The sequence below is a fragment of the Oreochromis niloticus genome, linkage group LG3 (genome assembly GCF_001858045.2).
Source record: "Oreochromis niloticus isolate F11D_XX linkage group LG3, O_niloticus_UMD_NMBU, whole genome shotgun sequence".
Lineage (NCBI taxonomy): Eukaryota > Metazoa > Chordata > Actinopteri > Cichliformes > Cichlidae > Oreochromis > Oreochromis niloticus.
The window spans coordinates 36,906,468-37,050,646 of NC_031967.2; the positions used below are offsets into that span (position 1 = coordinate 36,906,468).

A 144,179-nucleotide genomic window follows, 5' to 3' on the forward strand; every position below is an offset into this window, starting at 1 on the left:
GATGGTACCTTCCCAAAGGAAAAAGTAGTATAGCTTACTAGGGTATATTACGGTGCGTTCACACCGAACGCGATAGAGGCGGCCAGAGCGTCAGGTTTACATGTAAAGTCAATGGAAAGAGGCTGATGACACGCGATTGCGCGTCCGGCGAAAATTCTGAAGCAGATTTGCGTCGCGAAAACGCCTGAAACGCGCGTCAGTGTAGCGCGTCTGGCGCGTTTGACTCGCGGAAAAAACCACGCGCGTGAGTTTTTGTGTTGCATTTTGTGCATACGCGTCTTTCGCCTCTACCGCTCGAGTTGGAAAAATTTGAACTCCAGCGTCAAGTCGCGCCGCGTCAACCAATCAGGAGCCTGGTGACGTGGCTGTAACCAGGTCAAAGGGGCAGATCAAACCAAAGCCCTTCATTCTTCATTCAGTATGGAGGAAAAACTCATCAACGCAGTGGCTAATCGTCCAGAACTATACGATGCTAGCTGCTACTTCTACCGGGACAGGAATAAAAAGGACCGAGCTTGGAGGCACAGAAGTGAGGAGATCGGGCAACCTGGTAAGTTCATTTGTTCTTCTTTTTAATTTTCAGACTGACCCGATGAAGCCGCGCTAAAGCTAGCAAGCCCGCCTACTGTCCCGCTATTTTCCCACTGATGTACAAATACCGTTCTGGTTTTATGCATGTTGTCATATAGGAATATATTGTTTATTAATAAACAGCACACAGTGGTCCCGCTCATCCGTCACTGCCTCGCTTTTTCGCTGATTTTTCATTGCACCGTACAGCATTGCATTCTGCAGCCTGATTGACAAATCTCCTCCGTGTCGTGTCTCCTGCGCTTGCCAAATTGATCATGTTTGGTTTTGATAACCATCACGTCCAATAGAAAAAACAGCACAAAAACACTCATAACTATGACCCTCATTCGGAAATAGACACCTGCACCGGGAGGAAAAGGAAAAGGCGCACGAAAGTGGCAGGCAGATGAAGACAAAACGCGGCATAAAAATACTTTTACGTTTTGCAATCTACAAAGGTTTGCACTTTGAGAATCAACTTGTGAGAACTGTGACTAATGTTCATGTGTGTGGGGGAAAAAAGTGTATAAAGTGCGTGGCGAGGGGCTAGTTATTCTGAGAACCCCTGCTGCAATAAAACAGGGACCACTGTATATACTTTCTCTATGATTATTGTATTCAACCTGTTAACAGTTAATATTGTCTTGATAGAACCAACTGATTCTGCTGCAGAGCATCCCCTGTTGCTTCTCCTGGCTCCCCAGTCCCTGAGCTCCTGCTGCTGCACCCACAGGTATGTACAGCAAGCACTGATAGCTTTTTACTCGGTGTGGGATTGCCTTGTGATCACCTTTACTAAATATCTACAACTAATCTGATTATATCCTGTTTTGTTTTTTCAATGTTGAAATTAAAATCTAGTAGCAGCCTTCTCATTTCTTTGTGTTTTGTGCTGTGTTTTACACGCCCAGAGAGGAGGACAGCTCCGAGGCAGATGAGGGACGGGTCCAGGACGGTCCATCGGCAGTGGAGCTGGCCATCCTGGTGTCCCTGAAGAGGCCACGCCAGTCTGCAATGGAGCATTTCCTCCTCAGCCTTGTTCCTGCTCTGGAGAGCAGCTGGGTCCTTTTTATTCCTGTCTCTCTGTAAATACTTATATTTTATATATTTATGTTTAATGTTTTTCTGTTTGAGAATTTTAATATTATTTCAAATAAATTTTTATAATGACTAATGTCTCAGTTCTACTACACAGCAAATGTTGGCACACGACTTGACACATGTAGAATTTATTTCATATTACACTAATGACAGAATATACTAATACAGTGGGATGCAAAGGTTTGGGCAACCTTGTTAATAGCCATTATTTTCCTGTATAAATCGTTAGTTGTTACAATAAAAAATGTCAGTTAAATATATCATACAGGAGACACACACAGTGATATTTGAGAAGTGAAAAGAAGTTTACTGGATTTACAAAAAGTGTGCAATAATTGTTTAAACAAAATCAAGCAGGTGCATAAATTTGGGCACCACAAAAAAAGAAATGAAATAAATATTTAGTGTATATCAATGTGTGTGTCTCCTATGTGATATATGGGGGGCCTTTGTCTGGACGTGCTTCCCATCCAGAGCTCCACAGCAGAGAGGGAAGTTCCAGCGCTCCTGGAATCCCTCTGTGATGGACCGCCAGTCTCCAGGTGAAGGCACAGCCATGAAGTCGCCCACTAGACAGTCCCAGATGGCCGTCGCTACCTGGGGGTGATCTGGCACACCGTGGACACACCGACTCTGAAACTGAACGCGATGGTCCTGAAGGAGTCCCCGGTGGCAAGGAACCTGGACAAAAGTGTTCAAAATTAGTATTATGTGTACTGCAGTTACAAAATACATTATTCAAATTCCAAAATACTTTTGTGATGTCAGATTTCAATTACAAAACATAAATCTTACATAAAACATTTTCTAATTATAAGGATAATTACATAATATATATTAGATATAATATAAAACAGTCAGTTGTGTTTTGTTTTAACTTTACCATATCATAATTTGATTGGTAGCAACTTTTACCACTACAGTGAGCCAATCACTCATAATTCCTAAACATGTAAATCAGGCAGGAATGAAGTAAGACATTAATAGAAATAAAGAGTTGTATGTTGACATGTAGCCCTTTCCTTGCTTAAATCATTAATATTTTTGAAAAATTAATCTGTGATAAGACATAGCTTATCAAGATAGAACCATATAACTAAAGATGAACCAAACTGTTCACAATTTTATCTACCTCTCAGTTTAAAGAAAGGCTGGTGACCCCTGTTATAGAGTCTGACAGCTGCGAGGATTACATACAAATATTCATCTATACCAGAATTAAACCAGGTGTAAATAAGGAGTGAGTATCACTACAAAGATTAACCCACAGTGGCCCTTGTACCAGTTTGATATCAGCAAACAGAGAGCATACACTGATAGACACCACAGCCATGCTATCAATGCAAACACTGATAACAGCATAAATTAAATTGAATTAAATCGGGACTTGATGAGACCTTTCAAGCATCACTAGAAATATTATAAACAGTCGTCTCCATACCACAGTTTGCTATCAGTAAACACCGACGGCATTCATTGATAGCATAGCACATCCATGTTAGCAGTGTATAAACGATAGTTTAGCATATTAGCACAGGTATCAATAAAGGACTACCGTATTAAACACTTTTACTAACCGCAGGCAGATGGACAGGCGCTCTGCAGGTGGGATTGAGCGCCTGTAGTTGGTGTCTAGGCGGGCGATGCTTGGACCAACGCGGGACAGCAGGTCCTCAAACTGGGCGAGGGAAAGACGGCGATATCGCTGAAATCGGCTGTCATCCAGGCGCAGCTCCTGGAGCAAGTGGTGAAACTCACCAAACTGCTCACCCGTCTGGAGGACTTGATGGACCCAGGTACGGCGAGGACGTCCTTAACGCTGCTGCTCTGCTCTCCACAGTAAATAGAAACGCTAGCTCGACAGCTGCCGTCTAGCAAAGATACTGTCTGGCACAACTTCCTCCCACATCCCTCCCACATTTCCGGTTCACGCGCGTCAAAATATGCAATTTTGACGCGCGATGGATTTTTCTTGGACACGCGTTCGAGGTGCGAATGTGCACGCGTCAAATTAGGGGCGTTTGGGGCGTTTTCGCTCGCGCCTATCGCGTTCGGTGTGAACACACCGTTAGACTTAACAGTTACTATATACAGTAATGGACTTCTATATATTTTAAATAAGATTAATTTGGGTGTAAGGTTCAGAAAATTATTTACTAAAAGCTAGATATTTTAAATGAGAATAAGAAAGAAAAGTATGTCTTTGTGTCCCCTTTTCCCTGGTAATGCCCTATCGGCCCCCCTGGCTAAACTTTGCTAGATCCGCCCCTGCACAGTTACCAGCCGTCAGCTACGTAGAAAAAGATCCTGGTCTAGAAAGTAATATTAAATAAATTCTAACAACAGCGTGTCAAGCTTAAACGTGCTGCTGTTGTTCAGCCGCTGGTTTCCTATTTCTGGTGCAAAGTGGGCCAAACACAAAGAAGAGAGACGACTCAAGACAGAAAAGTCGATCAGCTGATCGTTAAGCAGTTTCATGATTGAAGTAGCAGCAGGAGAGGGAGAGAGAGAGAAGAGGCAGTCGCTCCATATATTGGTTGTTAAGCTTAACATGGGAATGCTTTACAAACATTCAGAGATGAACTTACACACTTGCTTTACTTCTCTCTGGGATAACTTCCTCGGAGATGAAATGCCGGTTTGGTAGCGAGGCTACAAATACACACAGCCGTTCTATCACGTGATGCATACTGCTACGACGTACTACGGTTATGAGCAGAGTTACGCCATGTCGCAAGTTTTGTGAGGTGCTTTTTTGATATTTAATGGATCGGATTACATTTTTTATTTCTCTCCGATATCCGATCCAGTAATTTACGTCAGTATCGGACCGACACCGATACGTAATATCGGATCGGTCCATCTCTAATTGGAACACAACCCAACTCCCTCTGTGTCCTTCAGACAGGCAGACAAACATATTATACTTCTCTGAGCTTCAAATTTCAAGAATTACAAGCAAGCTACATTTTATATTATAGTGAATATTTACAGAAACAACAAATAAAAACTAGAAAGCGAAAATTTCATAAAAAATTTTAAGTGTGCCTATGCCGCTGCTAATCAGTGTAGTTTGCCATTCATATGGCTACAGAGAGCAAAACTCAGCAGAGCAGCCATTCTCCACCATGAACTATGGTAAAAACAAACACCGCTCACGCTTCACAGATGACAGCTTACAGTTTTGTGTAAAGATGAGGTGACTTCGTACAGCCGCGATTTGCAGACGCTGTGCACACAGGTTCATGAGCAGACGTCCCATTGTACCACGGCAGACCCGACAATGTTTGCATGAACACGCTTTGAAGCATTACGTTATGGACCACTTTTCACACATGGTTGGTGTACCCACACAGCCAGCTGTAGCTTTTCAACTCACAGCCCGACACACACCCAAAAAACAGCCGAGAGAGCACAGACTTTACGCCTGTGGGTCCACCTCCCCTGCAGCGGCACTGCAGACCAGGCCCCGCTACACACATCAAACACGTAAAACAAATATTTATGCACTTTTGCATTCACTTTTTGTTTTTTGTTATTTTTACACAGTGTTCTGAATGATTAACAATGGTCTACAGCCAATCTTGTGTATTGTTATACAAACTTTGGTTGTAAGATTCAGAAAACTATTTAATAAAAGCTAAATATTTTATATGAGAGTAAGAAAGAAAAGTATATCTTTGTGTCCCCCTTTCCCTGTTAATGCCCTACCTGGCCCCCTGGCAAAAGCTTTGCTAGATCCGCCTCTGCACAGTTACCAACTGTCAGCTACACAAAAAGGAGCTTGTGCCTCATGGCATAGGCACACTTAATAAAAAGAAGAAGAAATCCGAGGAATAGTAATAAGTGTGCCTCTTGGCATAGGCACACTTAATAATACATATACTTAAATTGTACTTATTTTAAATATTTGTGATTTAAATAACTGTAAAACATGTAGACCCATCAACAGAGGCTGTATCCCAATTCAGGGTCTGCAGCCTTAAAGTACGCAGCCTCAACGGTGCTCAAGGGCCGCGTAGTCAAAGACCGCTAAGGCCGGAAGTGCGAGGCTTGTGATATGGGACGGTTTAGCCTCCGTCGCGTTGCCGAGGTTGCCTAGCAACCATGATAGCTGGAAACGTGTGGTTGACAGAAATGAAGGAGAACATATTTTGTTCATTTGTTTGTTTCTACATGAGCTCTGTGTGACTTAATAAGTATCTGAGGCTGAGACCACAGGACTGTAAAACATGATTGTTGGCCTTCATATCTGTATTGAACAGTCATTTTAAGATTAGCTAGTAAATAACAATTAGCTAATGTTGTTCATGAGACTAAAGTCAGTGTAAATATGATATGGCCAATGTTATAGTTATTATATTAATCATTATTAGTTATTACAGTAGTGAGTTTGAAATCACTTTTATTGTCACATCACATATGCAGGTACACTGGTACAGCACATGTGAGTGAAATTCATGTGAGTGAACTCTGTGTCAAATACTGAGCTTCAGTAAATATTCAAGTTGCAGTTGTTTATATTTCCTATCACCTTAAATCTTCACTCAAAGACAAGTGTCTTTGACAGTGTATATATAGGTGTATTATATATAAGAGACAAATGTTGTTCCTTCAGTATGTTGGCATTACTAAATTTGGCTCAGTGCTTACATATATGTGTAAAAAGAAAATGTACGAGCTGTGATAACTGTTGCTCATAGAATGAAGAGTAGACTGATATATTAAATATTCCTTTATTGGGTGAGAAAATCAGACCATGTCATAACTGCTTTAAGTCATACAGAATAGATATCAGAGCCTTAAACAGGCTGACTTCTGCTAAATGGGTCAAACTGGGCAGAAAGTCTACAAACACATAACATCCTTATAGAATATGATGTAACACTATAGATCAACTTACCTCAGAATATATAAAGCATATAAACAATTACAGCAATATGATGCAACAAACACAGCAGTACTACTAATCCAAAATACTCAAAGCTTCATAGAACTGAAACAAACATTTATTTTTAGCTCCATTCTGCTGCTGATACATACTTTAGGTTTCTGAATATTAAACTTGTTGCTGCCTTTCATAGTGTGTAACTTGAAGGCCCTGAGTACTTTCTCCCACACTGAAAACACTGGAATGATACAATTATTTGAACATTACCTAATAAGACTGATTCAGGACAGACAATTAGTTATTTTAAACTTTTCTAGCAGTCCTTCACAAACAGGGAACAGTCTGTCTATTCTCTCCATCTGTCAGCTGCTGCTGGCTCTTCCTCCTCCTCTTCCTCACACACTGCTGAGTTTGTCCTGGTGGATCATCAGGGGTGCAAAGCCTCACAGATGATGTGCAGCAGTGGGTCCCTCAGTCTGTCCTCCTCACTCTGGACACTTGCAGTTGTCACACATGGAAATCAAATGTGTGATAAGCTGCAGGATTCAAACACAAGTGTAACTTATAAACACATGTTCATACTTTTATTCCACAATCAGAGAGAAAGAAACAGAGAGAGAGTGCAGGACAGACAGACAGGTGACAGTCTCAGGTGTACACACTGCTACAAAACAGCACAAGAGAAGGAGGATTTAGTGTTTGTGTTGTGTTATTCAGCTTAACGAGTGAACCGTCAGCTCGTTCACATACACGTTAAAGTCCGTTTGGCTACACAACACCGAACAGAGGCAGCAATATAACATAGCTAACATTAACAGTGCAGTGAATCCTGCTTGTGCCGTCATATTCAGGACTGCAAACCGAGCAGCATCACTGACTTTCAGCTTGTTGTGTTTGTGGATATATGACTGACTTTAATAAAATCATCACATTCTCTGTAAGATTAAGGTCAACTACTGAACGGCATATATTTGAAAGGCTTTAAAACCAAGTAAACGCTGAAAGTACAAACATCGCTAATGTCTAGTGATGGGTCCTGCAACACTGACGCATGTATCAAGCTCACCTAGCGAAGCCTGTATCGGTGCGTGCGTCGCTTTAAGAAAAAGTCACGTGATCGATACAGCTACTGTATTGCTCATTGCCAACGCGCCAAACTGTGTTTAAAAAGTACCGCATCCGCATCTGCCAATGGAATGAGTTGCCACAAAAAAACCCACGAAATTACTCTCGCAAAGATTAAAAAATAAAACAAAACACACATCTCTCCATAACAAAATGGAGCCCGAAAGAAAAAGAAATGTTTCTGCTGTGTGGCATCATTTTGATCTTTTAACTGCAAATAAGGTAATAGTTTATCTGTCTTTGTTTCAGTGTAATCTATCAGAATAGGAAAAACAGCAATGTGAGTTGAAGTGTAAATTATTTATTTCATTTTATGCAGGTTAAATGTCGCATCTGTTCTGCGGTGCTTTCTTACACAAACAAAAGCACCTCCTCAATGTTTAGGCATTACAGAGAACCCAAACATGAAAATGAGACAAACACACCGAGAATGAACACAGGTCGGGCTATATTGACACTGAACAGCTTTATCATCATTTTTTTTTTTTTATTAATAATGTGTTTTATTATTTTGAAATCAAGCATCTAGGAAGACTGTTCTGGACCAGGCAGTCCTGAATTTTATTATAAGGGACTGCCAACCCCTTAGTATTGTGGAGAGTGTTGGAGAGAAACATTCCAAGATCAGAGGATCCTTTAACGTACTGGGGGAATAGGAAGACATCTTATCAGAACTTTTTCCACCTGGGTTTACAGTTTTTGTGTACCCCAGCTTCAGCTGTGCCTGTGAGTTTTCCAAAGCTGGGGAAATGGTGTCAAAAAACGCAATAGACTGAATGCAAAAACATTGGATAAACTTATTTTTCTGAATAGAATTTTATAATAAACTCTGAGTCAAATGGGTAATATTACATTCACAATACTTTCATTTTAATTTTCACTTAGTGTCATTCACAATATATTTTATAGATGTCTACAATATTTGAAATGTAAAAGATATAAAATGATTCCATGGAAAGTACCTTACAGTGTACAAGTATGACTAGGTCATTGAATCAGTGTCTGTTGTGAGTCTCAAGTAAGTTGCCTGCAATGATATTTAAGGTCCAGCAGGTGTCAGTATGGAGCAAAACAGCAACACTGTGTCGACACAGTATCGATACAGTTTGGGGAATGTGCTGAAACGCTTCACGAGGCCTCATCTACCCATCACTACTAATGTCACATAACTTTGCCGACATGTGGCCAACAGTAATGTTTTAATGTTCTCCATTATTCAACATTTGCACATAAATAAGTGACATGTTGTTCAGTACTTACTTTTAACACTTTACTCTAGTGATGGGACGTTCTGTATCGAGGCTTCGAAGCGTGTGTCGAGTAATGGAGGGGGCGTTTCCGCGAAGCGCGTATCGAGGCTTGCTTCATTTATGGGAGGAGCTGAAAATGATGACGTCCGAAGCCTCGCTGCCCGGCTGTACCACGTGACTGGTTCATGAAGCGGTTCGAACTTTTCCGCGAGCTATGACAGCGATATAAACCCCTCAGACTTCATTCAAAATTTGGGTGTTTGATGGAGAGTTGCGATTAGTGAGAGTTTGGAGACAGTTTGGAGAAAGTTTGGAGGTTTATGAGAGTGAGGAGAGAAAGTCAGGAGAGGATGGAGCCAGCTAAGAAGAGGAGGATGTCCTCCCCTGTGTGGGAACATTTTGATTTTATTCCTCCCAACAAGGTATGTACATTTCTACAGAAGATGTATTTTCATAATACTGATGGTGCAATACAATTTATGTTAAGCTGTCTTTACTTTTGTACAAGGTGAAGTGTTTGCTATGTGCCAGGGAGCTGGGATATAACAACAACACCTCATCCATGCTTAGGCACTACAGAGCTTTGCATGAGAATAAGGGGAACACTGATTGTGGAGCAAGACCAGGTGAGCCATCAAATGCCATGATAATATAGCATGCAGTAATGTTACTAAATGATATAACAATATTATACAACTGTAATCAATTACGTGTGTGATATTTATATTTGTGCTTTGTTTTTATTGTCTTTCCGCAGGAGAACAATCTCAAATAGATGAAGACCTGGTTAGCATGGTGATTGAAGACCCCCAGCCATTTAGCATTGTGGAGGACAAAGGATTTAAAAGATCTGTTAAATCATTAAATCCTAGCTATGTTCTCCCCACGAAAAAGGTCATAAAAGCAGTGAAAATCTAGTTTTTACAGAATAAAATGTGAACAGGCAGGACTGAGGCACAAAGCCTTAGTGTGTAGCTGTCCATACCTCAACGTTACGAAAGCACAACCACTGTCCACACCCCAACCACACCTCACCTCACAGTAAATGATCATTTCCATTTCAAGCATTTCCAAATAATCATTTTCCATACTGCCAGTATAAATATACACAGTATACTGCCATCACAACAATATACATGTTTTACACACTCCTTTTATTGCTGACATTTACAGGCTGTGTGCAAAATGCCAACTAATATTTTTACGTCCACTAGATGTCCTACTAGAGCAAATGAAGCTTCATGAAGCTTTGCGCTGGAGTGAACCAATTGGATGAAAAGCTTCAGTGCTTCATGAAGCTTCATCTGCCCATCACTACTTTACTCTTCGGCCGCTCCGCTTCTGCCGTCTGCGGCAAAATTATCCACGCCGACTGCCGCGCTATGAATTGTGGGATATGTTGGGCCACGAAATCTTCTTTCTTACATTTGTATTGGCGGTTGGCAAACAACTGAAAGGTGCATTACCGCCACCAACTGGTATGGAGTATGGTCTGGAACGACGCTCAAAAAACAAAACAAAAAAAACCCCCTCAAATCCTGCCAAACAGGTTCCCCTCTTTTAAAAACTGAAATAAGGCCTGATAACTTTTACTTCCCGATTCCTTTCACACCAAATCAACAAGATCCAGTTTGATTTTTAGGTTACTGAGATTTTGAATCAATTGTCTCCTCTCAACCTGATACCTCTGACACTGCAACATGACATGTTCTACAGTTTCCTCTACCCCACAGTAATCACATTTTCCGGTACTATGTTTCCCTATCATGAATAATGTATTATTCAAGCCAGTATGTCCAAATCTCAGTCTGGATATGATCACCTCCTCCCTCCTAGTCCGTCCTGCGTTTCTCATTCCTCCCACCCTCCTTTGAATTTTATACAACCATCGTCCCTTCCTTTCCTCCTCCCACTGCTTTTGCCATCTTGCTCTCATATCTTGCCTTACCATACTCCTTATCTCTGCTTGGCCAAAACTAACCGCCATGTCAACCACCCCATGTCTTACGGCCTCCTTTGCAACTGTGACTAATGTTCAACTGATCCAGATTAAATTCTGTTGCTTGTCTCCCCACAATCCATCCAAAGCTCTTCGTTTCCCTCCTTTCTTTCTCCCAGCAAGGTTTAAGTACTTCATGCGTTGGGTGATCCTGCCTGTGGCCCTGTAAATTAGCCCAATAATTAAGTATGAGCTGCTCCCTTCTCAGTCCTAATGGCATCTCTCCCATCTCCACCTCTAAAGCTGCTGTTGGAGTTGTTTTAAATGCACCTGTGCAAATTCGTAGTGCCTGATACTGAATATGGTCTAACTTTACCAGAGTTGTCTCTGCTGCTGAGTTATATGCTACACACCCATAATCCAACAGTGATCTGACCAACCCAGTGTATATGGCCCTCAAAGACTTCCTATCCACTCCCCAGTTCCTCCCAACTAAACACCTCATTATATTCAACACTTTTTTACATTTGTCCACCACCTTCTGAATATGTGCAGCCCATGTTAACCTTTCATCAAACCACAATCCAAGAAACTTAAATTTACTCACCCTTTCTAATTCTTGATCATACAACTTAAGCTTGACGTCCTTAACAACTCTCTTCCTTGTAAAAAACATCACCTTGGTTTTATCAACTGAAAATTTAAAACCCCACTTATAAGACCACTCTTCGACTCTTCTAATTGTTCCCTGCAGTTTCTTCACAATATACTCTATATTTTTCCCTCTCTTCCATATTGCTCCATCATCAGCAAAAAGTGAACATCCCACCCCTGCCTCTATATCATTAAACACATCATCTATCATCAAAGAAAATAACAAAGGGCTCACTATGCTCCCTTGAGGTGTACCATTTTCTACCAAAAACCTTTCAGAAAAAACCTTCCCAATCCTCACTTGAATATGTCGCCCCTTTAAAAAATCCATTATCCACCCGTACATCCTCCCCCTAATACCCAATTTACAGAGTTTAATCAGTAGGCCATCTCTCCACAGCATATCATAGGACTTTTCTATATCAAAAAACACCGCAACTACACTCTCACTGTTTGTTTGTGCTTTTCTAACTTCATGTTCCAAACATAAAACTGGATCCATAGTATTCCTCCCTCTTCTAAACCCACTTTGATATTTAGAGATAAATCCTCTAGTTTCCAAATAGTACGTCAATCTTTCAGTTATCATACGGTCCATCACTTTACAAACATGCGATGTTAATGCTATAGGTCTAAAATTTCCTGGATTTGTGACATCCTTTCCAGGTTTCCGTATGGGTACCACCACAGCTTCCTTCCAGCTTTGCGGCAGTTTCCCATCCTCCCAAACTCTATTATATAACTCTAACAAAAGATCTTTAGCTGACTCACTGAGTTGGTTTAACATGGTATAGCATACCTGATCTTTTCCCGGTGCTGATAATTTAGATTTCTGTAGTACTCGATGTAGTTCTGTCTTTGTAAAAAGGATATTTAATGAATCATCTGTATCCCCTACCAGGTCCATTAAGTCTCTATTCTCTGCAATTGTCATGTCTCTTCCTCGTCGCCCTTCCTCACCAACATTGCCTGAACTGTGGACTTTAACAAAAGTTTTTGCCAACACATTTGCTTTTTCCTCATCTGTTACTGCTATGATGTCTCCATCCCTCAGGATTGGATAATCACACTCCCTTTTCACACCATTCATCCTTCTAATCATTGACCAAATGTTCTGTATTCTTGTCTCCCTCCCCACTGAATTACAAAACCCCCTCCAGAAGTCCCTCTTTGCACTTTTAATGGTTCTTTTTACCTTAGCTTGCAATCTTTTATATTCAATGAAATTCTGAAAAACTGTGATTGTTCTTTAAAGTCTTAAATGCCCTATTTTGATATTTAATCACTTTATCACACTCCTGTGTCCACCATGGTACAATCTTCTTCTCCCCTCTACCGTCTTTCCTCTTCATCACCCTGCTGGCCGCCTCTAAAACTGCCTTACAAATAAAATAATTTAACTCATCCAACCCCACATTCATATCAATCTTTTGCATTTCTTGATCACTAACTAATCTAAATGTATCCCAATCAGCATCCCTAAAACACCACTGCTTCACCCCCCTTACGTCTCGTTTTGCTATACTGAACTCAATCATCGTCATTATAGGATAATGGTCACTGCCTACAGTTTCTCTTTCAGTACCTGCCATGAACAAATACCTGCCAGCGAGTCTGACACCAATGTAAGGTCAATTGCTGATTCTGCACCTGTTCTAACATCCACTCTCGTGCCACTTCCATCATTCAAACACACAAAAGTCTTCATCTCCATCAATTCCTCAATCACTGCACCATTCCGATCATTACCATTACCCCACAATGTGCTGTGTGCATTAAAATCGCCACACCAAATTACTTTTCCCTTTAAATATGTGTCAAGTTCATCCACCGATATATATCAGTTTATTAGCTGGATTGTAGTAATTAATCACTCTGAAACTTCCAGTCCCTCCCCAGACTTCAAGTATAATATATTCTAACTGTGTTCCCAAAGCTACAACTCTATATTGAATCCCTTGTGCCACAAATATTGCACACCCTCCTCCATTACCCTCCTTTCTATCTCTGCGAACACTACTATAACCTTTAATAACAAAATCTAAAGTAGGTTTGAGCCATGTCTCCTGAATACAGATTATGTCTGGTTTCTTTTTGCATTGTTTGACGAATCCGTTAAATTCTTGTCCATTTGCCATCAGACTTCTGGCGTTCCACTGTAAAATTATCATATTACACTCTCCTCTGGTCCTCCTGCCTTCCCCTCCCCTCCAAGTCTTTTATTGACAGTTTCCCAAGATATATCTTTAATGCCAAAAAACCTCTCTGCTCCTTTCACAACTATTTTAATTTTCTCTGTTTTGTGTTTCATCTGATCTGTACAATTTATGACATAGGCAATAAACAAAATCATCTTCTCCACTGTCAGTCCTGTACGAACTCCCTGTAGATGTATTACTTCTGACGTTGATGGTCGAAACTTTTCTGTCCCGTCCTTTGCCTTTTGTACCCTTTTGACAGCCTCAGCGTAACTTAAGTTGTGAGCTACTTTGACTTGCTCAACCTCCACAGCCTTCTTCCTTACTTCACACCCCCCATAACTCACCCTGTGCTGCCCCCCATAGTTACTGTACACTATCCCCACATTCGTCATATCGGTGTTCCCCTCCACACTTGGGGCACCTCTGTTTCCCTTTGCAAACTGCAGCGATGTGTCCGTATCTCTGGCATTTATAGCACCTGAGGGGTGGTGGCACATATGGCCTAACAGGAAAGCTCATGCAACCTATTTTAACTCTGTCCGGCAGGACTGCCTCCTGGAATTCCAATCGAACCGACAGGCTACTCACCCTCTCCCCATTAATCGTTTTTAGCAGTCTTTGTACTTTGCTGACCTCACCACCATTAATACATCGCTTGAGTTTCTCCAGGTCCTCTTCTACAGGGATACCCGTAATCACCCCCCCCCGTGTCACTTTGTTGTCTCTTAAGATCCTTTTGTCTCCTACAGTCTTCCTACAAATACTTTCAGCATTCAACACTTTATTTTTTTGTTCTTCTGTCTTAACCACTATCAGCAAGTTCCCATCTCTGAGAATTTTAGCCAGCTGAACATCTCCAAACTTCTTTTGCAATTCTCTAGACAACGCTATTGGGTTTAGTTGCACATCCTCATCTTCCTTCCTGAACTTTAGAATTATTTTGAATTCCTCCCTCATCGTTTTCCTCCGGACAACTCTGGAACCCTCCTCCGAACTGTTCTCCTCCAAGCTCCGTTTACTAGGGCGTACTTGCGTACTTGTGCGTACTTGCGTTCTCGTGTACTCGTGATACGTCATCAGTCGGAGACCAAGTACTGTTCCAATTCGAAGTACGCATCAAGCCGAGAACGCGAAAAAGTCCCGGATGTGTTCTCGCTCCGCCCGTTTTATCGAGCATGCATCGGTGTGGACTTGTGTGGACTTGGTACAGCTAAATATCCCAGAATGCATTTCGTCCAAAACTCAAACGCGGCAATGGCGGACGAGCGGGGCTAAAAACTTTTAAATATTACTCTTTCTGGGTCACAAAATAAACTTTTAAGTTATTTTCAAGCGAGAATGTAGCTGTGTAAACTTCAAATATCTGCTCGATTTATCAAGATATCATATATTTCCAAACGCGCTCCGACGTTTTCAGAGACGTCTGTGACCCGCCAGCTGCATAGCAGACAGCGAGGTCGAGGATTATTAGAGCCGGCGAGAACAGCGGACTCCCGGCACATCGTTTTCAACCCCCCCCCCCCGCGGTCTTTTCTCTACTCAGGTTAAAGAAACCCCAGCAGCTGTCTATCGTATTGAGTGTCCACTAAAATAAAAATAAAAGCGTTCTAACATCTCACCTGCTTGTTTTTATTAAGGTATGTACATGTACACTATTTTTATTAATAGAGATTTCACTACTGAGGTTAAAAATGATATATAAGTCACGTAGATCACTTCTAAATGTTAATGTTTGGTTTATTTCAGTGTTTTATTTGTTCCTGAGTAAACCGGTTTGGCTGTGATTAAAGTTAAGCTTCATAACATGTTACTCACAGTTAAATTAGGAGGGGACGGCAGTAAAAACTCCGGACCTGTGACATCATCAAGTACGCAGGTGTTCCAATTGTACAAATCGCGAGTCCGTGCTCGCGTTCTCGGCGAGTCCGTACTCCCGTGCGTTCTTGGCCAGTACATACTCGCCGAGAACGCGAGTACGTACTCACGTACTTGAGAATTGAGAAACGGCCCTAGTCTGTGTCCCAAATAAACTCGCCTCCTCTGTCCTGCTTCTCCCTCTTCCTGATCTTCTCCCGCCAGCAAACGGGGTCCAGTCACCAAAATCCATATCATCATCCTCACCCACCTGAGACGCCATTCCAGCCAGTCACATACCAGTTTATGCCCAACTGCCAAAGTCCGTGATCCAAATCCGTAGTCCAAAGTCCAAAAACTAAACGATTCACTTAAACCGTATGGAATGTACGCTTCTAGCTTGTCGACCGACCGCCATCCGCCTTGTGCATTCACACTCATCGGAACCTCGCCTCCACCCTCCAGTTACCCCCGAGCTGTTGAGCTACCTGGGCCACGAAGTCTACACCGCCAAGTCCTTAAAATTCAGGGAAATGAAGGACGCATTTGAGGGCCACATTTCGAGCAGCCTTTGAATCGGGACAGCCTTCGGCACGTCGCTGTGACGTAATCGGCCTTAAAATGCGGCCTTTAAGGCTGCAGACCCTGAATAGGGCTTTGGAGCGTGATGTCACTGGAGGTGGGCCACGCCCCCTTCCGCCATGACAGTAGGCTAGACACAGGATACAGCTTCAGCTATGGTTCGTACGTGTTGTGTTATCAGTTGCAGCGTTTGATCACACGATCGTGAAGGCAAGAAGCTGGATAATGGGCTCTCTTTTCATCGTTTTTCAACCTGGAGGCAACGTGAGGGATCCCATGTACCAATATTACTAAACAAAGACGTCAGGCTTGCATTGCAGCAGTGAGAGGAGCGGATCGAGTTCTGTGCAATCCTCAGCTTTTTGTTGGTTGGGTCTCTGCATCTTCTTTCCGGTGAGTTCTAAATTAATTCATATCACTATTAAAATGCTTTTAGTGTTATTTTCAATGTGCTGAGGTCATAGATAATGAGATAAAACATCCTAATGTGTGATGCTGCAGAACCACGTCATGTCATCATGTCGATTGAGTAGCTTATGATTTAGCATTATTGCAGGCAAACCAGCATATGAAATGGATGTAACAAATCCCGACTGGGCACCAACACTGCTCATGGGCCTCTAAAAACATACTAAATTGCTCTCATTGTACACTAATCCGCACATAACTTCCAGATGAATCACACACCTGTCATGTGCACTAATTTTATCTTACAGGCTTTTATGCAGCTGCAGAGTCTGAAGGTGTGCCCCGTGCAGAAGTAATCGATGAAGATCTGACAGAAGAACAACAACAAAATTACAATGTCATAGCTGTGGACAGCAGTTGTGTTGGACAAGTGGAGGTTGAGGTACCACCTGTAAATGTGGACAGTGGTGATCGGACAGACAGCATCACAGAAGCTAAAGGGCAGACGAAGCATTGTGTGTGCAATGAACAGGGCAGAGCAGAAATAAACACAACACTGCTTGATAAGATTGTTAAGGTTTGCTGTGTTTTGGTGAATATGTGCCCCAGTGTGGTTGTCAAACCAGCGCCAAATGAAACTTGCTCTTGTTGAGTATTCATAAAGCTGTTGTGTTGCATGTGTAGTTCATTGTAAATAATTGTACTTTGTGTGAAGTAGTTTCAATAAAACAGAAAAGAATAGTATACATGGTTTTTTTTTTTATTCTTGATCTTATCACATGTACTTAGCAAGTACATAAAAATGAAATGCAAACTATTTACATGGCAACACACAGCTGGCATCAATCTTGAACCACAAAATGAAACATTACAGGCTATTTAGAGCAGCACATTGTTTGGAGAAGTATTTCCCAACAAGTTCAGGAAGACACACTTTAAGAAAGAAGTCTTGTGCTTGCTTTAAACGTGATTCCCAGAAATCCACATCAGGGAAGATGCGTATGACAGAAGGTCTCTCTGTGTCCACACAACGAGGTCACAGTGCAGTTTCATTCAGTCGTTGTGAGTGCAGTACCTGAAACACACAAAAACCACTTTTAATAAAAGGTCTGTAATGAACCAAGGCTAATATAGATGGGTTGGCTGTACGTGCAAATCAAAAACTGTAACAAGGAAGTTGTTTAGAAAGTTATCATGTTCAAACCGACTTACCTTTGTCTTAACGACAACGTACAGTTGTCGCAGCGTGGAGGCATAAAGATGGACAAATCTTGCACCCAGCCGTTCGTGAATTGGATGTGGGCCTCCAGGGTAGGTCGTCTGGGTTTCCACTCCGCTTCCTTATTTCATACGGGTCCACATTACCGATGCACGCAATTTTTTGAAAGTACCGTCTCTTGGCGTCTGGGCGCAATCGGTCGCGATACAGCCCTTTGTCTGTGGAGTCAGCGCATACACAGCAAACCAGTTTAAGAATTATGCTTATTATTATTAATAAGAACCTTCAGACTCTGCAGCTGCATAATAAAAGCCTGTAAGATAAAATTAGTGCACATGACAGGTGTGTGATTCATCTGGAAGTTATGTGCGGATTAGTGTACAATGAGAGCAATTTAGTATGTTTTTAGAGGCCCATGAGCAGTGTTGGTGCCCAGTCGGGATTTGTTACATCCATTTCATATGCTGGTTTGCCTGCAATAATGCTAAATCATAAGCTACTCAGTCGACATGATGACATGACGTGGTTCTGCAGCATCACACATTAGCATGTTTTATCTCATTATCTATGACCTCAGCACATTGAAAATAACACTAAAAGCATTTTAATAGTGATATGAATTAATTTAGAACTCACCGGAAAGAAGATGCGGAGAACAAACCAACAAAAAGCTGGGGATTGCACAGAACTCGATCCGCTCGTCTCACCGCTGCAATGCAAGCCTGACGTCTTTGTTTAGTAATATCGGTACATGGGATCCCTCACGTTGCCTCCAGGATGGAAAACGATGAAAAGAGAGCCCATTATCCAGCTTCTTGCCTTCACGATCGTGTGATCAAACGTTGCAACTGATAACACAACACGTACGAACCATAGCTGAAGCTGAATCCTGTGTCTAGCCTACTGTCATGGCGGAAAGGGGGCGTGGCCCACCTCCAGTGACGTCAACTCCAAAGCCCTATTGGGATACAGCCAGAGTGTGAATACACAAGCACTTGTGAGCTAGGATTGGGGGCGGGGCTGAAAAAAAAGACTTGCTAAAAAAAAAACAGCTGCAAAAGTCTCAACACTGGTACAAGGCTGCCCCCTGGTGTAACGGCTTTCATTAGATAATCAAGATGACTAAGTATTTGTTGCTTTGGCTACTTCTAATTTAGTATATTTACCATACAATTTATTTTAATTTTTTTGTAATTTATTACAGTTTTTGTAATATTAATCCATCACTTTAGATATTATTATTATTAAAAATGGGTACTTTTGCTTTGTGTGTGAATTTAAATACCTTAGGTCAAGCATCCAAAGCTTTGGACATGTGTGGAGGAGGAATAGTGGATATGATGAAAAGAAAATGTTGAGAATGGCGCTGCCAGGCAGGAGGAAAAGAAAACGATCAGAGAAAAGGTTCATGGACGTAGTGTCCACGCTCATGACCCTGGTTTGGATAAGTGAAAAATACTAGGTGCAGGAGGTGGCTTTATCGCAGTTCATCGTTGACATGATCAGTAGGCACAGGGCTTCACCAAAAACTATACAATTTCTAACAAAATATTTGGATTTCCCTTTGCACAGCCACCTTGGTCCTGTCTTTTTATTTAATTTCTTTCTTTAGCTCATATTGTGCTAATATTATTGTTTTGGTTAGTTCTCTCTTTTCAACATTATTTTTTATTCGGCTTTTCTTCGATGTCTATTTTTAGTGTGTGTGTGTGTGTGTGTTGTTGGGATTTAGAGATTCTTTTATTGCTACCATATAATCTGTCTTATGATAAATGCATTAATAACATGTTCTACAGTATTATTTTATCAGTAATATTTCTTACAGGGTTCATATTGCATTGAATATATTTGTCATCACATTGACCTTTCTATTTACAGGTGTAGTTATGATCATTTTATACACATTGCATATCTGTGCTTGTTTAGAGTTGATGTTCTATCCAAGAGGGTTTTAAGCTTCACTGGTGAGAGTGTCCAGGTGATACATGTTGAGGGAAGATGAGAACATAGCAGATTAATTGCATGCATGCTTACAATACACATATTAATCTAGTAGCAGGCCTGAGCGAAGGCCCAAGTGTCTTCTGCTTCTTATTTGAGACCTGCGCCAATTCAGTCTACTTAGTGATTGAGGACGAGGGTCAATTATTAGCCCTTAGAGGCCCTGAAGCTTGAAGTTATTACCTTAAAAGGAAGGTGTTATCAAAAAGAGAAGTTATATGTCTGTTTATAGTTATTAGAGATGTACAAGATGTACCCTTGTCTGTTAACAATGACTGTACACAATGTATTTTTGACCTGTATTGACGTGTATGTGGGGGTGTGATCCTCTATGCTATAAAACCAGAACCCAGTGTATTTTTGTCAGAGCAAATAAGCCATATGCTGATGATTGTTCTCCGTTGTCAATAAACTCATCGTTTGATTGCACTTTTCTGGAGCCTCCGTCGTTTGTTGTCTGGTCTGCAGTTGATTGATCTCGCTTCAGTGTGTGTGTGTGTGTGTGTGTGTGTGTGTGTGGAGGGGGGTCATAGAAACGTTGTCTTTCAGAGCTCGTGCTTTTATTTTGAAGGCTCGTCTTTCAAACCGGAACAGACAGCAGAGGAAGTTTCCGCACATCAAAGCAACAGGAAAGCAAAGCCATAACGAAAGGTAGGAAACAAAAGGCATAAACAAACTGAGCTTCATTCTTTTACTCATAGTCGGTGTTTGTCGGTCTGTTACAGCCTTTAGACTCACTATGAAAAATGTGTTCCGCGTCTGTTTTGTTGTTAAACGTAAGGCTAACTTTATCAGTGCCACTGATAACTTGGCTCAGGAGTTTGGCGTTTGAGGTCCTTTGTAAACATGATAAAGATCAGTAAAGTCAAATGAAACCTGACTAATAAACTATGATTGGGTTAAAAATAAGGTATCACCCCTGTTGGAGTTTTTAAAAAGTTTTTAGGTCTTCTCCGGAGGGCCACGTTCAAATTGATTTTCTAAGTAAAGGGTCAAGCACCCTAGTGGTGAACTGAAACATGTTGCTAAATAATACAAAACTTTACGTGTCAGATCAATCTACAGTCAAAAGTTTGCCAGACAGTAAGAAACTGAAAATGTTTTCAGACGTACCAGTTTCTTATTGCATAGACCAGTGATGAAACACAAATCATTGTGCTGCAAATACAGGGTGTACTTCTGACCCAGCTGGAATATGCTCCAGCACCACCACGACCCTAAAATGGATAAGGACTTGCATCAGTATATGAAGAAAATCTTAGCCCACTATTTACTATTTATGAACGTTTGCATTGTCTTATGAGTGGAGTCTCCAATACTGGAAGTGCGTTAGATATGAGGTTGTTTTGGAGATTGTGTCATTCATTTTAAAACAGCATGGGGTTGACTGAATGGTTCGTTTTCTGCCTTTAGGCCGTATTCTGCCCTGTGTGTGATGTCTATGTAAGATTTGTCTTGCTGCAAAAGTATTCTACTGGAATAAACATTTTAAGCATCTGATTTGTATTTTCAAGCTAACATTTTACGCGCTGTCCCTCATGTACATTTTATATCATTCTTTATTTATACTTTATACTTAGTGTTCCTTGTTTTAAGTCCTCATAATTTGTAATAATGGTTGAGTTTGGTGTTTTAGGTCTTATTTGGACAGTTTTTTGCCAGTTGTAGTGGTGGTTGACTGACAGTTTTAACCTCTCAACTTATAACGTTAATGGTTTATTTTAGCTGTTTAACATATACTGCCCTGGGGCAGGATTATATCATTCTACAGCATAGTATACATTTTCATTTCCATGTAGATGATCCCAAGCTTTAGCCATCCATAAAGTTAGATGACACACAGTAATTAGCTAAACTGCAGGAAAGTCTTAAAGACTTGGATAACCTCCAATGTTCTGCTTCTAAATTCAAATAAAAACATTTCATCAATATTAATTATTTCTAACTATAAAACATTGATAACCATTACCTCCTACCTTGGATGTTTACGTTGAACACTAACAAAATTAGTTACTTTGTAGTTTGTAGCTGATGATTGATGATGGGCTATGTAAAGACTGCTAGAATATGTTGTAATTCAAAATCTTGCATATTAACATATTAAGCACACTAAACATCTATGAGCAAATCTAAGCATGTAACTGATTTTAAAAAAGATGGCACCCTGCCTTTGAAATGTCATAGACCCCACCTTTAGTACGAGGCAGCCTAAGTGCTGTCTTTAAGTAAGCAGGAAGCTGGATTTACACTATGATCATCTGACAACAGATGGAGGCTGTATTGACTTTAATCTATAATCCAGAAATAACCTAATATTTTACATTTACTGCTCAATAGTATTATCCAGATGTGCAATGGAAAAGAGTCGAGCATTGCACTTTTCACTCTGACTTTTACCCACTTTGTATTTATGTCTTGCAACTTTTTAAAGGATTTGTCTTTCTGTAATTTGGCCTGGGAGGGGGACACATGAGTTAGGGACTTCTTTTGCAGTCGTCATTTTCTGCTTGGGTGTTTTTGCTTGGTTTGTCTACTATTGAGTTTCCTGGCAGTTCAAACTTTTGGGCAAATTTGGCCTTGAGTAAGTGCATCACTGATAATCTGTAAGCATTTCTGTCACATATTAGGTACATGGACATTTTCCCAGAATGCCTGATAAGGTTTCTGCTGTTTCACAGTTTATCACTGTCTTTCACAACCTTGATTTCTGCAAAAATTTAAACAACAAAATGTTTAAAAACAACACATACAATGGTTTTCAAATCTCATTAACACATATGTGCTTCACAGGATACAGTCCTCAAATGCAGGTTAAAGCATGCTCATGAAAAGAAGGAGCCACTTGTAATGGGCTGAGGCAAAGTGGAAAAACTGTTCTGCGGTCAGATGAGTCAAATCTGAAATAGACAATTTGTCCTTCTGAATAAAGAAGACAAGGACAATCTGCCTTGTTATCAGAACTCAGTTCAAAAGCCTGACAGTATGGAAGTGCATTAGTGCCCATGGAATTGGCAGCTTGCACATCTGGAAAGGCACCATTGTCATCAAAGGCAGGTTTTGGAGAAACATGTTAAAAAAGAGGGGACGCTCACAGTGGTAAACTTCAAAATCAGTATCAGTATCACAGCTACCATAGGGCGTGTGGTAGCGTTCACCCTCGACAATTTGCCACAGGGCCAGAATAAAACCACTCAACCAAAAAACAATAAATAGAATAAATACACTCAGGCTCTGTTTGATTAAGCTCAACATACTGTCTCAGAAGAATCAGTGGGATCTGAAACTCAGTTTATTTGAACTGCATCAGTTTAATCCCATTGACCAGAAATGACAGCAAAACACGTTGTTTTTCAAAATAAAATAAAAAAATTAAAGAAAGCTGTATTTCTGGTATGTCACTAGTCTCTCTTCCTCATCTTCCCTCCTGTTTTTCTCTGTGAGTGTGATGGAGCAACACTGTGTTGGTATGTCATCTGACTGTAAATGTACAAATATTAATGGTATTAATGGTTTGCCCCACATATCCTCCTGAGAACCAGCCTATTAATTTATGAGTTGTTTTGTTTGCTTTGGTTGCATGTTTTCATGTGTGATAGCAGCAGGTAGCAGGAGAGTGTGGTTGCAATCTGACTTAAGGGGTCAGATCAGACAAAGAAAACCTCTTTTAAAGGGATGCACAGGATGTAGCAGACTGTTAACTTCTCACTGTGCTGTCTTCGCCCAGCTGTTTTAGACCTAGGTGCAGCTGCACGGTGTACTGACCGTGAAACAAAACTGAAAGAGGAATCTGGTGCAGTCCCTGCTTTCAGCATACCGTGCAGGATATCAAAAACTCAGGGCACGTCAAAACAACAAATTTCTATTACATGGGGGAAGCCAACGGCAAAGCAGCAGCAGTTTGAAGGTGTTTCACACCTGACAGACTAACACTTCTGTCTTTGTATGTTTGTGAGTTATAACTTTTTCTTAAATCTGGTGGAGTGACTGAAAAGCTCAGGTAACAATGCTTTGGTTTCTTTCTTGCTCACTCATTATGTTTTGTCTGAGAGCCATTATGTAAGATAGAACCAAAGCAACATCCTTCTAGCCTCTATTTGCAGAAACAAACAGAAACATAAGGTTTTGCTAATATCATTTCAATTCACCAGTCAAAGCTTAATGCACTCTGAGCTCAAATGAGAAGAGTGAAAATAAATTAGGAATAACACCAATACTTTGTTTGTAAGTAATGGTGTTTTTAAGATAATCTTGGGGCTTCTGTCATTTATTTTTCTGCTAATTTATTTGCCACATCATATTTTATAAACGCTCAGTTGATCAGCAAAGTTTAAATCAAGTCTGATATTGAGAGAGAAATAGGATAAATTTAATTTAACATTGGTATCGGGTAAGTGTTCGATATTGGCAGTAACTAACAGCCAAGGTATATATCATATTGGACAGGGAAAGGTTGCACTGGTGCATTTCCAGTGTTATATATTCAAGATTAAATCATACTGTTAAGTGTAAGAAGATAACACACACCAATAGAGTGTGAAAGAGACAATGCCGGTCTCTCTCTCCAATTTTTTTGTCTTGGTAGAGATCAATTCAATTTCAATTCAATTTTATTTATATAGCGCCAAATGACAACAACAGTCGCCTCAAGGCGTTTTATATTGTACAGTATATCCTATAGTAATAGATACAGAGAAAAACCCAACAGTCATATGACCCCCTATGAGCAAGCACTTTGGTGACAGTGGGAAGGAAAAACTCCCTTTTAACAGGAAGAAACCTCCGGCAGAACCAGGCTCAGGGAGGGGCGGTGCCATCTGCTGCGACCGGTTGGGGTGAGAGAAGGAAAACAGGATGAAAGACATGCTGTGGAAGAGAGACAGAGATTAATAAGAGGTACGATTCAATGCAGAGAGGTCTATTAACACATAGTGAGTGAGAAAGGTGACTGGAAAGGAAAAACTCAATGCATCATGGGAATCCCCCAGCAGGCTATGACTTTTGCAGCATAACTAAGGGAGGATTCAGGGTCACCTGGTCCAGCCCTAACTATATACTTTAGGAAAAAGGAAAGTTTTAAGCTTAATCTTGAAAGTAGAGATAGTGTCTGTCTCCCAAATCCAAACTGGAAGCTGGTTCCACAGAAGAGGGGCCTGAAAACTGAAGGCTCTCCCTCCCATTCTACTTTTAAATACTCTAGGAACAACAACTAAGCCTGCAGTACCAGAGCAAAGTGCTCTAATAGGGTGATATGGTACTACAAGGTCATTAAGATAAGATGGGACCTAATTATTTAAGACTTTGTATGTGAGGAGCAGGATTTTGAATTCAATTCTGGATTTAACAGGAAGCCAATGAAGGGAAGCCAAAACAGGAGAAATATGCTCTCTCTTTCTAGTCCCTGTCAGGACTCTTGCTGCAGCATTTTGGATTAGCTGAAGACTTTTCAGCAAGTTTTTAGGACACCCTGATAATAGTGAATTACAGTAGTCCAGCCTGGAAGTAATAAATGCATGAACTAGTTTTTCAGCGTCACTCTGAGACAGGATATTTCTAATTTTAGAGATGTTGCACAAATGGAAGAAAGCAGTCTTACATATTTGTTTAATATGTGCGTTGAAGGACATGTCCTGGTCAAAGATGACTCCAAGGTTCCTCACAGCATTACTGGAGGCCAAGGTAATGCCATCCAGAGTAAGAATCTGCTTAGATACCATATTTCTAAGATTTTCAGGGCCGAGTACAATAACCTCAGTTTTATCTGAATTAAGAAGCAGAAAGTTAGCGGCCATCCAGGTCTTTATGTCTTTAAGACATTCCTGCAGTTTAACTAATTGGTGTGTGTTATCTGGCTTCATGGATAGCTAGAGCTGGGTGTCATCTGCATAGCAGTGAAAATGTATGCTATGTCTTCTAATGATACTGCCTAAGGGAAGCATGTATAATGTAAACAGAATTGGTCCTAGCACTGAACCCTGTGGAACACCATAGTTGACCTTAGTGTGTGAAGAGGACTCTCCATTTACATGTACAAATTGGAGTCTATTAGATAGATATGATACAAACCACTGCAGCACAGTACCTGTAATACCTGCAGCACGTTCTAATCGCTCTAATAGAATATTATGATAGACCGTATTGAACGCTGCACTGAGGTCTAGCAGGACAAGCACAAATCACGCAGATGTTTCCAAGTTTCACACGATCCTTTTATTTCCCATTACTCTTATAGATGCATCTGGAGATCAGCACACTGCAGTCCTATTCTAAAGGCTGATCTAAAGAATTCCATGCAACAGTCATAACCTCTGATCTCCTCCCCCTACAGTAAAACACTCCCACATAGGAAAAACACTGGTACAGTGGCCAGGGGTGCTGACACCCTGACCCCCATCTCCTTTTAAGATAGTGTGCGTTTGCCCTTTGTCTGCCCCTCACCCTAAGTAACTCTTGCTTCCCGCCCTGCCCTGGGGGTGGGGGTTGATTGCCCTCCTGCCTTGCACCCCAATTCTTTGTTCCCATTCCAGGCCTGTATTCTTACCCCCATTAACCACCATAATATACCCCCCCCCCCCCCTTTATGTTTCACTAAAGGCCTTTTCCACAGCGGGCGATTTGGCTTGTCACTGTGGAAAATGCACAGGTGTTAGTGTTGTAGAAGAATTTCTTTTATGTATGTATTATTCACATTCTCCAAAGGTCTCAACGTCTAACACATTCATGCCATTGAACAGCCGGGTGATTGTATCTCAGGAAGTTGGAGGAAAAGCAGACAATTCTAAAGGTAGTGGAGCCTTTTGTCTCTTCAACCACTGTAAGAGATAGTGATAGAGATAGTGTGGAGACCAAAGGTGTGAAAACAGCTGTGTACTGCCTTTTGTTTCTGTAGGAAGTATTTAAACTCAGGGCCATTCTGGGCTCAAGCAGAGACTCTGCCAATCGACTGCCCAGCAATGTTGGCTTCTCTGACCAAGCTTGGGTTTTTGTTCTTTTTTGATTAAAGAATATTAGCTACTGCTCCCCATTTGTCTGCAGGCTTTATTAAATGGAAACTTCCACAACAGTGTAAGCGCCTCTGGTCTGTTCAGGTGGTGTGTTCAGAAAACTTTTTTCTTGGCAGCCATTTTTATTTCCCATGAAATGAAACTACTAAAGGAATTAAGAGTGTCTCATTGTGGGAGATGATCCTGTTATATCTCAGAAGTCAGGTGGTGTTGATGTGTGCACTTGGTGTAGGAAATGAATTAATATTCAGGGTTGCATAATCCAGATTAGGCAACATAGAAAAAAATGTCACGGTTGTTCAGGTTATCTTATCCTCAGACAATGTAGCTGTAAGTGGAAAACTTATTTATTTTTTAAATAACTTCCTTTCTTGGCATCTGAAATGGGATGTCTTTTATTCATCTTGCCACATTACATTATGTTTTGTTTCCAAGGAGCCAGACTGTATTAACACTTTTAAGTGCTTTTAAGCAATAGTTTTCCACACTTTCTGAAGGTCTTTCAAAGTTTTGCTTTGGACATTGGCTTCTTTCACACTCATTTTCAGTCCAGTCTTTGTACCTGACCATTTTCAGAGGTGTTTTAAACATTTGCTAAGTCACTTAAGACTGATCTATGAATTATTCACGCATGAAAAAAATTCACACATAACAGACAGGTTAAAAGACCCATTTTAAAATAGGAACTTTTTCACAAAAATATATTTATAATTTCTTTACAATCTGGAAAAAACAAACAAAGCTAAAGATAAAACTGTTTCCAGATATAAAATTGTGTTTTTGCACCAATAAGGTAATTCCCAAAGAGCTTTTAGCTGAACACTTGCCATACTCTGACAATGTATACAGTAGAGCAGGGCGATATGGCCAAAAATATTTATCACGATATATATTTGAAAATTTGCGATAATGATATAACTGACGATATAATTGATGCGAAACAAAATACAACTCCACAACTTTACTAGTGCAAAAAAACACCATCCATTTATTTTCACTTAAACAAGCAGCTGTTTTTTTTTATGTGCATTAAAGCTATATAAAAACTTAACAGTGCAAATGCAAATTCCTTGCTAAAGGTTTAACTAAAAGGCATTTCCAGTAGAAATGGGCTGACATATCCTGAGCATAACCATGTATAATATCCACTGAAGTTAAAAAGAGGTGCTTTGCAACATTATACTGCAGTGCGCCAAATAAAAAAGTCAAATACATATTTTTCGGACCATAAGGGGCACGGGATTATAAGACACATTAAGCGAAACAAAGCAGTCAGATAAATCAAACTTTATTCAACTCATTCTTCTTGCTTCCTCCACTTCTGTACAATTGATTCATTAATGCTGTATTCTATCACAGCTGCTCTATTCCCATATTGTTGCAGTATATTAATGACTAACCTCGTATTGTGGATGGATTATCTCAGTTGTTCTCCTGACTGAAGTTTGGTCCGTTTACAGCATCCTGCTATGCGATTGCACTTGTCTCTAACCATCAGGAAACTTCTCGTTAACTTTTATTGAGTGGAAAAGTGTTAGCGTTCATCCTCCAGCTTCACTGTTTATGTTATGCTAACATAGCTGTGTCGCTAGCGATCACGTAGCACATCATTATAAACCAGCTAGCCCAACTTCAGTAACCTTACAAACGTCACTGCTGTGTAGCTTTCTGTCCTCGTTTGTGTTGGAAGTGATAGCAGAGCTGTACGTTTGAATTTTTTCAGAAATCTCTCAGTCAGAATATGCTATATCATGCTTAGGTAACTAGCGAAACTAGCGAGCTAACTTCCGCTAGCTTCCTGCTAACTTCTAACTCCGTTAAATGTAATAAATTCTGTTTTCATGGGTGCCTGGATCTTAAACTTCATAGTTACACCTGGTAAAGCAGCAATGCTGATCATTTTATTAAAGATGAAAGAATTTAGACCGTTTTTAACTCTTAGTGATGCTGCAGTGTTTGTTTGACTTTGGGACCTGAAAAGGAGGGAGTTTAGGACCCAGATTACTCCCAGGTTTACGAGCACCTTAGTCCGACAAATACGGCAATAACGACGGCCACTTGCATGTTCTACAAAAAACTGTGCTTTGTTGTGTATCTGACGGACAAACACCAAACCAGTTCCACATCACTGAAGTGGCACCATTTTTACAAACTAATTCTGGTTCATCCTTTCACTCAACAATCGGCCATGTGCGTATGAAAACAAAGGCACTGCGCATGCGCATTTGAGCCATATTCTATCGCGATATTTCATTTTCCTATCGTTGCCAAACATTATACCGGTATTACCGTGAACGGTATAATATGGCCCAGCCCTAGTATACAGTGTGTCCTTAAAAATTTTAGGAAAGTGGGAAACTTACAAACTAAAAACTAGGAAAACACATCTGACACAGGACCTAAGAGATACATCTGGAACTTCAGCTGATCTATCTACTGCTTACTAAAGCCTCATCAGAAATGGTCTCAGGGGAAGGGTGACTGTCAGGATGCCAAATGCGGAAATGGGGAGGAAAGGCTGAGGTATGCCAGATTACACAAGAACTGGACTGGAAGTCAGTTGCAGTGAGTCTTATGGAGTGGTGAATCCAAACTTGAAATTTTTTTGTTCAGCCCGTCATCAATGTATACACAGGAGATCACGAGAGAGGTATAACAGTCGTCTACAGTCGTTTACAGCTATCTGTAAAACACGGTGGAGGTTTTCACGTGGTTTGCGACTGCATTTCAGCCAGTGGTCATACTCAATATTGACAATTAAATAAACCCTGTGTTTGCCTTATTCTGTATTTTCATGTATGTTTATATTTTATTCAATAAATATCTGTATGCAATTTCCAATTTTTCTTGTGACAAATTGAGAATAGAACAGTAAAATTAGCTGCTTGGTTTTGGATCACAGCTGATCCTTGTTCTGCTTCAGAAAAGTAAACCGGTCTTGCATCTGCTGATTTGAGTGCAGTTAGAACTTAAAGATCTCCCCAGAAAGGAAATGCCTCTCTAGCTGCAGTCCAAAAGGTCAAGTTGGAGTCTGTCTAGTCGTAAGATGAGATCTTCCCTGTGAACGCAACTGCACAATATTGAGGATTTCCACAACCAGTTGCCAGAGATGGTAGAGGCCAAGGCTAGCTGGTTAAAGCTTTTAGAATAAGAGAGGGGTTTGTCCACTAGTAAAGTGATCATAATTAGCATTGTCCTTTCTTACAGATAGAAATTCAAATACTTTGTCAGACATACTTAGGTGGGTCTCATTGAAAGAAAGACTAAATAAATGTATTCTCTATGCCATATGATCTTCTTTCTTCTCTTCACCTATCATTTTATGCTTTTGCCTGCTTTGCTTTCTTTCTGTATTTTTTTTTTTTACTAGAAAAGACCCTGACATGATATTGATGACATAATTTCTATCTGACAGGGCTGAGCAAATCAGGACAAGACCATGCAGATGATGAATTCCATCGATCCAAGAAACTGACGCCCACACCAGTTCAATAACACCATTTTCCACTTTTAATTTTTCAACTTTTTGTTATTTTTGAGGGATAGTATCTCTTCTTCTGCTCCAGGGCCTCAACCAAGGCCAGAACACTGAGAGCTTCCAGGGATCTCACTAGTGATTGAGGAGAAGTTACCTTGGAGTTGACTCTTTTGAACGTCCACCTTGCACTGATATAGATAAATAGCACTCTTGTAGTTGCCTGCTGACCTACCACCTTACCAACAATATTCAGCACGTCATCTCCATGTTTAACTGCAGCATCCTCCTTCCTGACTACCTCAGCCATACATAACCTTCTGGAGGGTGATAAGATCATGTCCCATCCCCTGGATAACACCCATGCCTCTGGGAACCGAAGTTCCAACCATGGGCAGTATGGACTACCGGATGTACATGCAAGTGGGGACCCTAACAGGTCTATGACTCTGGCTGACTCTCAGGACAGTCATTTTACTAGCACGCCTAGAGATGAGTTTCATTCTTCAATCACTGAAACAAACAATCCAGTGTCTTCACTCTCTCAGAGACTCTCTGATGTTGATAGTGGCATGGACCGGTTGCCAAACTACAAAAGTGAAATTGAGGATTCTTCTTCTAAATTCCATGCATCACCAGCTTCTTATAGAAATAAAAGCAGTCATGACAGTAGATTTGCTGCTCTGAGTGAAGGAGAATGTCATATCCAATCCATTCCAGGTTTAGGTGATTATGACTCTCAACTGCCTGACAGACCTGTGGCTGTGTCAGAGTCCAGGTACCCTCAGTACACATCAGAAGAAGCTGCTAACATCCTTTTGCATTTTGGACTTGAAAAAGAAGACTTGGAATATCTGATTTCTTACCCCGAAGACCAGATCACCCCTAGCAACCTGCCTTTTATCTTACAACAAATACGCAATCAAAGGGGTACAAATGCAGTTCAATCAGAACCAAATCCAGATCTTCAGCCAACCACCAGTATGAGTAGAAGGGACAGGTTAAATACAAAAACAGGAGAAGAGATGTGGCAGGATGAAATGTCACCTACTGTTCAACCAAGTAAAGTGATTGACTATGGACACACTGCCAAATATACTGTAGATGAGATTGGGAAGAGCACTGACAAGAGAGCTAGCAATGGTGGGAGTAGAAGTGTGTTGATGATGGACTGTTATGAGAGTAGCAGCCACAATAGAGAACCACTCCAAAGAAGTATGATAGAAGGGAAAACCAGTGCGATGGTTTCACCATGTGACCTGCAGGATACTGTTTCCAGTCTGAGCTCAGTCCAAATCTGTGTGACTTCTCAAGGCAGTAATGCAGCTCAACAGATCCAACCAAGCCGGTCTTCTCAAGAAATCATCAGCTCTTTTTCTCCATCGAAGAAGGACACAGACTCAAGATTTCCTAAGATGTCTGAGGTCTCCAGGCTAGTTCTCTTTAAAGAACCAGAGACATATCAGCAGTCAGCCTTAAAAACTCAGCCACCTCTAAGTGTGGTCTGTGTTGTGCATCCCAATAATGATTACATTCACACCAAGGAAGAGAGTACAACTCAAGAACAAGACTCTAAGGTTGCTGAACCGATGAACAAGAAGCAGCATAAGTGGACACAACAACAGCTAAGAAGGCAGAGTAAACAGATCATGAATGCTGCTGCAAAACCAGTTTCTCAACTTTCTTCCCCCCGAAGCACCATAACTATTCCATCTTCCAATAAGCAGTGCTTGGCAAACAGGGAGCTTTCAAAGGCTCTCCCAACAAGGGCCATGAAGCAAGACTATGCTGCAGCCACACCAAAAATCTTTCCACATACCTGTTCTCTGTGTTTACAACAATGTGCTCATATGAAGGTGGGTGGAAGAGTATACTCTGTTTGCCCTTGTTTAGGAGGACAAGTTTTTTTAAGATTAGGTTATTTTGATTGAGTTTTAATTTCATCTTCTTTTCATTTGGAAGAACTGATGGCTATTTGTTGAAAAAAATCTATAAATGGTACTTTCAGTTGATTTTAAACATTGCTTCACTGAATCAGTAATATTGACAAAAGTATTCCAGTAAGGTGTGCACCACAAGCTGTAAGCTGTGTACCCGTTAACAAAAACAATATGAAATTTTGTACCAATATAAGGATAGGAACAGCTCATGATCCAAAGAATGTCACATTTGACAAACATTGTAGAGGAATTGTGTGGCTACCGGTAGAACGAGGAGAATAGTCTCAGTGACTGCTGATTGAGGTAGCAGATGAATTAATTGTACAGTGCTGTACTCCCCGCTCAATTTTTAGCCAAATCAATACTATAACAAAGTGGCAATAAGACAGAACTTTTCTGCTACCAGTTTGTGTGTGAATGGGGTCGAATTAGCAATTATATGCCATCTCATTGTAGTAATATGCCAATCAACTGAGATAAATGATAGAAAAACGCAAATCTGTTGCTGTCTATATAAACTGAAATGTACATAAACCTGAATTTACATTAAGAGTTCAGCCAGAACCTCATAATTCTGAAACAGATGTTTCCTCCACAAACAGATGTAGTTGCTGCAGGGTGGCAATGTAACTCCAAGTCATATAGGGAACAGCTTTTATGTAGGACTATAACTAGAACCGTTTCCCAACCTTACTGCAAAGAAATGAGTCACAGGCAATTTGTGATCATGGGTCAGTCAGGATATTGCACACTCAACCTCTGGGAAACCAACTACTTGGACCAAAAAAATAAATAAATTAAAATCAGTGCAATCACTGGATGGCCAGCAGTGTTTTTTTTTCTCCCCTGCTATTTTTACTACTGCATTTTAGTATTCATTTTAGTATGACTGAGCTATAAAGGACTTGAGGCCACAGTTGTGTTTATTTGTGTTTTCAGATGGTAACTGAACTTAAGGCTGGGGGCATTAAAACTGATAACACTACATTTTTTCCTGTTTTCTGTGTCTTAGAATTGGATCTTACACCAGAATACCAGCATTCATACTGAAAACCGCAAACTCCTCCGGATACAGTCAGTCTTTCTTCCTTTTAACTACAAATTTTAAAGATCTTTGTCCTTTTTTTGATTGATTAGTGAAAATCACAGTTTTGTCCAGACCTTGTGGGGTAGACTCGACAGAAACCTCCTGATGTAATTTTATTTTACTATTTCTAGGGTGTGCTATATGTTCCATACCTTAGGTCCTCTAAAGCAGTTTATTTGACAGAATATGAGCCACCCAAAAACATTGTTGATAATCTTTAAGGGTTAATTAGTTCTTTCAGAAGCCATTCTTTAGGATTCTGTAGTTGCTTTTGGTTTTTAATAGTTGCTGTTTTAAATAGCTTTTCTAAATTTCATTTTCATCCCACAGGTACCCAGAGTGGGATGGTAGTGTAGTACCATTGTCAAGGTAACAATATTTGTCATCAGGCAAAAACCAATCACAGAAGCTTTGCAGCATTTCCTTTTTATTTGTTTACCCGTTCATTTCTTTATTAATATCCTTTAGTGATGTAGGCACAGAAAACAATCCCACGCCTTCCACATCTGCTGAAACTTCTCAGCATCGTCATCAGAAAACCAGACATGAGAGTTCTCGCTCTCGCTCACACAGCCCACGCCAAAGGCATGGCTCAAATGGAAGAAGGGCTAGCCCTAGTAGCTATTCTTCTTCTCATTCACACAGCCCTCACAAACACCACCACAGCTCTGAGGGTAGAAGAGAGAAAATCAAGAGTGGATCACGATCCCCACACAGCTCCAGACATACTCACAGGTACTCACTAGTTGTAGACAAACATTAATAACAGCATTTTTATATGTCAGAAATATTGCTAATATCGCTTTCAGCCGTTTTGTCATTTTTAGAAATTTTGAATTTGATTTGTCCTTCCAGCTCACCACGTTATAAAAACCCCAACTCCTACCGTAATCAGTCAGACCTGAGGAGCCATGAGCAACGGTCTGACCCGAGGAGAAGAGATGAAAAACTTAGCAGAGGCCTTAAAAGACGGCCATCAATGGAGAGGTCATCCCCTCAACTAAAGAAACTGAAAAGTACAATGAAGCTGCAGGACACTCCAGGTCTGATAAATTACAAACATTTTGTATCTTATAAGTTAACCAAGTGCACAGGTTGGTTATTCTGTGGTTAATTTTCACTCGCCAAACACAAATATATTACTAGTTTGTACTGTAAAAGATAGAGGAAGCCAGCCTCAGCCAGAGATCTTTTGTGTTTTCTTTAAAATTGACTTAACACAAGTGATTTATTGTTATTGTTTTCAATCAAGTGTTCTCTGTAGCTCTGTATTTAATCATATTGGACACCTCCCTTGTAGTGTGCAGTGAAAGGCTGTTTTTTCTGCCATCGTTGTCCCTGCAGATGTTCAGTGTTTGCCCGAACAGCCTGACTCAGAGATGGTGGTGAAAAATTTGGCTCCTGTCCTACTGGCTGAGCCATTATCAACTGCTGCCCCTTCATTGTCATCCTCCCGTCCAGCAAGGCGGGAATTGACTTCCAAGTCCTCTGAAGCTAAACCTATCTTCCAGAAGAGATTGGCAATTTTCTCTGCAAAGCCTAAGGTTGGTGTGTTTGTTTGGTTATAGACAATTAATGTATGGTAAATTTGTTTATGTGAGTCACTGCTCGATGCCTTGATCAGTGACAAAAATGTGTCAGGAATTGCTGCTGATTTTGTAAAGGCTGGACACCGATGTGTTCATCTACAACAAATAATATATTTAAAAAACAGCTGGATTCATCCTGTCATGATCACATCTATATTTGGCGTAACTTTGTCTTTCTTCTGTTTTGTTTTGTTTTGTTTTGTTTTGTTTTGTTTTCATAGTGTGATAAACCTTTACCTCCAACCATGGTGAGGCTGGAAGGGATTTATGATTCAATTTCATACAATGATGTGGTTGCTGCTGTGGGGTTTTTTGGAAAAACCAAGTCAGTTCTATTGTTGAGGACCAAACTGCAGGTATGTACAGTTAGAGTAAAAAGAGTGTGTATGTCTTTTTGCTGTAATAGTGTACCATTTCATCTTTCCGCATCAGCAATAATAAAGTGTGTGATAGGTATCAAAGTTTAATTACGTGGGAAGTGGTGGAGCATGGAAAGAGGAAGAAACGAACTAAATGATAAATTTGCAATTGCTTTTATACTGATATTGGAGATGATGGAGTGCCCTTCTACTTTGCTTTTGTTTTGCTACTTGGCATAAAATTTTTATCCTAAACATCTTTGCACTGACATCATTAACAAGGAACTGCTGTTTGGTCTAGAGTGTGCTGAGCAGTCAGTATTCTTAATGAAGCTGGTTAATGACTTGCATGTATAAATCCCAATCAGAATTTAAGGGCCATCTTGAAGTTGTCGAATCTGTTTCAGAATGTGTCAAACAAAACGTTATAGATATTAAAGGTAAAGTTACTTCTACAGGTAATTACTAAAGGGTTAAATTTTCTGTGTTGGAGTATCGTTTCCTGCTCTGGATCAACATGTGCAAGTTACTGTTGCAGGGCTAAAACAGCACTTCAGTAACTCACTGGACGTGGCTTTGAAAGGCTTGAGACTTTAGAAAGAAAGTGAATAAATGTAACAATGCCTAATTCTAACTAAAGAAAGCAGGCTTCCAAAGACCTTTTAAATTTAGGAATTTGTTAGTGAATACGTTGTGAGCTGATGTTTTAATAATTGTAGTGAGCAATCATCTTGGATGTTTATATATAGGCGGTCGTGTGCTTTGAGAAGGAGGAAGATGCTGAAAAATTGAGAAAAATAAAGAACCTCAGTGTGAAAGGAGTGCAAGTCGCTGTTGTGAAAGGAAAGGTATTTAACCTCTTCTATCTTTATTTGTCTTTAATTTGAGAGTATGCACAATCAGTAATCAGAGTAATCCAAAATAATTTTTTTTTTTTTTTTTTTTAAGGATGCTGTTTCTAAGAGACCTCTTCTAACTTGTACAACAGAACAAAAGAAGCGCCCTCAGCAGTAAGACATGCTTCACATGTACTCTTTCATGTACTTTTCCCCCATAATTATAAATATTCATTTATACCAGCAGCATTGTGTCCTCTGTGAGAGGGAAAAAAATTAATTTGTTTGATTCAATATAATTAGAATTTGCTGTAGTTGCCGTACCTCCTTTATAAGTTGTACCTTATTGCAATCAATATTTAGTCCAAAAGTGCTTAAAGTTTCTTTTAATCACAGGAAGGAATCAGTATTATTAACTTAGATCACAGTTTGTTTAGCATAAACTCTGCAGGCATAAGAAGTCTTTAAAAATTACAAATCAGACCTCAGCCCTAACAGCACCAGATGGCTGCTCTTCACTGAGCCTGGTTCTGTTGAAGGTTTCTTCTTGTTAAAAGGAAGTTCTTCCTTCCCACTGTTGTCAAAGTGTTTTTTTCATTGGCGGGCCATCCAATAGTTGGGGATTTCTTTATTGTTAACTCTGCCTTTTAGATGTGGCTCCTTTCCACTTCATACACTTCCCCAAAGTTAAATTTAGGTTTTAATTGTTACTTTTTAAAACACCGGAGTAGTGAAGCAGCATGCATCGCAGAGGCACAAAAGCAAGTGGACTGAATGGGACTTCCACTTAGTAATCTGAAATCAGCAGTCCATACACACCTAACAAACAAATTTAAATCAGGTATACTTTATTTTATGTGCTGATTCCCAGAAATGTTTGATCGCAAATCATATGTTTGGATATAAAGCCTTACAAAGGAAGGACTGTCTGACAGAGTTGACCATATCATTCAAAACGTTTCCTTGTATTTCTCTATTTTTGTCTCATTTCATTCCATTTACATTTTTCCTTCACAGGCAATCTTCCAAGTTTGGTATAATTGCACCTCAAACCACTGAATCCACTTCCACAGGAAGGATTACCTCTCTGTTGGTCTCATTTTCTTTAGAAAATACGTCATCAAGGCAGATACTGAAAACAGCAGAAAACAGTAATGTGCCTGCAATAAGACGAGTGGAGTTGGTTGAGGCAAAAGAAGCAGCTTCAAAACTTCCATTCAGATGTTCAGAGAATTCAGAAATTCTGCCTCACAATGGTGGCTCTGAAAAAACAGCTGAGTCCAGTGAATGTGAATGTGAAACCAGTGCTATTGAATCTGTGGTTGCACCTATTGAGTCAGGCCAGGTGGAAACATTTACAAACACGAACGTTACTGAACCAAATAAAGTCACAGAAACCATCTCTCAGCTAAGCTGGTGCTCATTGGTGGCTTCTGAAGCAGAAACAGGCTCGATTACGGCAGCCCAAGAATCTGCAGTGGTATCTGACGACAAACACAAGGTTGGTGCAACAACAAGTTTAACATCTAATGAGATGATGCAGCAGGAGGATTTCACCAAAGCCAATGTTGAGGCAAAAGACACAGAACCACTGAAGTCTGGAAGTACAGGAGACTCCACTGTTACCTCCCTGACTGTTGGAGAGAAGCTGGACGAAATGTACACAAAGTTCACTTCAGGTTGTTCAGGTTTTAGGAAAGCACTAAGACCAAATGTAAGTTTTCTCTCAAACACTTACTTTCATCACTAAGTTTCAAACATGTGCTCCCATTTTACAAATATGTTAGGAGTTGCATCTCGTTCTTTAATACATTGGTTCAATCACATTCACTCTCATCATTCTTAGATGACACTCAAAGAAAATACCCCAAATAGTGTGAAGTGTAGTAATATACAGGTTATCAACAGGTTTTTAAAGACCTTACAACTTATTATGGGTTATTATTATGGTTATTATTATGGGACTTATCATGGCATTATGGGCTTTTGAAAGAAGTTAAGAGTTATCAGGTTTCTCAAATGAGATCATTTGGACAGCCTAAGAGTTGTCCGCCATATTGGATATGATATAACCACTGAGCACAGACAGTATAAAACATGCTCACAAGGGAAATTTGTTCCACTACTACTTTGTGAGTGGTCCCTGGTGAAATCAGCTGCAATCGGTCTGCTGACTCAAAACCTCTTTACAGTTTCACTATTGGTAGCAGATTGGTGCAGTTTGGATGACAGATAGCAGCTTGTTTGCAAGCACTTGCTAACTACTAACAGAGTAGTAATAAAACCTAAGAAATTGGAAAGCAAACAATCACCCAATTCTGCGTTTTCTATCCAAAATCTGGGAAACTGACAACCTGCTAATATCAAAAGCTGAAGTCTAGAGTCTAATGCATTACCCCTACATTGTCATACATCAATAAGGCTGACGCCACTGGATGTTTCAGCACCATCAAACCTTAAGCACTGTAATTACTGCCAGTTGCACTGTAGATAACGTTAATACTGAGCTTTTTTTTTTTTGTCAATTCATCCACCTGTGTTCCAGTTAAATGAAAACAGGTGTCATTTAATTAGTATTATGCTTAAATATTTTATAGTCCTCTTAACAATTGCGTTATGAAAGGTTCATTGTCTTCTAGAGAGATAGATTTAGATTCACAGACTGACATAGACAGTCTTGTCCAGTACAATCTACCTTATGTAGCTTACATTACGCAGGTAAATTCCAAGTTGGTCCCAGGGAGTAACACTCCTTTGACCTTTGAGACACTATTATATCTTTGCAGATGGTTTTTGTAGCACTGGTCACCTCTGTTGTGAAACCTAAAAGCGTTTCCATCCTCTACTCATTACTGCAAACACATTACTCTCATTACACCTACCCCAACTTTATGGTCTACATAATTACGTCACAATATCCCTTCATTACTTACGCAATACGGAGATGGAAAACAACATAAGAACATAACACAGTAAACAATGAAGAGTGTACAAGTAATGTAAAGCTTTTACAAATGGGAGTGATGATTTTTTTTAAACAGACCTGGATTTATATGTATTTTTGTACTAATGTAAAAAATTTTAATATGTCAACTTTTTTAATCTAAAAATCTAAAATCACCCAAACCATCATTTTTTTCCAGTTTACAAATAAAGTGTTGTTAATCACCTACCTGCCAAAATATGATGAATATGCTGACTGCTACACAGAAGAGGAAGTTGCCAATCTACTCATCCCATTCGGATTTCAATATTTGGACGAAAACATCTACATTAGTCCTAAGATGCGCATGGTAGGCACCAGGTTTATTAATGCTCTGCATATACAGACATTCGACAAGTTCTCACAGGACTCTATGGAATCCTTTCATATATGAAGTAAACCCTATGATTTAGCAGAAATAACCTAAAGTAGTTACTTTCTCTATGACTATCAGTCTCTCACATTGTTTTGGAAGAATTTTGGCCCACTCTTATTTACAACCTTAATACAGTTCATAGAAATTTCATTTATGCACAGCTCTCTTAGAGTCCCTCCACAGCATTTCGATCCGATTAAGGTCTGGGCATTGGCACTGTCATTGCAATACCTTAAGTCTTTTCTTTTCTTTACTTCTACCTGTAAAATCTTTATAAACTTTTACTTTATAGAAATGCTCACACTTAGTGATATGATTTAATCGAACACTTTTGTTTAGCAGCACCTGAGTGCTACTTGTACTCTTAATTCCTATAAAAGCACCAAGGGTTTACTTAGTTTTTCATAGGACTTGGTAAACTTTCTTTTTTACTTTCACTTCTTTTGGCTGTATCTCTCCTTGTTCCTTTATCAGAGTTTGTAGCTGATTAGAATACTAATTAATGTGTTTTCTAAATTTTCCTTTCAGGCCTTTGTGCTCATGCCTACTGTGCAAGACATGCAAAACATCATCAGAGCCACAAAGAAGATCAGCTTTGTTCTCAATAAGTCTGCACTTCATTTGAAGCCCTTGAACTACGCCCTTCCAATGAATCCAGTAAGCAGAAGTGTAAAATACTGCTGATTATTATTACGACATTTAAAAATGTAATTTTAAAACAAAGCATTTATATAAATTATCCGTGACCTTCATCCCATGGTTCGGTTCTATGGTTCTTATTTAAAGGAAGTAAGACTGAAAATAATTTTATATCTGTTTTTCAAAGCATTGAGCAGAATCAAATTTCATTAACAAATGTATGGTGTTTATCAGTAGAACTAGGCCAATGGTGTGACCTTTTCAGTCTGGGTTCATGTAGTGCCTGAGCAAAGTTGAGAGTCCGGAAATCTGGTTTAAAAAAGATATAAATGCAAAAACAGGAGAAGACACCTAATCAACCTAAGAATAAGATTTTTGTCAGCCATCTCTTGGATAAAAAAAAAAAACATTGTTTAACCTGTAGGCCATATAGATTTCGATTAATATATTACAATCAGAAAGTAGTATAGAAAGTAATGTCAGTAATATGTTTTATTTCACAATTTAAAATTGTATTTTCAATGCACTGAATCTGAAGTTTGTTAGTTTTTTACATTAGCTGGATATTTACCATTGCCACCTTCTACCTTTGTTTCTTTCAGATTGGATTTTATAAGTCTATCATGAAAAAATTGCCTTATGTAAGTAATATAGTATTATTATTTTTTTTAAATCTGAATTAAAATTACTGCTGGTGGTTTACAATTTATCACATTAAATCTATAAAACCATGGATAAAAGTTTTAGAAGTGGCAGAAATTTTGTTTTTCATACAATTTGTTTAATTTTCGAATAAATAAATACAGACTGTTTGCATGCATTTGATTTATTTGTCATTAAAAGTTTTTGAAATGTATGAAATACTTTTGATCTTTCTATCACTATATCATGGGAACGTAAAAATAATTTTATTTGTGCTAAAACCTTTGGAAACCATCAGCAGTCATGTTAAGTTGGAGAGAAGTAGTACTGATGTATGTGTGTCTCTGGTTAGTTTGAAAATGTACCTTTTCTCGAAGCAGGAGATGACTGATGACGGATCAGCAATAATCTACATCAAGAACATCTCACAAAAGGAAGCCAAGGATCTCAGAAAAGCTTTGAAAAAGATTGATTCTGTGAAAAACTATCTGCCTTTGCTCAACAAGGTATATACACACACACACACACACTTACCTAGATATTCATGTTTAGGCGAATTAAAGGAAAACTTTTCTGTGCATCTTATCGCCAATATTTTTATGTGTTATCCAGGTGTTTGTCGAATTTAATTCAATTTATGATGCTGATCGACTCGGAGTTTGGTACAGCCTCCTCAGACGGGGCTTTTGCCACACGGTGTACAGGTTGAAAATACCACGAATTGAAAGCACATCACAACGTAAGTCTGTTTTTAATGACAATAAGAAAAATACACATAAGTTGCACTTTGCAAAAGTTGTAACAAATTTAGGTAGCACAGTACAATAAACATAGGTAACATGTGGTTAAGTAAAGTTTAGTAAAAAAGTTAGTTTACTGTTAAAAATAATGTTTTACACATTTTTATCAGTTATTTTGTGTTTGTGATTAATTTGGGCACTAAAAGTATTTTCATTCGTAATGCTTATAATTATTAATTTGTTATATTTTAACCCAAGCCTAATTGAAAGTAAAAAGCAATGATAAATATGCGCACCCTGATAAGTTCAAAAGAGAATTAGGGCTGCTGAAAAAAACAACAATTTGGTTAATCAAGACTTCTTTTCAAATTCTGATTTTTTCTGTCAGAAATATAACATTAACTTCAGAACTCTGAGATAAAATATTTAAAGGCATTTTATCTTTTTTTTTCTTTTTCTTTTTGTGCGGTGGCCTAAATTGACTCTGGTAAACATGCACCCCTAGATGCAACAGAGGGAGTTTGGTCTTTGGTATCTTGCCAGTTGTAGTTGAAGTTACACATAATGAGCATTATGGGAAAAGAAACCATTTGATTAGCAGCAGCAACAACAAACTAAAGCCATAAAGTGATGGTAATAATCGCAGCATAATTGTCACAAAGGAAACTAAAACACAGCTATTGTGCACCAATGTTTTTGCAATTCTTCAGATAATTTTAAAGCAAACAGTCACTTTATTTTTGCTTGTGCAGCACCCAGACTGGCATCCAAAGCATTGCCAGACACCAAGGATGTTACTGAAGGGGCAGTTGTCCCAACAACAAATTTTGGTGTTCCACAGGGCAGCACTTCACCATTTTGGGTCACGATGACCACTTATCCCTTTGTGTTCCCTACTGTCTCCCCTTGGTTCATCATCCCAGGTGAGAGAAACGGTTGAAAAACAGAATTTAACCCCTAAATATCCAGCGTGTGAGTGACTGTGACTATATTCATTTTTCATTAATAGATTTTTTGACTGTCAATGGACTAAATGACATTGAGGTAAGCTTGTCTTTTCATATCATCAATTTTGATTTATTTTTATATTAAATGTGCACATTTTAACAAGTCTCAAACTCTTTTGTTTTTGATTTTTTTTTTTTTTTGAATAGATTAACACAACATAAAAATTTTTATCTTTCCTGACTTCCTGATGTTAATGAAGCTTGTCCTGTCTAAGGCCTCAGTCACACAGGCTTTAAGACTGATAGGGAACCCTTGGTATCCATTGGTCCCTAGGAAAAATGTGTATTGCCTCACTGGTTGGTCAATGTTGCTGGAGGTTGCAGACAGTTGCTAGGTAGAGTCAGTTACAGGAAAGTATACAGTGCTACATAAAAAAAAAAAAAAAAAACTTCCTTGTGATTTCTTTTGTTGGTAATGAATTGCCACAGTTGCCTGTAGTATATGTGGAGTATATACAAACACTTGACCCTTACTAGTAGTCATAATGAAACTATGAAACATGTTGGTTGCAGTTGCAAGGCAGGACTTTTACTTTGAAAGAAATGGTCTCTGTTTAACATTTACATGATACTTTTTAAAGCGTCAGGCGAGTGTTTGCATAAAAGTTGCCATCATTCGTATAAACTACAAGCAACCTCAAAAAATCTTTTTACGTTTAAAGCAATAACAGACTTTTTAGACACAGTACCATTTTTGTGACAAGGTGGCAACAGCCAACACCTTTCAACGCTCATATGGATAATACACTTTTTTCCCCCTGGAGACCAGGGCTTATATTAGCTAATGCTGGCATGCCTGATATTATAGAACCTGCAAGCTATCTGACATGGCAAATTACTGTCTTGAATTGTTAAAGTTGACCCAAACTTGGAGCGAGTAACTTTTAATATTCCAAACTAACCATTGGCAACCACTGTGCATAGGAAGTTGGCAAAATTATATCTGCTATGCAAACACACACTAGGTGGAAATGTAACCAGTTCATCAAAGGAAGTATATTGTACAGGTGTTACAGTTCTTCTTTTCCTTTAACCCTCAAGATTCTTTTGATTTTGAATCTTGTGTCATGTAGAAAGCTCGGCCTCAAGGGTCTAGGTTCTCCACAGTCATGTTGACTGGTTTGCCAGAAGAAAACTACAAGTACGAGGACGTCACCAGGCTGGTGCAGCATTATTTCCTGGATACTGTACTGTTCTACAACTTGATAGTAATACCTCTGCAGAGGAGGGTAAGGAGTAGCTGCTGCAGACTGATACAAACAGATATTTTATATTTATAGAACTTTGTCATGATCTTTAATCTTTCCTTCTTGAATTGCCTCCAGGCCTTTGTGTTTTTCAGTGACTGGAATGCGTGCTGTGATTTTGTCCAAGATCACATTAAAAATCCAATTTCTGTTGGAGGCCGGGTGCTCGACATCCATTTTGTGTTACAGGACATGCATCCTGGGACCAGTCAGGTATGGAAACTGGGTAAAGCCTAACTGATCAACACGATACCATCTTGCTTTTCCCAAGCAAACCCACATTTTGGAATTTTGGATACTATAATTGATCGTACTGAAATGATACTTTCTCACATTTTAATACCAAGATATTTTTTTTGTTTTATTTTTTTATTTAATTTTTTTTGTTTGTTTGTTTTTTTTGTCAGAGACTGAACTTTAATAATCCATTGATAAGTGTCAGTAATTGTCAATAAATGCATAATGCACAAATCAGCATTAAATAAGGTTTAATTATGAAACAACATCTTATATTTATTCTTCACCCTTTAGAAAATACTCTGATCACAAGTTTGGTTGTATATTTATGAATTTAAAAACAATACGCGATAACATTTTCTTTAAAATTTTAACATTTGTCTTTTAATCTTTTCACAGGAGACAATGTACAGAACAATGATGAAATGGAGCAATGCTGTAAGTCTCTCGTCACTTGAATAAATCTGTTTTGATGCAAAGGTGCAGTTTTTTGTTTTTCCCACATCCTTCACAACAACTCTTGGTTGTTTTTCAGCTCGTTCCAGATTCAGACTCTCTGGAGGAGCGACTGCTGTGTGTGGAGACCACTGAAATGCTGATGCCCCTTGTCACAATGGTCATGGATGTGGTGGCATCCTTTGCTGCTTTTGTCAGATTCCTGCCGCTTGCCAACAGGGTACGATAGTGCAAACAGTAGCATTTATTTTACATTTTAGTGTAGAGCACAGCGACTGTCAGTATCTGCAGATCTTTTTCTGCTGTGTTTTGTTCAAACCAGCTGTAAAATATTCAGAAAGTCCTGCATAAGAGACCAGCAGTTCTTCCTTCTCAACGTAATAATGCCGTGACAGCATGCACAAAATGAAAGATTGTTGAAAGTTCTGATTTTTAATGCTGCAAGAGGAAGAACAATGTGTCAACAAAAAACATGAGCAAAATAATTTTGCTGCTCTTAAATTTTATCCATCCATTTTAATTCTTAAAGAATTAAAAAATACGGGACTGTCTGCCAAATGTTATGTTCCTACCTACTTTAGCAAAGGCCTGTGTTTGTAATACCTTCCTTGCATATCTATATTATTGCTAATATATATTGTAATATATCTATATCACTAAAGCACTTCTGGATGGATGCAAACTGCATTTCGTTGCCCTGTACCTGTGCATGTGCAATGACAATAAAGTTGAATTCTATTCTATTCTATTCTATTCATATTTGGCTATATACATATATTTTATTCTTGTTTTAATTTTTCCTCCTTTGGTTCTTTCTCTTCTTTTTGTTTATTATTATTTTTGTTTCTACCTCAGATATACATTGAAATGGCTGAATCCAGTGGTGTAACAGAAGTGTTGGAGAGTATCTTCTCAAGAGATTACATAGCTATGAACGAGATTTGGTATGTTTGTTATGGCAAGATAAATATAAATACGATATTTAAAAGAGTCTATAAGATTGGGCTTGTCTTTACTTATTCTTGAGTTGACCCATTCCTTTTTTTCTCCTATACAGGAGCAAAGTTGGACGCATTGAATCGTGAGTATTGTTTCCTCTAATTATTCTTTATGTTTTTTGTTTAGGGAGCCGAAACATCTCAGCAGTAGTAATAAATTGTACTCTGTATGATTACTGCTTCATCTCAAAAAAACAAGTCAAATTTAGTTAGAGGCACGTGAGGATGAATCATCAAGTATTCAGTGAACATTTGAGCCACTGTGGGTGGAGAACTAAATACCATTAATTTTTTGTTGGTTTGACAAACGTTTTTAAAAAACTACACTGCATTACAATACAACATTACACCAGAAAAGTGTAGTAAAATTTGTTTTTCATATAATTTGGCACAGTTGGAAATAGGTTAAATGATTTCTTGATGCATGCTCAATCATCCAGGTATGTCAATCTCCAAAAGTTGATTCTGTTCATCTGAGTGGTATAAAAGTGTTATAAGATTGGGTAACGAAACGTTTTCTCCCACTGAAAACGCTACATCCAGATGAACAGAATCAACTTTTGGAGAGGTTAACTGATTCATTTAATCAGTATTGAAAAGAAAAAAGTCGCACCTCTTATTAGTTCAGGAATACTAGCTGAGAACTTGGATGTTGCATTTCTTGCTTCACTAATTCATCTTATAGTCAGTCATTCTTTGAGAAATAAACAGCTTTTACTATAATTTTCTTTTCTTTTTTTTAAATTTCATTTTAATTTCAGTTTGAAGAGCCTCAAAGAGTGTCTACAAGACTTCAGTGAGAACACACCCAACCCTGACCTGGACACTCACTTTGTTGAATTTCACAATTTCACAAGAACTATTCAAGGAAGCAGTACACAGAGCGAGGATAAAGTTAGTGCAAACATTTGCAAAGTTTCTTATTTTTAAAACTGTATTTCAATATAAGATGTAGGATGTTGAAGTTACACAAAGTATTTCACCAGTAATTATTAAGCCAACCATTTTAGTGCTTCAGAGTTTGTTCTTTGCTCTCTTTTCATGGACAGGATGATTTTGTAGATGAAATTGTGTCTTCAGAGCAACATGATGAAAAGTTCAACATGGAGGACTTTGTTGTTATTGATGAAATTGGTGAAGACATAGCAGAAGAAGATGTCGACGTCAAACGTTCTTCCTTAGCTAAAAAGATCTCCAGAGAGAAAAGAGAAAGGCGAAGCTCAGATGCGACATCTACCTTAAAACAGACCTTAACAAGGTCCTCAAAAGACTCTAAGAGCTCTGCCTCTTCATTTTCCTCTTTATCTGAGCCGACTGAAACCACTGAGAAAAGCACCTTTTCCTCTAGGGTCAGAAAGACCCATTCTTCACTGTCGATTCCACTTCCTGCCTCCCCTGATCGGAAAACGTATCCTAAGTTCAAATCTCCAGAAAAAACGCTAAATTCCTCATCCTTAAATTATAAAACCTGTACATCAAAGATGGGATCAACAGTAGCTGTTGAAGCAACAGTAGAGACTGATCTAACTGATTTTAAGGATGACACAAAAGAGTTGAAGAAAAACAAAAGAGAAAACAGGGAAAAGGATCATGTCAAACATCAAGAGGCGGATGAGGGGGATGATGAAAATTACCAAATCCTTGATTCACTCAATGAGAAAAGTGATAAGCAGATAATTGAAGACAGGAACAAAGATAACGACACGGAAACTGACTCAGCTGGACTTGTGCAAGTACATGGACTGCTTGAGAGAAACTATGAGGTCTGCACAGAGGGCTCCAGTAAAATGGAAACAGATACTTCTCTCCATATGTTAGAAATTGTTACAGAAGACCAAAAAACTGCAGTTGAAGGGGACAGTCATCTGGTCAAAGATGAAGGTTCCACGGTAAATAAGCTGTCTGAGGAAATGACAGGAGATGCCAATTCTGATAAAGATGCAGCTGATAAAAATGAAGTGTTGGATTCAAGTAGGAACCAAACTCCAAGGACCAGTGGAGATGGAAGCGGGGAAAAAAAGGAATTGATTGTAAAAGAATCTTTTAAAGTTTCCAAAGATCCTGACCAAATAACTTTAGAAAAGCAGGACAACAGAGGCTCCTCAGTGGGTGGCACTGACCAAGAAGGCTTTGAGCTTTTGGATTCAATTGAGGCTCAGATTGAAATACAAGAAGATAACCAGAAACTGGAAACTCTCAGAGACCAAGTATCTAAATCAGAAACAGAAGCCATAGAAGAACAGGATGATTCATTCCAGGTAATTGAATCTGTGGAAGATGAGCCAGTGACCACAGACACAGAGTTAGAAGCTGACAAGAATGTAAAACGAACAAAGAAAAATGATGAAGCTAAAAGAGCTTATAGATCCCCAAGGAGGAGTGGACCGGAAAACAGAATATCTAAGGGTGAAGAGAAGGGCAAATCATCAAAGAAACAGACCCAGACTGAGAGAAATGACAGCACCATCAAGAAGGTCAATAAAGCAGCTGAGGAGATGGTCTATGAGATAGTAGATTCTGTTGAAGATAAATCGATTCAGGATGACTCTTCTATAGAAAGTTCTGGTAGAAGAAGGTCTGTCAGAAGAAACAATGATAAAAAGACATTAACAGAGCCTTTTAACAAACGTGATGGAAAAGAGGATGCTAAGTATGAGATTTTATACTCCACTGAGAACAAGGCTTCTAGGGGCCCACTAACCATCATGACAAGAGCAACCAAAGAAGTCTTGAAAAAAGACAAGATACAAACAAGAAGCAGACGTACACCTGCCAGAGATTCACTGGAGCCAAACAGGGAGGAAACTCCAAAGACAAAAGAGAAAGGACCTGTAAAAGAGAGCACGCCAACCAGGAGAAGTCACTTCATAAGAGACCTACATGAGAAGGATGATATTTATAAAATATTGGACTCGGATGATTCTGTTATGCTCACAGAAAAAGCAAAAAGGGGAAGACTAAAGAAAGTAACTATAAAAAGAAATCCACTGAAAGATGATCCGTCTGATAAAGTAGCTGATGAAGAGGACACATATCAAATTCTTGACTCTGTTGAGGATGAGCTAGCCGATGATCAGCTTACCAGAGACCAGAGTAAAGAAGAGTCAACTATAGATGATGAAAAAGGCACTCTGCCGTCTGTGTCAGTCTGCCAAGATAATCAATCACTGGAGTCCTCAAACTCAGAGGTAAAGTTGCTCTTTAAATATGTGATCTTTTTTATTTGTAGTGATAATTTAAACTTTAATGCAAAATATTTTGCATGTCTTGTTGTAGGCTTTTGTGACAATAGATGAAGCAGGTGATGACGGGGAGGAGAAAGCAACTGAATATGAAGGTAAGAAAAGTTCAAGATCTGTTTACTGCAAACATGATGATGGCACAGGTCTGCTATATTCTGTATTTAAATCCAGACTGCTTTTGCAGGGACATTTCAAAAACTTCCGGATAAATACTTTGAATAACTGTTAATTATCTAAACACTGGGTTATTGTTGACATATTTACTAATGGAAAGTCATAGGCAATTAGCCCAAAAGGAAGACTAGATCTTCTTGAAGATCTTACTTTACTTTTGCATTTTAAGTCAGTTTAAAGAATTTCCCAGATATGGAATAAATAAAGTATTGCTTATTCTTATTCTTTTTCTTATTGCCATCTGCAATGTGAAACTAATGGAAGTAAATGAAGAAAAATGAGATTATAATAAAAGTAACTTGCAATTGAAATTCAGAGAACGTTTTGGGAGCTACGAAACATTTCTGGTTTTAGAGTTAATGTAAGTCAGAAACTTTCTTTCACTATACATAACAGTTTCAGCATAAAGTTAAACATTATGTTCACTGAAAATTAATAATAATTTGTTTACAGAAATAAAATAGTGGTCCCAGAGTAGTACTCTGTGGCACACCTATAGGACAGTGTTTTCTGTTATGAAAATAAAAGGTTTCAGTTTTAATTTGAGTCTTTATTTGATTTCATGCATTAGAGGAGAATGGGAGCTTTGTAACGGTTGATAAACTGTGGGAGATTGCTGAAAAAGAAAAAGTGGTAACAATCAGGACAAGCAGTCAAGCCAAGAAGAGAACAAGACAGACACATGGTAACACACAAACAACTACATCTGTTACATAGTCATGTCAGACCAACATGAAACTAAGTGAATTTATTGTTTTCTCCTGTAGTGAGAAAGTCTACTAGATTGAAGCAAGAAAGCACAAAAGATGAGAGAACAGAATCACTGCCTCCCTCTTCACTTGATTCCTTATCACTCTTATCATCCCCGGACCAAGTGGTGTCTGGATTGTCAAGTGAAGGCCAAACAGAGATTTGGAAATTGGAGAAAGCAGATAGACAATCCAGTATAGAAACCACATCTGCTGGGGAGCAGTCCAGCTCTGACTATGCTGATAACCAGAGACTAGGAGAGGAGAAGCAAGGACAGAGCAGGACCGACCGTAAAGGTTCAAGGAGCTGTTTTTGCTCACAATTCACACCAAGCTGATTTTAAATGCATCGTTCTAAAAATCAATTTTGAAGTGGATAAAATTATAAAGTTGCAGCTTTCCTGGTTGCCAATATTTTTTTCTGTCATAATCAGAAGATTTGGAACAACTGAAATTTGTCATTTTTGTTTGAAAAAAAAATTAATACTTCAGTGTTACAGTACAAAGAAATTTTTTTAATTAAGACCTTTGAATTAGTTTTTGAAATAGCTGCAAAATTATTTCTTGACAGGTTTAAAGGACTTGTTGACATTTTTTTTTTTTTTTCTTCTTCTTCAGCTTTTGGGAAACAAAGAAGCAATCTTGTCGAACCTGAAGCAAAGCGATCTCGCTCTCAGTCTCCTTGTGTCACTGATAACTTGGTCCTGCCGCCTTTTAACCCCAGCATCCCGCTTGGTGAGAAACAAACACAAATAATAAATAAAATCTGTTTAGTTCCAGAGATTTACTCAGTTATTTTTTTTTTACGTTCTGTTCCTTTTTCTGTTCCTTATCAGGTCAAGAGCATGTTGTCCCTAAAACGGGGTATTTATGTAGCCTGTGCTCAGTTTTCTACGTAGCTGAGAGCACCGCCAAAGACCTACACTGTAGAAGCCATAGACACTACAAGAACCTACAGGTATGCAAAAACACTGAATGGATAAAAAGATGTTTTGCTTCCCTTCTATAACCTATTTTTTTTTCTTCAGAAACATCACCAGACACTTAGACAAACAGCTTCAAGAACATCAACAAGAAAGTCTCAAGACTCCTCTTCAGTCTAATTGTTAATGAGTGGTTATTTAGCCCATGCTTAAATATGGCCGCTATCTCCTTTGACAGCTAGATTTTTGTTTATTTTGAGAAAGAAAGGGCAAAATGATAAGAAGCCAAAGCTGTCAAGTAAGTAAATTGCAGAGTGACATCTTTGATTTGTTGGCACGACGCTGCAGTTCTGTTTATTTCAGATGTTCTTCTTTAGGCGCCTCAGTGTATAACAGTGTCGACAGTTTGACCATGAAGGATTTAGAGTTTACAGCCAGTGAATGGCCTTAAACTTCTTCAGGCCATTTTGAATTTAACAGTAGATAATTGTGTCTATGATAAATAACCTTGCCTATGTTTAAAACCATATTGTCATAAAAATATGGTTGCGTGTGTGTGTGTGTGTGTGTGTCTATGGCCAGGAACCATGTATTCTAAATGAAAGTAGGCCTACTTAAGGAAATAATAAGAGAAATATTTTTTTTACACTCTGGCTCAGCAAAATCTGATTATTATGCTGCACATGCTGATGAGAGACCAATGGACGAAAGAGTGTTCAAAAGTTATTTTGGATTTATTTACAATGCTATATGTACAGTGTAAATAAGAGTGCATTTAATAAAGATGTTTTCAGATGCGAGGAGGCCTCAGGGTTGACCCAAGACACGATAGAGAGATTATATGCCTAAGGTGGCTGGTTCTGTTTCTATGCCAGTTATTTATATTTGGTCAAAAATAATTCTGATTGCAGTAATAATACTTAGTAATAATTACAGACACTGTTATCTTTTAAATAATCATTTGGATTACAGTTTCAGCAAACGCCATAAGCTGCATTAAAGAAAGTTTAGTTTTTTATTTCGCAAAATATGAAAATTATTTATGTTTGTAACAATAGTAGCAATAGTAATCTGCCGTAAAAGGTTGATGGGCTATGCCGACTTGGACACACAAGTTTGTGAATGTGATAACTTCAGAACGTGGTGACGTGGGATTTTGAAATTGACCCCGGAGGTCAGTATCTTTTTTCCTTCAGATGACATTAATGATATGTCATAATGTGATTTAAGAAAAAATACATTTTGCCAGTATTGTAATTTTTGCTGTTAAGATTGCTTCTTACAGTAAATTAATCTTGGGGTCCATGTTTGTTAACTTTGTAATGTCTCTTAACTTGTTCAAAAGTGTTTACGAAAAAGAAAAATTATTTGGGTTACACAATAATTAACATATACCAATAAGAAACAATAATTAACATGTCACTCATGCCAGTGCAGTGTTCTCCGCTTATGTTAGGCATGCAAGATTTATGAAGGAGACTTGGAGAGATGTTTCCAGAGAGAGGGTCAGCAGTTCAAGGTCAACACCCCACACGTGTGAGTGTGAGTGAGTGAGCATGTGGGAAGAGTGTGTGTGTGTGGGGGGGAGGATGTTCTGTCAGAGTTCACTGTTAGATGATTTCTGAGCAGACTGGCTAGGTAATCTCAAGTTTTCCACTTTCCAAGTATAATTTTGTCATATTTGTGCTGGAAGAGGGAGCCATGTTGGAGATACTTTACAGCTTTGAATATCGTTAAGCCACCAGGCTGCGGTCTCCCACTGAGGAAGTGGTGAGTAAACAAATGCATTTCAATTCCACGTGAGGATTCACATTTTGTGTTATGATACGGGTTGCGATGTGAGCCACGGCCTTCATCCATCTGCCTTGTAGACTGCAACTTTTTAGACTGTGATTATAGTGTAGTGTGTAGAAAATAAGTATAGCATTTATTTGCATAAATGAGCTAAATACCTAATGCAAAACTTACAGAAATTATTATTTCTATTGGAGTAACAGAAATAATAAATTAATATTTATGTTAAGTGTGTCTTTAGAAAAAGTTGGAATGTAATTTTTTTTTTTTGTTCTGACATTTACTCAGGTGTTTCAAATGTAAAAGAATGAAAATACACTTGCACACTGAACAATAAAATGTTATTATTTTTTTTTACATGTATTCATCTGGTTATTGCAGCAGCGAGTAAGCTCTTCAGAATGATCTCAATAGACAAAAGTAACTTCACCTTATTTGCTCATGCTTGACTCAATAAGTGACAGATTTGTGACTATCAAGATGATAAAAAAGGTAGCATGATTATGGGCAGTGGAATATGTGCAGGTGTAGTTACTTATTTATTGGGGTATTTATTTTATTTAATTATTTACTTAAGGATTTTTGAGACTAAAAGAAAAATATTTTAAATGCCAGGAAAGAAAACAGCTTCTTAATCTGACTTTCTTTGACTGTCTTAAACATCAAATTTAGCATAGAATAGCCCTGATTCATCAGCACTGAGACTCTAATTGTTTAGGGCCTAATTCTCTAACGTGTGTGTAAAATGTTCAGTACACAAAAACAGCACTCATGGACAGTAACTGCTGGATTCATGTGTGTATGTTAGTGAATCACTAAATGGAAATGCTCATGCTCCTAATTTGCAATCTGCAAGCAAAGAACTACGTTTACTTCAAGATGTTTCATAGAGAAAGAAATTAAATTGGATAGATCAGATAAAACTTTATTAATCCCTCGGGTGGGTTCCTCTAGGAAATTCTGTTTCCAGTAGCACAGCTCCAACAGAAGCTGCAAAAGGATGTAAGAATAGAAATATACCATATATACACATATACATACATATACACATATACACACATACAAAGACATATATAAATACAGAGTATATAATAGCGATAAATAGGAATAGGAATACCAGGGAAATGCACATTTCAACTATTTTGAGTCTATTACACCGTTGAATATAGAAAAATATTGCACAGTGAAAAGGGCAGTACAGATTAGTTGTTCCCACCCTCCTTTGTCCTACTGTCTCCCCTCCCTCTCCCCTCCAGCAAGAAGTTAAACAGTTTGATGGTGTGTGGGACAAAGGAGTTTTTAAATCTGTTTGTCCTTGACTTTAGAAGCAACCTGTCACTGAACAGACTCCTCTGGTTGTTTATGATCATGTGCAGAGGATGCCCAGCATTGTCCATAATTTCCAATTTTTCTCTGCCACTATCACCAGAGTGTCCAGCTTCATGCCAACTACAGAGCCAGCCTTCCTGATTAGTTTTTGCAGCCTGGATGAGTCCTCCTTTGCTGTGCTGCTCCCCCAGAACACCACCACATATAACAGTACTCCAGCAACCATCGACTGGTAAAAAATCCTCAGGAGCTTCCTGCAAATGTTAAAAGACCTCAGCCCCCTGAGGAAAGGATTGTATTACAAGGCACTGGAAAAGTCAAAAAACGGGACCCTGACCGTGCCGTTTCCTTTTCCTTTTCCAGCACACCCCTTTAGCATCCTAGGACACACCTTGTCTGGGCCTGCTGCCTTCCTGGGGCAAAGCTTCCTCAGTTGTCTCCTGACCTGATCAACTGTAACACTGGGAGTGGATTGGAAGGAGGGGAGGGGGGGTGTCATGATGTTGAGAGAGAGGTTGGAGGAGGGGGGGGAATCGAGGGGGATAGGAGAGTGGGGAGAGGGCTGTGTAAAGGCGAGGGTGGGGGGGTTGTGGGCTGGTCAAACCTGTTGAAGAAATTGTTGAGTTCCTTAGCCTTCTCCACAGCCCCCTCCCCCTTTTCGCTTCCCTCAGGCAGTGTTTCAACTCCTGCTGTGCTGCTTTCATCTCCTCCTTATACTGTATTTATTATTGTATTTATTTATTTATGTGTACTGTATTTATTCTTATTTTATTTTATTCTAATTTTTGCTTCATAACTTTTGCACTCTCCACTTCCTGCTGTGACAAAACAAATTTCCCACGTGTGGGACTAATAAAGGTTATCTTATCTTATCTTCACTTTGCTTCTGAAGGCCGCCTTCTTCATGTTGAGGACAAATTTGACTTCCTGTGTTACCCACGGTTTGTTATTAGGATAACACTGTACCATCTTAGCAGGGGCGACCACGTCCACACAAAAGGTGAGATAGTCCGTCAGACAGTGTGTCGCCCCCTCTATGTCCTCACCATGTGAGCTCAGAAGCACATTCCAGTCTATGGTGTCATAACAGTCTCTCAGAGCATCCTCCTTTTCTGGGGTTCATCTCCTAAAGGAGCGTGTTGTGACAGGCTGCCTTTGGATGAGGGGTGTGTACTGTGACTGTAAGTAGACCAGGTTGTGGTCTGACTTCCCTAGTGGGGGAAGGGGCGTGGCTTTGTATGCATCTCTCACATTAGCATACAGTAGGTCAATTGTCCTGTTGCTCCATGTGGGACAATTCACAAACTGGTGAAAAGCATTCAGAGTAGAATCCAGTGTGGTATTAAGATGTTCTACGAGAGAAGACTGCTGCTAAAAGAAAAAAGCAGGATGTTTTATTTCCTCAGAGGGAGCAATGACTTTTTTTTAAAAGATGCCAGTGAGTGTTACCATGCAACTCAGGACAAAATAAGTGGTTGTGTCAGAAACTGGACCAGAAGACCAAATTGCAAATAGCCAGAGTCGACTCAGTATTTTCATGATATTACAGCTGATAAAGGCATCACTGATGACCAAATTAATTAAGTAGCGGATAAACAATTAGAGAAAATTTAATAAAAAATAGTGAAAAAACAGGAATTTTTCTCTCTACCAGAAGTTTCTATTTAGTTTGTCCCCTTTTAAAAAAGTATTTTTTGTGAATTAAAAAAGTTGCCTCTTATAATTACATAACAGTCTGGTCAATGATTACCAGAACAGTTTCTGTAAATTTATGTTTATTTCTCACAGTTTAAGTCAAAAGAGTCATGCTGACAGATTTCTTTCATTTACTGCAGCAGCACTTGGTCATGTAAGAAAACTGAGACATACTGTTAAAACTGCACTGCTGCTGTAAGAAATGGACTCAAACACAACTGAAAACGGACCAGTAGCAGCTTCAGAATTCTCGGGGCTTCTTATTTATTGAGAAGAGTCTAACAGGCTTTCCCTGGACTACTCTGGCACATTTTCTGAAAATCCAGTACTCCCTATTTCCATATAGGTCTATCTCTGATGAGTCCTTGACAAGGCCCCACTGATTTATGTATCCTGGGCCAATTAGCCCATCCTTCTGCCACGAGAAGGCCTTGAGTGGTGCAGGTGCTCTTTATCTTCCACTGTGGTTAGAGACAAAAAAGCTGTATGTGGAGAGCTTTTAGTACAATCTCAGCACACATGACCAGCTTTCATCTTTAAACTTTAATATGATTGTGCTCAAAACACCCTGTGTGTTGTGAGATAAATACAATATTTCTAAAATATGTGACTTAAAATAGTTTCTATTAGATCTATATTCATGTGTTTTACTTTTTACTTTGACAAATAAAATAACCTTTCTTTAATATAACTGCGGTGCCTAACTGCACCCCTCCCCTCTAGCAGCCTGGTGCTCAGGTCAACTTCTTGCTGGCTACACGTTTCTCTTGGCTGTAGCTACTTCATACTGCTTCTCTGGATCGTCTCAACAGCACACAGGGGTTAAAATTCCGCTTTAACTTGTTAAGGGTCCGAAATTGAGGACGAGAGTAAAACAACGATGGTCCAGAAGAGCTTGATCAAAACAACTGATTTTAATGAATACACGCAGCGTGGGGAGGTGTAAACTGCAAAACATCAGTTGTAAATCTCCGCCCAAAAATACACTTCAGATTGCTTTTATAACATCAGGGTATTATAACGCCCCCTCTTGCGTTTACAAGCACATAATTAGCACCTTAACCCTTGGATGCACAACCTACCAATACCTACACTCTTCCACGAGTGGGGTCAAAAATGACCCCAAATAGAAACAATGCATTTTGCTATAAACTCGGTTGTTATTCTTCAAAATCTTTAAAACGAAGAGTTGTAACATTCTCATATTTGAGGTATTCCTCATAAAACATGTTTGTGACATGAGGCCCTTTGCATTTTTATTTATTTTTTCATTAATTTTAAGAAATTGCAGTTTTTGTATCACTTGTATCACTTTTGTATGCTTGCTCTGCATATACTACAGAAGCTGGGTCTTCCCTCTGAAAGGCACAAGTTGTTCATCCACTGTAACACAATCACTAAGGATGAATTTCTGCCTGCAGTTGACCAGGAACAGGCCCCATGTGGTTTGTTTTCAGTCGGTAGGCTCTGGTCCTCTTGTCATCAAAGTGCAAGAAACGGCGAATATCTTTAAATCTTTGAATTGACATAGTGGCCTAGTACAATGGGTTATGCAGAGGACTCCCAAAAAGCACACCGACTTGTACATCCCAGTTCTTCTCACTTCCTGCAAAAATGGTCAATCAAATGACAGCCATGAGCTTATGTTTGATTACATTTTTCCACTCTTTTCCCCTGTCTGTGGCTACTCTTCGTGCCTCCATGTTTGTGCATGTCAGCACCTCTTCTATTATATTATCAGACATGAACATCTTCCATGCATCTATTGGGGAGACAGTACTAAACCCAGGTGCAAGCCCTGGCCGACTAATTCAGAATACTGTAGCTAGAGCAGTAAGAGGGGCTCATTCTGTTAGACTCAATATCCATTTCCTCTTCAGAGGACTAATCAGAGGACTCCTCTGTATCTGACTGGCCTTGTTCAGTGGGGGGGACAATAGTCTGGGTCCTCTATATCTGAGATGTCAGATTCTGAGTCAATGCCTCCGATGGGCTCTTCATCCCATCCGTCCTGGATCATTTGTAGGGCAAGGTCCACAGGGATCCTTGCTGGCCTCATAGCAGCCATGTTACTTTAAATATAAAAAAAAACATCAGAAAGGACAATGTTTGAAATGCACAGGAAACTATAAACAGGGCTGCACATAAATGGTCCGCAGGTGCGCATTTGCTGTCAAAATAAAAGACGCATACCAGATAAGAAGTTGGAACGCTCGTTTGCGTACATTCGATGTTCTGGAGGAGGACAGACATTTGTTCAGAACTCTTAAAGATGTCGAATAAGCAAGCTCCGTAAGCAATTACTTTGGTGTTCCTCCACCTCAAAAGAAGCGCGTATTCTCTGAATTTCCGGGAATACTTTTATTTTGACAGCGCATGCACACCTGCGGACCACTTATGTGCAGCCCTGACTATAAATCATGTACGTTACTGTGTAAAAATTAATTCTTGATCCATCAGAAGTGTAAGTGGGTCAGTCAGAGTTGCTAAGAATGAAAGTTTCATAGAAGATTCCATAGGAACTGCTTGGGGTCATTTTTGACCCCACTTGTGGAAGAGTGGGGTAGTGATACTAAAACTGCATTTTTTTTAAATTAATGAAAAAATATATAAAAATGCAAATGGCCTCATGTTACAAACATATTTTATGAGGAATACCTGGAATATGAATATATTACAACTTTGCATTTTAAAGATTTTGAAGAAAAACAACCCGTGGGGTCATTTTTGACCCCACGTGTGCATCTAAGGGAACAGTATTTGCCTCTTTTACAGACAATGATCAATCTTAAGAGATAAATGCAGAAGCAGAAGTTCCCCTTTCTGGCATCCTCTTCCAAATATGGTGATGATCTAAGGCCGTTGAGGTCCCCATGGACTTGTCCTCCTTCTGTCACCTGTTGTCAAGTAAACTCTAGTGCAACATGTTGCTAAATACACTCAGGCCCTTGCTCAGCTACTATTTTACTGTAACAATATACTCAGCATATAAACTTTTAAGATTATAGATTTAACTCAACGATTTAAAGTGGTTATAACTGCACCTGTAATAAACATGTTAATATGTGATTATGATAATCCCTGTAATACAAATTATAACATAATGCCAACAGCTTCAATAAATGCTTTGATGAATGATAATTAATGCAACGATAAAGATGATGGTTATGAACAGTAGCAGTAAAATAATTTCTTTAATCCTACAAACTGTTCTTGAGTCTGATTCTTCTTCTTGACACACACCTCTCGGAGATACTCATGAAATACTCAGAAAAGGAAAGGTTTCACATAAAAGTGGATGAAAAATGATTAACAGAAGTAAAATATTTGAACAGACCAAACTAAATAAATAAAATGGAAGGAAACACGTAAAGGACAAGAAATGGATTTTTCTGACATCCAGCAACCATTGAATTACTAGTTATTAACTCATTTATACAGCACCTTTCTAGTCCCTGTCAGTACTCTTGCTGCAGCATTTTGGATTAACTGAAGGCTTTTCAGAGAGTTATTAGGGCATTCTGGTAATAATGAATTACTGTAGTCCAGCCTAGAAGTAATAAATGCATGAACTAGTTTTTTGGCATGACTCTGAGACAGAATGGAAGAAAGCAGTACTACATATTTGTTACATGTTATATGCTGTAATTATATAAGCAACAAGTAGTGATCAATGAAAATGCAATCTGCAGTTACAACAACAAAATCTAATCAACCATTAATTTAATCTAAGCCAAATCTGTTTTACCCTGCTCTACTCACAACCCCCATTAGAAGCATGGCTGCATTTTTTTTTCCTTCCTTAGTGACATGACTTTCAGATACTCCTCCTGTGATGTAGAGAGTATTTTAGGGCTGCAGCATCTTCTTCACCTTGATGACGTAAAGTGCTATTTTATGTTGGTCAAACTGTTATTTTTTTTTATTTAATCAATTCAACTAAAGAAACAAAAGAAACTGCCTTAAGATACAATTTATATTTGATTCTTCTCCTGTGTCTATGCAACCAGTGTGGTGTCTGTGGCTCAGGTGGTAGAGTGGATAGGTTCTCTAAATTCTTCAGTTTGTGTGCCAAAATATACTTGAGAACGATTCTGTGAGTGTGTGCGAATGACACCGAAGGCATGAGAAGCTATGCTCAAAAGCTCTTAAAAAAAAAGAAAAAGAAAGAAGTTTTTGCACACGCATACTGGCTAGGTAACTAATTATTGTGTTAAATTCTTTAAAGTTTAAAAGTTTAAAAAAAAATGAATTTTTTTCTTTCATTAAGTCACCCACTAATTGCTCTAAGCGATAGATTTGTGTGGAGAGAGCCAGATTTGAAGTTTATGCTTTTATTTTGAAGGGAGGTCTTACAAAGTCCGTTCCGCCTGCACGAGACGTCACACTAAAACGGGGACAGTTTTATTTGGAGCCTTGATAAGAAAGCAGAGGACAACACAGACGCAATCAAAGCTGTTGGCTACGCATTTATTACGAACGGTATGTAACGGGAGCTCTTACTAAACAAAGAGCGACATGTTTTTAATCTCAGTGGATGTGTGTACGCCGTTAGTGGTTTCAGGCTTAGCTAGAAGCTAACCTCAGTTAAGCTAGTAAAGGCAGCCTGTAAAAATTGCAGCAGCTACTGGTTGGAGAAACAGTTGGATAGCCGTGCTGCCATGTTTCATGCAGAGGAGTGTGAGCTTGGGATGATACTCTTAGCATCCATATGAAAAAGATCTGTTTGTATCATAAATGTTGCAAAATGTAGGCCGCTTGTGCATGTTTTCTTAAATGGTACTTTTCTATACAGTTTTAAAACACTTTTCTGATATAAACTTTGTAAATAAATGAAAAAAAGAAAACATAAGAAGAGACTTGTATAGATATACATATGTATATGAGTGTGTATACCTGTGTACAGGCAAAACAAAGGCATACATGCAAGCAGGGGCATTCCCAGGATTTTTAAAATGGGGTGGCACAGACCTCCCTGACCCCCACCCACCCACAAGATATAGATAAGATAATAAAAACTGCATGAAAAGATTTTAGTAATAAAAAATACTTATAAATACTTTGTTAGGTTTAATTGTTTAAGAAGTACCTGGTTAGGTTTAGATAACCAAAATAGCAAGTGATGCACAGATAACGATTTTCTCTGATGATTGTCATTATCATTTTTCAAAGTGATTTTTTTTTTTGTTTGTTTCTGAGAACTATAGTTGACAGGATGTTTAAAGAAGAATCAACTTTTCTCTAATGCGAAAAGTTTATTTTCATAGTAAAATAAATGGTCAGATTTCCATACTGCACTAAGTTACAGGGTCCTATCTCCCGGTGCACTGCTGAAAGAAAGAGATACAGATATTTAAATGAGGATTAGCTTGTGTAAACCCACTTTTTACCTCACATATTGAAACAAATTTACTCCACTTTCCAGTATGTTTATAACATTAACAGATCAGGAAATTTACCCTTCTCCATAATTTTTTTCCCAACTACTTTGATCCTTCCCTAATACTGAGGCTGCTGGCTTGTGACTTGATATGTTATTACACATGTGTGTAGGTGTGTGGAAACAGATGGAGCAGTACCAATTAATGAGTAATTACTCTGTAACTTATCATTTTAACAGATAACCTTTCTCTTACTAGTCACCTTGGGCAATATGTGATGTCAAGGAATAAGAGTATAGCTTGAAGAAACTGTAATTAACTCCTTTTTAACATCTTAGCAATGATATTCTGCGCTGATAATTATATGTAAATTAATAATTTACATTTAGAGAGTTGTTTTTCCAAAGCAAATACATGTAATTTAATTTCAAAAATTGATAAATATCATGAAAATTTAATTCAGATGAAAAATAAATAAAGGGAGAGGTGGTGTAGTTAGAGAGACAATGCTGTCTGTTATTGAGTTGGGCTGTAGTTACGTGGATTTGTATGCCTCAACACACCTGGACAGTAGCCATGGGCCACCAACACAGAGCTCAAGCTAACAGTCAAAAAAAACACTGAGCGATCAAGAGATAAAAACAGCTGCAGACAGCCTTTAGCTCTCCCAGGTCAGCTGCAGATACTGTGTTTTACTTCTTCTTGATTGGGTTGGAAAACAGACTAAAGTGCTACATTGTGAAAAACTGAATTGAAACATGATGTACATAGTGCTGAGTTATGCACAACTCTGAATTTTAGAAGACACAACGAGTAGGAATGGGTTGATATTTTGTAAACCAAGAACTTTGTTAGGAAATATGGCTTTTTGAAAAGGTCTCTATAGTTTACATTTTGAGTAAAGGTGTTATTTTGTCAAAGTTTGTTTGGACACAATATAATTTTTTATTTTAGGCAGCACAAAACTGGATTGAGTCTGTGGGCTGTATTTCACTCTCTGTACTCTAGTTTTAAGTTATTGACTTGAGACAATTTTAGTCTAGACTTGTAGTTCCTGCATTTCTAAGAATCATTTTATTTAATTTTAGAAGTTGTGCATGCTGTGTAGCATACGAGCACAAAATGTTAAGATGTTAAATACCTGCTAGAAAATATCTGGTGATGTTATTTTGTAGCTTTTGTACTACTATTATTGTTGCTGTTGTTGTTTCTTGGTTGTTGTTGTTGTTGTTGTTTTTACTGCTCCTGAAATGTCTTGTGATGTGAAATTGTTCAAGTCCTCTATCTTGTAGGCTGTCTGGAAGCATTTTTGTTCTATCCCAGAGACACACATACACACACACACACACACACACACATATTCATTTTTTACAATTTTTAATCTCCTCATTCAAGTTGGTACTCTCATCTCTCATCGCATGGATACTGGGGACATTTTCCTGCACACAAACTTCACAGAGAAGAAGGATATGGACATGTTTTACCACACCACAAAGCTGGATTTACGGTCTGTCCGTACTGCATGTCAGATACCAGACTGGTTTGGCTTTCTCAGGCTGCAAGACAAGGTCATCTGATGAAAATATGTGGACTGACTGAAGATGAGCCAAAAACAATTTTTTTTTTTTCTTGCTAACCTTTTTTTTTTTTTTTTGCATTGCCACCTGCATTGCCTACCAAATCGGCAAGGAGTGTATCGTTTGTTTGTCATTTAGAAGTAATGTCTGGATAGAATTTTTATGAAAGATGTACTTTTGCAATCTTTTTGGATAATACAGTCAAAGGCTGGGATAATGTTTTAAAATTTTCTGAATGACATCAGCATTTAAAGAGCTCAATGTTGATACACATGTACAAGTTTACATACACTCATGGACAGAAATGTCAAATCAATATCATGCTTTCACTAATTTATGAGAAATGTATTTTTCCTGGGGCTGAATGACTGCATAACGTATATCTTTCATAGTAAAACAGTCAAGAATTTGGTGCCAAATATTTTGTTTATATTTGGGGTTTTCTGAAATGTGACAGTATACCTGCTTACACTTTAGTAGCAGTGAAAGTTGGAAAATTTCTGAACTTGTCAAGGCCAAGGTTATGATTTGTGCCAGAAAGGTTTGGTTTACCGCACTCATTGGTAGAAGCTAATACACAGTAAAATGGGGAATTCCCAGGACATCAGTGCAGATCTGAAGAGGATTATAGAAGTACACAAGTGGGAAATGTGTCTGAGCCATTTCTAAACAACTGCAGATTCCGGCATCATCAGTTACAATAGAATAGAATAGAATCAATTATATAAGTCATTGGGAACTGTACATACTTTGTTAAGATTTGAAAAAGACCAAAAGGACACCCTAAAAAATTGGTTTGAAGAGTCAAAATGGATTGGGAGCTGACAGAAGATCATTGCTGAGCAAGTTTTACATCGCCATTGACCAAGAGGCTGCCACTGAAGAGAGAAACCACTGCAACAAAATCAATACCTTTAAGCTCAATTAATGTTGATAAACTACCAGAAGGACAAAGAAGACTTTGAGAGAATTTTTCTATGAAGAAGCATTGAGCTGTTGCTGCTAGTGAAGTTGGCACATCGAATTAGAGTGGATATAATAATGAAAGAAACAGACTACTGAAGAATTTTTTAGCAACTCCCCAAACCATTGTGCAAAGTTTTGACAGAATCAGATGTGTCAACAGGGCTGTCAGCAGGCTAGTTTTGGAACAGGGTAGCTGCTAAGCTTTTGGAATGGCCTTTGGAAAGTCAGATTTTTGCCAGGGAAGAAATTATTTTAAACAAAGTGGTAAAATTTGCAACCAGAATGATACTACGAAAGCATCCACATGTTGGATAGGTGTTCTGAATGTACATTTAAGAAAACCTTATATGAATTAAATTTTGCGCACAGATTATTTTTTTTTTACTCTTAAAAATGTATGTTGTACAATCATTCTGCCCAAAAGAAAGCTTAGTTCAAATTAATCAGTGATTTTAATGATGTTCTCTAAAGTACAAATTGGTTTTTACATTTTTGTAGTCAGTCTGCTGGTGCAGGGAAATAAATGAGTTTGCCTGCAACTGCATTTTTTTTCTGTTTTCTGACCTTGTTTTCTTTTTTTATCTGACCTTTGATGTTTGCGCTTCCTCTGTTTATTTCTAGTAGTCAAGATCCTGATATTGTAATGATAAATTTATATTTGGCAGGAAACAACAGAGTGAACAAATCCAGACAAGACCTTCCAGATGGATTTCACCCATCCAGGAAGCTGAAGCCCACACCAGTTCAAAAACATTTTTTTTTTAATTTCTCAGTTTTGTAATTGCTATTGAAGAGTTCCCTTCTCCCGCTCCCAGGGCCACCATCAAACCACATACTTGAAGTTCTCTAAAGGATCTCTCTACACACAAGACTTCGTGATTATGTTTGCCTGACTGAATGGTCACTTTGCATTTTCCACGAGCTCCACATTGACAATGACCTCCAGCATACCTACTTTGTAAAAAACCAAAAGAAAACAACCAAACACCCATTCCATTGATTGCTGTGGCCATCCTTGACTTTCTGAACCATGTCCCATCCCCTTCATAACCCCTATAATTTTGGGATACAAAGTTCTACGCAGCATCAAAATGCACTCAGCTCTTCTGGAGCATCCTCTGGAACTTCTGACACTACGTTGGGAACAATTCCTTCACTGCGTGGTTTTCCAGTGACCTACATCCCCCCACAGAGTAGTTCTATTTTAGATGGAGGTGTGAAGAGATCTACAGAAATGTATCTTGGTCAAGCCAGGAAAGAGATGAGACAACAGCCTGTTAACCAGGCCCCTTGCTTTACCGGCACTCAAGAAGACAAGTTTATTTCTTCAACTGCAACGGTTGCCTCCAGTCCAGTGTGCTCAGCATCTCAAAGACACTCTGATTTTAAAAGTAGTGGGCCTTGTTCCTTGGACTCGTCAAGCTATAAGAAAGCCACTGAAAATGATTCTTCTAGATTTTTTTCATCATCTACTTCACTGAGCTTTCAAGGCAGTGGTGAAAGCATCTTTAGTACCTTCAGTGAAAGAGAACGGGATATGCAGTCCATTCCAGGCTTAGGTGATTCTGACTATCGAATGCAAGACAAACCTGTGCTCCCTACTGACTCCAGTTACCCAAAGTACTCTTCACAAGAAGCTTCTAACATCCTTTTACGTTTTGGACTTGAAAAAGACGACTTGGAATATCTGATCTCCTACCCTGAAGACCAGATAACCCCTGGCAATCTGCCTTTTATCTTAAGGCAAATCCGCATGAAGAAGGCTGAGAGTGTTAAACCTATTGTTCATTCAAAAGCCTGTCCTGAACCTCAACCCACCCCCAGCATGACCGTAATGGACAGGTTCAGAAGGGAAGGGATGCAACAAGAAGAATTGGCACAGATTATCAAACCAAGTAAAGTGATTGACTATGGACATACTAGCAAATACACTGGAGGGTTTGGCAGTGATATTGGAAAGAGCAGTGGAAGTAGAGCTAACAGTAGTGAGAGTGGTAGCATGTTGCTCATGGACACTTATGATGGTGGCAGTTGCAATAGAGAACCACTGCAAGAAAGTACGACAGAAGTGAAAACCAGTACCTTGGTTTCTTCATGTGACCTTCGGGGAACTGTTTCCACTAATAGTTCAATGCAGAGCTATGAGCCTCCTCCAAGCTGGAATCCAACGCAACGATTGCCGACTCAGTCAAACCCAGCATCTCAAGAAATCATCAGCTCCTTCTCTTTACCAAAGAAAGACACAGACTTAAGACTTCTCAAATCCAAATTAGTTCCTTTGAAAGAACCAGAGCCAGATTGCCATTTGGCATTAAAAGCTCAACCACCTCTCAGTCATATTGCTCGTGGTGTGCATCCTGATCGACCTGGCCTTGTGCTCATCGGCAATAATGATAACAGTTGCACCAAGGATCAAAGTGAAAGTCAACAACAAGCGCCAAAGGTTGCTAAGCCCATAAACAAACAGAAGGTGCTCCAAAGGCAGATGCAGCAGGAACTAAAGAAACAGGCGGAGCAGCAGCGGCAGCAGGACCAGAAGCAACCACCAGTGCAGATGGGACAACGCCAGTGTGCAAACCCAGTCACTCCCCTAGCACCTCAGATAATTCCTAAACCAGTGAACTTCGTTCATATGCCACTGCCACTTTCCAGCAAGCAGTGTCTTGCAGACAGGGAGCTATCAGAGGGTCTGCCAGCGTTGGCCATGATGCAAGACTATGCTGCAGCCACACCACAAACCTTTCCACATACCTGTTCTCTGTGTTTGCAAAAATGTACTGGTATGAAGGTGAGTGGAAGACCATACTCTCTTCTGTCTCCATTTAGAACATTACGGGTATTTATTTCTGTCTATCATTTTGGTTAATTTAAAAAAACAACAACAAAAAAAAACAACAACATTAATTTGTGAAACAACCTCCTTGTTTCCAAACTTTACGACTGCAATTTTAAAGCTTTTTTAAATATAAATTTCTGTAGCATATTCTTCTGATCTGTTATTTAAGTCTTTCTCCCTTGGACATATACTAGAAATAACACTTATGAAGTAAATGATTTCTGTCATATTTCAGTCTAGAAGAAAATGACTGGGTGTGCATCAGTCTGCTCTAGTAAGTTCTAGCTTACTAGAGCTGCCTTTGGAAAAACCTGGAACATTTTCTAATGGTTCTCCAACAACATCTTTATTCATATATGTTGAAATGTCAAAACATGTCACTTAGGGTACAAGGGAGATTGTCATATTTTGTATTTATGGGGAAAAGAGTTAAGACTGGATTATCTGAGCTGCGTTAGTCTCTAAAAGTAATTCAAAGTTACCCTTTTTCTAATTTAATTTAACAGTAATGGCAAATTGGAAGTTTCTGCCCAACAAAAAGGAAACGATAAGTGAAGATGAAGAGTCTGCAAATCTGAGGAACATGAGCATCAGAAAGATGACTTTTCCCCCGAATTGATATTTTGTTTACAGCCATCCACTTTAGAACAGTTACTGTCTTTAGAAGAGTAACAGTCGTCTTGCAGTGACAGTCATTGGTTGAGATTGTGAAGCAAAATTAAGATGTTCTATAGTATGCTGCAAAAGTCTTGAGTCCCTTGTATTTCCTTTCCAAGGATCCAGAGTTGCAATTGTTATTGCAAATGGTATTGAGCAATAGTTCTCCAGGCTTTATGAAGGACTTTCAAAGATGGTCTTTGGACATTGGCTGCTTTTTCACTCATTTCATTCCAGTTCTTGTACCGAACCATTTTCAGAGGAATGTTTTTTGTTTGTTTGTTTTTTAAACCAGTTAATACTGATCTATGAATGATTCAACCAATAAAAAAATCCAGCAAGCCTACAGGTTGAACCACTGGTGTGTCTACACAAAACCGATAACTAGGCAAAGAATTCTTTTGAAATTGTATTTTTATGCACTTTGTCAGCTTGTTGCAGAAATACATAATTTTTTCCCCATCTCTTTAGTTAAATCTATGTAAATTGCCAAACATAACACTTTCTGACCACTGCAGAAAGTGTAGTGGTTTTGCACCAAAAGGATGATTCCAAAAGAGGTATTAGCCAAAACCTTAGCATGTGTCCTTAAAATATTTTGAGTAAGCTGGACAAGTGGAAGAAAAGAGAAGTGTCAATGTTGAAAAACAATTTAAAGCAGATAAACAGTACCTGAAAGTCATGTCCTTGAGAGACAGGAAAGAAAAGACCTATAACATGCATGTGGCCCTTCAGTTGAGCAATCTCCTGTTCACTGAAGCCTCATCATGGTCTCAATGGAAGGGCGGCTGTCGAGAACCCATTCTTAAGTAAGAGGACCAGGAAGAAAAGACTAGACTGGAAATTAGTAGCAGCAGGTCTGATGGAGAGATGAATAAAAATGTTACATTTCTGATACAGATGTCATCAGTGTGTACAGAAGAGGTCAGGAGAGAGACAACAACAGTGAGTGCAGACTACTTAAAGAAAGGACAAGAAAGCTTGCTTAAAAGGCTGTGTTGAAGAACAAAGGTGGTCATACCAAATATTGGTATTCAGATGTTAGAACTATTAAAACTCTGTTTTTCCCTCAAGGTTTGTTTCTATATTGCTTGCAGATTTTCAGTAAGTCATTGTAGTTACTTCCCATTTTAGCTAAGTATAGATAAACAAGGGGTTCAAGACTTTGGCATACTACAGCCCTATAAAATGAAAATCCCCAGTGCCAGAGCTTCAGAAAAAGGGGGGTAGGTCTTCTTCTTCAACTGTCCAAACGGTATTTACAGGTGATATTTTGTTGTTTGGCTTCATCTTCATCCAGACCTGACCTCTGCTGAGACGACGTCAAACCTCAGGACTCATTTTTATTGACACATTCACACATAGGACAGAAGAGACAGATGTTGCAGAATCAAGAGTCCTGCAAGATTTTTTACATTTCTGTATTTCTTTTGTTTTGTTACCAAATGCATGACTGTGGTCTTCCATGCCATCCTATTTGGTGTCATTTATAAATATGCTAAATTATTCAATCTTTTAAGGATTATGTCTTTATAGATTTATCATACTTATATGTACATTTATTGCTTTCCACTATGGTTTATGAACAATCAGCTGATGTCCAAACTTTGAAAGAAGTCTAAAGGCTGCTGTGAATGTTAGGGACATTGGTTGTCAGATGGTTAGAAAAAATGCCACCCGAGCGGTTGTGGTTGATAATACTTTTGCTATGACAATGAGGCCTATCTAAATGTATGTTTGTTCTGACCACTAGGAATGGCTCCTTCACCAGAATACCAGCTTTCACCTCGACAACTGCAAACTTCTTCGGAAACGGTCAGTCTTTTCTTCTTTTAACGTTCTCTTTAACTGTGGGTGTCTGACCACGTTTTGGCCAGACGTTTCAGTGGGTTACTGAACAGAATGAGTGGTTGTAACGTTATAAAGTCTTTCGTAGCATTGTTTCTGATGCTTTGGAGTTAGTTGTTTAGATGGGTAGTATATCCTCTACAGCTTGTTGCTGAGGTCATCAAAATCAGTTTTAAAAATTGTAAGGTGGGCTACTTTTTTCAAGCTAACATTGTTAATAGGGTTGATCTGCCAAGGTTAATCAGTCCCTCGAGAAATCATGCTTTAAGATTGATTGGTAGTTGCAGAAACCTACATTTTTAAAACATTTGCTGTTTTTAATAGATTTTTGATTTCACTTATATTGTTATTTTTCTTTTCCAGATATCCACAGTGGGATGGCAAAGTACTGACGTACCAAGGGTAAAAGTCTTTGTCTTTTGGGAAATTAAAAATACAGGTTTTCCCCCCTTTTTTTTCTTTTTTGTTAACAGTTATATTTATATATATTTAAACCCCTGTTGCTCTTATTAGTTCTTCAAACACAGGAAAGAAGTCCTCACCCTCCTCTTCTGGCAAAACTTCCCAGCATCGTCATCAGAAAACCAGGCGTGAGAGTCGTTCCCGTTCTCGCTCACACAGCCCACGTCGCCGCCTTGGTTCAGATGGCAGAAGGCCTAAACATGGCAACTATTCATGCTCTCACTCAAAGAGCCCTCACCACCACTTCAGCTCTGGGGGGAGAAGAGAGAAACTCAGTAGTGGATCACGATCGCCAAACAGCTCCAGACATGCTCGCAGGTCTGATTAATAAATATCTATATATATCTATATATATCTATATATATGTCAATGGAAATTGTGTCTAAGAATACATCTCTTGACAACATATCTATATATATCTATATATCTATATGGTATATAGATATATATAGATATGGCACGGTGGTTAGCACTGTTGCCGCACAGCAAGAAGGTCCTGAGTTCAATTCCACCATCAGGCCGGGGTCTTTCTGTGTGGAGTTTGCATGTTCTCCCCGTGTTTGCGTGGGTTCTCTCCGGGTACTCCGGCTTCCTCCCACCGTCCAAAGACATGCAGCTTGTGGGGATAGGTTAATTGGATAATCCAAATTGCCACTAGGTGTAAATGTGCGAGTGAATGTGAGTGCGAATGGTTGTCTGTCCCTGTGTGTTAGCCCTGCGACAGACTGGCGACCTGTCCAGGGCGTACCCCGCCTCTCACCCTATGACAGCTGGGATAGGCTCCAGCGCCCCCCGCGACCCTGAAAAGGATAAGCGGAAGCGAATGGATGGATGGATATATATGTATATGTATATGTGTATATGTATATATATATATATATATATGTGTGTGTGTGTGTATATATGTATATATATATATGTGTGTGTGTATGTGTATATATATATATATATATATATATATATATATATATATATATATATATATATATATATTTATTTATTTTAATGTAGAAGTAAATAAAATAAATAAAATTTTAAAAAATTGAAAAAAAGGTTTTCCATTCCAGTGAATTCTATCACGGCATCAGTGTTAGGTTTGACCTTTTTATCCTCACGGGATTTGTAATAGAAATATTGCTTTGAGGTATTTCATTGGCAGTTTTGAAAATGTCCTTATTTTATTTGAGCCTGAAAAAAAACATGTTTGATTCATACTTTCTAGGTCCCGGTCTCGTTCCTTCTCCCCACGGAAGGACTATCTTGCCTCCTTGCGTTATCGATCACATTCAAGGAGCCATGAAAGACGATCGTCACCAAGAAGGAGACATGAGAAACAGTTACTACAAAAGAGGAATGATGAAAGACGATCGCCGACAAGGAGACGAGATGATAAGCGTTTGCCGCTGAGCAGAAGTCATAAGAGCTCATCATCAGAAAAGAGGCCTCAACAAAAGAAGTTGGACAACAGTACAAAAAGACTTGCTAAACAGCTGCTGGAAACCACAGGTTTGGCAGTGTGCACACATACATATACTCCACTATATATGAAGAACTTTTAAAAAATAAAATAAAATAAATACTCAAATTACAGAATTTTTTTAATAAAAAGCCCCAAGGCACAGGATAACCTTCTCTGTTTATACATATGAATCACCAAAGTGTGACTCTTTTTTTCCATCTTTGTCCTTCTAGGTCTCCACTCTTTGTCAAAAAAGTCTGACCTGGAGGCCATAGCTGAAATACTGGCTGAGCTAGCCAAGATGAAGTCACCATTAACATCCTTATCATCCTCTGCTTCTACATCATCATCCTCCTCAAAGAAGGAGAAGACCATCAAGTCATCTGAAAGTAAACCTGGACTTCATAAGAGTGAAGCAAGTACCTCTTCAAAGCCTAAGGTTGGTGTGTTTGCCAACAGTTAAGGAGTGCTAAATAATATAGTCCCTCCTTTCTTCCTAAACTTTTGGGTCTAAGGCACTGAGAAAATGGTTTGATCTGTGATATAAAGAAAAGAAAGAAAGAATTAAAAGAAAAGTTTTCCTTATGCCTTACAGGAGTCATCGACAGACTCAGATGCATTTGTCTGCACCGAACAAATTATAAAAGGAACTAGCTTCAATCATTCACAATCAAGTCTATAGTTAGTTTTTGATTTTTTTTGTCTGTTTGCACAGGCTAGTAAATCTTTTCCTTCAACAACGGTCAAATTACATGGGATTGTCAAAACTTTTTCTCACGAAGAAGTGGTTGCTGCTGTGGAACATTTTGGAAAAACTGAGTCCATTGTATTGTACAGGTCCAAGCTAGAGGTATGTATAGTGGGAGTAACCAGCTGATATGTTTTTGCTATAAATGTGGTACATAGAGTCATGTGAAAAAGGAACTACACCTTTTGTCATTTCTAAGGGTTGCCATCAGGACATCATAAAAATATTGTCCGATCCTTCCCATTTTCCAAAGTTATGTAAATAGAACCTCAGATAAACAACAATGCATAACATTCTACACTGTCATTATTTAGTGAGCAAAAAGTAAGCTAAAATACAAAATCACTGTATGAAAAACTAAGCATACCCTTACTGCGTCTATAAGAATTACAGTGGTAGGTAGCAGTCAGGGCCTGCTAATCAAACTTCATTGCTTCATTAACTGTTCATAAGGAAGTGTGAGCACCTCTGTGCTCTAGTGCTGGGCGATATGGAAAAAATATTTATCAAGATATGAATTATTTTATATCACGATAATGATATATATCACAATATACCACCTGACCTGTGGTCATCTGGAAAGTACGCAGTCTGTAAACAGCGAGCGCAGAGGGTGCAGTCTTTGTTAATGAAATGGATGGTTACGCTCTGCTCGTCCATAGGTCAGTCGTCAAGGCATAATGCACGACACTGCAAACATCCTTCTCTACTTTAGCCCGGCATGCGCCATACAAGCGAGGCAATTCGACGAGGTCACGAAAGCTGTCCTTCTCAACTACATAAACAGGGGCCATGCCTTTACAAATGTAACGCAAGATGGCTCCTGTGATTTGTTTATGGCGCTAGAATGTTTTCTCACAAAGGCCTTGTGTGAAAGACTGCTGTATCTTCGGCTGGCTGTAGTTTTTCTTTTCGCAACTTGCCGCCGTCGTTCCAAAACTTGGTTTAGCTTGGATTTTCTAGATTCTTGAGTATTCTTTTTCGTGGACCCTTCTGTAGGTGATAGAAGAGATTTGTTGTGTTGCCATCGGGTGCAGGAATAGTTTATAGCATAGCTTACAAATGGGAGTCTTCTGCTCCGTGTCGATGCTGTTGAACCCAAAATGTAACCAAATCGCAGATGTACCCCCTCTTTTCGGTAAAAGTGCTTCTTCTTGGGCTGAATGTGTAGCTGTCTCTGTCTGTTGCATGTCCGGGCATGAAACCGCAACCTGTCGCACGTCCATCATTTTGAGTTACTGTAAAGCATGTCGCAAATCCGGGTGCACGTAAAGCAGCACCATGTCGCAAAACCACAAGACGGAGTTTCTTTGCAAAAAATATCATTTTTTTTTATACTTTATTTTCTCTTGCATAAAGTTAAGAGTATGTATAGTGAGAAGACAACACTAATATATTTGCCACAGGCTATTTAACCCTTTAAGACCTACCATAGAACCAAGTCCACCAGAGCTTATCTTTATATTTTTACATGCTGTAGTGCCATTTGTGGGAGCATTTCAAGTTGCTATACATCAATACAACCGTTATAGCCCAAGTTTTAATAATATATGCATTAAGTCCATGGTAACTACATAAATTGCAAAAAAGTGCAATAAACTACCAAAATAATTGAAAATCGTTTTAGTTTTAGTTTTTAACATATATTTCTAGTTAGAGAAATTTAAGAGACTTATCCCTCAAAACTGTAAATACAAGAAAGTTGCACCAAATAGTTTCCAACAACGAGAAATTTAGTTTGAGTGTCTTCATAGTTTTATTTTTGAGATACACTAATTTTTATATACTGCAGGAAAAATGAAAATAAATATTATGATGCAAATTTGCAAATAAATAGCATGTGCATCAAAATAAACTATTTCCAACAGTGTAATTTGAGTTCTAAGCATCCCAGAAACGATACAGAAAAGCATAAAGTCAAACATGACTTTTAAAAACACCAGCATAGGCTTATAAGGCCCTGAAGGTAAAAAACTACATTTTCCGCGAAGATGACGTCACTTCCGGTTTCGGGCAGGTAATGGCGGACATGCGATAGTTCGCGCTGACCTATATTCCAACGTAAGAAGTGCTATGAACAGCTGATCGGATCGGCGAAGCGTGTTTCTGGAATATTATGTTTTTGTTGCTGCAAGTGCTTTTTATGCATTTTTTGCAAAGCTATATGTGGAAGGAAACCGTGACTTAGGACAAGCTAATGGCATAAGATGTAAGTACAACTCCTCCGTTTTCATATGTAAAAAAAAAAAATTATTGCGCTAGCTTAAGTGGTTCCAGTTCTACAGGGATTTAAAAATATTTAGGCAAAACGGAGTGTGCCTGCTCAGACTGGTTTTAAAGGGTTAATTATATATTTTATGTAATAATTTATATAATTAGGTTAGAAACGAGAGGCGGGGTACACCATGGACATGTCGCCAGTCTGTCGCAGGGCCAACACAAAGAGACAGACAATCATTCGCACTCACATTCACTCCCGCATTCACACCTATGGGCAATTTAGATTTTCCAATTAACCTATCCCCACAAACTGCATGTCTTTGGACGGTGGGAGGAAGCCGGAGTACCCGGGGAGAAGCCAGGCAAACACGGGTAGAACATGCAAACTCCACACAGAAAGACCCCGGCCTGATGGTGGAATTGAACTCAGGACCTTCTTGCTGTGCGGCAACAGTGCTAACCACTGTTAAGAAAAATTGGAGAAAGGAGTATGGAGGGCTCTCAAGCAATAACAACTCTGGTCCACGAGGTATGATCAAAGCGAAGATTTATTGGTTACATGCATGGAGTCCAACACTGTGCAGATTCAGCATTGAACTGTCTTACAACCGTCAGAACAAAGGTTTTATAGGGGTAAGATAGTACAGCCCCCTCCTCTCAGACACAATACAGCAGGGCCGTGCAGAGACGTTTACAGGGGCGGGTGCTCAAAGCTAAAAAGGGGCACATTGAACCAGGCTGAATAACAACAACACACACTCATCAAGAATCTAATATGGGATCGCATCATACTGTATCACTGTTGTGAGGCAAAGCAAACGTAGCCTATGTTTTACCTGATGGGTACAATGTTGCTGTTGAGGGGTTTCTGCTGCTCCTGCTGCTGATAGTGCTGGAGGGCAGGACTGTGTTGATCTGAGACTGTAGACATTAAAAAGTCCATAGGAGAGATGGTAGCTGACTAAACAAGTGTCATGAGATAATAACAAAATGCAAAGACTGGTGACAGCACTTGGAACCATAAGGCAACAAAAAACTGAGAAATAAACTAGGCTCTGCCTGTGAATCACTCTTTGCCTCTCTTCCTCCTTCCATCCCCTCATCTCATCTATCACTCTCCACTTGCTGTCCATCTGAGAACAAGGCACAACTTGCTATTGCAATAAACTATTATTTAATTATCCACACTTAACAACTCTTACACTTAATCTATAATAAAATGATGACAGAAAAATGTTATAGAAGCAAAACATTTCATTTGTGCTTATTATTATTTTTATACTGGAATACCTCTCCAACAACTGGTACATGTGTTAATGTTACCTGTGCTCTTTGTAATCCAGCTGCTGAGGGATCCACTGCCTTTAGTAACCTCACACAGCTCCTACTGTTTCCTCCTCATGTCCTTAGCAGCCATGTCTGGACAATGTTATATCATGAGTAATAATTTAAAAAATCCATATACATAAAACACACACATGCACGCACACACAGTGACATTTTAGACCTTCTTCAAAATACTGTATATACTGTGGGCACAAGTTTCCATCACGGTGCTGATCCAGAATCCTTCCCTTATTATTTATTACTAGAGCTACAATAATAAAGCAATGAGGGAAAAAAAGTAATAAATATGAAATAATGTATTTATGATGATTCAATTTGTTTCACTATCCACTCTGTGCAGGGAGAAAGCTTATTACATTTTTAAACTGTAGAGATACAATAATTTTGCTGCTGTAAAATCAGCATTTTGTCTTATTTAAAATATAAATCTAATATAATCTGTAATAAAAAGCCTTTATAATTATAGATTCAACTCAACAGCCTAAAGTGGTTCTTACTGGACCTGTAATAAAGACTAATATGATACCAATATATTTGAACATCTGAATGCAACATCACTATTAATAATTAATGGAATGGTAATACTGATTATAAAAATAGCAATAAAAATATCTTCCTCCTTACACCACCGTGCCACCATGCTGTCTCTTTGTGTTGGCCCTGCGACAGACTGGCGACCTGTCCAGGGTGTACCCCGCCTCTCGCCCTATGACAGCTGGGATAGGCTCCAGCGCCCCCCGCGACCCTGAAAAGGATAAGCGGAAGCGAATGGATGGATGGATGGATGGAGGTTAGAAACGATAGAAGACAAATGGCACGATAGACACTTTTCTATCGTCCACACGATATATATCGTCATATCGCCCAGCACTACTGTGCTCATATGGACCATTTAGGTGTGTGTTAACACAATGCCAAGGAGGAAAGACATCAGCAATGATCTTAGAGAGTCAATTATTATTGCCAGTCAATCTGTATTTTTAGGCGATTTATATCACTATTTGTAGTCCATCATTCTAAAGTTAGAAAGATTCTTCACAAGTGGAAAATATTCAAAGGCAATCTTCTCAGGAGTGGACATTCTAGTAAATTCACCCAAAAGTCAGACCATGCAATATAAAAAGTCCAGACCTCAACCTGACTGAAATGCTTTAATTGGGCCTTATGAAGGTGGTATATATGCCCTTGACCTCAATGAACTGAAGGGAAAAGGAAAGGAGAAAGGACGAGAAAAGGCCAAAATTCATCAATAATAAATGTGGTCTACTTAGTTTTTCACACACACTGCTTCACCATCCTGGCATAGTTTTTGTTCAAATAATTTTTTTGCGTTTTAAAAAAAAATGACAGTCATACACAATTTTTCTGAGATGTTCAAAACATTTTAGAGCCTTGCACGGGCTAGGACTTTTATGATGTCCTGATAAGTAAAACTCCAGAGTTGAAGTTGTTCTTTCTTTTTTACATGACTGGAAGTTTTACAATAACTTAACATAATTCTGAGTTACATGAATATGTATAGAAGTGACCTTGTTCTGTTTTTGTTTTTTGCTTTGATGTTTGGTTAGGGATTATCCAAGCAGCAAAACATGCTTTTCATCCCAAAAGATCTCTTTTATGAGCGATTTGTAACAGTTCAGTTAAAAAAAAAAAAATGCCATTACTTGATCTGAAATGCCTAATTACCTAATTAAAATTTAGTTTGCCATTATGTCTGCTTGTTTTTGAACCACTGTTTTGTGCTGCTCTTGGTAGTGAATGTGAATGTGGTCTGGCTAATTTGCCCCACATGGTAAATCTGACCTTTAGTGTGTGAATATAGTGGGGACATAGTCCTGATGGTTGAAATAATCACAATGATTTCACTTTGTGTGTTTATTTGCACATGTAGGCAAAAGTGAATTTCATGAAAGAAGAAGATGCTCAAAAACTGAAAAAGTTACAGAGCATCGACATAAAAGGAATACCAGTCACTGTTGTCAGAGAACAGGTATTGTACCTTTTCTGAGTTGTTTTTTAATTATGGTAAAACTGTCAAAACTTTGAATGTATTGCTGTAGCATCATTATACTGTATTTCTGTTATTAATTTTAATATGTAATTTAATATATTATACTTGTTCATGTTTATTCAAACTAAATCTGTTTACAGGATACTGTTACAAAGAAGCGTCTTCCAACCTTTACCAAAAAACAAGAGCAGCTTCCACAGAAGTAAGATATGCTTGACATTCAGACCTTCATCTCGATTGAGATTATCTTCGTTTCTGTCATTTGCACTTATTAAAATCTTTTCTTCACAGAAAAATCGTCAAGTCCACTAAATCCACTTCAACTAGAAATTCTTTTAAAAAGCCGTTGTCTTTGTCATCTGGAGAGAAAAAAAATACAACAGGCAAACTTGTTACTAAAGCAAAAGTCTTGGTTTCCAAAGCAAAAGGTGTCTCAACAAAACAGATATCCAAAACCTTAAAGCAAGGCAAAGTAGCTGCAAAAGGAGCTGTAAATGTTGTTGAAGAAAAGAAAGATGCTTCAAATCTTAAAGGTTGCAATAATTCCAAAAGTTCAGGAAAGCAGCAGGGCAATGCCGTCTCAAAACAAAGACCTACCCGCAAAGGATCTGAAAGCAATGCTAAAAACTCTGTAGTGGCACCTAAAGATACAGTCAAGGTGGACCAATTGTCAAAAAAGACCATGAATCCAATTAAAGGAACTGCAATTGTAACTCATGCAAAGGTCTTAGTTGCCCAAGCACAAACAGCCTCAACTATCGACAAACCTCAAAGTCAATTAGAACAATTGGCTGCAACAGTAACTTCAACAACATTAAATGTGGAAGAAATTACTGTAAAGGGCACTAATGTTCTATTTAAAACTTCAGAGGATAAGCCTGGTGTAGAGACTTTAAAGCCACCAGAAATGGAAATAAAGTTTCAGCAGCCAACAGTGGTGAGTGAGGAGACAACCGAGGTACTTGAAACAAGAAATGCAACAGCTTCTGGAACAAAGAACCAGGCTGATGACAAAGTTTATCAGAAGGAAAAAGAGGTCAAACACGCTGAACTATTGGAGTCTGTGTATACAAAAGTCGTAGAGCCCATTGAAGTTGAAAGTTTTTCCGGTAGCAAATGCTTGCGAGAACCAGAGTCCTCTGAAATAGGACAAATGCCACCACAGACTTCAGGGAGCTCAGCTCAAGCTGCTTTGGATACAAAGCAGACACCCGAAAGGATCGAAAAGGGTCAAGAGCAGCAAAAAGGCAAGGTGGACACAGTTCATGCCACAAATGTTCCATCCAAACCTAAAACTTCAGAAAATAAGCCTGATGAGACCTTCAAGACCCCCAAAAGTGATACAAATGTTCAAGAATCTGCAGTTATGCCGGAAGACAGAGTAAGAAATGTGTCTGCTTCTGAAATGAAGCAGCAGACAGAATTAGCCAAAGTTGAGACAAAAGAGGCCAGTCACACTGAACCACTCGAGTCTGGGAATAAAAAAGTGACAGAGCCCAAAGAAGTTGAACACTTTACTGACATAACAACTGAACTAACCAAATCGAATAAGGGTCAGACACCAACCAGCACAAGTGAGACTACACTAGTTGTATCTCCAACAAAACATCCGATTGATTCACCTCATAGAACACAGACTACAATAAAAAAACCAGAATCCTACGAGAATACAGAGGTTCAAGAATCTGGAATAGTGCCTGAAAAGACAACCAAGGTTCCTGAAACAAAAAAATTATCAGTTTCTGAAACACAGCAGCAGGCGAACTTGTTGAAAGTTGAGACAAAAGAGCCCAAACACAGTGGGGATTGCTTTGAGGATACAGAGGTTCAAGATTCTGGATCTGCCAAAAATGATGTGGACGAGGCAATGGAAGTCGAACATTTTGCTGAGAAAAAGGCCTTACTAGCCAAATCGAGTGAGGGTCAGACACCAGCCAGTACAACCGAGACCAAACCAATAATTGATGACCCTCAGAGACTGCAGACCAGAGCTGAGACAAAAGAGGCCAAACACAGTGAACCACTAGAATCCGGAAAAACAAAAGGGACAGAGTCCATGAAAGTTGAAAGCTCTACTGACACGACAAAGACTATTGTCAAAAACACAGAAACTTTGGAGAATCAAAAATCTGCAGCAGTGCTTGAAAACACAACCAAGGTTCTTGAAACAAGAAATGGATCAGCTTCTGAAACAAAGCACCCAGCAAAATCTACCAGTGTTGATGTAGATGCAAAAGATGCCAAACGTGCTGAATCACTGGAGATTGGAGTCCTGCAAATGTCAGGAAGTTCAACTGAAGCTGCTCTGGAGGCAAAGCAGATGGTTCAGAGTGTGAACACAGTCTCACAGCAAAAAGGTATGTTTGATACCATTAAGCTTGTGAAACTGAAACTCTATATTTGAGGAATAAGTAAGGTAACATTTAGACACCATTATTAGCATTATTAGTTGTGGGTTCAGTATTTCTGGAAGTAGGACATGGAATATGTAGGACAGTGTTGTTGGAGACACAAAATACAGGTTGTGTCTTTGTTACTGATAATGAAAAAACATACACTCATGTAGAAAAATAGTTTTTGCAGGACTCAATGCATTTCTATGAATACATTCCTACCGTGTTTACTGCCATTTCTTTAGTTTATATCTGCCTGTGGACATGTTCATGAGGTTTGCTTCTAAAATTCTTTTTCAAAATACTGCAATCTATCTAAATAAAACTCCTCCTCCTCTTTAAGATCTTGTGATTGATGTGACAAGTCAAAAGGATCCCCCGTCAAAAACTGTCAGTAATGTTTTGGCAGTGTCGACTGCAGTAGCTGCATCTTCCAAAACTGAGCCAACAGCTGCAACAGCAGGCAAGCAAAGGCAAAGTTTTAGCAACCTGACTTTTGGGGAGAAGATAGAAAAGCTCATGGATAGAAATCGCCTGAGTAAGTAATGACAGAAGCCTGTATGAAGGTCCTTATTTGGTTTTTTTGGATCAGAACTCCTATTTATCAAACTGTTTTTCTGTTCACTCTACATCGCAGATTGTTTCAAAAATAATAAAACATTGCTGTCAAAGGTAAGTTGTTTTTTTTTTTTCTTAAAGGTATGACAAACCCGTCTCTCATTTTTAGGTGTAGCCGAAAGAACAATAAAAATCTAGTAAAATATCCTTTATAAACGTTTAGCAAAGGCAATAGTGTTATCTGTAGGTCTTAATAAATTACAAATGTTTTTCCACTGTTGTAAAGATAATTTGGAATTTTAGTCAACAAATGCATTACAAACAAAGAAATAAAGTGGTGCATTTGCCATTTCATGTTTCTTTTTACAAGATAGTCATCATACTTTTGACTCCTGTGTTGCATTCTGCTTAATAGTTTGGCTAAGTTCACTTTCCTGAATCATTACTTCTGATTTCTCCTTTTCCCCTGCTGTTTAAAATGAAGGTGATGTTGATCACAAACCTGCCAGAATATCAAAATAGCTGCTACACAGAGGCGGACGTTGCCAATCAACTCACCCTATTTGGCTTTGGATATATGGAAGATGACATCTATGTTATTCCTCAAATGCGTATGGTAGGCACCAAGTTATCAATCTGCATTACTCAGTGATCCCACAGGTATATTTCTAGGTCTCTCTTTGGTGTCTTTATCTGAGGTCAGCCTACATTTTCTTGTGTGTATTTGTGTACTGTGTTGGTGTTTGTCACCATGTGAATGATTAGAATAATAACACGTGACTTTTCCTTCTAGGCTTTTGCCATCGCGCCAAGTGTGATGAAGGCAAAAAAGCTTTTTAAATCGTCGAAAGAGAAGAGTATTATTCTCAATGGGTCCACACTTTGTTTGGAGTTTTTAATCTACTCCTTTCCAATGAATCCGGTACGTACTAATACAAAAATACTGCATATTTATACTGTGGCATGTTTGGAAAAACTTGCTGTGCTTCTAGTGCACAATCTTGTTGATTCCTGTAGATTAGTAAATCTACAGGAATCAACAAGACGATGGTAATTCTAAAATATTGTTTAAAGTAGATTTTTTATTAATTGAATTTGACTATTTTTAGATTATTTAAATGTGATAGATGCAGCATGTAAATACCATACTAAAGTCTTAAAATTTTCTTTTTTAAAAATATTTTGTTACCTCAAACTTCAAAGCTTCTAGGTTCACATTAACAAAAAGCTTTTATCTGTCTTGATTTCCTTGCTACTAGTTTTTAACTTGAAAATATCAAACTGTTCTTTGAATCATTATGATTTATTGATGATGCAACTAGATAAATTAGCCTTTCACTGCCTTTTGCTGTGTTGCGCCACAAATGGACACAAATTGCTAAATTTGTGTCAAGGAAAAAAGAAAACTCTCCAAAATACCACCTTAAATACATTAAATGTTTGAAATGATACTACCCAAAATTAAATAAGAGAGTAAGAAGTGTCTTGCCGTAGAGCGTAGTACCTTTAACGATGTGTTCTCTTACATTCATGTTTCAGCTTGGATTTTATAGCACCCTGATGAATCTGGTGAATTATGTAAGTAACTTTTTTCCCCAAAATATAAATGTAAATATAACATATCAAATAAACAAACTAAAAGAAACTGTTTGTGTTTGTTTGAATGTTTGCTGGCTCTTCTTAAAACAGCAGACAACTGATGATGGATCAACGGTAATCTACATCAAGAATATCTCACCAAGTGAGGCCAATGATCTCAGGGAAGCTTTGGAAAAAATCGGTTCTGTCAAAAACTACCTGCCTCTCCTCAACAAGGTTAAAACACACACCTGTTCATACATTTGATTTAGGGGATTTAAACAAAAAAGACAGTGTTGTCTTATCTTCTCTTATCTTTCATATTTATGCATGTCTGTTCTAGGTGTTTATTGAATTTGAGTCCATTTACGATGCTGATCGACTCGGAGTTTGGTACAGCCTCCTGAAACAGGGCTTTGGCCATAATGTCTACAGGATTAAGATACCAAGAAATGAATCCACAGCACGGCGTAAGTCTGTGTTTTTGGATAAAATAAAGCAGATGAGATGTAGATGTATGGGAAGTTACATAATAGGTAGCTAACAAAATGCTGAAGGGTAACTGGTAGGTCTTATGCTGGGCATACACTGTGTGATTTTTGGTCCATTGTGAGCCGATTTTACCGTCGTGCGACCGTTTTGGGGATCGGCCCAAGTTTCGCCTTAATCGTGTGTCGTGCATCATGTAGTATACATGGGGTAACGAGAAGTGATTAACACCTCACGACCAGCTCCCGATCATCAATCATTTGGTCGTAAGAAAATCAAACCTGTTGAAATCCTGTCAGCCGTCGTGAGGGTGTCAAAGCAGCCTCTCACACTGCACACGCGCAAACACAGAAATGCATTGTGTGATCTGGACACAAGCAATGGAAGCACACCTTGTAGAACTTTGGCAAGCTCATCTGAGCCTTTTTGATGTGGCCTCACAAAATTATTACGATCACACCAACCGTGAAAAGAGTTGGATGGACATTGCTGCTCAATCACAGCTACCTGATCAATGTTTTTCATTAGCAATTTAGCAAAGTTGATGGTGGTGGTGTGTGTGTCTGTGTGAGTGAAAGACAGAGAGGGAGAGCGAGAGACAGATTTTGTGTTGTAAGCTTCATGTTATGGACGCACAGTGTGAGCACTCAGCTCACATCAGAGCATCGGGCCGCATCGTGACCTACGAACTTCTAACCCCTGCGAGTCAATCGTACAGTTTGAGAAGGAGCTGAATAACATGACTGAAAAAATCACACAGTGTATGCCCAGCTGTAGGCATTGCAGTAACCAGTGCACTCATGTGTCTCCATTGGGCTGATTTCTCAGACCCAAGCTCTTCTTTGGGATACATATATAATCTCCCCTTGCTTTTTTTGGATTGGCAGGAGCTGAAGTACATAAACTACACTTCAGCTTTGAACAGGAAGTTATTACTTCATAGCATTGTTGCTACTTTTTCCTCGTATGGGGGCAATTAGTTTATTGTGTTATGCTATTAAATAAAGTGTAAAATGATATTGAGGAAAACGAAGTTTGAGGTGCAGAAAAGGCAAAATGTAACGTGAGGATGCAGGCTCTCAAGAGGTTGATGGCCATGTTAACAAGAAGAAAGGTTAAATTCTCTCAGAGGATAAAAATTTGTCTGCAATTGTTTATATTCTTACTTGTTTTTTAGGTTGTGTGCCATACATGCATACAACAGAATTCACCTGGACTTAAAAGTCTGCTACACTGACAAAAACAAACTGCCTCAGCAGCTAGTCATTGTTTTTGATATGTTAAAGATCATAAAATAATTGGAATGATATGATGGTAAATATAAAATATCAAAATCAAAGCATTTAATAAATTAAAATAAAGGTCTCTGTTTTTTGTTTGTGCAGCACCCAGACTGGCAGCGAAAGCTTTGCCGGACAGCAAGGTTGTCGCTGAAGGGGCGACAATCCCAACAGCAAATTTTGGTGTTCCTCAGGGAAGCACTTCACCATTTTGGGTTACAATGAAAACATATCCCTTTTTGTTCCCTACTGCATCTCCTTGGTTTGTCATCCCAGGTGAGAAAAACAACTTGAACTAGAACTAAACTCCAGATTCAAAATGTAGGAAATAAGTGGCTCTTACAAGTGACTGTGTTTATTTTTGACTCGTAGATTTTCTGACAGTCCAGCTGACAAAAAAACAGGTAAGCACAATTTTTTTAAATTCTCCAAACTGATCAAATAACAAGAAAACTGTAATTTTAATTACTTGTGATAAGATATTGTTTACCAACTAGATATAACATTTGGCTAAGAAAGTGATTGGAAAATTGTTTGCATAACCAGCCTTGGAAGTTTGGAGAAACTGGCTGAATCTGAATGCAAATGCTTCTCTTTGAACCAACTTTTGACATTTTTCTGCTTAATTGCTAAAGAAATAATGTTGTCATGCTTTTGAGTCAATCGTCCAATCACCCCTGATCTCCAGTTCTAAACTCCATGCTCCTCATTTTGATATGAATATATATGAAATATACATTTTTATCCCATGGTCATTACATGTTCTGAAAATCTGTGCTTAACTATGTAAAATGTCATTACCTGTTTTCAATATCAAATAGCATAAAATAGTTAATGACTTTATCAAAGGAAGCACAATGTGGAGGTGTTGCCTCTGCTGTTTTTTCCCCTCTTTGAATTAACTTTGTGTCCTGTAGAAAAACCATCCTCCAGGCTCTGTTTTCCCCCACATTATGCTGACCGGTTTGCCAGAAGGGAACTACAGACACGAGGATGTCGCCAAGCTGGTGTGGCACCATTTCCCCGTTCATAATCTTCATACTCTGTACTACAAGATCATCGTTTTATCACTGCAGAGGAGGGTGAGGAGTAGATGCTGAAGACTGACACAAGCACAAACATTTTAATATTCCTGTTTTGTTTTTTTTTAATCAATCAAAGCTTTATTGAAAACTTTTATTTTTATCTGAGGCTTTTTCTATCCTGACCTACAGGCCTTCGTGTACTTCAGTGACTGGAATGCCTGTACCAATTTTGTTCAACTGCACAGGAAAAACCCTATTTCTGTCGGAGGTCGGATACTCAATGTCCACTTCGTGTTACAGGACATGCATCCTGGATCCAGTGAGGTATGGAGATCTCCTTCCAAAACTTTGATGTGTTATTTGGGCCATTATTTTTCTGAACTATTATTTATTTGTACCAAAGATCAAATCATAATTAAACCACAAACTTACAGTCACACTAGGGAAGATGGTGGTTGGAGACTGGCACAACCAAAACCATTGTGACTTTGTGTAATGAACTTGCACTCTTGTTGCTTTTGATGTCTGTTCGTGATAATACACTGATTAACTGTTACATAGTACAAACATACAAATACAGTTGACAACCATCTCCAAAAGTTGGTTCTGTTCATCTGGACGTAGCGTTTTCAGTGCGAGAAACGTTTCGTCACTCATCCAAGTGACTTCTTCGGTCTCAGCTGACTGCAGGTTTCTTCAATCTTATAAACAGTACATTTGCATAATGACTGAAACCAGCACCACTGAACAATGGGCTGGGAGGTCAATTCCTTCATCAATATGCAAATTCTCATGACCATTGATCAACAACCACTGATCAAAGCCCACTGATCAAAGACCACTGATCAATTCACAGAGCTGGGGAATGGCTGCAATCACAGCATTGTAAGATGGCGAAAGATGTACCTTAGGCCCCCTCCTTGATTCAGAGATGGTCTTTCCCTTTTCACATAAATGGCCTCCTTGACTCTGCGCTCAAACCAGCGTTCCTCCCGGTCCAGGATGTGTACATCCTCATCATTGAAAGAGTGTCCACTGGCCTGTAGGTGTAAATAGACTGCACAGTCCTGGGCTGACGAGGTAGCTCTTCCGTGTTGTGCCATCCGCTTCGCAATCCTCTTGGCACTTAACAGCGTACACTGTGTTACTCTGTGTGTGTCGGGATACCCAATCCTTGGAGTAGACCAAGGATTAATTAGGTGTCATCAGGACGCTACAACACAGAGTGAACACCATCCCCACAGACAAAGCGGCCAGGGAAGCAGAAGAAAATCACAATAAGAAGGCCCTGAGTAAATGCGGTTATCCCAGCTGGGCTTTTGTCAAAGCTGGGAAGGCGCCTAAAGAAAGCTCCAGCCGATCCAGGAGAGAAGGACAACCGCTGACTAAGCAAAAACCCGTAGTGATCTGGTACGTGTCATGGAGTACCGGAACAGTTGAGACGCATTTTTTCCAAACACCGTGTCTCTGTGGCTTTCAAACCCCAAAACACACTGCGCCAAAAATTGCTCCACCCCACCCCAGTCTCCCAGTTGATGTCCGCACGTCTGAGTCCATTCAATTGTTTAAATCACGCCTAAAAACCCACTTGTTTAATTTGGCATTTGACGCAAATTAGTTTGACTTTCATCCGGTGCATTGCACTATGTAATTGTATTATTTGTACCTTGTTTTACTTGCTATGCTCTGCCCCGAATTTTACCCACATTGCGGTACTATTGTGAAGCACTTTGATGTTTGATGTTTGTCTTTTAAAATGTAATATAGAAATAAACTTTGATTTACCTTAAAATGTAATGTAATGTAATGTACCTTACAGCACCTTGAGGCAGCTGTTGTAATTTGGTGCTATATAAAAAAAAATAAAATTCAATTATACCTTTGGGATGGGGAGGTGTTTCACAATTTTGGGGGGGATCATTTTTCAAAATGGTAGATATAGTAACATAATTTATACATTTTCTAAAACTGTATTAAATGCTGTTTACTGCACATTAACACCCTGATTATGAGTTGGATAATTGAATTTACAGAATAGCAATGTGCGTGACAATATCGTTTAAAATCTTTTTGTAGGAGGTCGTATACAGAAATCTGATGAAATGGAGCAATATTGTAAGTAAACTATCACTTATTTAGATCTGTAGTCATCCAAAACAAGTCTTTCAATTTCCTGTTCCTTAACAGCAGCTTTTCATTGTTTTTCAGCATGTTCCAGATTCAGAGTCTCTGGAGGAGCGGCTGCTCTGTGTGGAGATCTCTGAGACATCTGTGGACCTCATCATGATGGTCATGCAAGTGGTGGCATCCAGTGGTTCTTTTGTCAGATTCTTGCCACTTGCTAACAGGGTACGACATACGCCTACATTTTTCCCACCCGTGTTTTCAGTTGCATGACTGCATTAACAGTTTTACTTATTTCAGTCAGGATTGCTATAGCAAAAATTTCGCATTTATGTTCTCATCTATGTATGTGTTCCATTTTCAGTCATGTTGTAGTTAATACTGCAGCTTTGCTTGGGTAAACTAAAGTGTGAACGAGTAAAAAAACCCCAATAAGAATTGTTAGATTTCTATTATCACTTTTTAAGAAACCTTTTCCTTGTCTTTTTGCTTTTCTTATGACTGTTTCTATTCTCAGATTTACATTGAGATGGCACAATCTAGTCGTGTAACACAGGTGTTGGAGAAGATTGCCTCAAATGAACATTTATCTACGAATGTAATTTGGTATGACTTTCACTAAAATAGGGGAAGAGATGAATAAATTATTAGAATAAATTACGTATTTATTTGTTATGGAAATAGACCCTTTGACCCTCTCCTTTTTTATCCCCTATACAGGAATAAAGTTCGACGTATTGAAACGTGAGTATTTCTCTTTCTAATAAGTCAGTTCCTGAATCTGGGTGCAGCTTCTCCTGTAGAAGTTAAAGCAGTTCTAATACTAAACATTTTGGGTTTGGGGATTCTTGGTTGGACGGAAAGATAATAATCTCATATGGTGAAGTATGATTTCCTGTTTCCTGTTTTTTTTTCTGTAATTTTTGTAATGAACTGGCTCTAAAAGATATGGAGAAATAAAAGAGGCGGTTTATGTAAATCTTTCTTAAGCTAATGACTGCTGAACAAGAAATTGGAAATGATATTTGTTTCTTTCTCTGTTTTGTAACATGTTACGTGTAACCATTTTTGTGAAAACAAACTTGTTTTTTCTGGGCAACTAACAAAGATTTTCTGCTTTTGATTTTAGTTTGAAGAGCCTAAAACAGCGTCTCCAAGACTCCAGTGAGATTAAAGTAAATCTTGAACTGGACACCACAGATGTTAAGTTCCCAACTGTGATAAGTGGAGCACAGCCTTCTCTTTCTGATAAAGGGCCGCAAACTCTTCAGCAAACCAGTACCTCTGGTTCTGCTCAACCAGCAGTATCAGTTAGTTCCAATATTTCTAAGTCTCTCACAACAGGACAAAGTGCAACAAGTGACCAAGGAATGGAAGAAACCAGTGATAAACCAGGAACTGAGATCACTATAACATCCACCATTGCTCTTCAGGCTAGTCAGGATGTAGAGAAGGCAGAATGGGGGGTAGGGGAAGAAGGGTCACCAGTAACTTCAGTCACCTCTGCTGATGGAAGAACTGTTTCAGCTGCTTCTACCCTTGCTCCTCCAGTCACAAGTCTGACAAAGTCTAAGGAAACGATCAAAGAACTTCCTTATGTTAATGCTGACAAGCCCAGACTGATTCAAGGAACCAAGACACAGAGTGTGGATAAAATGGTAATACCTGGCTTGGAATATGTGGCCAAATGTGTATTTCCAAAGTGCCAATATTTTTCTAAATATGACCTGTCATATTTTTGTGAGGTTAATGCATTTCCAATTTGTTCAAGTAAATTGGTAAGCATTTTTTTTCTTTTTAGAGCCCCAGCAAGAGAGAAGCAACCTCTAGAAGCGACATGGATAAAGAGAAAATGGAAGAAAAGGTGAGTTCCTTACTTCTAGCTTCAAATTTGGTCTGCATACATGCATAAACATACAGTATATAGAATCAAACCCACTATACTTGATGATAATATATCTTAGAGTTTATTAGTGACAGTCCTCTGTGGTCCCTTTTATTAGTTTTTGTTTAAAAAAAAAAAAAAAAAAAAAAAGCTCAGTTATGTAATGGAAAATAACTCATCTCTTTAACTGGTTAAGCAGACCTCCGGAGTGGAAATAGAAAACCAAAGCCTGGTTGTGTCAACCACTGCAAAACAGATCTCAACAAGGTCCTTCAACGACTCCATGAGCAGCTCATCTTCTAGTGTCAGCCGGACCTCTGTCTCTTCTTCTCTACAATCTATTGAAACTCCTCCCTTCCCTTGCCAAACAGCACAGCCAGAAAATCCAGAGTCTCCAGAGATAGCCTTACATTCTCCATCCTCCAGCTGTAGGCCTTCTTCATCAATGATTGCATCAACAGCAGCAGCAGCAGATGTGACAGTAGAGACATATCAGCTTCATAGAGACAAAGAAGCAAAACCCACAGAAAGTGCAGTAGGGAAGTCTGGTAAAGTGTTAGCAGAGGGCATTACTACGGAGACAAATGGAACAGAAATATCTGTAGCTATACATTCAGCTGCACATAGTCAGGGGTTAGAGTTGACAAGCCAAAAACAGAATCTAGAAATTGATTTTAACAATGGCATACACAGAGAGTCGAAGGAGAGGACAGAAGAAGTATGCAGAAATGATTATTCTGGCAAGTATCCTGAGGAGGAGGACTTTGAAGATTACCAAATCCTGGACTCGATTGAGGACCAAACGGATGAACAAATGAATGAAGACGAAAGCCAAGATGGCACTGAAACCAATTTATCTGGGTTTGTACAAGAGCCAGGCAACTCGTACCAGGTGATGGATAGTGTTACCGAGGACCAAGCAGCTATAGTTAAAGAGGACTCTCAAGAAGATGCCACTAATAAGGATGTGTTAGATTCAAGCATGAACCAAACTCCAAGGATCAAGGGAGCTCGAAGGAGCATACAAACACAAGAAGAAATGCAGAGGTCTTTTAAAGCCTCTGAAAATTTGGGCCAAATCCTAAATGTTGAAAAACAGTCTCTTGAAGAACAAGTCAACAAAGACATGTCAAGCAATGCAGATTGTGCTAAGCAAGAAACCTTTGAGATATTGGATTCAATTGATGATAGCACTGATGACCATGTTTCTTCAGAAACACATATTTTTGATGAGCTAAATTTCAGTTTAGAGGACTTTGTCACTGTTGATGAAATTGGTGACCACGCTGGAGAAGCAGCCTTCAGCCACCAAAGCTGCTCTTCTCATAAGCAGAACTCTAGAAGGAAAAGAGAAAGGCAAAGCTCCCACATTTCCTCCTCTTCTTCCTCACCCGTGCCAACTGACATCACAGTGAAAGGAAATTTGTCTTCTAATGTCAGTAAGACTTCTAGCTCCTCATTTTCTCAGTCTTTTGAAACTTGCAGGAAAACACACCCAAGCTCGTTAAAGTCCCCAGCCAGAGCACTGCATACTTCATCCTCAGATTGCAGGACACATTCATTAAAGATGGCATCAGCAGCAGCAGCTGAGGCATCGGTTGACATACATCAGCTGCACAAAGAAACAAGTTCTGTTGAGTCAGAGTCAAGGCAGTCACCTGGACCCGAGAAAAGCCATCGACTGCATGAGTTGGACAGTCAGGTCATGGAGAGCGATACAGATGCAGTCAAAACCTGTTCAAAGGAATGGAGTGAAATTGGATTGGATGCTTCTGTCCAAGTATTACATGGAGTTTCTAAACACCAAGTAACTACCATTCAAGAGGATGATCGCCTGGTTGAAAATGAAGACTCAGCAGAGAAAAGGGTGGTTGAGGAAAACAAGATTCAGATAATGGAAAATTCTGATAAATCTACAGTTCTAGATGCAGCTGATAAAATTGAAATGTCAATTATAAGTAGCAACCAAAGCCCGAGAGGCCAAACAGAAGAAAGAAGAAGAAAAGAAAAAGAAGAAATGTTTTCAGAAGAATCCTGCAAAGCGTTCAAAGATGCTGACAACGGAGACATGAAAGACAATTTATCAGATAGTACTGATCAAGAAACCTTTGAGATATTAGATTCAACTGATGATCATACTGATGACCATGCCTCATCAAACACCAGTCTTTTTGATGAGCAAAATTTCAACTTGGAGGACTTTGTCACTGTTGATGAAATTGTTGATGATGTGGAAGATTTGGCCTTAGACCACCCAAGCACTGCTTCATCTAAGCAGAACTCTAGAATGAAAAGTGAAAGGCAAGGTTCAAATGTTTCATCTCCTGTAAAGCAGACTTCTACAAGATCCCTGAAAGACTCCAAGAGCTCAGCAATTTATTCTTCTTTCTCACATTCCTTATCCAAGTCAATGAAAGCCACTGTGAGGAGCAGTTTGTGTATGGCTATGGAAACTCCTGCCTCCTCTGTGGAAAAAGCCCCATCAAGTAACCCAAAATCTCCAGCCAGAGCATTGCAAGTTTTGTATCCAGGTTTTAGGACCTGTGCATCAAAAGCAGCTCTAAGTGGAGTTGAGACTTGTCAGCCAAATGAAGAACAAGCAAAACCAACAGAGAGTTTAGTGGTAAAATCTGACCACAAAGTTTCAGCCGATGGCATTGCTTTGAAAATTGTTGAGTCAAAGTCAAGCCAGTCATCTGGTCATGAGCAAGGCCAGAAATGCTTTGGAGATGGCTATAAGGTCTTGGACAGTATTGAAGATGAAAGTCCCGAGGAGTTTAGTGAAATGGAAATGGATGCGCCTTTCAAAGCACTAGACAGTGTAACTGAAGACCAAACAGCAACAGTTCAAGAGGCCACTCAAACAGTTGAAAATGAAGGTTCCACATTGATACAGCTGTCTGAGGAGCATATGATTCAAGTAGATAATTCCGATAAATCTGTTGCTGAAGATTCGGCTGAGAGAAACGAAGTGCTGGACGCAAGTAAGAGTCAAGCTTCAAGGAGCAGGGCCGATGGAAGGTGGGGGAAAGAAAAAGAAGAACAGATGCTTTCAGGAGAAGCCTGCAAAGACTCTGGACAAATGACAAATGTTAAACACCAAAGCATCAAAGAAGCTTCACCAGATAGTACTGAAGAAGAAGGCTTTGAGGCATTGGACTCAGCTAATGATCACGCCAATGACCAACTTGTTTCAGATACCGCCCTTTTTGATGAGCAAAATTTTAACTTGGAGAATTTTGTCACTGTTGATGAGATTTTTGATGACTCGGGGGAGGACCAAAGCACAGATGTGCTATCCTCTGCCGAACAAACATCATTAAAATCCTTGAAAGGTTCTTTGTCACCTTCCTCATCTAAGACAAGGAAATCCACTTTGAAAAGCAGTTTGTCTTCTAATGTCAAAATGACCTCTTTAGAGTTAAATGAAACTCCTGCTTCGCCTGATCAGAAAAGGATGTCGAGCAAGGCAAAGTCTCCAGCCAGAGCATCTTATTCTTCATCCTCAGGTTTTAGGACTCATTTGTCAAAGCTGACATTGACAGCACTAGTTGGGGCAACAATAGAGACTCATCAGCTTCATAGAGAAGAACCAAACCCTACAGAAAGTGTACCTGTAAAGTCTGATCACAAAGTTTCAATAAAAGGCATTGCTGGGGAAATTGAGTCGGAGATAAGTCAGACACCTGGACCTGAGCAAGGCCAAGAATTACATGAAGGAGGTTTTCAGGTCTTGGACAGTGTTAATGATGATGACACCTGTTTAAAGGAGTGCAGTGAAATTGGATTGGATGCTTCTCGCAAAGTGCTAGACAATGATATCAGAGACCAAATAACTACAGTTCAAGAGCCCAATCCTTTGGCCAAAAATGAAAGTTCTACAGTAAAGCAGCTGTCTGAAGATTTGATTCTGGTAGTGGACCTTTCTGACAAAAATGCAGCAAAGAGCAGTGGAGATGGAAGCAAGGGGAATGATGAAAAAACGCTTTTGGAGGAATCATCCAAAGCCTCCAAAGATGCTAGCCTAATTGCAGAAGGTAAAAAACAGGCTCTTGAAGAGGGAGACAACACTGTAAAAGAGGGTACTGAAAAACAAACCTTTGAGATACTGGATTCAACTGATAGTCATAATGATGATTATATTTCTTCAGACATCCACCTTTTTGATGAGCAGAATTTTGAGAGTTTTGTCACTGTTGATGAAATTGTTGAGGATGTGGACGACAACCAAGGCACCTCCTCATCTGAGCAGAACTCTAGAAAGAAAAGAAAAAGACAAAACTCAGATGTTTCATCTTCTGCTAAGCAGATCTCAACAAGATCCTCGAAAGAGTCTAAGAACTCAGCTTTATCTTCCAAATCCAAGTCCACCGAAGCTTCAGAGAAAAGCACCCTGTCTTTAGGCTTGACCACTGAGTCACCAAAAAAACAAAAAGGCTCATCTGAACCAACCAAATTCAATACCATATCTATGCAATCTGCTCAGGCCACTAAGACACCTTTATTCTCTTCTTCGCTGCCTGTCGAAATTCATGCATCTCCTTTTCGCAGAGCACAGCCACGCAAGACAGAATCTCCAGCCAGAAGACCACACACTGTATCCTCAGGCCACAAGACCCATTTGTCAGAGATGGCATCAACATCAGATATTGAGGCATCTGTAAAGATTCAATATTCTAATCAATCAGAGAAAAAAACCTCAGCAAAGTCTGACCACAAAGTATCAGCAGAGGGCATTACAGCAGGGGATTATGTCGGAAAATGTATTGAGGAGGAGGAGGAAGATGGTGAAACTTACCAAGTCATTGATTCAGTTGATGATCAAACAGAAGAACAACTGGATAAAGATGGAAATCAAGATGCCTGTGCTAAAACCAAGTATCCAGGACCTAAGCAAAGCCACACATTGCATGGGGAAGGTTCTCAGATTTTAGACAATATCAAATATACAATTCGAAATGAAATAAAACAGCACCTTGAAGGTCAAGACTTCACTTCAACAAATGCTACTGAAGCATTTGAGATACTGGATTCGGTTGATGATCTGACTGAAATAGAAGATGATAACCAAAAACTTGAAACCCTCAGCACCCAAGTATCTAAAGAAGCCACAGAAGAAGAGGAAGAAGCTTACCAGGTGATTGATTCTGTGGAAGATGAGCCAGCAACCGCAGAGACCAAATTGGAGGCAGACAACAAGGAAAAAAGAACAGAGAAATCCAATGAAGCTAAAAGAGATGATAGACAAACAAGGACGAGTGGATCAAGGACCAGAACATCTAAAAGTGAAGAGGAGGGGAAATTACCAATAAAAGAGGACAAGATGGTGAAAAAATATGAAACAAGAACAAAGAAAAGCACTACAGAAAAAGACAAAAATATTCTCAAGGACACTGAAAAGATCATTCATGGGAAAGTAAATTTTGATAAAGATGAATCAGTTCAAGATGCTTTTACTGCAGAAAGATCTGATAGTAGAAGGTCTGCTAGAGGATACAAAGAGGTCAAACTGGCATACACAGAACAATCTAAAAAGCCAGAGGCAGTAGTGACTGACAACAGCAATTCAGCCATTACAGCACAATCTACCAGTGGGAGAAAGGAAAGAACGGCTAAAGAAGTCCCAACAAAAGACAAGACTACAGTAAGAAGGAGAACCACATGGGCTGTAGATTCCCAGAAACAGGATCCTGAGAAAAATAGAGAAAATGAAGAGAGAGCGCCACCGACCGAGAGGACACCGACAACAAAGAGTGATGCCTTGATAAAAGACTTAAGGGAGGACTCTACCTATGAAATGCACCCTGCGAAAGATGATGATGTTAGGAATAATCAACCTGCAACTTCAGAAAACACAAGGTTGGAAAGACCAAGGAAATATATTGAGAAAACTGTTTTGGATGACACATCTGAGCTAGTGACTCTGGATGAGGTAGGGGCAGATGAGGGTGGAGAGAAATGTGTGTTGGAGGGAGAAGAGTGGAATAGGGAGATTACGGAGGATGAGCTGCAGGAGTTTGTCACTTTGGATGAGATTGGTGAAGAAGAAGAGGAGGGACATGAGGTCTGTCCACTCAACCCAGATAGCCAGTCAGTGAAGTCCTTAAACCGAGAGGTAATGTTAGCATTTAAACTGTTGCAAACTTTTTTCTTTCTTCGAGAAATCTTTGTTCTGATAACATAAATCTTGATGCCAAACATTTTGGTTTTCTCTTTTTAGACTTTATCAAATGTGAATGAAGCAGTGGATGATGAGAATAAGAAGGGTGTCAAAAAGGAGGCTCAGAAAATCTCAAGATCTAATAAACGCAAACGTGATGACAATGCAGGTTTGTCTTAGTCTGTCTTCGCAGAGCACATTAAATTTAACAGGTTTAGATGTCAACTACATGATGGATCAACGACTTGAAGAACTCTATAAATATTAAGAACTGTAGTTTTTTAAATATGTTACAACTCTGTGGTCATAAAACATAATTTACTGCAACTACCAAGGTGTATTTTTGATTAGTTGGGTATAATCATCTGATATGCTTTCATCTAAAAGCACTAAGTACTGTAATCTTACTGCTTCCATAAAAAAAAAAATCATAAATTAGCAGCAGGCAACAAGTTTCTAATTAGATGCAGTTGATTAACTAGTCATCAGCAGGTGTGACCTCCTTTACTAAAGTTTAGTTTGATGCTCTGGTGCATGGTCAAGTTACATCTGAAGAAATCATACGACCTGTGGAATAATGTCCTTTAAACAGAAAAGACCACAGTGGAAATTTTTGGAAATAATGCATAGTGCCACCTTTGGGTTTCTTTTACAACCCTTGGGCACCTTGCATTCCCAGAGTCAACCATGAACTCCTCTGTATACCGGAATATTCTAGAGTTAAATATGAGGGCAACTGTACAAGAGCTAAAGATTGGTTAAAATTGAGTCAAGATCCTAAACACAGCAGCAAATCTAAAACTGTCTGACAAAGAAAACAATCAAGGTGTTGCAATTGCCCCGTCAAAGTCCAGACCTCAACCTGATTGGAATGCTGTGTGGGGACCTTAAGAATGCTGTGCATAAATGTATATCCCCAACCTCACTGAACTGAAGCAACAGAGGTGTGGGCCAAATTTCTCCCACAACAATGTGAGAGACTGATGAAGTCACCCTCATTCCTTCAGTTCAGCTAAAGCTGGTTGTAGAAGTGATTGAATCATGGAATGTACATAGTTTTTCAAAGGACAGCACAAAGTCTTGTGTAAACTTCGTTTCACATGACTGTTTGTACATGGTAGGTTTGATAAGCAGGCATAAACAATGATGCCTTCATTGATAGTAGGAGCAGCACATCTTAAAGGAGATAAGACATAAACCAAGTGAAATGGATTGCGTTAACAGCTAAATGTTTCCAGTATGATGGACCTCTAACCAGAAAAGCTAAATTACTAAATTTTTAAGGTGCAAATAAACTGACATCTGCTTACAGCCTAACATGATAAGTTAAAGTAAAAGGTAAGAAGCACTTTCAAAGACAAATCTACAACCCATTACATGCTTTGTTAGCCAAGACAGTTTGATTTTGGTGTTTTGATTGCCAGATTATTATCACTATAGATATTTTTTTTTAAATGGAAAGGTAACAAAACATTGTGTAATTGTGTAAAGAATTTAGATTTGAAGACCATAATGGGAACTCTTACATGATTTGTGTCTATATATGTATGTATGTATGTATATATATATATATATATGTATATATATACACATATATACACATATATACACATATATATATATATATATATATATATATATATATATATATATATATATATACATACACATATATATATCATTGTCATCAAAGTTTACTCATAAATTTACTAAAAAAAATGGTAAACTGTTTTGCATTAATGTGAGTTTTTTTTTTTTGTATCTCATATTAGAGGAGAATGTGAACTTGAAAAGAGATGAAGACAAGGACAAGAAAGCCGTTAGAACCAGGACAAGTGGCCAAGCCAGGAAGAGGACTAGACAGATCCCTGGTAACACAAGCACAGCTTTCTGGTTTACATAATTGTGCAGAAATATTGAGCCACTTCTCATTTCTTCATACTTTGTAATTTTGTTAAATAATCTTGAGTAAATGTTCCCTAGGCTTTCAAAGTTTTTCTTTTGACTTCAGCTGCTTTTATTCACTGATTTTTTAGTCTAGTCTTTATACCTGACCATTTTCAGTGGAATGTTTTTGTTGTTGTTTGTTTGTTAAGCCACTTAACACTGACTTATGAATCATTCAAGGACAAAAAAAGGAACCTTAGTCATGTGATGAACCAGTTGTAATGCAATACCACGCAGTGCTGTCTGGAAATCAACAAATTGGAAACAGCTTCATGACAGCATCACAATGATTGCACATGCACGGCAGTAAAATCATACCTGGGTAGAAAAACACATGGTGGAACACTATCAGTCATGGATTGGCTTCCCCAGAGCTTGAACTTTAATATTATTTAAGGAATGTGGGATCATCTAAAGTGTGGGTGTCAAACTTTTTTTTTCATCATGGGGTACATACAGCTCACTTTGATGTTAAGTGGGCTGGACCCATGAAACTACATGATAGATGTGTAATTCACAGAAAATGTACCGTGGATAACATTTCTATTGTAGTCTTTGGAAAAATACTTGGAAAAATTTTTATGATAGTAGTAGTAATAATAATAATAATGATAATAATAATAATAATAATACATTTTATTTGAGGGGGCCTTTCAGAAACCCAAGTCCACCTTACAAAAGAACAAAATTAATAATGCTGGGCATACACTGTGCGACTTTTGGCCCATTTTGAGCCGATTTTTGAGTCGTGCGACCGTTTTGGTGATCGGCCCGAGTTTCGCCTTCATCGTGTGTCGTAAATCGTGTAGTATACATGGGGTAACGAGAAGCGATTAACACCTCACGACCAGCTCCCGATCATCAATCGCTTGGTCGGGAGGATTTCAAACCTGTTTGAAATCCTCACGACCGTCGTGAGGGTGTCACCGCAGCCGCTCACACTGCACACGCGCAAACGCATAAATGTCGGTGAAAAAGACGGAGTAGCACAGCAGTGCAGCCTGTGATCTGGACACAAGCGATGGAGACACTTGTAGAACTTTGGAAAGCTCATCTGAGTCTTTTCGATGTGGCCTCACAAAATTATCACGACCACGACAACCGTGAAAATAGTTGGATTTACATTGCTGCTCAATCACAGCTGCCTGATCAATGTTTTTCATTAGCAATTTAGCAAAGTTGATGGTGGTGGCGTGCGTGTCTGTGTGAGTGAAAGACAGAGAGGGAGAGCGAGCGACAGATTTTCTGTTATAACCTTCATTTTTATGGACGCACAGTGTGAGCACTCAGGTCACATCAGAGCATCGGGCCGTATAGTGTGAGACCCTGAATCTCGACCTGCGAACTTATAATCCCTGCGAGTCAATTGTGCAGTTTGAGCAGAAGCTGAATAACGCGACTGAAAAAATCGCACAGTGTATGCCCAGCTTAAAAGGAGCAATAGTCATAAAATACATAAAATAAGTTAAAAATGCAAAACAGAACTTGACAACAGATAAAATCAGCACTAAAGCGAATAAGCCAGTTTGAACAGACATGTTTTGAGCTGTGACTTAAATACGGGAAAAGAGTCTATATTTCTTATGGCTGGAGGAAGAGAGTTCCAGAGCCGAGGAGCAGAGCAACTGCAGGCTCTGTTCCTCATAATGGTAAGACATGTGGATGGAACAGTCAGATGAATAGCAGATGAGGACAGTGGTGATATGAGGCAGGTCACACAAATAGGAAGGAGCAGATTTATGGATACACTTGTATGTGAGAAGTAAGATTTTAAAGTTTATCCTGGCTTCTATGGGCTACCAGTGAAGCTGCTGAAGAACTGGGGTAATATCAGCTCTTGACGGAGTACGAGTTATGACCCGAGCTGCAGAAATTTGAAGAAGTTGGAGTTTATGAAGGGACCTTTTAGGGAGACCAAATAAGAGGGAATTGCACTAATCAATATGGGATGTAATAAGACTATGGACAAGGATGGCAGCAGCATGGGGAGTAAGGAAGGGGCGGAGTCGGTTAATATTATGTAAGTGGAAGTATGCAGACCGGGTTATGTAATTAATGTGAGACTGGAATGAAAGAGTATTATCAAGTATGACACCCAAACTCATAACCTGGGGGGAGGGAAAGGTAGGAGAATTTTCAATGTTAATGAAAAAACTGAATATATGACCAAGAGGGAGCATGTAACTGATGAATAAAAGAGGCCCTAATACTGAACCCTGGGGCACACCAGCAGAAAAGGGATAGAGACTTGAAGAGTGGGATTTAAGTTGTATAAACTAAGTGCGGTCTGAAAGATGTGAGGCAAACCAAACAAGGGGGCTATGAGTAATGCCAATGGATGCTAACCGGTTCAGGAGGATATTGTGAGAAATGGTATCATACGCCGCACTAAGATCAAGAAGAATGAGCATGGATAGGAGACCATAATCAGCTGCCATCAGAAGGACATCTAGCGGGCTAGATTTGAGTCTTTCCTGGGCCGATTCTGGGCCCTCAGCCTTATGTTTGACACCCCTGATCTAAAGGCAGTCCAAATCTGAAGAAGAGCTTTGAATGTTCATCAAGAAGCCTGGAGAAGTGTTCCTGAAGACTGCTGCCTGTAAATTTTGCACAAAACTGCACAATCTGGTCAGAGGACTAAAGCATATATCTCAAGTATTTCTTTTTCTTCTACTGCAGTGAGAAAATCTGTTAGAGGGAAAAAGGGGGATGCAACACACGAGAGAGAAGATGCAGAAACAGAATCACTTCCTGCCGCTTCACTCGAGTCCTCGTCACTGGACAAAAACGTATCTGTACTATCAAGTGACGACAAACCAGACAGCCAGAAAACAGAGGAGAAACCAGAGAGCCAGCCCGATGTTGATGCTGCCTCTGCTGGGCAACAGCAACAGCCTGAGTATCTTGATAACCAGACACAGGAAGGACCGAGCAGGAGTGACGTTAAAGGTACAATAAGCTGTTTTACCTCAAAATGTGCTGATTTTAAACCAAAATGTTTCACTATATTTCACTGAAGTGGATGATGGTTGTTTTCCACTTAGAATTTGTTGGATGCTGTTTTTGTTTTATTCTAAGTCGGTGTCTATATTGTGTTTTTCCTAACACACTCTGTCAGAAGACAGCCACATTTTATAATCTGGAACTTTGTGAAGTTAAAGTTAGTACATCAAAAGTTCCTAATCATATTACACTTCAAGACATTTGAGCAGCTGTAACTTAGAGAAGTAAAATTATAAACTGGTTATCATAAAACGTGCAGTTTAATTTGCAGTCATTTTATATCATTTATTGGTCATTTTCTTCTTCTTTAGCCATCAGTAAACGAAGGAGAGCACTTATTGAACCCAAAGCAAAACGATCTTGTTCTCAGTCTCCTCACGTCACAGACAACTTGGATGCTGACGCGTCCCTTGGTGAGAACAAAACATAAAATAATGACGTCAATTTCAAGTCTTTCTTTTCTCTCATAAGTTACTTTGTATGCTTCTGGTCTTCTTCAGGTGATGAGCATGTGGTCCAAAAAATGGGGCTTTTCTGTAACCTTTGCTCCATTTTCTACCTGGATGAGCAAAATGCTACGGACCTCCACTGCAGAAGCCAGAAACACCAGGTGAACCTGAAGGTACCCACAAATTCATTTCAATAAGGAGAGATCATCTGAAGGAACTGAATGTGATTTATTTAGATACAGAATTGTTTTAGTAAACTTTTAGGTGATTAGACTCCAGTGAGCCATCATAGTAATGACTGGAGCTTGGACAGGACCTCCAGCGCCAGAGTGTAGCTGCTTCGGACAGATCGTGGCTCAAGAGTTGGGAGTTCACCTTGTAATCGGAAGGTTGCAGGTTCGAGCCCCGGCTCGGACAGTCTCGGTCGTTGTGTCCTTGGGCAAGACACTTCACCCGTTGCCTACTGGTGGTGGTCAGAGGGCCCGGTGGCGCCAGTGTCCGGCAGCCTCGCCTCTGTCAGTGCGCCCCAGGGTGGCTGTGGCTACAACGTAGCTTGCCATCACCAGTGTGTGAATGTGTGTGTGAATGGGTGAATGACTGGATATGTAAAGCGCTTTGGGGTCCTTAGGGACTAGAAAAGCGCTATATAAATACAGGCCAGGCCATGTAAGTATGGGAGGTCTGAGGCTTAAAGCAGGCAGAGGGGCGGTTGACTGGCTCATAGAAGGTGGACGGAAGCCAAGATGTTAGCATTGAGTTACTGGCGTGAGAGAGAGGAAGTGATGTAAAGGAAAGAGTGGGAGCCTGAACACTTCAGGAAAGCAGGCAGATGAGTGATTAAAGGTCTTTCTTATTGAGGCTTTGTAAATGAGTGACTGCACAAAAACATACAAGTGGTCTCACCTTTTTCCCCTTTCTTTTATTTCCAGAAACATCAACAGAAGCTTCGACCGAGGCCTTCGAGAATGTCGACAAGAAATTATCAAGGCTCTGTTAAGGATGAATATAACTAGATTTTTTTTTCTTCTTTCCTGTTTTTTATGAGAGGTGCAAACAAAACCATGTGTAGTTGAGACTTGGTGAGGAGTGACTCAAGTGTGTGAAACCTGGGAGAATGACTTGTCTGCGTGTTGAACCACTGGACAAGTTTTAAATTTACAGTTTCAGGTGAATAATTAGCCCTCATGAACATATTCTTATAAGAAAAATAACTAAGCGCTTTCTGCCGCTTTTTTCATGGAACATCTACCATGAGGAAATTTTTTTGCGTCGTCCACAGTTTTTGTCACATGACATTAGCTACGTCCCTCAACAGCTACTAACACAAGGTAAATGTATTTTTGTCCATATCGTTTTTATTGGGTCAAAGCCCTCAGGTTGGTTATAGATCTTTTTTTGTTTCTAATTATAACAATAACAATAAATTCTAATTTTTAAATAATGTATTTGTTTTCACGTAGTTTTTCCTCCCCTGGTTGAAATTAATACATAAGTACATGTAACATCCATTAATTTTCTTTAACTGAGTTTGGCTACTGTCTTGTAAATACCTTAGATCGTATTAAAGATGGGCATAGCCTTTGGGTTCACAAATGAAGTGGAAGTGCCTTAAACATGCATTTCAGTGAATGGGCAGCAGGGAGAGACTCCTCTGGTTGGAGAAGGGTTTCAGTTGTATAGAAGTTTGTGGGAAGTCTGCTAACAAAAACATTATGTTTTTTTACTAAATGTTGGTTATTTTTAAGAGGGAGATAGGAAGATTACCCACCTTTCACTCTTTAGCTAATCGGGGTGCATGTTTACAGTTGTATCCACCCCTTGCGTGTTTTAAAACTCCCAAGATGCTGATGGGGAAAATGCTCCACTGGTTTGTCATGTGAAACAGAAAGGATGTCAGTTTTCAGCTTCATGTACTTTGCTGCTGTTAGAGAGAAGCATGCTGTCTAGATTTATGCAAAGCTAACAAACTTTTTTTTTTTTTCCTCTTTCAGTGAGAGAGAGAGCGAGTACAACTATATTGTTTTATGATTGGTTTGCTGTATGTCAAAGCTGTTAACTATGGTATGTTCACCCTGTAAATCTTCATGCACATCAGTGCAGTTTAAACGCAACATTTTCTCCCCGCAAGTCACTACAGAAATATCTGTACACATTTCCTGTGTAACCTCGGGGAAAATAAAACACTTCCTGTTTTTTCAGCTTTAGATATTTCTGTCATTTATTCGATTCTGCTCCTTCTATTGTTAAATGTTGTTCACAAAGATATCGTAACATACACGAGTGAATTCTTAAATACTGTAATAGTTATTAAAATAGTATATAGGATTTGTGTAGCCATAAATATTTATCTAAACCTTTAATTGTATTAATACTGTATTACATCTGAGTTTAATATCATTAAACACACAACCAAACACAACCATTTTATTTTCACTTCACGTCTTCTTTTTAGCTCTTGTTTCATCCCCATCAATTACTAGAAAACAATTTAGTCTATCTAATGTAATCTCTTAAGTATACATCCACTTTTTTATTTACTCTTTTAAAGACCAAATTTATGATTTCTGCCTCTTAGCTCAGTCCGGTGACCTTTGGATCACAGAGGTGGCTGTGGCTCAGGAGATAAATTGAGTTACCTACCCGTACGGTTGGTAGACGGATTCCCCAATTACTCCAGTTTGGCAAGATACTGAAGCCTGAGGTGGAGAGTGTGTATACATGAATGTTAGATAAGGTGCTTGGGTATAGAAAAAAGGTGCTATGTGTGCTATGTATGCACCAGTTGATCCATTTACCATCTAACTTGCCCTGTGTGTAAAGCTCCTCCTGCACAAGGAGAAATGTAGGCAGAAGAGTTCACATATTAAATGCTTTTACCACATGACTCTTGTATTTGACTGTTTTAGAACTGCGCACATTACAGAAGATGCAATAAATATTCTCATAAATCCAACCATCCCTCTTCCACTATGGGCTGGAACCTGCCAGCTGTAAAAGGTGGGATACACCCCTGGACAGGCTGCCATGCTGGCCTTAGTTATAGAGAGTTAGCTATAACCAACCTGCCATACATGTCTTTGGACTGTGAGAAGAGACGCAAACTTAGCTGTTTATTATTGTTGTTATTATTTGTTGTTTTCTGATAGGTAGAGGAGAGATGCCAGAATAAATTTCATTTCACTTGTATAACAACAATAAAGTCTAACCTATTATGTGCGCATAGACCAGCTGTAATTGTAATGCAATCATCGCCTTACAGTTTATCATTTTTATGTTAGTCGCAGAAGGACCCGCCCATTCCGCCACGGCTCGTTCATTGGTCTAGCCCGTTGTCCGTCACTTCCTGACTCCTTGAGTCATGTGACGCATGTTTTCGTTGTAACGTTTCCGCGTTTAGTGAGTGTTTTCGCCGCGTCATGTGGCTGTCAGTAACCCAAACCTCGAGCAGGATCAGGGGTTGAAAGCCTCACACCGACTCCTCCAAACAAATTTTTACCGGAGGTCCGAGGAGTCTCCCAGCCGCCGCAGAGACTCTTCCCGCGGGGCGTTGTTGGAAGAAAGGCTCGGGTCCGGAGGGAGCGATGGCGGACGGGGAACGGTCACCGCTGCTGCCCGATCAGCACGACGGGACCAACGGCTTCTCTCCCGGTGCGAGCTCACACGGATATCTGCCGAAACCTCAGAGTATGTCCTCTGTGTCCTTTTCACACCACCATTCAGAATACACGCACTCATTAACAGGCTTCAACAGCGTGGTATTGTAGTTTGTTTTTACCGTTAAAGGTGTCATGTTGTAAACAAATGTTAGTTGTCAGGCTAACGTTAGCCGTAAATAGAGACATTATGAGACAACTAAAGGAGATTCAACCCGCACAAAATTAATTAAAGACAGGTTTTAGGTTGATTTACCCATGCTAATGAGCACCTTTGAGCTGTCAGCAGTCTTTAACGGATGTTAGGCATGAAAAACCGGGTGTTTGAAAGGCTTTTCATGTGGGTAAGTTTGATTTGGTGATTTGGATTATGACAAGAGGTCAGAGCTCCAGGCTGTCAGTTCACTGTAACAACGCCCTGTGATTAGTCATTTATCGAGCCTGAACAGCAAAAATCAGCAGGTTCTGATTGTTCTCATGTGAGGATTTGCTGCTTTTCTTTAGTGCATGGTATTGATGCGTTGAGTTTTGATGAAACGGGCACAGAGTAAAGTAATTTAAAGACTTCATTTTGGACAGGGATATCTTGATTGTAAAATTCTCGACCAATACTAGAGATTACAAATAACAATGTGGCCAGACCATTTTTATTGTGTCATTATTTTACTATTGTTATGGGTTATGTACTTTTTTTCTTGTACCAGGAAAATATTAAAAATCACCGTTAACCACACAGATTTCCCAAACCTTTGAGTTGTTCCGCTTCAGCAGTTTGACTGATTTATCTGGCATTGCAACATGAAACAATTGCTTCTCAGTTGGGGGTTGGGGGGGGGAACCCTGCAGTCGGTCTGGTGATCACCACAGGCTGCTTCCGATTAATGAGTCTGTGTCATGCTCAGGTGTTTTCAGTCTGTGCTCTGCCACAGGGATTTTTTTTAACATGTTTTTGCTTCAGCATCTTGGACAAGTCTGCTGAATGACAAATGTGGCATAATTATGATTAAGGAACTGACCTCACAGCCCATTGTTCCTTCAGTGGGCTGGTTTCAGTCATTATGCAAATGTACTGTTTATAAGGTTTGGGGAAACCTGCAGTCAGCTGAGACTGAAGGAGTCACTTGGATGAGTGACGAAACGTTTCTCCCACAAAACGCTACGTCCAGATGAACAGATTCAACTTTTGGAGACAAATGTGGGAGCATGTTGGGTTTTTTTTCTTCCTTCGCACCACTCTACCTCTGAAACCTGGTAGAACCAGTATTTTGGCATTGCTGTGTATTGTCAGGCACATCCGAAAGTCATTTAGTGACTGAAATGGAGTGAAACCACATGATGTCTGATATCAGGTAGATGGACTGAAACTATCCCACCTGTAAATACCTTAAAACTAATGGTGTATAAACATCACCTTTTTTTCAGATTGGGCAGCGCTCCCATTTCTGGTGTGAGAGAATCTGAAAACCACTAACAATCCACCATTTCTTTTCATTTCCTATACAGTATTGATACCGATGCAGAGTACTAATCCGATACCAGCAAAATGCCAATAAGCTGTAATCCACAATGTGAGGGAAGAAACTGGATATTATTTTTTTTTTTATGTGTATGACAAGATCAGGCTTCCCTTGCTGCCTTGCTTTACTAACTTTAGAAAATAAAATGTGACAAGTAAACAAGAATTTAGATTTACTGAATTGTTACTGAGCAGTAAAATGATAAACCAGGACCAAGATGGCTGTTCTGTGCATGCCTGATCTCGTCTGAACTTGGAAGCTAAGGGGGGTCAGGCCTGGTTAGTACGCAGATGGGAGATTTCTTGGAAACTGCACGATTTGGGGACGGCTGTGGTTCAGGAAGTAGAGCAGGTCATCTGTCAGGTTGAATCCCCACCTCCTCTAGTCTCCATGTCAAAATATGTTTGGGCTAATTTGTTTTTCATAACTACATCTTTTTTTCTACATAATAAACCTCCTAAACATCATATCCACTGCTTGTAAAATGGAACTGATTCAAAACAAATTAGGACTTTTATTACTGCAAAATAATTTAGAAATCAAAATTATTTTGCAGAATTACTCCAATGTGTATTTTGTAAATAAATGTTTACAAAATATACAAATAAATGCAAATATATATATTTTATTTATATTATACATTATTAAACATACATTATTAAACCTTTTCACTTCAATCAAGTAGATTTCCGTGAATTGTATATGTCACATGACGATAGGAAATCAATACAAATATTTGAGCTAAGCCTGTCACAACCTGTCAGGCAAGAAAATTTTTTGGTTTGAAGTTAAGAAAATTGATTGTGCTGAAGGACAAAAACCAGAGAACTACTGCAAAGCAGAATACAAAAAAAAATTAAAAAAATGTTAAATTATTTTAATAGTCAACGGAAAGAAAACATTGTCATTGAAATCAAACTATGATTAATTGCACTTCCCTAGAAGCAACTCCATATAATAACTTGCAGAAATGCGTCGAAGTCTCTCAGTGTCTGGGATTTAAATGAAAAGTTTTTTGTGTTTTTGTTTTGTTTTTTTACTAGTAAACTAAAAAAGTTGTTCCACTTTTCTGTGCAGTCATGTCAGACACCACATGCCTGGCTTGTTTGTCTTTTTTCATTGCTCTTATCTCTGCTGTAACTCTAATTTCTCTCTCTCACTTCTCTGGTTGCTTCCTTGTAAGTTTGACAGTCACTTGGTTTCTGTGCTTCCTGTATTACACTCACTGAGTTTTGACCCTTGACAGTGTCACGCATAGATAACATTATGTTAACCAATATAATTAAACATACAATTTGCTGACCCACACATGAGTCAGTATAAACAAACAGATACACATCTGAATTCTGTTTGTGCACCTACTGTTTGTCTTGAACAAGCACAAAAGTGGTGATATTGTGAACCAATACTTGTTAACGATAACGTTGTTTACTGAACTGCAGTGTTGTACCATTGCACAAGAGTTTTGAAGAGTGAAAATGCAGAAATTTACCATGAGAAAATAGATGGCTCTTAGAAATGCCCCATACAAAAGGGAGAAGCAGTTACACTGATCTGGTAAGCCACTAGTTTCCTGATCAATGTCATCAAGTTAAAGTTAAAGATTTTCCATGCACACCACATAGACAAAAGTACCAGGCCACAGATTTTAATCTTTGAATTCAAGTGTTTTCAGTCTCACATGTTTCTAAAATAAAGCGCCTAATCATACAGTCTGTCTTTACAAATATTTGGTTTGGGAATGTGTCCTTTTAAAGAGCTCACGGAGTACGACTCCACCACAGCAACAAATTCATTACATTTCTTGCTTTCATTAGGTCTTAGCAGTATAACAGCAAAGTGGAAGAGTTTAGGAGCCACGGCAGCTCAGCCTCAAAATGTCAGACCGATGTAAAGTTACAGGGAGGGGTCACCAAGTGCTGAGGCGCATAGAAGACTCTGCTGACTCCTGAACTGCAAAGCTCCAAATTTCATTAGTCCATTAATATTAGCACAGAAACTGTGCACTGGGAGCTTCATGGCATGTGTTCTCATGGCTGAGCAGCTGTAGATGTAATGTGTAGGTGGAGCAGTACTTCGGGCTATATATTTTCTATCTTTTTTTCATGATAAACAAAATGTTGTTTTATTAGTGTTAATAAATACAGTGTTAATAAAACCTCTTCTTCATCTTCATCAGGTTTAGCTCCGTTCCCCAGCTCAGTGGCACCTGGCGAGCCTCCACCCCCGTACTCCCCACAGGGCAGCCCGGACAGCAGCAGCGCTCCGGTCATCAGCTGCCGGGTTTGTCAAACCTCCATATCTGTGGAGGGCAAGACGCACCAGCATGTGGTGAAGTGCAACATCTGCAATGAAGCTACGGTGAGAGGCAGATACAGAGAACCATATAGTCTTGATGTACCTCAACTACAGAAAGAAACAACGTTTATTTTCTGCAAGCTTAGATTATAATAAATGTTAAGCATATTTAACACAGAAGACCATTTTCCTCTGCAGGGACTCTTATTTTTGTTGGAGCCTTATTTGAGATCCCATGTTGCTGCTTTAAGTTTCTGTATTATGCTGTTACTACAAAAACTCAGTGCTTCTGTGCACATTTCAAAATAAAAGTCATCTGGCATTGCAGTAGAATAAACCGGAAAACCCTTCCTTTATGGGGCTTTTATTGTGAAACATTCAATGGTAAACAGCACAGTATTAAAAACTCAATAAAGCAAAGTGGGTCTATATTAATGCATCAAACACAACATATGGAAAACCGAGATCTAGCTTACTGTAGTTATAAATAGTAATTATAATAACTATAATTAATTAGTTAGAATTAGTAAAGACTTGATGCAAGTGAACGGAGATAACCTGCACAGATAAAATAACTTTACCTGTCTAGAGATGGTTGGTGACCAGCTGGTAACCAGTGATCACTAGGGAAAAATGTGTATTCCCTGACCAGTCGGCAAGTGGTTGTTGACTGTCGCTAGCACAAATTGGTCTCAAATGGTTATATTGTGCTGCTTCCTTGTAATTCCTTTAGTCGCTAGCAGACTGCCATAGTGTCTCTTAATTTGCATTGACATCACCAACTTGTCTGCAGACAACTACTTGCTAAGTGGTAGTGAAACTGACGACGTTGACATTCAAAGTAACATTTCAGCAGTAAGGGCCCACTTTTACTTTGCTTCCTGCTTACATCACTTTGTTTCTGGTCTCGATGCTTAGGGCAGTTTTTCTTCTTGTAAATTTCCACCTGGAGCATGATGGGAAATAATCTCAAAAGGTATTTAGTTGTTGTCTTGCAAATGGTGACCCTGTAAGATCCTAAGTCTTTCCAAATTTTTATATTCTGCGACTTAAAACTCTGACTTGTGGTACACTTGTAGATGTGCCTGACACTTTTCGTTCAAAACTAAAAAAAAGAGAGACTGTTATCCGCTTGAAACATTGGCATCCTGAAAAATGAAGAAAAAACATTTGACAAGAGTAGTTGAAACCAGACTTTGTATACCAAAAAATAGTTAATAACTTTTTAATATAATAGAAATCTGTACTTACGTCAGTATTTGTTAGAAAGTTGCATTGGTAAACCACAAAATATCGGCGTGTTGGATTATCGTTCCCTTCTTCATGTGTCTGATGAAATCAAAAGTAAAACAATTTAAGAACCTCACATTTGGAAAAGCCAAAAGCAAATGTTTTAGGTTTCTTATTCTTCCTTTCTGTGTCTTCACCTCTCTGGTTTCAGCCCATTAAGAACGCTCCTGTTGGAAAGAAGTATGTCCGCTGTCCCTGCAACTGTCTGCTGATCTGCAAAGTGACATCGCAGAAGATCGCCTGTCCAAGACCGTACTGGTGAGTCAGGAAAAGAAACAGAGGCTGCTTTTAATCCATCTCAGCTTTAACACGTAATCACACCACCTGTTTCAGCCGTTCAGCAAAAGCAAGCATTGCGTGGTGTTAAGAGACTGTTGAAGGTATACCCTTTTTGGAAAATTCAGTCCTATTTTTGGTATAACAAGTTATAATAATGAAAGTAAAATGATAAACTCTAGTTATATGACACTTTTATTAACAAAGTTACAAATTTCTCATATTAAAGCCTGAAACAGAATTAAATATGTTTAAAAAAGAATAGAACAGACCAGATTTTATAAAACAGGCCTGGAAAAAGCCTGGCATAACTGGGGATTTACGCTTCAAGTGGATATCTGTGCTGGGCTACATTATAACCAAAAACCTCTCTGATGCCCTACGATGTAATCTGGCGTGCAACTACCTGAAAATATGGCGCAGCCCAAAGCTGTTATTATTGGTCTCTTCAATACCGTTGATTCCTCCTGCGCATTTCCAGCTACTTTTTAGCTGCAGTTTTTAAATCTATTAGTGAGAGAATAAAAATTATCATCTCAAAATAAGGAACAATAGTTATAGCTTCAGTATTCCCAGCATTTTGTTTGTTTCTGTAACACTGACACCACATACAAAAACCAGGACATGACCTCCCCAGTACCCTTAATGGCGTGTTTTGACCCTTCAGTGTATAAATTGGTAAAAGATGTGGTTTGATGACTATTATAATAGCGTCTGGGTTTTTCCAAGGGTAGCTCTAATAAGCTGTGTATACAATAATAAGATGGCCTTTATTAGTCCCACAGGTGGGAAATTTGTTAACAGAAATCACCCTCACTAACCTCTGATGCAGACATGGTCACTTTGTTCTATAAGCAGGCCTGAAGTATGAAACTACTCGGTTCTAAAAAGAGAAACAAGTTTACTCCACATAGGTAAACCATAAACTGTGGCATCACACTTCCATCTTGAAGCCTTGATTTTTACCCTGCTATTTTGGTTTTGTAGCCAGAATATTTGAAGGGATTACAGTTTTGCTCACTAAAAATGAAGCTTCGTGATACCTTTTCATCAAGCCACATTATTTTTTTAGATTAACTCTAATAAAAATACTCCAAAAGGAACAGCAGCACCAGGTCTAGCTCAGTGACTCCAATTAGAGGTGGAGAGGCCTGGCAGACAGCACAGGACTACAGCTGCCTGTGTTGGCATGCCTGTCAATCAAAGCAGCCTGGAGCAAAGAAGTACGGCTGCTCTGCCAACAGATGACGGCAACATAATTTTCATAAATCTCAGGTTCATGGCTGAACGAGCCTCCTGGTCTCCCTCAGCTCGCGTCTTCATCCACTGCGGTTTAGCAGAATGACAGCCTGACATCGGTCAGACTGGAACATTTCCTGCTGCTGTCATCTTCCATTACTGCTGATTAAGTCTGTTTCCAGTACTTTTTCAGTGTAAGCTGCTTGTAAAGGCTTTTTGCTGTCAGCTCTGAGAGGACAAACAGAGATTGAGTTAGTGAGGTGTGCTGAGCCGAAAGTCATGAAGGTGGACCTCTTTTTCATATTTTGATCTTCAGTGTTTTAGTTTAGGTGTCCAATTTTTAAACCAACTAACAAATCATGATCCAGGTCAGGGGTGTCAAACATGAGGCCCAGGGGGCCAGAATTGGCCTGGCAGAAACTTTGGAGAAAGTGAAGGAGGACATAAATTTTGGGTTTTTACAGATTAAGTCCAAGTGAAATTCCCACCTGACACTCTTAATCAGCTGGGGGCTTTTTGTACAGTAACTTTAGTATATTTCCTCATTTATTTATTTACTATAATCACTTCCAGTTACAGTTTTTCCAAGTTACACACCTACATAGTACACAGAGGTGGCTTTAAATTTTGCAACTTTAGATTTACACCCTTTTTTAAAAAGCTGAAAAAGGCTCTTCACATGTGTTCATGTTAAATCAGTATTTTCTGTTCCCTGCCAGTAAACGCATCATCAACCTAGGTCCAGTCCACATTGGAGGGGACAGTCCTGAACCACGGCGTCAGCCTGTTGGCATCAGAGTCATCTGTGGACACTGCTCCAACACATTCCTGGTACAAGTCACACAGTCACATGTCTTACATTACAGCTGACAATGCCAGTTTTACTTCTTTATGTATTTATTTACTGACATCTACAGAATTATTTGCCAATGTAGTCTTCTGCTTTACCTCCCGATACAGAACTGTAATATATGCACACACTGACCTTTTCATTTCCTCTCTCTTAGTGGACAGAGTTTTCAGACTGCACTTTGGCTCGATGTCCTCACTGCCGAAAAGTGTGAGTATGTCAGATGTTCACTTTCTCTCTCTCTGTGTGTGTGTGTGTGTGTGTGTGTGTGTGTGTGTGTGTGAGGAAGGTAAATAAGTGTTTTACATTTATAATTTGAATTTTTTTTTCTTTGACTGTCTCTCGGTTTGATTTCCAGCTCTTCTATTGGTGTGGGGTACCCCAGAAGGAGGAGCCTGCTGTGCCTCCTGCTGTTTTTAATCTTCGCTGCCTCCACCGCAGGACTTTTGGTGTGTATTTGTGGGCGAAGATGTTGGAGTGATGTTAACTTTTAAACTGTTGGTAGATCAAATTGTATCTGTTTTTTAAAGATGATGATCAGGATGCCAAGAGCCAAATCATTTAACCAGCAGATGTCCTACTGCTGGAAATTTTAGGCGAAAATAAACTCAACAGCCATTTTATTAACTAAACTAGTCCTGGGTTGGACCCTTTAGCCTTCAAAGCGGCCTTAACTCTTCATGATATAGATTTAACAAGGTGTTCTTAACTGATATGAGTTAAGAACACTTGTATCTGGTTCAAGGTTCAACATGTTGTGTGTTGAGAGGTGCTCTTCTACATACTTTAGCTGTAACAAGCGGTTATTTAGGTTTCTGTTGCCTTCCTGTCTACTCAAAACAGCGTGGCCATTCTCTGACCTCTGACAGCAAGAGGTTTTCTTCCACAGACCTGCTGCAAACTGGATATTTCCTCTTTTTCACATCATTATCTGTAAACCATAGAGATGGTCATGTCGGAAAATCCCAGTAGACCAGCAGTTCTTCATCAACCACAACACATTCAAAGTCACTGACATCACCTTTCTTCCTCATTCTGATTCTTAGTTTGAATTTCAGCAGATTGTTGGAACCATGTCTGCATGCCTAAATGCAGTCAGCTGCTGCCATGTGATTGGCTGATTAGATATTTGCATTGACTACCAGTTGAACAGGTGTACCTAATAAAGTGAATGTTGAGTGCATAATGTATTTGTGCTACATTTAAATTAAATTGACATTTAATTTTGGTTATTAACGTTTATTTATTGTAACTATTACTGTAAATAGCTAATCACATTAACTGTTATTGCTGCACTTTGATATTGTAAATAACCTTATTGTAAACTCCACGTTTGTACAAAAGGCAGATTCACAGATGCTCTTTTTGTTCACCTTGATCTAAGTGACAACAGAATGACTGTTAATCACACACTGCACAGATGGCTCCAGAAAAGCCTCAATTCTCAACACTTTTTAGGCAATTTTTATGACATTTTTCAAGTCATACAAAGCACAACATTATTAAAAAACAGTTAACAAAAGAAAAAAAAGAGGCAGAGCACTGACACAATAAGCAATAATATCATTGTAATTGTTGGTAAATGGGTTCAATTCATGCCAAAGCAGCACTGATATTGAATGTTATTCCTTCACATAAGCATGTTTTCATGCCAAAACTGTTTCCTTTAGTCAACATGAGCTTTGGTCAAGTATTCCCATAGAAAAAGCTGACAATTGAAACATAGTGTCGATTAGACGGAGTCCACATATATTAATACATATTCGTGGAGGCGTGTGGTTAATATGTATTTTATTTTGTTGATTTTGTGGTCTTCCTCATTGACCGTTCAGTACAGTAAATAATTATTTGTCAGGTGCAATTGCTAACTGACATCACAAGGTGCCGCTTTCAAAATAAAACTGAAATCTTAAAAACATCTCCTGTGTGCTTCTGTGTTCAGGTCGGCACCTGGAAGTCCGCCAAGAGCTCAAAAGGGATCTACGTGTCGTGGGTGCTCCTGCTCCTGCTCATGTTTTTCACCATGGCCAGAACCATCTACTGGAAGTGTCTAAAAATTAGTGAACCCTTATCCAATATCACATAGAGGGAGAAAGAGGGTGAGGTAGGCGAGAGGGCTGCTGTATGAGGAGGAGAAAATTTTAAAAAAGAAAGTAAAGATCTCAAGTGAGAACAAAACAGTGACTCCTGACATCAATGTGAGGCAAGAAAAAATGGGGGGACAGTAGGTATAAAGAAGAGTTAAAGAACAAAAAGTTTTTTAACATGTTAAAAACTTCAAGTTGCTACCAAATTGGGTTAGAAAATATAAACATAAACATGACCACACATTGCCAAAATTCATGTAATTCAGTTTCTTTTGTTTAGCATTACATGTTGTAGGTGGTTGTTGCACCACAGAAGAGAAGCTGGATGGATGAAATGTGGTTCTTTGCATTACTAATGGGGTGTTTCAGAGTCTGATTCTGCTGTTTTCTGATTGGATTAGTTAAATTGGAGAGCTGCATGTGATTGTGATTTTTGAGAGGTCCATGCATTTTAAGCAATTTTAAATAAGGACACTCCTAGAGCACAGTACTCCACCAAGGCCAATACTTTATCTTGGAGTTTAAAAATGAAAGTAATGTAAACTTTTATAGTGTCCTTCTTTTGCCAATCCTCTACCGCTCTGCCAACAGCAAGATCTCTGTTAAAAAAAGAAACAAAAGACTTGAGTCTAAAACTTCTAGGCGTTAATTCAAACTTGAGGCTGAACTTTTGCACAGATTACTATGTTTTTGCTGGTAGAGAGAGGTCCTTCAGTGTTTACCAAGACCATAAACATGATTATGGAAATCAAAAATGTATTCACTTTGTTATTCCTGACTAAAATGTTTATGGTTCTCAGGTAAATGAAAACCCAAATAACCAATCTGGTTTAGAAAAAAATATTCTGTTTGCCTAAAACGCTAGTGGATGGTAGCCAAAAGTATCATCTATGCAAGAAAAAAAAACTAAAATACAATTTGGCCCGAAGAAGGTCTTTTAATTAAAAGAATAGTAATAATCAGACTGGGTAGATCAGGCAGAATAATTTACTAGTTAACTTTTTTTGCCAGCCAACAGAGGAGCAAACGTTCCCAAATTTGCTTTCAAATGGATCCAAAACGGAGTAGAACCAGTAGACGCTTCTCTTATTAAAGGACTAGTGTGATATTTTAAGTGAGACTGTGCACTTTGAAAATTGGGCAAGAAGACTGATATTGCTCATGCCTGTGTGATAAATAAGAATTTAAAGAATTTACAATCAGCATATCTTACTTTAGCTTAGCATAGCATTGCATAAATGTAAGTGAAATGCTAAAAAATATTAAATTAAAAGTTGATGTTGTGCTTTCATGGGGTATTAAGTGTAGAATTATTTGTTTACCATTGTTTTTTTTAGCAGCTTTGCATATAGCCCGGTTACCTTTTTGCGTTTGTTTCCAGTCTTTATGCTAAGCTAGAGCTAGCCAAGCTATTTTTTTTCTCTCATTATTTAAAGCACTGACAGGCGAGTGCCACTGATCAACAGCAAAGTGTCTTGTTTAAGGCATCAGTCACACAGGATGATGCACCAGTTGGCGACCACCTAACAATAACTAGCCTTCAAGTAGTTGGCAAGTGGTTACTGGAGGTTGCCTGGCAAAATTTGTTCTGTGTTGGACCAAAAATCACTTTGTGGCTGTTTTGGTTGCTAGCAGATCGCTGCAGTCTCCTATAGTTTACATAGGAGACGCTGACTTCTGCAAACTCTCATTAACTACTCGACTAGTATTAGTGCAACGCACTCCAGAAAGAGGTCTTACACCTTCAAAGTAGAAGTTGTGGCCTTTGAAACATGTTCGTTTCAGTGCTAAGCTTTTACTTTAAAGAGGAAAGTCTCTGCTTGTGGGGTGTCGTACGTTCGCATGTTTCGCTAATGCTAGTCAAGTAGTTAATGAGTTTTTGCAGAAGTCAATGTCTCCCATGTAAACTACCGGAGACTGCAGTGATAATGTTAGTAGCCACAAGGAGATTTTTGGTCCAGCACCCTGTTGGCAACTGACTTCAGGACAGGAGGTCGCCAGGGGGGTGACAGGCTGGTCTGTAGGCCTGTGTGACAGAGGCCTAAACAAATTAAAGATGAAGAATTATGCACAATGAAAGAGAAAGTCCCAAAGCAAATAGTTTTCATAATGTTTGAATGTTTCATAACAAGTGCAGGACCAAACTATGAGAAGTAAAGTACTTAAAGGACCTTGATTACCACATAAAGGCACATGGCAAATGAAATAACCATGTGTAATTCATTCTGAAGGCATTAATAATTAAATATATACTTTTAAAATTTTTTGCTGAGGGACAGATTATGGTGTGAGTTAAAACTGATCACTTAGTATGTAAAAAATGCTTTTAGTGCGAACAAGTGAAATCATGGAAAAGCAAGCCAGTGGAAACTGATGGATGATATGAAGAGGGAAGTCAGGTTGCAGCTAATAAAGGGTTCACATGAGGAAATGTTTATGGAGGAGCATTAACATGAGATTAAATAGCACATGTTTCCTTTTTTTCTTTTTTTTGGTCATGTTGTGTAGTAGCACGTCAGCAATCTTATCAGATCTTTGACAGGGTGCTTGGGGCATTTGATGTGATTCTTTTTTTTTTTTGTGTAACACCAGCTTTATTTTGTAATGATTCATGTCAGAGAAACTCAAAAGTTTTAGGTTGATCAAAGGATGGCATGTTTGAATTTAGTGAAAATATCAATGTGACAGAGCTTTGATATGTGTGTACTGTTCATATTCTTCAAAATCGTCTTTGAATCACAGGTTTAAAACACTTGATCCACACGCGGGTTATTTTATTTATTTCTCTATTTTATTTGAATCAAACTAACTGCTCTGACATTCTAGTAGAACCTGTTAGAGTGTCCGTTTCTTTGTGGAAGTGCAAATATATCCAGTGGATGTTGATTATTTTAGACTGTACAGAATTGTCAAAGCTGTCTCTTGTCCCTCATGGCTGATTAATGTAAGTACCTGCTGACTGTGAAACATGTTGCACTACATTGTACAGATTAACTACTGTATCTTTTTGTCAATGTTATTCTGGTGGATGGAGTTTTTTTTTTTGTTTTTTTTTTGGGTATAATGCAAAACAAAGTAATACTTTTAACAACATCCTCTGACTCCAGTGTGCCTCTTATTTATTTACATATATCAGCTATTAATAATATGTGTCTCTCTTTGTCACACAAACTTATCAGAGTATTTAGGATGTATTGTAATGTCTTTAATACCTGTGAAACTTTTATAGTTTATGTTAGTTTCTTTTTATGCACCACTGCATTTACAGTCTAATCTGATTTGCACTGCTGATCCCTGGTTTACACTGTGTATGTATTTAGTGCTTTTCTAGTCATACTGACCACTCAGTCAAATTTCAGAACTGCCTCAATTCTTGGTGACGTAGATTCAACAAGGTGCTGGAAACATTCCTCAAAGATTTTTGGTCCATGTTGACATAACAGCATCACACAGTTGCTGCAGATTTATCAGCCGTACATCCATGATGGTAATCTCCCGTTCCACCAGTTCCCAAAGGTCCTCTATTGGATTGAGATCTGGTGACTGGAGGACTTTTGAGTACCATAAACTCACTGTCATGTTCAAGAAACCAGTTTGAGATCCAACCAGCCATCAGAAGATGGATACACTGTGGTCATGAAACAAACTCATTGGTACCAAATCCTGACACTACTGTTATCTGTGTCCAGTTTTGGTGAGCGAATGTGAATAGAAGTAGTAGCATCAGTTTCCTGTTCTTCGTGTTCTGGCTCACAGAAGCGACACCTGGTGTGGTCTTCTGCTGCTCTAGTTCACCTGCTTTAAGTTTTGACTGAAGAGATGCTCTTCTACATACTTTACTTGTAATGAGTGGTTATTTGAGTTTCTGTCTCCTTCCAATTGGCTCAGAGCAATCTGGCCATGGTCCTCAGCAATTTTTGACCATTCTGTGTTCAGAGTAACTTTAATCACCTTTCTTCCCTGTTCTGATGCTAGACTTTAACTTAAGAAGATCATCTCTACATACCTAAATGCAATTAGGTGATGCCATGTGATTTGATAATGAGATAGTTAAATTATACAGGAGCAGATTGATGGACAGAATAAAATATGTGATGCTTCAGCTGATTGTTAATGCAACTAAGTATAATTTTAACTGGACGCGCTTTTCTTTGGGCTGTGGGAACAAAAAAGGCCCAGAGACCAGAAGAGTCACACCCAGATATTCCATGTGCTGGTTAATAATGATGCACCAGTTTTTATCAGTATGAGAGAACAAAAAAGTCAAGCATCAGCTGACAGTAGTCTGAAAACACAGCAACAGTTTCATGCCAGTAATAAATGTATTAGTTTTATTGGTTTTATTGAAGTTATAAACTCTTTAACTTTGACAAGAGTTCGGCAGGCAGAACCAGTCCTAAAATTATTTGATAAGTAACCATCAAGAATAAATCGAACCATTGCTTCTATTAACTTGAATTAAAAGTCTACATTAAACTGAAAGATAGATGAATGGATATTTGCGAAACTGCAGGACATAATTTGAGGTGTGGGTTGTTAACTTTGTTTAGCTTCTGAGGAAGGGTATGCTAAAAATTGTATAATTTATTTACAAATTGTAAATTTGTATACGTTGAACATGTTGTGTATTTAACACAGAACGCCACAAGAGGTCAGAAGAGCAGTATCTTTAAGTTAAATCTGCTGTCTTTAACCTCATAAGACCCGAACTCTTTCATGGCATGCATTTTCAATTTCTCTTTGCTATTTGGGCTGATTGGGAGCTGATAAATGTAATAACAAAGAATTACCTGATTTTTTTTTTTTATCATATTTTTATTTATTTTATTTGTGTTTCTGAGAAAAATGAGATCCACATAAGAGGACATTCGTTTTAAATTTAAATTAGCAGTATAATGTCCTCGTAAGTGGATATCAGGCCCTTGTAGAGCAAAATTTAGTATTTTGGTCTAGACAACCAAAATGTGATGTCCACATATGTGGATGCCAGGTCCTAGGAGGTTAAAGCATTACCTGGAGTGTCAGTTAAAAAAAGAAATCTATTGCCTGGAATATCAGTTGCCATAGGTTTGTCTGATATTCTTATAACATTATAGTTATCCCAAAAAAGTTGATTCTGTTCATCTGGACGTAGTGGGAGAAACATTTCGTCACTCATCCAAGTGACTTCTTCAGTCTTGTTAATCAAACTAAAGTCTAATCACTCCAGTTAATGTAGTTCAAGGACTATCAAAGTGTTGAGCTGATGAAACCTATGCATTATATAGTTCAACAGCTGTTCTGACTATTGTTGTTTGTGTAGGATTATTAGAAATTATTGTGGTTTAAAATAATGGCATCGTACTGATGATGGTAAGAAGTCCATTTGTAGACATGCAGATCCATGGTGATTCTTGCTTGTGTTATTTCTAAAAACACTAAACAAAAAACCCAGCCTGTGATAAATGTAGGACTGTGGTAGTGTGTAGTATATTTGATGATGCCAAAACTTTGTATAATACTATACAGTGACATTTTCAAGCTATAAATAATATGATATGTGAGTCTGTTTGTTTTATAACCTTATAGCAGTTATTTATTTTAACTTGTATATACAAGTATTTATTTTTACTGTCAGTATCATTACTGCTAAAATTGATTTGAATTGATTTTCTTCAAAGTCAGCTGAACATTGACTCAAAAATTCAGTCTCCCTCTCTCTCTCTCTCTCTCTCTCTCTCTCTTTTGCAGCTGTCTACTCAACTCCATCATGGAACCCAGCCTATGAAATACCATACCACAGAACAGCACAAGTCTGTATGTGGGTGTATGCACATGTTCAATTCTGTTTAAGTTAAATATTTATAGTATAACTGTTAACCCACTTTATCTCATTGGGTATTATTGTAATTTTACAGAAGCGGCTTCCTGTGCTTTGTTTGTGTCAGTATCAGTCGAGAAAAATCAAGAAAAAAAATGTTACCCAATTATTTATAACAGAAACTTTTTGAAATAACGTGTGCCCTAAAGTGGTCACCTGATTGATCTTTATTAGATACATTAAAAAAGTAAAAAAAGTTCTGTAACATGCTTCAGTAACACTTCAAGGTTTAACATTTAGAGTTTACACGTATTATTAAATGTGCCAGGGATAACAGATGTGAAGTTTTGATCTTCTATTTATATCATAACCTATACTTTGCTTATATCCCTCTCTCCAAAGAATCTCCCTCCTTCCTCTTCAGTCTCTATCCCGTCTCCCCCTCTCCAGCTGATGCCTCAGTGGGATGGGTGTAGTTTAGTGCAGCGTTCTTCCCGATTTGTCTTTCAGTCTCTTGCAGCTCAAATCCCGCTGAGGCCACTAATGGCTTAAGCCTCATGAAATCTGAAATGCTTGAGTCCTGGATCACCCTACTTCTGGGATAGCTGGAAATCTGAAATCAAGGACAACTGAAAAATATACTTTATGGAAAGCTGGGAAGATTTACTGGCTTCTTTTTTGCGTGTTTTTTTTAAAGTATTTATTTTGTTTTTAAGTATTTATCATGGAGCAGAATTGGCTGGTGATGATCTCCTGTAACATAAAATGCTTGTGAATGTGGATCTGCTTCTTCAGGATTTCTTCACAAAGGAAATGCGAACATTGGATTTATTAAGAAAACATCACAATGTTATTTGTAAACCTGGAATTAGAAAAATTCCACTTTTTCTCTCTTAATTTTGGGATTATTGGATGGATCAAGTTTTAAGGAGTCAAAACTTTCTATCTTAAATTAAAATCGCACAGGTGTGTATGAATGTGATTAAACGCAGGATTAAGTAAGGAAGTGTGAGCTGTGTCTGCCTCTGTTTGTGTGCATAAACGTGTATGGATGTTTATGGCCATGTTGGAGGAAAAGAAGGACCAAGGTTCTCCAAAGCCCAACAAACCATCAAAGATCAACAGTGGCAACACCTGTAACCCCACATTGGGTAAATCCAAGCATATCTCAAACAGCAGCAACACCTTCAAACCTGCACATGGGTGAGAGAGGAATATCTTTGTGGTTTTTTTTCTATGTGCATTTGTCTCTTTTTTCTAAGAGACAAATGCAATGCATGTGTGCATTTTGTATTAATAATGCCGTTACCTTTCATATGTGGTGGGAAAAATGTGAAAATGCAACAAATTTAACTGAAAAAGTTTGGTTTTGCTAACCTGGATCTTAACTGCTAACTAGCTGTCACACAATCACAACCTGGATAGATGTGAAAAAAAAAATTGTAACATTAGAGTTCAGCTCCAGGGCTAGACTGAACACCAGCTATTCTCTGAGGCTGTACAGTCAGTGAACAGAAAATACAATGGCTATTTCAAAATGTGGAGCCACCTTGATGTCATTTAATTATTAGTTGGCTACGAATAATAAACAAGTCTGGATCCAATCAGATAACAGTCTAGCTGGTAAGCATTATGTAACATTTCTACTTCTAAAAAACTACCTTTGTCTTTTTAAAACATTTTTTTATTGTGTGACTTTATTCAGGAGCTACAAATACAGAGAATAACAGTACAAATGATGAATGCTGAGAAACAGTCAACCTTAAAATCCTGCTAAATGTTAGTGAAGACTTTTATCCACAGTCTAAGGAGACTATATTCTTGGATGGCCATGTGCGCATATGGAACAATTAACAAGTGGGAAACAGTCCTTTGGTATTAACCCTGGCCCAGACAGCTCTTACAGCTAAAGGAAGACAACAACTGCATGTGACACGGCTATGCATGTATATGTGGGTGTCCCATCTGTCTAGATCCAAGGATTTAAACGATTTCTTCATGTGTGTACATGCATGGTACCACCAAACGTGTTCTTTAGTTCATGACACCAATGAATTCCCTCGATTTCGATTCCCATTTCAATCAAATCCAGGGGTGTAAAAGTATGGTAGGAGGAGATGAATGCAAACATCTAATACCCAGCTGATATCACTGCAAACTAAACAGGACAAAGAGAATATAGCTCTGTTATTCAGTGAACTGACCTAACATAAAAGGTTGAGGCTGTACATGCTAGTCCTACATGCTGCTACAGTCATGTCTGAGAGATGTTTATGTGAGTCTAAAGATTGACTGCAGTGGAAGACTCTGGATTTGTTAGCTATATTAGAGCAAGACGTTGACTTTGTTCCAAACTCTGCCTCAGAATAGGCAACTGGGTGAAGATGTTCCTTTGCTTGGTGTGAAGAAACTACGGGCAAGTCAAGATGTTTGGATAGAGGTTTTTAATTGTAACCACCTATTGTATCTTCATTGTAACCACAGCAGCTGTTTGCAGTTTGACTTTTAACTGGATCCATAAATGGTCAGATCACAATGTCTTTACCTTTCATTTGTATCACCATCTCTTTTCTCAGAGTTTTATTCATTGTTCATCCATTCAGTCATTCGCCTCAGTCTTTTATTTCCATCAATGAAACCCATTCATTTGGTCATTTGTCTGTTAATTCATGTATTCACTCATTCACCCATTCGTGCATCATCCATTTTGTCACTGGCCTCTGAAGTTTTACATTTATGTAGGATCTATAAAACATTCAAGCTTGAATTACTGTACTGTCTTATCTCAACTTTCAAAGAATAGTCTTCCATCCATCCATCAATCCATCTTCTTCCATTTATTTGCGTACTGGGCAGTCTAAACAGAGCTTCAGTCTGTCTCCCAGATTATTGCCTTCAGTGATATTGATGGCCAGCCCAGATATATAATCTCTTCGGTATGTCCTTCCCTAGGCATCCAAGTCAGATACCCATTGGGAACTATTCTTTAATTCTTGACTTAAAACTATGCCCTCGTAACAATTCTAATTGTTTTAAGGGACAGCTAAGAAGACTGCAGGTGCTCCAATTAAATAATAAAAAAACATATTAAAGTGTTTTCTGATCTGACACAACTCTGTCTTAGGCCTAGGAAATCTTGCACAAACCAGCAACCTATCAGTAGCTGTGACTAAAATATGAAGCTAGTAACTTTTTAATAAAAGTTTTTAATTAAAACATTATAAAAACATAGGAAGGTAAAGAAAGGTAAAACACAGATAATCATATGACCTTTCTAGAGTTCTCTAAAGGGAGAAAAATAAACAAATTTTGCCGTAAGTTACAAGTGATGTGAGCCCATAAACAGAAGGGTAGGGGGTCCTACTAGGCCGAATGCACTTGTAAGTAAGAAATAGATATCTGTATTTGATGGGCACATCCACTGTGACAAAGCAAACCACGATGGTCTGCTTTGTCTGTTGACTTTGAGTCTCTATAAAACTACAAAAACTGTATATGGCTCCTTGCTGGTGATAGCTATGACCAAATGATTTTTTTTTCTGGTTGTCTGTATTTTTGAACATCAATTTCTTCAAATTGGGCACAAATGTTTGATGTTCATTGTTACCCTAAATCCCTGAAATTCTTTTGAATGGGATATATTAGGAAACCTTGAAGGGAATTTTTGAGAGTAATTGGACTGGTTCTTATATAGCATTTTTCTACTCTACCTGAGTACCTAAAGCACTTTAAAAAGCTTCTCTCATTCACCCATTCATACTGAACTGATTTCTATCTAACACATGTTGATGGATGCATCAGAGAGCAACTTGGGGTTACCATCTTGCCCAAGGATGTATGACATGCAAGTGTCAGAAATTAGGAAAAGTGGTGACTGTGGTCATCTTTTACAAATGGCTTGATGCTGGTGAGGCCAACTGTGGTGGGACAGATTTGGACACATGTCCACAATCATGATTAAATTACCAATATTATATTGTTTAGCCACCAGGTGGTAGACATCCATTACACAAATTTTAACTTCTTTAGAGGTTGTGTATCCACTTGATTTCAATATTTTCTGTGCTATAGATCTGTTTTGATCTTTACTAATACCTCTCTAATTGCTAAAGGCTGCACCATCTGTTTCTGCTGTTTTCTGTCAGCTGTTGCTCAGGTGGTGTATGGTGGGTTTCTCAGAGCTTTTCTGCCCATGTGTGCCTATATTAAAGTGGTCAGTATGCTATAAAACTAAAGCCAATGATCTATAGGAAGCTAAAGAGCCAGAGCTGAGGGACAATTTTCAGTGAATGTATTGCTACACTCCTTACCTTTACCTTACCTTACCTTTTCCATCACATATTGACCCACTGATATAAAAATATTGACTAATTTTCTATATTTACATTATGTGATTATACAAGACCTTTCTAATGAAGGATACTAAAATCTAAGCACTCCTTCAGTTCAAAGACACACTGACCTTATAGCAGCATTGTCCGAGTCACATACGCATTTAGCCTACATACTCACCATATGACCAAACACCTCGTAAATGTTTGAGAGGGTTTTGGTTTTTGGAATGCGACGTTGGTTATTATCCAAACAGGTGGATTTAAAAGAGCAGCTGTTGCCTTCTCTCCACTTTGTCGTTTTTGCTATTTTTACCATCGTTTCTTCTTTACTTTTCCTCTTTAATGTGCAAACACTCTTCCTGGAGTTCACACCATTGATATTCATTGTCTCCTGTGGCTTTGCCCTTCCACGCCCGTTGGCCAGTACACTTTAAAGTAGTGTTCCAGACGATCTTGATCCAGTTTGTCTGATCTTACTTCTTGCAGTGGTTTAACTTTAGCTTCACACCTAAGAGAGTCATTAAAGCAGCCTAATATCAACAGCCTGATGTGACAGATGAAAAATGGATGGATGGATGGATAAGCTTAATTGGTCGGTTGCAGATGCCTGCAACTGAGATGACAGACCTAGTTGACCATACATACAATACATACAATATACAAAAATGCCAGAAATTTTACAGTCATTTTGTGTAGTTTAGCGTGGTGGCCACACTGAATAGGATTTTTTGCACCCTCTCTGAAAAGTGTTCCTCAAACCTAAGTCAAAGTCTATGTCATGTCATTTAACATTTAAAATTTGAGTCAATGCAAACCCCAATGCATCAGTACTACTACAATCTACTTTATGAAATCTTGAAACCTCAAGTCCAAGAAAATATCTTTTTTTTTGGTTGTAGGGAAATATCTGGGCATAATCTTTGTGGCTTAAAACCTGCAGTTGCTTTATTTTTGGCCACTTGAGGGTGATAGAAAACAATTCTAACTACCGAGGTTTGGTGCGCATTGCTTGAAAGTTGCTAGGGAAATGTGTATTCCTCGACTGTTTTGCACTGGTTCCTGGAGGTTATTAACTCGTTCTAGGTGAAATTCAGAGATGGTGTTGCACCAGAATACTCCCAGTGATTGCTTTGGTTGCTAGCAGATTCCCATGGTTGCCATTTTTCATGATTGTGTCAAATACTCACTAACTACTAGCCAGGTGGTCGTACAACTTGATAAAGAGCAACACAAACCAGAATTTGGGTGGAAGGTAGACCTTCAAGAGAAAGTTTTGCGTCAGCGCTGCAGACAACATGCTTTAACAGATACTAATTTAGATACAACTGGACAAATGTTCAAAAGTCCATCATTCAAGTCATAGAATCCAGTCATCCAAAATGGGGAACACACTCATGTCACATGGTTAGTGATCTGCAAAACCACAATAACACTGACTTTTTACTGTTTAAGATAATAATCCAAATGTTTCTATTGATTATTGGAAAATTTTCAGTTAAATTATTCTTGATGATGCAGTTCACAAAAATTGTCCAATATTATGACACTCATAGGAAATATGAGTGTCATAATATTGGACAATCCTGCAGCACACGCTTTAGGGTCCCACAGAGGGGACCCAGCTCAGAGGGGGCTGATGAGCTGTTGATGAGGTGCCCTATTGGTGCCACACTGATGATGATAAATGAATGGATTCAGCGTGATTAAAATGTGCTTAAATTGCAATCATTATGTTATCTGTACAATATGTTATGAAAATACATCCATTAAAAATACATCTATATTGTTTTAAAATCTATATAAAGTTATCAGTTTGGCGTGGTTATCCTTTCTATTTGGGCAGAACAATCTCCTCACATCCTGGTCACTTCGTGTTGGACTCCATTAGTTCATCCAGTTGTGAAAAGGATTTCTGGGTCACCAACCAGTCCCGCCTTAGAGTTAGGCTTTTAAAGTGTAATAACTGTGGACAGGATGTCATAGTACAAAACCATGATTTAGTGACATGATTTTTAAATAGTGTGAGGATAAGAAAAGCTAAGGCTACAAACTTCCCTTTGGCTTTGCAGTCAAACTTCAGCAATTAAAAATTATGAAAGGCACTCGAAATAAGCATTCGATAAAGCCTTTGCAAAAGCCTTTATTAGCTTTTCCACGTTCATCTGTTTTTGTGTCTTAAAATAGTCAGCGTCTAATAGCTAGCTCACTATATCAGTTGATACAGCGTCGAGTGTGTGAGTGTGTCTGAGACGGGATGACACATACCTTGATGGTGATGAAAAGTCTCAACTGTAACTGAAGCCACTGTGTCATGATGTAACTCGAACTAGGCGCACACACATTCACACACTGCGACATGATGTGGTATCACTCTCATTTTCCACTATCCAACTCGTTTGAGCTCGCCATAATGCCAGATGGGAGAGATTCCTAAGATTTTACATGAGAAGTTGTTTTGTTGAGGATGTTTTGGTCATCCTCGTGGTTTTGGCAGGTGGTCAAGTACCTACTCGTTAACCTCAAGTGTTTCCATTAATTTCCTAAAGGCATTTATATAAAACAGTCTAGCAAAAATCTACTCTTTAAGTATCAAATAATCACCCGCTGAAGGCCTGTTGAGGATGGCATCTGCACTCAGCTTGGTTTCTCAGAAGTGACAGCAGAGTCCAGCGACTTCTGTAAGAATATGGATGTATTAAAAGATTGGATACCGGGCAGTGAATTATCTGAATGACACATGACCTAAAAACGTTTCAAGCTTCCAATATCTGTTTCTGCGTCACACAAATAAAACTCAGTTTTCAGACACATGAAGCCTCAATGGATTCAAAATTCATAATAAGAAGACTAGAAATGAATCTTCTTTCACAGGATAAGATAAAGCATATGCACTTAAAACTCAATCATAACTTTCTTAAGGAATAATGGTGGTGTAAGGGAAAAATACTTCACAATCTCCACCAGATATCTCAAGAACAATAATGAACACTCTTTGTTTTTTTGTGCCTGTGTTACAGTTTATTCACAAGTTAAATTTATTTAGTAAATTAAAAATAAATCACAGCTGAAGGTTTATAGTAGTTGCAGGATTACTGAACTCTCTTTCCTGCTCTGAATTTCAAACAGATGCTCTATGCTGAGGTATTACAGCACATTACTGTAGCATGAATGTTTTCTTATAGCCCTCCTAATGCCACATTAGGCCTCTGTAAGTGTAAACATGTTCTAGCTACACATGAACAATATGAAAACTTAGCATTCATGCATTATGCTAACCTACAGTTACTGGCATTATATGGTCACGTGGGGTAATGCAATTTGCTATTAATATTCTGTTAATCAAGCCTCTTCTCCATTAGTGCCTAATCGGATCAACTCGCCACGGTTTGCCAAGCAGGTACTAAAATCCGATGTCATCACACTGCATGCCACCGATTGACTAGTCAGAACGTCACCTGATGAGTCATTTGAGCGTCTTGTTCACAAAAATCAAAACCGCCATTTTTGAAACCCGGCAATAGAGGAAATGGATACAAAAACCCAACGATTCTGATTTGATTCAATTCAATTCAATTTTGACTGAGACAGTCAGAAATATTACAATTCTGATCATTTATCAGTACATATTCATATTTTTATATCTATATATAAAAACAAAGCTGACACTTGTGAGACTTCATCAGAGGTGTAAAAATAACAGCAGATGCCTTTGTGTCAAAGTAACTGAGGATAAAACACAGAAAAACATGAAGCTTTTCCTGGCCTGGCTTTTTATAGCAGATAACCTTAAAAATATTTTGCAGTAGAACAAAAACCCGAAGAAAACCATTAAGCAACATGTGAATATTACCTGATGCTGTTGAAATGAAACAGAGCAAAGTTACAAAAGTTTTATTAGAGACACAGCGTTTTGCAATTTGGCATAATTTTAAAAAGTTTAAATTTCTTCGCTGAACAGAACAAATGAGGCTTTCTTGTTGGAGGTCATTTTTGAAAGAAAAAAAAACTGCATCTGACAACACTGCACACAACGGTAGACTGGTGCGTAATAAGCAAGTGAATAATGGAGAAAACAGAGATTTGAGATAGGAAACTGTTCTTAAAGTACATTGAGAGAGAGAAATAGCTGTACAGGAAATGTGATTTTATGGTGATGGAAGCAAAGCAGTAAAGGTAAGAGGGAATTAATGACGATGTTTAGCAAACGTGAAGTGTACTTTTGATCTTCTTTTGCTGCTGGTTCAGTGAATTTTAGTCGGAGAGTGTCGAAACCTGCAGCATCAGAATCTGTGAGATGCCGGCTTTGTGAGATGTCCATATACGGATCGTTCTCCATGTTGGGTGAACGATCTGTGCTTCGTGTTTACAACTTTGTGCCGAATCTGTTTACCTGCTCTCATTTTGGGTGGCTGTAGCTCAGGAGGTAGAGCAGGTCACCTATTAATCGGAAGGTTGGTGGTTCGATCCTTGGCTCCTCCAGTCTGCATGTCAAGTATCCTTGGGCAAGATACTAACCCCAAGTTGCTCTCCGATGCATCCATCGGCGAATGAATGTGTGTGAATGTAGTTAGAAAAAGCACTAAGTACAGATAAAGTGCTTGTATGAATGGGTGTGATTGGGTGAATGCGATATGTTGTATAGAGCGCTTTGAGTACTCCGGGAGAGTAGAAAAGCGCTATATAAGAATCAGTCCATTTTCTGTTTGGTGGTTGTTGAAATAGTTTTGTGAGGCTTAACCTGAGATTCTGGCATTTCTGGCAAAATACATTTATATTTAATAATCAATTCAGGATTTAATGAATCGACATCGCATTATTCAAGCTAAAATCGATTTAAAAATTTTTTTAAACCCACCCCTACTGGGTTTTAATGGAAAACTAATAAATCTGAGTTGAGTTGATTCGAGTAGCTACTACGAGAAAATGGGCTTTTTATACACTATGCTATTTTGAGAAATGTCATTTTGAATTTTCCCGGTGTGCATAACTGATAATTGTTATTAATAGTTGTAGATATTTAGCAAGAGCTTATGTATATGTAAGGACTATCTTGTGTGGCCTCACTAGGTTTTATTTAGTGTTACAGAAATTTCCACCTACTAAACACTCGGGTTATAACTTGGCAAACTAAGTTTGACCCTTCGAACAGCTGCTGCTGTTGGCTCTTGTGCTGCTGCTGCAGCCTTGTGACCGGAGACCCGGACTTGAGTCATACCTGAGTCAAAACAAAGACATGAAACCACATTTGGACTTGACTGCTGCAAGCCCTGACCTTCAGGAAACTTTAAAAAGAAGTTTTGCTTGCATGAAATTGTTTAAAAAAGAATTAAAAAAGAGTTTTGATTCAGAACGTGCCTTCACAGGAATGAATAAGTTTAAAAATAATTGCAAATTCAGACTTAAATATTTATTGTGATGGCACAATAAATTGTTTTACATCTTTGCACACGTCACCTCAGATAAGACTCGCATGTCCGGACCACGAGGTGTTGAGTGACTGCAGCTTTCTGCTTGAGCCAGTAGTGATTTATTTTCATCAGCACTTATTAAACTCTCTGGCTAACTGGACCTCAGAGATGACATCAGCTCTCAGAGTGCTGGTGTACACAGCTGTTACAGATCAATATTGTATTTCCACATTCACTGCACACAAGACCACAAATTAACATCAATGTAGAATAATTCAAAAGCAGCCAATGAAATTTTTTATATAAGAATACAAATTAAAACATAAGCATTTGAGCTTAAGCAGATAGACGCCCTTATCGCCAAGTCATTTGTCAAAAATATCAAAGCTTATTAAAGTGGCAGTGCTGTGGAGAGATTTATGACCCCGACATGTGTAGCAGCAAGGTTTGCCCGGTGTGGGTTACTGCGAGCACTTTGTGTCCTCGCTGCCTGATGATTTAAACTCCATCTGTCTGTTGCTGGGCATGTAACAGAGGGTTTAGGGACTCCCACTAACTGCTGAGGTAACCACACACCCATGTCACATGACTTGTCAGTCAGAACCGGGTATGTTGGGTGATGGCTGGCGTCCAAAAGGGGTGATGATTAGGATTCTCATGGACTCACTGCACACGGTGGCAATAATAAAGTCTGAAATAGAAGCTGGCTGAAAGACAACTTTAACAATCTCCAAAGAGGAAGAAAGTTTGGTCAGTAAACAAATTAGAAAAAAAGAGCCAGGTAGTAGATTTCAGTGAACATTCTTTCGTATTTTAAACTGGTTCAAAAGTGAAGATTTTATAGAAGTCTACAATTTTTAATACATTTGGCATCTATACAATATCTACTCCAAACAAACAGACTGGTTTTAAATATAAAACATGTTTTTAAAAAGCTCATTTGGTAACAAATTCAAACCACATAATCTTTTCTGTAGAGTTTTGGTGAGCTGGTGTGAATAGGAGGCTCAGTTTCCTGTGGGACCTAATGTGGTCTTCCGCTGCTGTACCCCATACAGAGATGCTCTTCTACATACCTTGGTTGTAACTAGTGTCTATTTGAGTTTCTGTTCTGAAATACCGTCCATGCCATGTTCAAAGTATCTTACATCACCTCTCTTCCCCACTTTGATGGTTAGTTCAAACTTCAGCAGGTCATCTTGACGGTATCTACATGAATAAAAACACCACATTGCATTAACAATTAGCTGAACAGGTGTATCTACTGAAATAGCTGGTGAGTCCATTTATATGTCTTTGCTTTCATCCTTGCAGCAGTTTAATATCAGGAACTTTTTAGTTTAGATGAATTTTACTTATTTAAATCCCCAAACTCGCCATTTGTTCACAAAGCTTAGTTTTTTTATCTTTTTAGAAGTCTTTAGGTTGCTGCAATTATATGGCCAGTGCTGACATTATGTTCTTTGAATGTTCAGGTGTTCACAGCAGTCATGTGTAGATGTAAATTCAACAATCCAAACCCAGAAAGCATGAACAGGATGTAATAGCTGTGACTTATTTCTATTTTATTTATTGTCTCTAGATGAAAATTCCAGTGAACAGTCATAACATAAACTAGTGCTAGCACATTAGCTTTTCATACTTTGTGTTAAACTGCCATGTAAATGGGTTATTTGTTGCAGCCATTTTGCTAACATCTTCTCATCCTCCACACTGGGACAGTTAAATATTCCTTTGTAAAATCTCCCTGGCTGAATTTCCAGTTTCATCACAGTGAGGAAATAGGAACGTGGAAAGATACTCAGGGTTGAACACAGATACTAATTTGAGATTTCATATTCCTCGTCCATGCTGGCAGCGTCCACTGTCTGTTGTCACTGGTCTGGGGTCTGGTTACCTCCAGCCAGAATTGCTTATCATTAGAAAAAACCTCTGGTCCTATTGGGCAGGAGAGGCAGATGGTGCAGATTCATGTGGGGACATGGATAGTGTCGGCAAGCAGATATAAAAAGTTGTAATGTGTGATATAATGAGAGGCTTTAAAGTTTAAGAGAAACCTCAAACAGTTTTACACTGTTCCAGTGCTTCTCTGTACTCGAGTGGTGACTATAGTTAAACTGAAATCACTTCCCTCTTTACACTGTGCATTATAATTACAGTCTGGGGGTTTTTTGGTCTGTAAACAAAAGTCTGGTGTTGTCAGACATTCAACAGTGGAAAAGAAATGAGTAATATGAGGCATGTCACCTTTTATGGAAGCCCAAATGAAGCCCTTTGACATAAAAAGACTGACTGAAGGAGGGTTTTCAGTCACAGTCTCAACATTTACGTTTGGAAAGTAAATGGACTGGTTCCTTCTCTGAGCACTCAAGGCACCTGCCGCCTTCACAAACTTTTTTCTATGTAGCATTCACACTCCAGTGGATGCATCGGAGAGCAACTTGGGCTTCATACCTTTCCCAAGAATATGGCATGCAGGGTGGAGCAGCAAGGGATCGAACCACCAACCTGTCCATTTACCTCCAATTTGTTTCAGTAAAGTTAACACATAATCTGTACGTTTTTAGCAAAATAGACTATCAATCCACACTTCTGCACTATTAAACAAGTAAAACTTTATATCCTGTGGTTTTTTGGTTACTGTTTTTTATCTTGCCCATACAAACAGATTACATGTTGCAAATGCAGTTGGTCATATTTGGAAAAACTCAGCACTACCAGCTGGTGATACAGTGAAAACATTGCTCAGTGACCAACATTATTATATCAGTAGTAGTAGTAGCATATAAACGTGGTGTATTAACATAAAATTTAACACATTACTTTATGAAATGTTCTAAAAAGCAGTGTTAAAATATAAATGGAATGTGTTCATATATTTTGTAGCACTGTGACAGGACTCCATGCTTTCACTTTTAGGTTAACTTGACCTCATTTCAAATTTTAGTACTGCCATGTCACCACAAAAGTCACTTACAGGCTTTAAAAATGCCATTTTCTATATTTGGCAATCAGAGAAGTAAAAAATACAGGCACCTGTCAGCCACAACATCAAAATCACTGAAATATCAAGGTTTGTACCACCTTGTGTTCACATTTCACAAGAATGGCTACTCCTCCTAAAGTAGGAGTTGCTCAGATTTTAGTGAAACTTACGTGCAGTGATAACCTAATAGTTCTGTGTCAAGGTCATGTTTGTTTTATTAGAAATAACTGATGAATCGTAATGGATTGTGAATGGATGAGTTACTACATCACCAGTGTTGGGAAGGTTACTTTTAAAATGTATTCCACTACAGATTACAGAATACATGCCCCAAATTTATTTTGTAACGTATTCCGTGATGTTACTCAATGAGAGTAACGTATTCTGAATACTTTGAATTACTTAATATATTATCATGCTTTTTACAAAAACTAGCTTTACTTTGTTGTCTGGGTCAACTTTGCTAGCGAGAGACAGAGAGAGGCGTTGAAAGGCTGCTCCAACGGAACTTATTGTTTCAGAGGAAAACATGAACACACTGTACAGTCGAGTCTTAATAGCTTACTTACAACTGGGCTCGTCAGGCACTCTTTTTGGCTGCAGTGGTTATTATATTTACATGCTACCATCTCCCATTTTTGGTCGGTGACAACTCGTACTTTTCGACTCTTTTTCTCCCTCCTTGCACTCACAAACACATAACGGTTATGGCAGTCCATTCTCCCTTCAGCACGGACTACACTGTCCATGAAGCTTCATTCTTTAGGGCTATGCCTGTAACACTCTGCCTATTGCCTTCTTATTAAATAATTTTTGTGAATAATTAAAAAATTATATTTCTTCACGTCATTATGCGGGCCGCAAGTAGAGGTTGAGACAGGCATTAGAGCCTCTTAATGCGCATTTTGTTTGGGTTTCCACCGGCGTGGAATTACCAAAAATAGAGAGAGCATAGCCTAACATATGAAACAAGAAAGACCGCTGTGTAATCCATTTATTTCAACAAAGTAACTGTATTCTGAATACCACCTTTTTAAACGGTAACTGTAACGGAATACAGTTACTTATATTTTGTATTTTAAATACTTAACCAGTGATGTCACACTGTACATCACTGGCGTCCTGGATACAACCCAGTGACAGCAGCCTTCCTAACCAGTTGTTACCACCATACACTACTCAGAAGCTGCTTGAGAAACACAAAATGTTAAACTCCCCAAATACCAGTCTAATCCTGCATCCATGAAATGCACGTGAACAAGCATGCAGGTCCACCCTGCAAACTCCACTACCAACATGCTAATGCTGATGCACACAACACCCCCAGAGGTAAGGTAAGGTAACTTTATTCAAACCCATAGGTAAGGTAAATTTGCTTTACAGAAAAATGATAGCATTTGGCATCCCTTCAACAACACCCATACCTAATAAATATAAACCTCACTGTAGCACATATATAGTAATTTCACGTTTCGAGTCAAAAGCAAAAACAGTTCTTATTTAATTCAGTAACAGCAACAGGGACAAAGCTGTTTTTATAACGCTTTGTCCTGCATCTTGGAAACAGAAACCTCCGTCCTGAGGAAAGAAGCTGAAATTCACCCCGTAGGGGATGGGAACCATTTTTAAGGATTGATAAAGCCATCCTCTGTACTTGCTTAGAGTACAGGGAGGCTAAACAAGACTGTGGCTAACCTATCAGACGACTGGACCATCTCACTATCTGATTCAGTGAGTTTTTCTCTGTGACAGAGGTCTGACCAAACCATGCCACCAAACAAAAGGATACAACAAATCATATAAAGTTCTTCTACATTAAAAGAGAAAAACAAAAATTGAGGGATAATATGTCACGGTTGCTGATGGCAACATAAGCAGTGTGTTTATTTACAGTGCAGTAAATAACCAGTACACAATAAATCCCCGTAGCTCCCTAGACTCTCGTGTTGTGTCTCACTCAAACGTCCGTGTTCGTGCTCTCCGCTCCCGTGTTACCGCACATCCCGTGCGTGCTGTCTTCTTCTGCTCCACGCTCTTCCTGCAAGGAAACAACACAGGCAGCCATCAAACACAACTCCCGCGGGCATACACGACCTACACGACTCTATACTGGACACACACTAACTTGGAGTGTAACTCAATGAGCCCACGTCGGTGGGAGCTCCAACACTCTCCTAAATAGCTCCCCCGACGAGCCCTGATCAGCAGCAGGTGTGTGGCAGGGACTTCAGGTGTGGCCAGTCCTCCAGCAGGGCCACACCCATCAGGCCTGCAGGTGCCTGTCATCCAGCCTACAGCCACACCCGTAGACACACACATATATATATACACACACACTGTACACACACAACAAATGGAACACAGACATGACAGCATTGTGCAGACATCACAAAATAATAATATTATAATAATTATAGTCCACACTGCTCACGGACCCCAAGTCCCTGGAACCGGGTCCGTGGCATAATATATAGTACAACTACAGTATGAAACAGAGAATTTGGTCTTAAACACAACCCATAACAAAATAGGATAAGTCAATAAGGTAAAAATTACACAAATGAAAGGCACACGATGGAGAAGGAAATCATTACATAAAGGCACCCGCTGTTGCCTTTGATGGGGCAAAACGTTTTATCAACATTTTTGTGGTTGTTGGAGAAAACTTACAAACATACAGTACGGCACTTAAGAGTCACACTGCTAGTGATAAAAGATTTAGATACATTTGACAAGCTGAACGCATTCTGAGACACGGCACGAGATTGATCGTCTACAGCCAATCAGAATGCAGAACACAATGCACTGTAATAAAAAGAAATTTAAAAAAAGCATGCAAAAGTGGACAAGAAAATCAGCGAAACAGTGAGACCGCGAAAGGTCAACCGTGTTATCCGGTCTTTAAGTGATGACGTGATGAATCTTGCTTCCGGGCCCAAACTACCCTGCGTTTAACAAGGCTGTTGTGTATTTAATGTTTTAATCCTTTGTATCTTGTTCTATTTAATCTCAAAAAGCCCCTAAAAACAGTCAGTGATCACATCATTTTAAAGCTCAGTTTTTAAATCCTTACAATGTAACTACAGCCCAGCCCATGCAGCAGTATATGAATGACTAACCTTGTATTGTGGATGGATTATCTCAGTTGTTCTCCCCACTGACGTTTGGTCCGTTTACAGCATCCTGCTATGCGATTGCATTTGTCTCTGACCATTGAGAATCCTCATGTTAACTTTTATCGAGTGGAAAAAAGTTAGCATTCCTCCTCCAGCTTGTCCCGAATTCGAAAATGTGGCACAAAAACAAACCAATGGAGGCCCAGTAGAGTGCAATCAGATGAAGAGTTTATTAAGAACACACGCGTGGGATGAAGCACACAGCATCACATCAGCAGACTTCTTCGCCCAAAAATACACAAACAATTGCTTTTATAATGTCAGGGTTAATGCCCCTTCTCGCGTTATAAGAACATTATTTGCATCTTTTACAGTAAATGATCAATTTTAAGAGCTAAATGCAGACACCAAAGTTCCTCTTTCTAGCATCTTCTTCCAAATATGCACAGCAAAATCTCCAGTGTTAAATTAACACTACAGAGTGTCTATATGTGTTCACACTGTTGAGTGTTAAATATAACACTGTTGAGTGTTAAATGAACACTTTTGACAGTGTTGTATTTTTAAAAGTAACCTAGTCAGTTTTCAAGATTTACAATGAATAAAACTGAGCAGTGCTGATTTTCTGAACACTGGAAAATAACTCAAAATGTTAGAAATATTCCAGTGTTAGAAAATCAGCGCTGCTCTGTGTTAGTCATTGTAAATCTTGAAAACTGACTAGGTTACTTTTAAAAATACAACACTGTCAAAAGTGTTTATTTAACACTCAACAGTGTGGACACATATAGACACTCTGTAGTGTTAATTTAACACTGGAGATTTTGCTGTGTGGCGATGATTTCAGGCCCTGAAGGTCCCCGTGGACTTGTCCTCCTCTTTGGCACATCTTCTGTCACCTGTTACTAAGCAAACTCGAATGCAACAAGAAGCTGAATACATTCAGGCCTTTGCTCAGGCCTGTTTCTAAATTATATGTGCTATATGTGTTTTGTAGGCGTGTATGCAGTTTTTAACCTTCTATAGCTCCAAGTCACTTACACAATAGATCGTCCGGACATCGCGCCGAACGAGGCTTACAACCTTTAATTAATTGACTGAGCTTCAACTCTTTAATAAGCACAAAATGCAATGTGTGTATACAATGATTATGACCGCACCTGTAATAAAAGGTTAATATGGTGCCAGTATATTTGAACATCTTAATGCCGTCTTAATGCTGTAGGTTATATTATTAATGCCATGTTAATGCTGTAGATTATATCGTAGCAGTAAAATAATTTCTTTAATTCCACAAGCTTCACTGTTTATATTATGCTAACATAGTTGTGTCGCTAGTGATCATGTAGCACATCATTATATACCAGCTAGCCAAACTTCAGTAACCTTACAAACATCACTGCTGTTTACTTTCCTGTCTTCATTTATGTCGGAAGTGATAGCAGAGCTGTACGTCTTAATTTGTTTCAGAAATCCCTCAGTCAGGACAGGCTATATTATATTTAGATGGAAGCTAGCGAGCTAACTCCCTGCTAACTTCTAACTCTGTTAAATGTCATAAATTCCATTTTCATGAATGCCTGGATGTTAAACTTAATTTTTACACCTGGTAGAGTAGCCACAGTGATCATTTTATTACAGACGAAAGAATTTAGACAGTTTTTCAACTCTCAGTGATCCCGCAGTGATCGTTTGACTTATGGACCTGCAGCAGAGTTTGGGCCCATACACAGCTAGTGACGTCAGACTTAAAGACCGGATAGCGAGGGACCACTGTACACGGTAGATCTGAAATAAATAAAGATGAAACGTTCTGAAGAAGTTTGTGTTGCATGAATATGTGTGCTCTACACACAAAACACGTGTCCGTCTGTCCATATGTCTCCACACGTTCCTGTGTGTTCTCCATGGTGAGGTCACCCCCATGGACCTCAGTCAAGGTAGTGATGACAGCTGAAAATAAAACCAACATGGTTTTGGCTGGATTTCCCCCCATAGACAAACACACAGACCTGGAGTGCTGCCCGTCAGCTGTTGTGACACGGTCAGGTGTTAAGCCCTGTGGTCCGGGGGAGGGGATAAAGGGGATACATTAGTAATTTGTTGCAATACCCACCAGAGAATGATCCTTTAATGAAAATATTCATCATCACCTTTTGATAAACTGTTGATTTGCAAAGTCAATAAGCGTTCATTATCAAACCCTCCAAGCTAGCTCACACACTGGACAGAGAAAGTCTTGTTATGTGTTGCTAAATCCAGTGACACGTTGTAGGGCGTCCAGCTCTAAAGCTCAGCGTTCATGTATTTATTTGCAGAAAGAGAGTTTGTCACCTTCTTTTTTAGGGCTTATGTAATATTATCTGATATAAATTCAGGTGCAAACTGATGGTTGCCACTGCCTGGAGGACATAACTTAACTAAAAATATTATTACTGTCCCCTAATATACCGCCACGGAGCACAGTTTAGCATCTGATGTGTGTACAGGTATTCCTCAAGAAAAAAAAAGTGCATGCCGTTCTAAAGATAGAGTAACTGGGTTTCTACCAAGCTGTAATCAAATTGAATGACCTTTAAAATGGCTATAATTTTATAAAAACAATGAGATGTGAATAACTCTGTTTCCAGTTTCATGTTTTTATTCTAGAGTATCTTTGCATGATTAACAGTTCAAAATAATCCTTAACAAAGTTTTACCAGTCCATGGTGAAGTTTCTCAGTTCATCTAATGTCTGAAACAATCAGTGTTAAATCCTTTTGAATTTAAAGTGACCTTTCTTCTGATTGGCTGCTGGTCACAAACAAAAGATTTGTGTACCTGACATAACCGTACAGGTCAGGATGTCCCCTTTCATCCATATTGAGTCAACAAAACATTACACAAGAGTTAACTGTATATACATAAAAACAATAACAGTAAAACTCCTTCTTGAAAGATAAAGGCTCACTATATTTTAATTTTCAGAATAAAAAGGGCACTTGTGATATTATTACTTGTGACTTAGTATAAGAATTATTTGGCAGAAAGCTTATTTCAGGGAAAAACATCAATCATACCTTATTTCCCCCCTTTCCCATGCTTCCTTTTCTCACAGTCACAACATAAATAATATTTTATAATGTAAAATTTATCTGTGCAGGATTGGTGATGGGGTGTAAAACTCATTTCACATAAACATGTGTATTAAAATTCAGGCTGTGTTATAGTGGTAAAAAAAGATAAAATTGATCATGATCAAGGACATTTATATATGAATTGTTTTCCTATGGAAATAGCGCCACCGTGTGAAAATTAACTATAGTACAAAATCCTGCAGTCACCATAAGCCATCACAGAGAAAGATGTGGCGAAACTTTTCCAATTTTGTCTCACCGAAACTGAGGTATACATGGTTAATAATATGGTTGAAACAAAAAAAACAAACAAACAAACTCAATAATATATTTAAAACTTGCAGTTGTATTTTTCTAAAAAGTAAATAAAAAATTGAAAAACAAGTGCTTATCCCTGATAATACTAGTACTACTACTAGTACTACTACTACTACTACTAATAATAATGATATGCACAGAATGCGTTAGTGGAATTACTAGTTTCTTGAAAGTTGCCGTTACCGTTCGTGCTTTTATTTTGAAGGCAGACAATTGAAATGGAAATCATTGCGCTGGGTCACGTGGCTAGCATTTAGCGTTTCCTTTCCGTTAGCAAAGCTGTTGATTGCAAGAAGTTCTTCGCGAGGATACATTTGAGCACATTAGAAAAAAGGGATTACACACATATAAAGCACGGTATGTACACCGAGTCGTTGTAAAAAAACAAACAAACCCGCAAGCGATCAGCTTTTCCTTATAGCCGCTGTTTGTCGACCTGTGGTGATAGTTTGTAAACGGGCCTGCAGGAGTGTTGCAGTACTCCTCGGTAGCTGCATACATTGCCTTGCCTTTTTTGCCTCCTTGTGGCTGGACTGGTGGATTATGGTCTCGCCTCATATCTCACTGCTACACGGATTTTACTCAATCTGCCGGATTTAACTCAGTGGCATGACTGTCGTTGTCCCATGTATCCCCACAATCACCGCTTTACTTTATTTTCATTGGAAGTTAGTTTGGTGTGGAAACCCAGGGGAACAGGCACACTACACAATCGCACAACACATTTTAAATGCATTCATGAAAGGCAGCATTTACAAAAAATATTGACAACATGAATTCTACTGGTTGAGAAAAACAACCACTTGTCCTTCACTTATGATAAGCCCCCACTCCACTCCACAGACCTGGCTTGTATTAAAGTTTTCTCTCCTTTAGTGATGTATGTTAACCCCGCTCTTAAGACTCATCCCAGATGTGATGGTATTGGTTATCAGTGGCCTGGCATCAGACATTAAGATGGAACTATGGAAAAGATCGCCTGTCATTAACCTGCTCCCACACCATTGATGTGCAGTGAGCAAAAATCACCTATCCACTGCTGCAGGTGCTTACTTAAAGGCAGTGTAAAGTCTGCTGCAATGTAGACTGACTAAATCCTTGACTAAAACTACAGATGTCATTAACAGCTAATCACGTTGTCTGCAGCTGAGCTGTTGGTTAGTTGTGTTATTCTATATTACCATTTAAGGATCTATATTTTTTAAACATTTATTTATTTCCTTCTTTTCTCCTATTACGTTATTCTTCTTTACATCTGGTAGGGGCGTGTATCTGTGCAATTCACTTTCTCTTAAATTACTTTTAAGCGTAACATAGCTAACACAAATAATGCAAGAAAAAAGAAAAAAAGAAAAAACAGTCACATTGAGGGAAATCTGTTGTGTTTACTTGTGGCCTCCAAATATTGTCTCTGATTTTGGCATTGATGTCATCATTGATGACTTTGATAGCAAGGCTCTATATAGAAGACATGCACCAATCCAGTTTTGCACTGCATAACAGTTTGTCCCTAAAATTAGAGAGCCATTGTAGCCAAAGGGAGTAAACAGCAAATGTTCAGTAGTTTGTAGCTGCAGTTTTACCAACTACTTTTCTTTGGCGCTTTGCAAAGGTTTTTGACTCAACTACAAAAATTGTCAGGAATGAAAAGCAATAATGATGCTTTCTCTCACTGTTGCTGTGTTTGATGTAATAATTGTTGGGATGCTTTTACTGCGCTTCTCGGAACATAACCTGTTGCACATGTGAAAACTTAGTTTGTCAAAAGTACTTGCATAATGATCAGGTACAAAGTCTGTACAGACAGTGTACAGATTGGTTAAATTATTCCACGGTGCAAAATGATTTTACAGTGACACTAAAGTCACTTAAAGTGCAGAGGGCTAATGTAACCAGTTAAATTAAGCGCAAGCGGACAGCAGAGCATCAATTATGGTACTCAACTTTAGTCCCTTATCTGATGCAATTAAAGGTGAGCAGAGGAGTCTAATCTTGTCCCCTGAGGAGACAGAAGATCTTCATGAGCTGCTCTATGCCACCAACCTGCTACTGAGCATGGTTTATTGCGATCATGTTTAGGGGGTAGGAGGATGATTTATGGCAGTTTGCACCGGTCGAGGTCCATCTGTGTGCTGTCATTACCAGAAAGTCAACGGCAGATCCAGCTTCCGTCTCCAACTTTCCAAGCCATACGTCGTCTTTCTTCTGAATGCTGCCTTACCAGCACAGCACTGCAACTTGTGGACTGGACTTGGAGATTGTCATAATAAAAATACCACACCTGTTTAGCATGATTTTCAAAGTTGTGTGCATACGTTTTATTGTGAATTATGGAACTGAAGCCTCTGGCAGAACGGGCAAAGACATGAAAACGCATCAGTTTTTGGGTTACAATCCAATATTGTGTATGCTTGTATTGGCGCTTTAGTCTTTGTTTTATAACAGAATCTTTCAGGAGAAGATTCGTGTGACAGATTGACTTTAGTTCGACCTTATTGGGTACTAATCATGGGTCTTGTTAGAAACATCTAGATGTTGGACGACTAGAGTGCATGTTCCGTGTCTCTATCCACAGATCATGGACATGAAAAGGATAGAGGAGAACAAGATAAGATAAGCTGCTTTGGAAGATCTATTAACCTTATTCTTTTAATATTAGCACCTCCTTTCTATTTTGTTGTTGTTGTCTCCTGTGTCTCTATTGTTTAAATCCTTTGTTTTCTCTGTTTCTCTGTTTTTGATGCTTTTGTTTCCACCTTTCCTTCTTACTAGTGAAGACCTGAAGATGATACTAACAGAATGAGTCCGTATGAATGAATGAATCCTCGGGAAGCAGAATCTGCAAATTAAGAAAATGCCTCCCGGATGATGGATTTCATCTTTCCAAGATTCTGAGGACCACAACTCATTAACCTTTTTTCTTTGTTTTCTTTATTTTTAACTTCCCAGCTTTCCATTGCCATCGAAGCGTTACATCCCTTTTCTTGCACCAGGGCCCCAACAGAGCCCCCTACTTGGTGGGCTCCCAGGGAGCTCTTTACTGATCGGACAGCAAGCTGCATGCTTGCGGCTAGCTCAGCTGAAAGCCCACCTTGCGTTGACACAGATAAATAATGCTGTTGCTGTTGGTGGCCGAACCAACACACCTGCCCCATTTATACCCACAACACCCCCATGCCCGACTGCTGCAGCCATCAGTCTACTAAACCTTCTGAAGGTTGCTAACAACATGTCCCATCCCTTATATAACCCCTATGCCTCTGGGAATCAAAGTTCATCCCAGGGGCGCTATGGACAGTCCAGTATGCAGGCAGAGAGAGACTCTCATAAGACATCTCCTCATCTTGGGCCTGGGTCCAGCTTTAGCTCTTCTGGAGTTTCATCTGCAACTCCTGCAAAATCTGGAGGGATAATCCCATCACTGCAAACTATGCCAATGAGCTACAGGCCAGAAGGGAGTAAGACTTCAATGGAAGAGGACATAAAGAGGTCCATAGACATGCATATAAGCAGAGCCAGAGAGGAGGTGAGAAATCAGCCTTTAAAAAAGAACAGTCAATTTACCAGCACTCGAAGAGATGAGTATGATTCTTCAGGCAAAGATGTGACTTCCTACGTGTTGTCCTCAACCTCTCAAAGACCCCCTGATGTTGCAAGTAGCACTAGCTCCATGGACTGGTTGCCAAGTTACAAACGGGAAACTGAGGATGATTCGTCTAAATACTGTTCATCATCTGCTTCATTGAGCTATCAAAGCACTGGTGACGGTAGGTTTAATGCCTCGAATGAAAGAGAGCGCAATGTGCAATCCATTCCAGGCTTAGGTGATTATGACTACCCAGTGCCAGACAAACCTGTGGGCTCTGCAGAGTCTACTCATCCCAAGTACACTTCGGAAACAGCTGTGAACATCCTTATGCAGTTTGGACTTGAAAAAGAGGACCTGGAACATCTGATCTCATACCCCGAAGATCAAATGACTCCTGACAACCTGCCTTTTATCTTACGACAAATCCGCATGGAAAAGGCAAAGAGATCTGCAACAGCAGGTCCATCAAAATCCTACTATGATCCTCATTCCACCACAAGTATGAGTGGAAGGGAAAGGTTGAGTACTTCAAGAGGGGAAGGGATGCGTCAGGATGAATTGTCACCTATTGTCCAACCAAGTAAAGTGATTGATTATGGACATACTGGCAAATATACTGGGAGCTTTGGGGATGAGATTGGAAGGAGCAGCAGTGGAGCCAGTAGTGGTGGAAGTACGCTGCTGATGGGCTCCTATGATAGTAGCGGTCTCAGTCGAGAACCACTGCAAAAAAGTGTGACAGAGGTGAAAAACAGCACGTTGGTTTCTTCCTGTGATCAAGGCAGCTCTTTTACCAGTCATGGCTCAATGCGAAGCAGCGGTCCAGCTCAACAACTGCCCACACAACCAAACCAGTCATCTCAAGAAATCTTCAAAGGTTTCTCTCTGCCCAAGACAGACACAGACATAAGACCTCTTAAAGCAGAAGTCACTAAAGCCCTTTCTTTGAAAGATCCAGAGCCAGATCGCCAGTCAGCATCAAAAAGCCAACTAACTCCTAATATAGTTCGTAGTGTGCATCCAAGCCGACCTGGCCTTGTACTCATTGGCAGCAGCAGCAGCGACAGTCACATCAAAGAAAAGAGCAAGACTCACAGGCAAGTACCAAATGTTTCTGAGCAGATGAACAAACAGCAAATGCAGCAGAAGCAGGTACAACAGCAACAGGTGAAACAGAGAATGCAACCACCACCACCAAAGCAGCAGATGCAGCAACAGTTGAAGCAACAGCAGACGCAACAGCAACAAATGAAGCAGCAGCAGACGCAACAACAACAACTGAAGCAGCAACAGACGCAACAGCAGCAACTGAAGCAGCAGACGCAACAGCAACAAATGAAGCAGCAGCAGACGCAACAGCAACAAATGAAGCAGCAGCAGACGCAACAGCAGCAACTGAAGCAGCAGCAGACGCCCCAGGTACCTAACCTGCCGATCGGGTTGCAGCAGATGCAGAATCAGCCAGCTGTGCATATGGGACAAGTTTTGCAGTCTCAAGTTTTTTCGGCTGCAAAGCCAGTTCCACAGCCGTCCCTCATGCCAGGGCTCACGATGCCCGTTCCTCCGGGTCTCTCTCCGCTAATGCAGAACCTCATGAATTTCATTCATATACCGCAGCCCGCTTCCACCAAGCAGCTTCCAGCAAAGGTAGAAGTGACAAGGAATATCCCAGTGCTGGCCCAGATGCAAGACTACACTGCCGCTTCACCTAGGGTCTTTCCTCATACCTGCTCTCTATGTAACAAGGAATGTAATCAGATGAAGGTAAGTGGAAGATTGTTCGATGTTTTTGCTTTCTGTCAGTTTTTATTTATTTGACATGCAATGTTTTTTTGTTTTGTTTTGGTTTTTTTATTTTGGATCCCATTATAGGATTTTGGTTTGGAAAAAGTTTCATGGATGCTACTTTAAAGTTTATTTGGTTTGTTTTGTTCACTGTTCCTGCATAATGATGACTGTAGGAAGACTACCAACATGGCTTGCAAACATTTGGACAAATTTTCACATATTTCTGCAATTTAGTATTCTGTACCAGAATTTCTGAAGGATTACAGTGGAGACTAAACTTAACTCTATGTCTATCAGATATTGTAATTTAAAAATACTTCTGATAAGAGACCTTCAGAATCTTCAGTGGTCTGTAATTGCAATTGATAGATTTAATGTCTTTTGACTTGATGTTAACCCATGCGAAGACATTCAAGGCATTTGCTGACAATGGAACGAAGGCCTCAGATGACGTGATGAGGAGGAATCTGCAAACCTGAAGAACCTGTGCATCAGAAAATGTTGGAAAATGGCTGTTTTTTTATTTGTCTCTGTCCTTGGGCTGCTGTTCCACAGTGCATATTCAGCTTTCCTTTTTCTGGAACTGTTGCTGAATGTGAAAGTTCCCCTTTTTGAATTTTGTCATTAGAGTTAAGAATAGTGTGTTTTGTCCTTTATTTCATATCAGTAGGCACCTTGTTTTTGTGTAATACTGATTTTCTTTACTCATACTTTAAGTTAGTGTTTCTGTGTCACAAGACATTTACTACCACAGACATAAGCACCCGCTGGGCCCAGTCATGAGCTACACAAGCA

General features: G+C 39.0%; 4 protein-coding genes and 1 long non-coding RNA gene across 11 annotated transcripts in view; 4 read left to right on the forward strand and 1 right to left on the reverse strand.

Moving 5' to 3' along the window:
- Nucleotides 1-17,590: 17,590 nt before the first annotated feature.
- On the reverse strand, nt 17,591-18,492 carry LOC109196879 (uncharacterized). Its single transcript, XR_002058215.2, has 3 exons — nt 18,434-18,492; nt 17,791-18,015; nt 17,591-17,653 (listed from the first exon to the last, which is right to left on the reverse strand). It is a non-coding gene; the product is annotated as an uncharacterized LOC109196879 (long non-coding RNA).
- Nucleotides 18,493-20,316: 1,824 nt separating this feature from the next.
- LOC102077131 (zinc finger protein 638) lies at nt 20,317-52,357 on the forward strand. 3 transcript variants are annotated; one of them, XM_005459533.3, is made up of 32 exons: nt 20,317-20,449; nt 30,215-32,130; nt 33,227-33,288; nt 33,632-33,670; nt 33,770-34,036; nt 34,157-34,344; nt 34,646-34,845; nt 35,112-35,246; nt 35,999-36,097; nt 36,198-36,259; nt 37,103-37,799; nt 39,229-39,378; nt 39,973-40,101; nt 40,686-40,724; nt 41,103-41,231; nt 41,338-41,464; nt 42,218-42,388; nt 42,475-42,509; nt 43,546-43,701; nt 43,798-43,932; nt 44,356-44,394; nt 44,492-44,632; nt 45,268-45,356; nt 45,470-45,493; nt 46,172-46,304; nt 46,460-48,598; nt 48,687-48,747; nt 49,398-49,511; nt 49,594-49,872; nt 50,194-50,310; nt 50,412-50,533; nt 50,604-52,357. In XM_005459533.3, the coding sequence occupies exons 2-32, from the start codon at nt 30,613-30,615 to the stop codon at nt 50,676-50,678; spliced, it is 7,671 nt and encodes a 2,556-aa protein (XP_005459590.1). In that variant the 5' UTR covers nt 20,317-20,449; nt 30,215-30,612; the 3' UTR covers nt 50,679-52,357. The 3 variants fall into 3 exon arrangements, with proteins under 3 accessions (XP_005459590.1, XP_005459591.1, XP_019207489.1); XM_005459534.3 differs by having other exon boundaries at nt 41,106-41,231; XM_019351944.2 differs by lacking the exons at nt 49,398-49,511; nt 49,594-49,872.
- A 7,320-nt stretch (nt 52,358-59,677) lies between these two features.
- LOC100710086 (uncharacterized) lies at nt 59,678-102,138 on the forward strand. Of its 4 annotated transcripts, none has more exons than XM_005459536.3 (35): nt 59,678-59,798; nt 63,906-66,028; nt 68,487-68,548; nt 68,945-68,983; nt 69,095-69,361; nt 70,266-70,549; nt 70,736-70,941; nt 71,218-71,352; nt 76,709-76,807; nt 76,969-77,030; nt 77,120-79,185; nt 79,565-79,759; nt 79,859-79,893; nt 80,264-80,395; nt 80,573-80,701; nt 81,319-81,357; nt 81,469-81,594; nt 81,701-81,827; nt 83,232-83,402; nt 83,499-83,530; nt 84,044-84,208; nt 84,341-84,475; nt 86,228-86,266; nt 86,360-86,500; nt 86,793-86,881; nt 86,996-87,019; nt 87,405-87,933; nt 88,077-88,139; nt 88,357-94,275; nt 94,381-94,489; nt 96,093-96,191; nt 98,947-99,216; nt 99,582-99,683; nt 99,771-99,892; nt 100,649-102,138. In XM_005459536.3, exons 2-35 carry the CDS (start codon nt 64,271-64,273, stop codon nt 100,730-100,732), a joined length of 13,854 nt encoding a protein of 4,617 aa, XP_005459593.1. In that variant the 5' UTR covers nt 59,678-59,798; nt 63,906-64,270; the 3' UTR covers nt 100,733-102,138. The 4 variants fall into 4 exon arrangements, with proteins under 4 accessions (XP_005459593.1, XP_005459594.1, XP_013132927.1 ...); XM_005459537.3 differs by having other exon boundaries at nt 88,360-94,275; XM_013277473.3 differs by having other exon boundaries at nt 81,472-81,594.
- Nucleotides 102,139-103,045: 907 nt separating this feature from the next.
- LOC100710349 (type I phosphatidylinositol 4,5-bisphosphate 4-phosphatase-A) lies at nt 103,046-116,022 on the forward strand. 2 transcript variants are annotated; one of them, XM_005459535.4, is made up of 7 exons: nt 103,046-103,367; nt 107,069-107,250; nt 108,629-108,735; nt 110,712-110,823; nt 111,000-111,052; nt 111,201-111,291; nt 112,785-116,022. In XM_005459535.4, exons 1-7 carry the CDS (start codon nt 103,301-103,303, stop codon nt 112,926-112,928), a joined length of 756 nt encoding a protein of 251 aa, XP_005459592.1. In that variant the 5' UTR covers nt 103,046-103,300; the 3' UTR covers nt 112,929-116,022. The 2 variants fall into 2 exon arrangements, with proteins under 2 accessions (XP_005459592.1, XP_003455070.1); XM_003455022.5 differs by having other exon boundaries at nt 103,051-103,403.
- Nucleotides 116,023-138,219: 22,197 nt separating this feature from the next.
- LOC102081126 (zinc finger protein 638) overlaps nt 138,220-144,179 on the forward strand; it is a 32,805-nt gene continuing 26,845 nt past the window's right edge. The window contains exons 1-2 of the mRNA XM_019351425.2: nt 138,220-138,364; nt 140,957-143,360. Of these exons, the coding sequence (XP_019206970.1) occupies nt 141,237-143,360 (2,124 nt within the window). The 5' untranslated portion in view covers nt 138,220-138,364; nt 140,957-141,236. The remainder of the gene's footprint in view (nt 138,365-140,956; nt 143,361-144,179) is intronic.

What these genes read in the sequence shown, in the direction of transcription:
- LOC102077131 (XM_005459533.3), top strand. Translation starts at nt 30,613, where the DNA reads ATGTCCCATCCCCTGGATAACACCCATGCCTCTGGGAACCGAAGTTCC. An exon ending in GTACACAGAGCGAGGATAAA is followed by an intron (nt 46,305 to 46,459) that starts GTTAGTGCAAAC and finishes TTTCATGGACAG; the next exon opens with GATGATTTTGTAGATGAAAT. An exon ending in GAGCAGGACCGACCGTAAAG is followed by an intron (nt 49,873 to 50,193) that starts GTTCAAGGAGCT and finishes CTTCTTCTTCAG; the next exon opens with CTTTTGGGAAACAAAGAAGC.
- LOC100710086 (XM_005459536.3), top strand. Translation starts at nt 64,271, where the DNA reads ATGTCCCATCCCCTTCATAACCCCTATAATTTTGGGATACAAAGTTCT. An exon ending in AGCTCCAGACATGCTCGCAG is followed by an intron (nt 69,362 to 70,265) that starts GTCTGATTAATA and finishes CATACTTTCTAG; the next exon opens with GTCCCGGTCTCGTTCCTTCT. An exon ending in TGAAGTCCTTAAACCGAGAG is followed by an intron (nt 94,276 to 94,380) that starts GTAATGTTAGCA and finishes TTCTCTTTTTAG; the next exon opens with ACTTTATCAAATGTGAATGA.
- LOC100710349 (XM_003455022.5), top strand. Translation starts at nt 103,301, where the DNA reads ATGGCGGACGGGGAACGGTCACCGCTGCTGCCCGATCAGCACGACGGG. An exon ending in GCCTGTCCAAGACCGTACTG is followed by an intron (nt 108,736 to 110,711) that starts GTGAGTCAGGAA and finishes GTTCCCTGCCAG; the next exon opens with TAAACGCATCATCAACCTAG. An exon ending in CCTCCACCGCAGGACTTTTG is followed by an intron (nt 111,292 to 112,784) that starts GTGTGTATTTGT and finishes TTCTGTGTTCAG; the next exon opens with GTCGGCACCTGGAAGTCCGC.